Here is a 128,892-nt window from a genome sequence, read left to right as displayed (position 1 = left end):
CTAGATCACCATCCTCTTTTTTATTATTATTATTTTTTTTTTATTTCTGGAAGATATTAAATAATTTCAATATGATTATGAGAACTAGTTATTTTAGTATATTGCACCTCACACCTCATAACAAAAATCACCGTTTCTTCAATCTTTTTTTTTTAGACAATTTGGAATCTTTAGAATCAAATATTGAGTGATGACTAGGGTACTCGTGATAAAGAGTTAATATGGGCACACAAACTCAGCGTGTGTCCTTGGACTCACCCCATATAGATATTATTCGAATACTGTTCGTGAAACTAGAATTTCCGAACATGCGTTAGTGCTTGTAAATTTCAAGCCTGAGAATTACATCAAGTATGCATATAGCTACGTGATCACAAGTTTTCCCTCGAGCTGAAAGCATTTTTTTTTGTTTTTTTTTTTTAGACTTTTGGCTTGCCCTGAGCTGAACGTCATACTTTTTTCAATACTCATTGCTTACCATAATGAAGGTATGATATACGGTTTATTCCAAGACCGCGAATATTTAAAACAGAAATTCGATGATCATACAAATGGGAGTACTATTAGAGTTTTATAAACAAACTAAGCTATATCAAATTAATTATTCAAATCAGCTGCATTACAATCTCCTCTATGAACACTACTTGCAAACATTGTTAATAGTACCGGTAGTTAGAAATTGACAATGATCACAATACCTTCTTAACATACCCTGTCATCCAAATACGGAATTCGTTTGGCTGTAGATAATCAAGGGTTTGCAATCATCTTAAAATATCCAATTCTCTAATTTGATTGATTGATTGATTTATTTATAGAGGCTTTAAATAATTAGTTCATTCGCCTCTTTTGAAAGGATAATAACAAAATATAAGATTGATACAAAATGGTACATTAAATAAGCTTAAATAATTCTGTTACTCGCAAAAACTCTAACAAATTGTTCTCGATCTCCTCTTCGTTTCCCAGGATGTTACGCACTCCGACGGGCAGATTATTCGCTGTACGTTGAGACTCATAAACTGGACATTCCGCTAGTATATGTTCGATAGTTAGATAGGAACCGCAAGTTTCACATTCCGGTCGTTGGTTTGGTCCTGTATAATGACTGTGGGTTAGTCTCGTATGACCCACACGCATTCTTGAAAGTACACGCTGCTCATTTCTTTCGCCACGATCTTGCCATCTCGAAGTTGACCCTTTGATTTTCCTTAGAAATAAATTTCTCTCTTGGTTCCAAGATGATTCTCAGAAATGCTTCGCTACATTTTCTATCCATCGTTTTAAATCGTCCCCGGGGATATCTCTTCTCCAGAAATCATGTTCATGGCCAGTTCCAGCTAATTTGTCGGCTTCTTCATTACCCGTAATTCCACTATGTCCTGGGACCCAACAGAATGTTATTTTTGAAAGGTCTTTTGAGTCGAGTGCGATCACCCAAGGATGTGTCGATCTACCGGATTCCAATGCTTTCAGTGCGCTAGCCGAATCAGTAAATATGACAAATTCCTTTAAAGCATCATTCGGAATTGAATCCACAGCGATATACAAAGCGGCAACTTCAGCTGAGAATACAGAACAAAAGTTTTCAAGTTTGACAGATATTGCGTTACTGGTAGAATAAACTCCAGCGCCGACCCCATTCGTAGATTTCGATCCATCGGTGTAAATTTTCTCGTGGTCCTTATATTTGCGATTTACTAGTTCGTTGAAAATCATTTGAACTTTGTGCTGATTATCGCCAGCACGCACTTTTTCTTTCACACTCCAATCGATTTTAGGTGTGGGATGATTCCAACGTCGATGTCGTATGTTTGGTATCTCGGCAATATTCGGTAAGCTTGTTGTAAAGTGTTTCATAAGTATTTTGTTTGTGTATTCTTGTAGGTGTGCTTCATTACCACTTGTTTTCTCTAAAAATCCGATAGTACGATTGGTTAAAGTTATTGCTGCTTTCAGAACAAACGGTATGCATCCTGCTTCGATCATGCAAGAGTTGGTAGGGGAGCTTGGCATATGTCCTGATGCCTTCTTGACAATAGAATTGTAGGTAGGCGCAAGTGTAGAGATATGGAGGTCAAATCCACGACAAGTAATTTCGATACCATAAAAAAGCTTCGATGTTACTATGCTGTTTCCAACGCGAATTATTGTATGCCGGTTATTGTTTTTGTGCCTACTGCCTATTACTGACAACAGTCTTATTCGGCTTTGGCACTCTTCTTTTACGATTTCGAAATGCCTTTTAAAGCTTAGATTTCTGTCGAACGTCACACCTAGAATTTTAACAGCTCTTTTAAATGGTATTACATTTTGTTTTATCTTCACTGTACGGTTATGTGCTTTGTGATTTGAATTACAGCAATGAAAAATACAACTTTTATCGGCCGATATTACAAAACCAATCTCATCTGCCCATTTTGATACAGAGCGGATAGCGTTCTGAAGTTTGCTGCGAGTTCTGGCGTACGATTGACCAGCTGTGATAAGCAGTATATCGTCAGCGTAAGCAAAAGCGTACATATCCTTAGGTAATTTGTTGAAAATGTTATTCATAGCTATTAAGAACACGGTTACTGAAAGGACTGATCCTTGGGGAACTCCAGTCTCTTCGCAAAATGATTGCGAAAGTGAGTCGCCAATTGCCACTTGAAAGGTACGATTGAAAAGAAAATTTTCTATGAATACACATAAACGCCCATTTAGTCCCCATTGGCTTAGTTGCTTTAGAATAGCATCTCTCCAGACGCGGTTATATGCTTTAGACAGATCAAGAATGCCCATATCGATATGGTGACCCGATTCTCTCGCGTCATCTAAGACTTCCCCTAGACAGGCGAGATACGTTCCACATCCTCGGCCTTTCCGGAATGCAAACTGACGGTTGTCAAGCAAGTCGTTTTCTTCTAGTACGGTAGTTAATCTTCTATTGACCATACGCTCTGCTATTTTGCCGACGCAGCTGGTTAGACTAATAGGACGATACCCATCTACCCTCGCATGATCCTGACCATTCTTTGGAATGGGTATTACGGTGCTTTGGCGCCATTCGTTGGGGAAAGATCCAGTTATCCATATCTGGTTAATACAGTTCAAAAGCACTTTTTTCCCGGTGTATGGAAGTCGTTTAAGCATTGGATACCCGATAAGATCTGACCCTGTTGATTGTCCTTTGACGTGATCTAAGGCGTAGTAGAGCTCTTGAATATTGAATGGTTGATTGAAATCTACATCGGAGTTACTAGCGATTTGAAATGGGCTGATTTGGAATTCGATTTTCTTTTTAAGTTTTAAGAATTGTTCACTGTAGTTATCGATAGAAGACAGCGATTGGAAGTATTTCCCAAATTCGTTCGCAATAGTTGGAGCATCATCGGTCAGCTCATTATCGACTTGCAAGGTTATGCCTCGTGTACGTTTTTTCCCACTTAGACAGTTGACTCGTCGCCACAATTCAGAAATGGAGCTTTCTGGACTGATCCCGTCTAAAAATTCTTCCCAAGATTTTCGTTTGGATTCCTGCATTAATTTTCGGGCTGCAATTCTTGCGTTTTTGAAACGTTCAAGAAATTCCGTGCGTCTTGGATCATCTCTTGACGTTTTTTGTAATTTTCTCAGAGCTTTCCTACGAGTTTTGATGGCCTTTTCAACTTCTTTGTTCCACCAATGGACGGCTTTAGAGCCAGGTTTACTACTGGTTCGAGGAATGTTTGCTGTTGCCGCTTCCTGGATCCGTTTAGTGAACTCCATTATTGAGTAGTTTTGATCAGGATTTAGCAAATCCATAACGTCATACTCGAAATTCTCCCAGTCGGCTTCATTGTAAATCCATCTTTGACGTCGGCTGGTAGATGGGATTGATTCGTTGGTTCTGATTTCAATAGGATTGTGATCGCTGCCTAGAGAGTCCCGGCTAATTTCCCATCGAATGGTGTTCAGTATATCAAAAGAAGCAATAGAAACGTCGATGTGACTGGTTTGATTTCCTCGGTGAAAAGTGGATGTTCCATCATTCAGGATAACAGCATTATCTTCTTCGATGGTTCGAATTATCGAAATTCCCCTATTATCGTTTCTGGGGGATCCCCATTCCGAGTGGTGTGCATTTAAATCACCCAGTATAAGGTAGGGTTTGGTCAGCTGTGATAATAAGTGTCGGAACGTTTGTTCAAAATTAGTTTGATGAGTTGATGTGGGAATATAAACCGAAACAATTGTTATGTTTTTGGTGGCCAATTTAACAGCTGTGGCCAATAAAGTTGTGTCCAATATTAGTTCCGAATGGGGTACGTTTTTTAATACGGCGAGACTTGCATTCTGCCATCTATTCGATCCATGTTTCGTATACCAAACGTAACGTCCTCCGAGCCAGGAATTAAGATTTTCGTTGGGTCTTGTGTGTGTCTCCTGGAGTGCTAGTACCATTGGAGAATTTTGGTAGGTGAGAAGCGCGAGATCGTTGAGGTTATTTGCCAGTCCATTGATGTTCCACTGCAGGCACAATCGACGTTTAGGACTATGTTGGATGGAATCGTTCTGCGTTGGAATACCGTAGAGGAGGTTCGATGCTGAACTCGAGTTGATCTGTTGTTGATTGTCATCGATGAGCGAGTCTGAAAAATTGAGTGCACTGGTATGTTGTTCTGATAGATGTGAAAATATGCTACTTGCCTGTGAGATGGCAGGTTGCCCAATTCGGACAACCGCCAGAGGATCTTCAGGACTGCCTGGCACTTCCCTGGTCGGGGTCGGAATTGGGCTATGCTTAGATGTTTCCAGTAATCGGTTTTGGTTGGCTTTTTTGGAAGAAGTACCATCTACGGGTTGGGGTAAGACGTCCCGGATGGATTTTCTTTCCTTAAGCGCTTCCGATTGTAGTTGTTGAGGTTTTCTAGGTTTGTGCGAATTGTCGGATGTAGATGCGCAGACAGAAACGGGTTGACGGAATTTGTATTTACATTGCTCGTTGTTAGTGTTTGCGGTTTGGTGCGACATGAGGAATTCTAGAAGATGATTCAGTGTTTTCCGTATCAGAAGTGTACATTTCCGTTTGCTGGGGGACCGTCTCTCTGCTGTCTAGGTCTTGTTTAGCCATGTGTGAAGTCTTTTTCAGCGGGGGGCTGATCGATGTAGCTATACGCCTCTGTGAGATTCCTCTATTTCGTTTATACTCACTTCTTTGGTCAGCTTTATTAGGATTAACGGTGCGTGATCGACTCCTATATCTTTGTTCTTGATTGTCGTTTGATATCGTTTGTATTTTGTTGTTTCCGTAATGTTCGTTCAGATCTTGCCTTAGATTTTGGATTTCGTCAAGAAGTCTTTCAATCTGTGCAGATTGTTGCTTGCCTCGTGCAACTAAACTTGCGATAAGTTCATCTTTTCTGTTATTCTCCTTAATCAATTCGCCCAATTTGAACGAATCTAATCGGCTTTGAGCTGTAGCTTGAGCAAAACTGTTGAGTCCACTCTCGACTCGTTTTCGAGCTTCGGCGTATGTAATGTTGGAATCGATACGGATTTTAACTATGTTGGCTTCTTTTATGTATACTTCGCATTTTCTGTTTCCTGGCCTATGTTCACCTTTGCAGTTGCGACAGAACTGAGGGTTTTTACAACTGGTTGATTCGTTAGAGCTTTCGGTTTCATTCTGTTCCTCCATGGGGTGTTCTGTGGAACAGTTGTAGCAACGTTTCGGCCCTTTGCAGTGTTTTGAAGAATGACCATATTCGAAGCATCCGTAACAAAGCATTGGGTTGGGATAATACGTTCTGGTTGCTATACGTAGTAATCCTACTTTAACGTACTCGGGATATGTTGTCTGTTTAAAAGTGAGTATAAGTGTGGGAGTGTTTATCTTCAAACCATCTTGTACACGCTTGATTCTGCGAACTTCCGAAACTTGTTGGTTACTGAGCTGTTCCTGGATTTCATCTTCTTTCATTTCAACTAGGTCATATGATGAAATGACACATTTACATGAATTCAGTGTAGGGTGGTATTGGACAATAATTTTTGTTCCGTCAAGGAGAAGTTTAAGAGTTAACAGCTTGTCAACTTGATCTTGTTTTCTTGTCTTGATTATATATTTCGTCCCTTGAGCTTCACTGTGTGCCGATTCAACGTAACCTACTGCTTTCTCAACTGACTCCCCGATGATAAACGGGTTTTTAGGCAGAATGTGTCCGTCAACTCCAGTCATTTGAAGTATAATGAGGCGTCCAAATTCGTTGTTTTTGTCCATGAAGGATGGGAATCTACTACCTAAAGGTCCACGCGGGGGACCTCCGCTGGCCGAAGCCATCCTTGTTTAGTGTTTCAACACTAAAGAAGTGTGAAAGTTTTGCACGATTTAGCTATTAAAAATAAGCTAAGTAAAGTGGTAACAGTCACCTGTTACCTACCCCAGTAGTGCATTGATTGTGTGATAAGCGTTGTCAACAACAATCCAACTTTCAACTTGCATGCAAGTTTTTTGTCACTAGTTCAATTGAAGCAGCGAAACAATATGGCGTATTCCAGATGCTCTTTGGGTCACCTACTGCGAATTGGCCCCACCGATATTTCCCTTTGTGGTGGTCCTTTTTCGAAAACCCGGTGCTTATGCTGTTCTTGGCGCGTTCCGGAATCGAAATTTATCCAATACAATATTTAACCGAAACGAGATAAACTTGAATTTCCGAAAAGACGTAGGCTAATGTAGCTGTACAACAATGATAGATCTTATTGCACAGTGGGACTGAATTCTCTAATTTGGTCAGCCGCATAGCGATCCGTTCTCTTTTATTATATAATATTTATATGTTTTTTTTTCTCTAACCTTTCCAAATTCTCTGTCGTATTCATAAGTCCTTGCATATTAAACAAAATTCACTTTGTGTCGAATCTGCTTGTGATAATTAATGCTGTCATGTCATTGATAAAAACTCCATTAAAACTAGTATCTGAGAGATCTCATTGTGACCTGACGTATCTCTAAAAAGATCCATCTACTCACGGCCAATAATTCACTTTGGAATAAAAAGAGCATCTTCTAGCAAAAACCCGATTCTGCTTCATTTGATCTCATATAATTACACATCATATAAGAATTTTACGAGTTGACTTTTCTAAACAACTTCCCCACTTGTGCTTGAGAACCTTAATCAAAAATTAAATATAAATAAAATATCGTCTCATTCATGTTATCAAATATTCTAATAAACTAGTTGTAAATAATAATATCCTCAAATATCAGATTCAGAAAGTTTTTTTTTTGTTTTAGTGAATGCATCTAAATTCAAATGCAATTTTTTTCTTTTTTTTTTACAATTATTCATTATGTTATTAGAATCACTTTATATCGTTGGTTATTAGTAGTGTTATTATTATATTCAAAGACATTTTAGAAATAAGGTTTTGCAGAAGCCTCACCAAACCATTTTGTTTTTTTTTTATATCACTCTGATCACTCGGATCATCTTAGGACTAAAATTTGGATCATATAGCCTTTGAGTTATTCTTATACTTGAATGGTTTATCAATGGTTTTATTGTTTTTGTTTTTGTTTTTGTTTTTTTTTTTTTTTTTTTTAATTAATTAATCTTATCATAGCTACATAATAATAATAATAATTTCAAATATTTAGATATTTATTTTTAAACCTTTCAACATCTGCAATTTTCGCAGTATCAACCTCAATATAGTCTGTGTTCATACAAACACATAAACGGTGCTGTTAATGCCAAAACCTACAGCGCGATCCCACAGAAAAATCATTTCCGCTTTTTACATCACAATTAACGGATACGATAAAACCCTGTTGCACGCATTTGTAGTGATCATGCTGTGTGTGTGTGCAATAGAATACAGTCCACTTATTGTCTGTAAATAAATTCGTCTGGGATCTCCACGGTAATCCGGCAATTAATCCTAACAGGTTCCTAGAACCCATGTCAGCTATCAGCTGCATCTTAATCTCAACCCGGTGGGTCCGTGTTTTAATAAACACATTAAGCGGACTTTTAAAGCCCCGTGCCTGACTACGCAGCACATTCATCTCGACCAATTTGGCCCGTGTTTCTCTTGATAAACACATTTAGCGAACTTTTTTAAAGTTCCGTGCCTGACTACGCAGCACATTTATCCCGACCTATTTGGTCCGTGTTTCTCTTAATAAACACATTCAGCGAACTTAAAGTCCCGTGCCTGATAATACAGCACATTCAATCAACCTCCGAAGAGGTCCATGTTACATAACATTTACCAACACCTTTTAAGAATTCCGAAGCTATCCATAGCTCGCTATTTTCCAGTCACAAAGACCCGTGCAATGACAAGCACATCCAATTATTCTTAATAAATTCCTCGTTCATCAACTTTTTCCGATGCCTTTTGTATATCATATTATTATATAGGATTTTATATATTTTATACTATCTTCTCTTTGCATCATCAGGCCAATTTTTAATTCACCTTTATGGCAACATAAAACACTGATGGCATATCTGTTCTATTCATATGCCTATCTTAAGTTCCTCCTTAGTTATTTGACATTCAAGTCACAATAAAATATTGATTACGATTGATTGATATCAAACGAAATATTGATATCATACGAAACATTCATCTTGCTCGCAAAATACGCATATTAACTTAAGCTGTCCTAATAGATTTTATGTTAAAATGTTGTATGGTCGAAACAAACTTTGATAACAGATTCCGTCAACGAACTAAATCTGCATTTTCTTAAATGTACTTATGCTTACAATCTTCTCCGAAGATGTTATTGAACTTTATCAATCTTTTTTTTTTTTTTTTTTTAGTTAATTTTTAATTTCTTGAGGACCGCGAATAATTTCAAACGAAGAAACAATAAACTTCGGCATTCTTTATCCCGACATTCACCGTACCAAATTTCACGATTTTTTTCTTTTATTTGTATTTATAGTATCGTATTGAATTTTGTTAAATATATTTCATTATTCAATATACATATATTTAGTTTTTCCCGAGTTTAACACACTCGCAACTAGCGCACAACGAAGTGTCTCGTATCTCCAACACCATTATTTCATCATTGAATAGATTTTTGCTTTTCAAAATATTACTTCACTTCCGAAGTAATATTGAAGTAATTTATAGCAGTTCTTTAGTAAATGTTTGTCTACTTACTTTTTTTTTTATTTGCAATCAACAACCTTCCGTCCGATTACCCATTTCAAGGTTAGATCAAAAATCATTCCTCGTCGAGTTGAATCGCATCCAACGAAGATCCCAAATACCGTCCGATCAGTGTTGGCCGTACTGCTTTCTGTCTTCTGTTGGATCCCATCCTCGTCGCCAGTTTGTGGTACTTCGGAATTCCCACATCGAGAAATCTAAACTCTTTGTCAGTATCGATTTGTTGCAGAATCAGCTCAACCAGCTCTTCCGTTTCCGGTCGCGGTATGAACACAGGCGGTGCCATCTTCAGTGTGAGTTCACCAAAATCCCATTGCCCGATGACATACTGTATGGGCATACGGGCCATTCGACATTCACACAAATCAGCCAGTAGCGAAAGTTGCTCTTTGCTTAGTTCTAGCTTTTGATGCTTTTCTACATCTCCAGGACAGGCCAGTTTTAACACATGGGCTAAAATGTTAGTAATTGAAGTGGTGGGTTCGGGAATCTTCTCCTGCTCAAACCGAGAGCGCCACTGGTCCTGGACAGTGCGGACGCTATTTGGTGCCCATGTAGTTGAATTTAGAGCGTCCGAACTGAGCATTGCCTGAATTGAACGGCCCTTCAAATATTGCCTTAGCGCCCCAGTCCCAGATCGTGATAGGAACATGGTCACTTACTTATTCGGTATGTTAAATTCTATTCCTCAAACTGCAAATGAGAAAATTCGACTTATATACATAGCACTATTTGGAACCGCATCCAACGAAGATCCCAAATACCGTCCGATCAGTGTTGGCCGTACTGCTTTCTGTCTTCTGTTGGATCCCATCCTCGTCGCCAGTTTGTGGTACTTCGGAATTCCCAGAAATTAGTTGCACAGACCGTCTCACTATTTCACTTGATGGCCGTAGGATAAGACTTGTTGTTATTCCTCCTGTCATTCCATGCTCTCTAATTCGGCCATGGTAATCTATCACATCGATGTAGTGGAGCCCGGTATCACAGAAATTAACGGTTTTTTTTCCCGTCGTTAGCGGTTAACCCATTATAATCCTGTTTGAAAAAAGCCTCTACTAATTAGAAACAAAAACTGCCTAATTAACAATTCCACGGCTTTAGTAAACTTTGTATTTCGATCTAAATTTTTTCGAAGGATTTTGAATCTTTGAGGTTTATTTATCCCCTATGACCTTAATTTGCAAAACTCACAAAATCTCATTATTATTGTAATTCAAAAGATCCTCACTGTACCTCACAATAATGTATATACTTTCAAATGTTATCCATTAATTCAGTGGCCAGAGCCATTACTTCTTGCCCTTGCCACGACGTCCTCCACGCCGCCCCCGTTGCTTTCGCTTTCGCTCAGCCACCGAACGCCAAGCCCGTTGCAGAACTTTAGCTGCCCGATTCATCATGAACGCCCGAACCTGTTCCTGGTGGGCTCGGATTTCATCCAAGCGTCTCTCCTCGATGGCCTCAAAATATCTAAAATACGTGGCATTTTAAACCTTACCAGATAATATTTTTTCTTTTGAAAACAAATAGGTACATACCTCTTTTCTTGAGGATCGAAAACTGTCCTCTTCCATTCGTCCAGCTCCTCTTGTCTCGCTCTCAGCGTATCGGCCAGCGCATTCAGCTCATGCGTTCGCTCCCCGGCATCTTTGTCGTACTTGTTGAGCAGTAGCTTCAGCTGCTGCGTCAGTTTCGCCTTTTGCAGTCGGTTCTCTTTCTCCACTCGCAGATCTTCCGCCAACATCGCCTGGTACTCTTTAACCCGTCGATTCGTGTCCTCCTGAAGCGTTTCGTATCTTTGATCGCTTCGCTCGAAATAGCGGAACATCTTCCGGTCAGATTCCTCACTTCGAAATAATGGTTCTAAACTATAAATTTAAAAGAAAATATAATTTAGAAAATTGACTCACATATAAGCATTGATTTCCGCCTTGCTCTGCTCGTCGAGCTGTTTGATTTCGGTGTGAAATTTTTCGATGATGGCTTTCTTCTCTTCGACCTCCGCCTGGAAGGACGCTTGCTTGTCCCGAAGTATTTGTTCGATTTTGTCGATTTCCTTCATGTTTCGCTCGTTGGTTTGCCACATCCGATGAAGGATCTTCTCCTTCGCCAGATCCTTCTGGGCAGTCATTTTCATTTTAGTAATCGTGAACTTCCGAAATTCGCGGATGTTGGACAGAAACTTTCGGTAGATTCCGGGAAGCTTTCAAGAGAAAATTTCTGAACGAAAACTTTAAAAGAAATGAATTTTGTTTTCTACTCACGTTTTTAACTTGACTTACAATTGCTTTATGCAAATCTTTGTTAGACACCATTTCAACAACTTCAATCAGTTTATTGGAATGGTACTGAAAATCTGCAAGCTAAAAATCAAATAAAAGTAAGGATACCAAATTAAGGAAAAGTAATCAGTTTCCAACTAAAGTCAATTTAAAGGCTTAGAATTCAATTTTTAGTGTCAGAATCCAGAATTGGAAATTGAGAATCAAAATCAGATTCAGATTTCAGATTCAGAATTCAGATTCAGAATTCAGATTCAGAATTCAGATTCAGAATTCAGATTCAGAATTCAGATTCAGAATTCAGATTCAGAATTCAGATTCAGAATTCAGATTCAGAATTCAGTTTCAGAATTCAGATTCAGAATTCAGAATCAGAATTCATATTCAGAATTCAGATTCAGAATTCAGATTCAGAATTCAGATTCAGAATTCAGATTCAGAATTCAGATTCAGAATTCAGATTCAGAATTCAGATTCAGAATTCAGATTCAGAATTCAGATTCAGAATTCAGATTCAGAATTCAGATTCAGAATTCAGATTCAGAATTCAGATTCAGAATTCAGATTCAGAATTCAGTTTCAGAATTCAGATTCAGAATTCAGAATCAGAATTCATATTCAGAATTCAGATTCAGAATTCAGATTCAGAATTCTAATTCAGATTCAGAATTCAGATTCAGAATTCAGATTCAGAATTCAGATTCAGAATTCAGATTCAGAATTCAGATTCAGAATTCAGATTCAGAATTCAGATTCAGAATTCAGATTCAGAATTCAGATTCAGAATTCAGATTCAGAATTCAGAATCAGAATTCAGATTCAGAATTCAGATTCAGAATTCAGATTCAGAATTCAGATTCAGAATTCAGATTCAGAATTCAGATTCAGAATTCAGATTCAGAATTCAGATTCAGAATTCAGATTCAGAATTCAGATTCAGAATTCAGATTCAGAATTCAGATTCAGAATTCAGATTCAGAATTCAGATTCAGAATTCAGATTCAGAATTCAGATTCAGAATTCAGATTCAGAATTCAGATTCAGAATTCAGATTCAGAATTCAGATTCAGAATTCAGATTCAGAATTCAGATTCAGAATTCAGATTCAGAATTCAGATTCAGAATTCAGATTCAGAATTCTGATTCAGAATTCTGATTCAGAATTCAGTTTCAGAATTCAGATTCAGAATTCAGATTCAGAATTCAGATTCAGAATTCAGATTCAGAATTCAGATTCAGAATTCAGATTCAGAATTCAGATTCAGAATTCAGATTCAGAATTCAGATTCAGAATTTAGATTCAGAATTCAGATTTAGAATTCAAATTCACATTCAGAAACAGAATTTAGAATTCAAATTCAGAATTAATTAATTTTCATTTCATTCTTTTTTTTATCAAAGTCGATGATTTTTATATGCAGAATATCAGGAAGTTATTTTTTAGAAGGTTCGACTTACATTAGCAACTTCCGGAGCTGAGCTTGGGTCTTCCTTGGTCCGAATGTACTTGCAAAGCAGCTTCAATATATCCTGATCGCCGGCCCCGAAAAATTTATCCAACAGTGGCTGATCCCGGCAAATCACCGGCAGGCAGAACAAAACCTCCAGCATTTCGGACATCTCTTGTAGGATTAGCGTGACCCTGTTGATCTGAATGTTGAATTCTACCTTCTGCAGGCTTTCCGGATCGTAAGAATCGTGTTCCTCCTCGCCGTAAGCCATGATTTCCAGCTTAATCTTTTCGATCATATTCTTCACCGTTTCGACATCCTCGGGGGAGTCACCGGCAAAAATGTCCTCCGTTGTATCCACCATGCTGCTGATTGATGACTGAAATTAGAGCTGGCGATGGAAACTAAAAGAATCGTTGGATCAATAAAACTTCCGTTTTCCACCCACCAAGGGAACCGGCTCGAATCCGTAACCAGGTTCCTGTTAGGTCGGTCGTTCAGTTCTACTGTTGGTAACCACCATCAACAGATTCAGTCTAGTTTCAAACTTCCACAGTAAAGGTGTTTCCTTTCCGATTAAGAGCCGATTCGATTCAAGTGCATCAAAATGGGCAAGAAAAAGGGTGGCAATAAGAACAAGCTGGCCAAAATGTCCGAGGAAGAACGGGCCCGGTATCTGCAGCACCGGGCCGACATGGAGGAGGAAGCTCGGCGCCGGAAGCAGCAACTGATAGCGACTTTCATGAAGGTTTGTAATATTGGACAGTTTTTTTACTCACTTCCAAAAGCTTAGAAACAGGGCGAAACGATTCCTTTTAATTTAACCACATTAAAGTGGAATAGATCAAAAACGATGAATTGAAAGTCGGAGCTCGATACAATTTAAACTTTTTTAAATTATTAATTATTGTAGCACAGCATAGTATGGATTACACAAATCTTTAATTGGCTAACAAATACACAAAGTACAAACGATAATCTAAATCAACATGAGATGCCATAATGAGTTGTATTGTCAAATACAAACTTTCTTTTTTCTTATTTTTTAAATACAAATCAGCAGGGCCGGATTAAGCCATCGGGGGGCCCGGGGCAATTTTCCTCGGGGGGCCCTATGATTCATTTTTTTTCTCAAATGCTGTCCCAGAGAATACAAAATAGTTCAAACGTGTAAACGAACTGGAGATGGGTTCAGTATACTGTCTTCAAATAGCCATGTTGTCTGCAAGAAGATAGTTTCTGGTATCTTCAATTAAAAATTGTTAATTGATCATGTGCAAGCATTGCGGAAGAGTTTAGAAATTTCTCAAAAATGAAAGCTCTGATTTGAGCTGCAAAACGCAAAATTTAATTCTCATTTTCCAGAGGTGAACCAGCCTGTGGCTGAAAACCTCTTAAATAAAGACAAAAAAAATCTCATTTTTTTAATATCGTTATAACCAACCTAATTTTTTTTTGTTTCGATTATAGTCGTTTTAACATCTTTATGTCATTAGCGACTTATATCAACGATGAAGTTGGCTGAAAAGTCATTGAAAAACTTATCCGGTACAACTGTTATCGATGTTTACTCTTGGGCTCGAACTCACGGACATCTGCTCAGGAAGCAACTGACTTGCCAACTGAGCTATATCACAAGCCGAAAACCTAAATTATGTAATTCAGAAAAATGACTGGAAAGATATTTTAAATGATTTTCATTTCATCATTGATCGTCTGAATTGTGCTTCATCGAGAAAAGTTTACCTAATGTTAATTGGGGAGTATCATGAGTATTTGAATCGGAGAATACAAAATTCGAAAAAAATAAAAAAAATAATCAAATTCAAATTTTGTACAAATACATATTTAAAATTTAAGAATTCAAAACTAAAAACCATGTTATATTCAGAACCAGCATTCAGTGTCTAAAATCAAAATCATAATTTCAAATCAAATTTTGAGAAACAAACTTCATGAGATGTTCATGAATATGATTCTCATCAGATAATTTTTGTTTTCAAATTGTTATTCTAAATGTGACAAAAGTCTCATTCGATGCCCTCAAAGCCAAAGGGGTATAAGTGCAAAAATGATCGATTGATAAAAAATCAGAATAGAGATTAAAAGCACAGAATCAGTTATCATTGAAAAAAGTCAGATAAGGAATCCAAATTAGTTTAGTACCTTAAACAAAGATCTTGAGTTCTAAAAATTCAGAAAAACCATGAAACTGATTTTCAGTAACTGAAGAAACAAGACTTGAAAATTTCAATGAATTGAATCTGGAAAAGGTAGGATTTAAACATAGAAATATTCATGTGAAAAGAATCATTCAGTGATATTTGCAACTCAACTATGAGATCGTTTTTATGATAATTTGAGAATGATCATTTGGAAAATGATGTGCTGGATTCAGGATATTTACTTCAGTGGATGATAAAATCTTGGTTAAATCAATTGAGAATGTTTCAAGATGAATTTCAAGTCTAAGACAGAAATTGAGAAGGAAATTCAATAAAGAAACTCTATAATGTCAATTGGTCCAATTTAAGCAACTACATTTTTTTTTAATTTTATCTTAAGAATTGAGAGAGAAAAGAGTGAAGAATTTATTAACTAACGGAAATTTCAATAATAATAATAATTGAAAAGTGAAAAGTTATAATAATACCCGGTATTAACCCGGATACTACCGGGGTAAAATACTTAAAATGTTTTTCATAAAGCTTCTCGGTTCTCTCTTAACACTGTGAGCCAGTTTGGCGAAATTAGCTACTATTTTAGTGCAGTAACCATAACTTAGAAAGTTAATGAAATAATTAACATAATTATGGAGCTAGACGTTTGTATGTAATGAAAATGAGGAGATGTTTTTCTTTATTATGCCTGTTCTGTACAGAATATCCTAACTGACATGGACATGTTTCGATAAAAAAAAAGAAAATTGAGGTGTTTTTTCTTCGAATTCGGTAAACATTTTGTCCAGATTTTCGGTTGAAAATTTTGAAATTCATTACCAAGTTTTTCAAATTCTCAGCCCGCAAAATGCCGGATAATTTCTTCACTTCTTACTCTAGAGGGCCCCTTTAACTTATGTAAGAGAAAAACTATTTTAGATACAATTTCACAGGGGCCCCTTTAGTTGTTATATTTCAAGTTTTCATTCCGATTTTACAGTTTTGATTTCTTTTCATAGATTTAAATTAAAGTAGTGTGATTACAGTTATGTTAACACATTTTTTCCCTTGAGCCAGGGGGCCCGGGGCAATTGCCCCTATTGCCCCCCCTTTAATCCGGCCTTGCAAATCAGGTTTACAAAAAATCCATTATTCCTACGCGCTATTTTTGAATTATTACTCACTTCCCTTAGACACGATTGCCATAATGCTGGTAAAGGGTCAAAAATAAAACCTAAAAAAAATACTCACTTAGCTCATACAACATAATATACAGGCTAAAATTTTGGAATGATTCTCTAAAAATATGGAAATTTGTAACAATATTTCAGCCATCGTATATGACATACATACCTATGCATAGATTTTTATCTCATTCGAAAAATAAAGAGCAGTAGCTTATTTGTATGTTGTATGTATCTAATATAACGTATATGACTTAAACTTAACTTAAGGATAGGAGTCTGAAACTATATGTACATGAGTTTTTCTAAAATATTTCTGTAAAAATGATAAGGAGGTTCTTTTTTGCTGAAAAGTTAATACTATAGGAAGTACTAAACTAATCCTCATGAAAATTTAGTTAAGAAAATACGTACTTTTGTAGAAAAGTGGAGTGCTTATTATCCCCCGGGTGCTCTTTGTGCTTTTATCTCCCCTATTGAAAATCTTGTTTAAATTTTTAAATTTTTGAATTTTTATGACCTTGTATAGCAATAAAAAAAATTCATTTCGTCAATCGGCTTTATGCGCATTAGCCCGCTGTAAGCTTAGTATTGAAATTTTAAATTCTTAAATTTCTACACATCCCATAACTTTTTTTTTGTTGTTTTTGCTCCCAGAAATAGCAATAAAAATTTTGGAAGCGATTCATCCTGTCCTAAATTAACGCAACGAGTTTTTATTTTTTTATGGAAATTTGTATGGAAAAACAAAAATTTTCATTCAAAAATCGCCAGAGATGTACACAGCAAATAAAATTCGTGTAAATTTAGATCGAAAACGATGCACGAAAACGGAACATCGATTTTGATGTAAAATTCTATCACGGTGTATTTTTTTCGAGGATGTAATTTTTGAGGCGTGTAAATTTAGATCGAAATCAATGCACTAGATTGGATCACAAAAGCCGTCGTGTAAAAATACACAGGGATGTAAATTTTCAAATTTATTATCGTAAATATTGATATTTTTTTTACATATTAAGGGTTTTGCTTTTGTCTTTAATAAATACGCCGCATGTATCATTTTTAATTCACATTTATTTCCAAAACTGAACATAAAAAACACCATTCGGAAAGCGTCAGGCTGGAATTGTTGTTGCATCCGATGACTCCCAGCACTTGGATGTTTTTCGAATCAGCATGATCAGCATCCTCGAATGGTTCCGGAAATCATAATTTTTCGGTCAGCATCCTGCACACTTGAATTGTTCTGACAAAAGTTTCTCCGGATAATCACTGGCCGGATATCAGCCGCTGCGAAAAATCTGACCTTGCTGTAATGGAGAGAAAACTAATCAGTTTCAACCATATTCTTCATTTCACGTCTTATATACTTACTACTTTAAAGCCTCTTAAAGTGCTCCTGTAGCTACGCCTTTGAATGACTCGTTTCCGAATAATTTTCCGACTTGTTTACTTTGTGCCCGACGTGCAAACTAACTTGAAATATAAAAAGGCACAATTTAAATATTTGCATTCAATTTTAAATCAAACAGATATAATTTTACACTGTTTGTGATATAAATTTCATTGGCCGGTTGATTTTTGCATGATGCAGTGTAAAATTAAATCAAAACAGTTTATTTCTATTCAATTTTGGAAAATAGACTAATATTACATCGAAAGAAGTTTAAAATTACATCTTTTTGTAATTACACTCAAGAAAAAATAGATCACTCGTGTTTTAGATTCCGTGTACTTTTAGAAATTTTTTGCTGTGTACTGAAAGTTCCAAAAAAATATAACTTTGGATGAAAAATTGATGAAGGATGATTCTTGCAGTACATTCAGTACACGACATTCGATGTTATAAAAAAAATTTTGGGTTTCAAATTTCGTTTTTGACTGCTTATTTGAAAGCTGTGTAACCTTAGGTAGAGAATAAAAAAATTCAAAAAACTGCTTTGAATAGCCAGGGAATTTATTGATTAATTTAACCTTTGCAAAAACATTACATGAAATTATTGAAAGCTCTAGCAAGCAAAGGCTGCCATTTTTAAATACTTTTCAATTGATTCAGTTTTTTTTATTTCGAAATGGTTATAACTTTTTTCATGACATATTTGGCTGCTTGTCATGTTAGCAAAAAATGAAGCTTAAGAATATTCAAAAGCAAAAATCCAACCCCCTGGCAACTTGACAGTTTAGGCGAGTTTCGTGTGCCTGTTCAAAAATCTCAGATGTCACTGGAGTACCGCTTGTTTACATGCTTTTTGAGTCATGCATATGAAAAGGGCCCATCATGAAATGCGGTGCAAATCAGATTTTTGAAAACTTTCGAATAAATAAAATGTATCATATCAATATTCTCATTCAATTTTCTACAAATTTACTTTTTTTTTTAAGGAATTTTACAGCAAGCTGTCATTCTTCCCACGCCCGAAAAAAAAAATAACTTTTTGAATAGGAATACTCATTCCAAAAAAACGGGAACATTTTTGCTTTAATTCGATTCTTTTGTCCTTCTGAAATATTCATATGCATCGCATTTTATAAAAATCAATTGAAGATTTTTGCGGTAGTTTTGTACTTTACGTTTATTGTATACGATAGATCCCATTAAAAGGTACTTGTCCCAAATAAAAACAGCCGGATATAAGGTAATTATTTTGATCAGACCGGAAATTTTAAGCCCAATGAAGGACACACAAATCATCGTGTTATAAGTTTGCTTGCTTTGAACTTTTCCAACTAGTTTCCCTTTATATAAAACTTAGCTATACATTTTGAATTCGAAACATTTTTCCATTAATTGAATCAATCATATGAAATCATATTTCGTTATGGGTCCATCCGACATGTTTTTTTTTTCCTTGTTGGGTTCCTACCACTGCGACCAGATGTTAGATCTTTTGTGGTTTGTCCCCTGTTTAATGTGGCTAATCAAGATAGATCACTCTGATTGATTTCAACAGTGTCACTTTCTTGTTGTTTAGCATTTTCCCAATCTGGAAGAACTACACGAATGAAGTTGACAACCTTCTTGGAACTTATAGAATATATTTCGGAAGGATCCAATATACCTTTTCCGAGTAGTTCTGTTCTTTTTTATATAAGACAAGGGCAATCACACAGAAGATGCTCAGATGATTCCTTCTCAGCCCTGCAAAATCGGCATACGTCAGAATGACTCTTGCCTATTAGTTTTAAGTGATAAAGACATTCACAGTGTCCTGTTATTAGTCCTGTAAATGTTTTTAGGTCTTTTTTAGATAATGCTAGAATTTTTTTTGATTTGTAAACATTAGGAACAATCAAACGCTTTGATTGTCTTGCTCCTAAAATGTTCTTCCAGTTTGTTTCAACCATTCGTTTTTCAATATTTTTGAATTCCATTTTTAGAAAGCAGCGAGAGACGCCGCAGAAGGGTTCAGGACCTAAAAGCGGTGTTGAGGAGCCCTGTCTAGCTAGCATGTCAGCTTTTTCATTACCCTCAACTCCACAGTGTCCTGGTACCCAATATAAAGTAACTGAATTATTTTGAGCAAGTTTTTCAAGTGCCTCAATACATTCCCAAACTAATTTTGATGAACATTTCATTGACTTTAAAGATTTAAGTGCTGCTTGACTATCTGAAAAAATTACTATATTTGCATACCTGTAGTTTCTTTCCAAACATAGGTTTGAGCATATGAGAATGGCGAAAAGTTCGGCTTGAAACACTGTCACCCACTTTCCCATTGGTATAGAAATGTTTGCACCTGGACCTGTTATTCCTGCGCCAGCTGCATCATCCATTTTTGATCCATCAGTATAGAATAAAAGGGATCCAGCTCGCAATTCGGGACCACCTGAGTGCCATGTACTACGATTAGGTTCTAAAACCCTGAATGAATGATTGAAGATTGGTTTAACTAATGTCCAATCCTGATTACAGCAAATGATTGGATTTATTTTGTATTTGTCGAGAATTTTTGAGTGTCCTCTGTTGGCTCCCTCAATTAGTAGTTTGTTGTTTTCTAGCCTTAGAAATTGTTTTTTTGCTTCAAGTTGTACGCATTGATGAATAGGTAGGAGCCACAGCATCGCTTCCATGGATTTTGTTGGTGTACTACGCATAGCACCTGTTATGCATAAGAGTATAGTTCTGTGAAGTTTGTCAAAAAGTTTTTGTGTGGTCTTTTCTTCTGTTTTAGGCCACCACACCAGAGCTGCATAGGTAATTCTTGGTTTCACAATAGCCGAGTATATCCAATGTATCATCCTCGGTTTTAGTCCCCATTTTTTACCAAAAGTTTGTTTGCTGATCCACAAGGCCTTAGTAGCTTTTTCAATTGTATGTTTTATGTGAGCATTCCAATTAAGCTTTTTATCAAGCACAATACCTAAAAATTTAGTTTCTGAATGGAGATTTAAAGATTGTTCGTTCAGTTTTAAAGTCCCCAAATCTAGCTTGGTTTTCCTTGTAAAAGGAATGATTGTTGTTTTAGAAGGGTTAACTGTAAGTTCTTCTCGATCACACCATTTTGTTACGTATTGCAATGCTCCTTGCATTCTATTCATGCAGTTGTTGTATGCAGTGATTGAATTTTGCTGAGCATGAATTGATCAACCATCTCTCGCTCAACGCTTTACTCGGAAGCAAAGGTTGCTTTGAGGCAGCGAAAACGACAAAACCGATGATGCATACGCTCTCACATGGCCCGCCTTCAAGAAGCAATATACATTCGAGGCAGCGAATCCAAAAAACCAAACGAATGGCTCTCACTCATCTCCTGTTACATTCTTGAGGGAACCGAATTCAAAAGGCAGAGCAAACCCGAGTCTCCTCGTTTGTGCCTGGATCGAATACCAGAGGTTTTTCTGCTATTGCTATTATTGCACAGCAACCGCACGCAGGCAGCTAGTTTTTTCGTTTCTTTTCCTCCCCTCTTCCTGCTCCATACGTTGCGGGCCTATGCAATGCAATAAGTTCGGTTGTTGTCGTTGTTGCCTCAACCTTTGCGGCGAGGTTGAAGATGTTCTCCTCAACAACAGCTATCGGCTTGAGTCCATCAAATTCAATAACGTAAATGAGTATGTGTGCCTCGTCTTATTCATGCATCATGTAGCGACCGAACGTTGAGAGAGTTCGTTCTGAGCAGCGAACGGATAGTGTCTCTCGGAGCAGATCCTCCTCATGGGGGGAGGTTTGAATGAATGTATATGTATCGTCTCCTGTATTACTATACGAGGCCTCAAAGTGTGTATTTTGAATGCCTCTGATGAGAAAATGGTTGAGGATTTCAATCACTGGTTGTATGTGACTTGTTTTGCCCAATTCCCATTAGTGAACTATATGTACTCATTAACGAACTTGAAAGCTGCAAATGTGATCTATACGTACGTTATACGAGACTTAAGTCACATAAAGGGCACAAAAGTGCTCAATACGGGATTTGGTAAGTCACATAAAGGGCACAAAAGTGCTCAAACGGGATTTGATAAGTCACAAAAAGTGCATTGATGTGCTTTCAAAATCAAATCACCTCTTCGAGTTTTAGTTTCAGTTAGAACAACATCTAGGCGTGGTCTCGTGGTAGCGTGTTCGATTCTCACCACGAAGGTCGGGGTTCGATCCCCAAGCCGGACAAGTTTTTTTTCAATAAGTAATTTTGTACTTGAGTGACCATTCTGATGCGATATATGTAGGAAATGTAGAAAAGAAGCAATTGAGCAATTTGTCGAGTTTGAAATCCGGCGCGTGGCATCATGGCGGCACCGGTACAGAACACAGTAAATAATCAAGAGAAGGTGATATGAACCGAAGCCAACGGTTCAGTTGAGATTTAGAGAGATTTTTTTGCTCATTTTGCGATTTTTCGGAAGCTGAATTAAGAGGCCGCTGGAAGCTGAATAGAAGATCATTAAGACTTGTTTTGGAACTTGAAAGTATCAATAAGAACTTAAATTTTGGGCTGCATAGAACGTACTTCATATCAATAATGGAGCTGAGTAAGCGTGTTTGTACCTGTTTTATGGGACTTTTGGTAGCTTGGGTAGTCAACCCCTTTTTGAATCAAAACCGGGAAGATCCCATCTTTCCCAGGAGATTTGTATGGTTCTAGTGTAGAAATGGCCCATTCGAGGCGCCCTTTAGTAATTATTTTGCCTATTGTTGATATTTGGCTGTCTACGGTTCCTTCCGACTCGAATTCGTTTACTGCCGGTTCAGGACCATTTGGCCCTGATACAGCAGATTCTATCGATTGAGGAAAGTGAGTTTGCATTAAAACTTTCAGAGTTTCTTCTACGGATTTGGTATAAGTGCTGTCAGCAAGTTTAATAGTACCCAAACCATTACAGTGATCTTTAGAAAGAACTTTTTGTAGCCTGGCTACTTCGCAAGTATTCTCGATATTTTCACAAGTGTACTTCCAGTGTGTGCGTTTAGATTTACGAATTTCCTTGTTATAATCAGTTAATGCTTTTCTGTAAATATCCCACTGAGACGTTATTTTTGCTTTGTTAAAAAGTTTTCTTGCTTTTTTCCTCAATTTTTCTAATTCTCTATTCCACCAGGGAACATCCCTGTGCGTGTTGCGTTGTCTAACTGGGCAACTTGCTTCAAAGGTTTCTGAGATTCTACTTGACAACAGTTGTGCTGCCGCTTCCAATTCGTGACAAGTTTTAATTTCGCTTGGAGCTTGAGGTTCTCCTTGTCAAGGATGGAAAAATTCATTCACCAGCATGAACGCTAATGATTCTCAATCTCCGCTCCGTTTACGATGGTAGCATCAGCGATGCGAGCGTGAACAGACGATCGCCGATTGGTCGGATTGGCAATCCGAATGAATGAACTTTGAATACGTTTTAATGAACGAAACGAAGCCCGAAACATTCGCCGCGTCCAATTGGATCGTTTTTTATTTTCACCACGACGTTCGTTGGATGAATTGATTCACAAGTGAATGTCGAAACACAATCGCCAAACGATTGTAAGATTGCATTCGCGAATGTTTCCGTTACCGGTAAAGGATTGCGCCATCAGGTGCTTGTTTTTCGGCTAATTTTGTGCGTGTTTTAGCCCCCGCGCTCGCTGATGGTTTGTTTTCTCATGATGTTATTTTAATTTATGTTCGAATGAAAACAGTCAGCATATAGTTAGAAAAAAATGGACTTTTGCACTTTGCTTAAATAACTAAATGGACAAAGAGGAGGTTTGTAAATGCCCACTCTTGCTCATGAAGCGAAGGGATTTAGTCTTTGTCTACTGGGACACTTTTTGTAACCAATATTGCCAAATAATAAATAAAATATGTTGAGATCGCAAAGCTATTTAACAGTTTGATTAGTTCAAACATGCTGAATAGGAAAAAGGACAATGCTTTATTCCTAAATTAAGCTCAGAAAATGTTGCGAAATTTCAAAGTTCGTAATGAAGTTGTACTTATCCCATAGTTTCATAAATGTTATTGCATACTCGGAAACAGATTCTTCAATCTAAATTTAAATTTTTTAACAATTTAATAATTCTAAATTCTTAATTCTAAATTCTTTATTCTAAATAATAAATTCTATATTCTAAATATAAATGAAATATAAATTCTTAATTCTAAATTCTAAAGTCTAAATTCGAAATTCGAAATTCGACATTCTAAATTCTAAATTTTAAATTCTAAATTCTAAATTCTAAATTCTAAATTCTAAATTCTAAATTCTAAATTCTAAATTCTGAATTCTAAATTCTAAATTCTAAATTCTAAATTCTAAATTCTAAATTCTAAATTCTAAATTCTAAATTCTAAATTCTAAATTCTAAATTCTAAATTCTGAATTCTAAATCCTTATTCCTAAATTCTAAATTCTTAATTCTAAATTCACGATTCCAAATCCTTGATTTCAAATGCTCAATTCTAAGTTCTTGATTCTAAATTTTAAATTCTCAATTCAAAATTTTAGATTCTGAATTCCAAAATCTAAATTCTAAATTCTCAACACAAAATTCCAAATATTTAGCACTACATTCTCAAGACTATATTCTTAATTTTTAAATTTGAATTGTGAATCCGAAATTGTAGTTTTTGAATTCTAAATAGTTTATTCTACATTGTAATTCAAAATTTCTTATCATAATTATTTTTCAATTCTTAATTTTTTATGTTAACATTAAATTTGAAAATTAATTACTTCAAAATTTAAAATATTTCAATTTAAAAATTTCAATTTGTCTCAGTAAATAATTCATTTCTTAATTCTTAATTAAAATTCTAAAATCTTAATTCTTAATTCTAAATACAGAAAGAATTTAGAATTGAGAGCTTCGAAGTAAAGATCTATAGGGATGGAATAAGAAAATAGAATAAAGAGTTTTTAGTTATAGATTTTGAATTAAGAATAAGGATTTAAGATTTAAACTTTTCAAAATCAGATTTAAGCATAAAGAATTCAGAAATAAAAATTTATAATTATTTATTTAAATGAAGGTTTGAAAATTTAGAATAATGAGTTTAAAATTAAAAACATAGAAAAAGAGTAAGGAATTTAGGATTAATAGAATTCAGAAATAAGAATTTAGAATTAAAAACATAGAATAAAAGTGAAGAATTTAAATTAAAAAGAATTTAGAAATAAGAATTTAGAGTTTAGAATTAAGAACATAGAATAAGTGTTGAGAATTAAGAATTTGAAATTACGAATTAAGGATTTGAAATTAAAAATTCGCAATTTCATATTTAGAATTCAGAATTTAGAGTAAAGAATTAAGAATTAGGAATTATGAATTTAGAATTTTAAATTTAGAATTAAGAATTGATAATTTAGACTAAAAATTTAGTATCTGATTTAGAATTTCGAATTTAGAATTAAGAATTTAGAATTAAGAATTTGAAATTTAGAACTTATTATTCAGAATATAGAATTTAGAATTTAGAATTAAGAATTAAGAATGTAGAATTTAGAATTTAAGAGATTAGAATTAAGAATTTAGAATTTCGCATTTCGAATTAAGATTAAGAATTAAAAATTAAGAATTTAGAATTTAGAATTTAGAATTAAGAATTTAGAATTAAGAATTTAGAATTTCGAATTAAGAATTAAGAACTTAGAATTAAGAATTTAGAATTTAGAATTTAGAATGTAGAATTTAGAATTTAGAATTTAGAATATAGAATTCAGATTTTAGATTTTAGAATGTAGAATTAAGAATTTAGAATTTAGAATAAAGAATTTAGAATTTCGAATTTCGAATTTAGAATTAAGATTAAGAATTAAGAATTAAGAATTGAGAATGTAGAATTTAGAATCTCGAATTAAGAATTCAGAATTTCGAATTTCGAACTTCGAATTTAGAATTAAGAATATAGAATTTTGAATTAAGAATTTAGAATAATGAATTAAGAATTTAGAATTAAGAATTAAGAATTTAGAATTTAGAATTTAGAATTTAGAATTTAGAATTTAGAATTAAGAATTTAGAATTTAGAATTTAGAATTTAGAATTTAGAATTTAGAATTAGGAATTAAGAATTTAGAATTTAGAATTTAGAATTTAGATTTTAGAATTTAGAACCTAGAACTTAGAACTTAGAACTTAGAATATAGAATTTAGAATTAGGAGTTGAGAATTTGAAAGTTAGAATTTAGAATTAGAATTTGAATTTAGAATTTGAAAGTAAGATTAAGAATTAAGAAGTATTAATCTAGATATTGGAATTAAGAATTTAGAATCAAGGAATCAAGAATTGAGGAGTTAGAATTTAGAATATAGAATTTATAATTTAAAACTTTGAGTTTAGAATTTAAAAATACGAATATAGAATTTAGAATTAGGAATTCAGAATTCAGAATTAAGAATTGAGAATATAGAATTTAGAATAAAGAATTTATATTTAAAAACCTAGAATTAAAAATTAAGAATTGAGAACTAAGAAGTAAGAATTCAGAAGTCATGAATTAAAATTTCGAATTGAGGTTTAGAAATTTGAATTTAGATTTCAACAAAAATATTGTTCTAGTGGACAAAGACCAAACCTCCACGCTTCGAGAAAAAGAGTGGAAATTAAACCCTTTCATTTGTCCGGTTTTTTATCCACGCAATGCGCAAAAGTTCACTTTTTTACCAACTACATAAATGCTGAATGTTCATATTCGAATATAAATTGAAATAACATCATGAGAAAACAAACCATCAGCGAGCGCGGGGGCTAAAACATGCACAAAATAAGCCGAAAAACAAGCACCTGATGGCGCAATCCTTTACCGGTTACGGAAACATTCGCGAATGCAATCTTAAATACAATCGTTTGGCGAATGTGTTTCGACATTCACTTGCGAATCAATTCATCCAACGAACGTCGTGGTGAAAATAAAAAACGATCCAATTGAACGCGGCGAATGTTTCGGGCTTCGTTTCGTTCACCCAAACCCCCATTCAAAGTTCATGCATTCGGGATTGCAATCGTTAGTGTTCATTCTGGTGTGTGAACTTTTTCCTTTCCCGATTGCTTCGATTGGCAGTTAGAACTGAATGAGTTCACCACGGATTGCAGATTGAATGTACTTCGATCCGATTTTTTCCATGCCTGCTCCTTGTAGTAAGTTTGATAGGTACAAGTCCCATTTTGTTTTACGTGGATCTCTGTACTGTTCCAATTGGTTTTTTTGAGCATTCAATTCAAAAAGAATATGATTGTGATCAGAAAGTGATATTTCTTTAGATACAGTCCAGTATTGAATATTCTCTGACAATGAAGGACTGCATAAGGTCAGATCAAGAACTTCTTCTCTTACAGCGTTTCTAAAAGTGGGCGCAGAACCTTTATTACATAATTGTATATTATTAATTGTTATAAACTCAAGGAGCCGTTCTCCCCGTTCATTGATATCAGAACTATTCCATACTGTATGATGAGCATTTGCATCACATCCTATTAAAAACGATTTATTGTGTAAATTATTGTGCCACCAGGGATTCTACTATTACAGGAGGTGCATCATCGACATCGCCCGGAAAGTAAGCAGAGGCCACTACTATTCCGGTTTTCCCCTTAGGTGTTGGCGTCTCTAGAAGGATGGCCACGATGTCTCGTTTGACAAATTCTGTGATGGGAAAAAAATTAAGATTTTTGTTCACTAGAACAGCCGCTCTAGGATTGTTCTCTTGTGAATCATATAACAACTTACCATTGCTTGTTGTGATTCCTAATATTTTGTTATTGTGCGCCCAAGGTTCTTGTATAAGTGCAACATCAGATTTATTTTTGGAAAAAGTTTTGCAAAGCACCGAACTAGCTGCTTTTGCGTGGTGAATATTAGCTTGAATAAACTTAATCATCTTTAGAACAATTGATTACAGCTTCCAAAGGATTATCAGGCGTTTCCTTTCGCCCTGAAGAATTGGTCCAGGCTTGTGGACCGTTTGTAGGCTGGACCATTGTCGCAGCATGTGTAATTATATTTCTGTATTCGACTTTTGTAGCTTGAAATATGTTTGAGTCGTTGTTTGTGCTTCTTGGTGCAGGATAGTTGTTTTGATATTGCCCAGCTGAGTTTGAATTCATCCTTAAGTTTGTACGGTAGTTGGTGTATTCAGAAGCTTGTTGCTCATATGGATTATTATTCATCGATGCTGTATAGACGTCAGCAGATTCCGGTATGTTCTGGTTTATATTTCTATCAGAACGGTATTGTCGCTGATAATTTCTGCGATAGTTTGTGCCGCGGTTGTTGCTTTGCCATTTCCGATTATCTCTTTTTCGAATAAAAGCTGTTCCGTATTTGAAATCCAGCTGAAAGTTGCTTTGTCTTAAAGCATGTATAGATTGACCATCTACAACAAAGACCATTTCCTTGTGTATCTGATTGATCGTATACGTGTCAAGAATTCGCCATGCGCTAACGTTTAGCCCTGAATTCTGACTATCAATGTAATCTAGAATTTCTTCGATACTATCTTGCGCGCTCCCTCTGAAAAATCCAATTAATACCTCTGATCGAGGGATTCTTTCTTCATCGACAACTTCAAGTTCGATTCCTACGTCATCGCTAACCGTTGAAATGGTTTCTGAAAGCCAATTGGCTGTGGATTGGTTTTTACAGGTGATAATTAGATAACCCGGTTTAATGGAACAGTTCTCAAATTTAGGTTTAATCTCTTTATTTTTTTGTTGCTTAACAAGTGATAGGATTCTAGACTGTGTATGAAATAACTGTTCAGCGGTAAGTATGGCATCAGGATAGTTAGTCGGGAGTATTCCCACCTTAACACGACTAACAACGTCTTTAAAGGTGCTTCTAGGGTTGCTTTCCTGTATTTCTCCTTGATTAGGGTCAAATCTTAATTGTTCCATGCGAAAATTGAGCGATTTGCTCTGAATAGTATTTTGTTGAGCACTGCGATCAGTTTCACAAAATCTTTTTGGTTGTGGGTTTCCTCCACTACTAGAACAGCTTTGATCAACATTACGATTTCGTTTATTGATGTCGGATTGAGGAGTGTTGATCGATGTCAAAGAGTTAGATTGCACAATTTGGCGCGCCATTTCCTTGCTGTGCCCTTCTGCAATTAACTTTTTCAGGCGTTTTTTGCCTGCACCGCTTAGATAAATCCATTGGCTGGGCCCTTCTTGAGTCCCTGGCTGCTGAACATCAACTGCATTAATTTTCATTGGAGTGTTGAGGATTGTAATGTTTGCTGGATCATTAGTGTTGATATTTCCCTCATCATTTGAATAACATGGCAGCGGGCTATTCAAGATTGAAGAGGAACACGATAGAATATCCTCTGCTGATAGAGATTCCAACATATCGGCATCCTCGACCGATTGTTTACCCGTGTCAGCATTATTTCGTTGATTATTTACTTTAGAATCTTCTGGATTCATGCCTGTTGGTTCGTTAGAAGAGTGATAAGATTACCATTAATTTGGCAAATTAAATGAACGTTTGATCCGATGATAATCATTATCAATAGAGAAAAAAAAATCGATTGATAGTAGAAGATAATCTTAAACAAATGAGAAGAGACTTACTGGTAGTATTTTGTTCTGGGTTCGTTCCGGTTTGTCCGAACTTTTCGTTTATGATGAGCTATTGTAGTGAAAACGGCTCAATTATCGATTTCCCGATCAGCTGATACGCTTGGTGGACGTGAGCACTAGCTATTTCGTGATATATACACTCTTGTTATTAGTTCAATTCGTTCCTTCGTGTCCGAATTGCCACAAATTGCTGATATGTTGTTCTTTTGGCGCACTAACACTGGCTATTCCTCTGGAGATTTGAACTGAGAAACAATGTAGATTATTATGAGATTGCTTAATTGAATGTATCGGTTGGTTGTAGATTTTTATTAGCCATCTTATGGCTCTTTTGATGTGATAGAACTCAAACTTGATAGAAAACATGAGAAAAAAAAATAAATTAATTGATACATGAATAGCATGCATCAAACTGAATCACTACACATATGCTACAAAGTGAACTTACTGATAGAGTCTGTTATTGGTTCGTTCCTGTCTGTCCGAACTTTTTATTACGATGAAATTCTCCGGCAAAATGTTACGAGGGATCAATTCACCGATCAGCTGTTAATAGCCTTGGTGGACGTGAGCACCAACGATGTTGTGATGTTTTCACTATTTTGTTTTGTTCGATTCGTTCCTCCGAACCGATCAGACTTTATTGCCACAGAATTCTCACAATTCAGTTATTCTTCAGGGCGCTGACACTAGCTATTCCACTGACGATCGTAGGACTGAAAATATTAATTTTTATGAGATTATGAATCTATGAGATATGAACACCAGCAAAAATGTCTAAATTATAAATATCTTGAAACAACAAGTTGTGCAGTTGCTGTTTCTCTTTCTATACGACAATAAAATTTAAAGAGAGACAGAAGCAAAATTATGGTAAACTATGATGTGACAGATCAATTGATCGTTTTTATCGTTTACATCCACGGTGTGAAGTATGACAGCTACCATGGCACATGAGCCATGGGTGAATGAAAGGGCTATAAAGCGAATAGGTTCACTACAAAGGACAAATATGGCCTTTGTTCTTCCGACATGTTAAGCAGATGGATTTTCGATTTGACAGAACCAGAGAACCAGAAAAAACTGGCACGTACACGCGATTTGTATGGAAAACGTCAAGTTGCCAGGGGGTTGCAAAAATCAAAGACCAACTTCGTTTCAAGCTTATTTGAATTTTCTGGATGAATTAATGTGCAAAAATTTCTTCTTCCCTACAAATTCCCATACAAAATTGAGAAGCTTGGCGCTAACGCAGGAATCATCCAAATCAACTCAAATTTTACACTGATGCTTGGTGACTCAAAGACATCGAGAAAACATATTGGTGCAAAAAGTCATTTTTTTCAGCGGTCTAATGCGTATATTACCTAATATGCGCATTTAGGAACACGTCCCCTTAAATCAAATTTGAAATTCTACAAATTTCAAAGTTCAAGTTGCACTCAAATCCTTTTTCCGCATTTATCGGAACACATTCTGATCAATCTTCTAAAACATTCAATTTTTTTCAAGCATACATATGTAGATCTACAGTAGTTTTTCGATTTTATCATTATTCGATTTTATTAATACTCGCCAAATTCACGCTCGATTTTATCACGGTTATTGTTTCGATTTTATCACCTTTTTTTAGAAATCATTCAAGAATCATTTTCAGGACCTTATTTTTTTTCAAAAGCGTAGAGTGTTTTTGTTCATGATATTTTTTATGGTTTATTTTATGGTATGTAAGTATTGAATAATATAAACTTTTTTGGTTATGCGAATCATATAAAGATGTGGGTGAATTTAAGCGTTTTTGAAAAAATGCATCTCCGATTTCGTCGTTAAATTTGTTCATTTGAAAGTGTGGCGTGCGCAATCCTGAAAGGACCACCTTTAGTATTGTCTGAATGGATAATTCTGGAAGATCTAAATGAAATTCCGCTAGCTTTGCCTTAAAATGTGTAAAAAGGACTGAGATTTCTGTTTTTCTACATATTAAAAAACAAAGAATTATCTTTCCATAAAACAATTCTAGAAACACACTTTAAAGTCTAAGCTTAGCAAATTTCAAAATACTTTCAAACAGGTAAACTTTTTAGTTAATCAAAAGTGTGAAGATTAAAATATTGAAATAAGAAATTTGCAGAAATTTCTTTTTATTCATTTTTCTTTGAACTCTTTTTCAAAATCTACATAACATATAACGGCTGTTAAATTTCCATAAAAGCTTAATAATCCGAGATATTAATCAAACAGTAGCGCTACAAAGTGCTCCATACAAGAGTTTAGAGAATTTGGGAAGCTTTTAGGAACAGGCATATAATTAAAAGGGAATTAGCTCTTAATGTTATTTTTCAATAATTATTGGGCAAAATTTTGTCATGAAAATGTACTTGCAAGACACGCCGACAGAAATACATTCGATTTTTTTGCAAAAATTTTCGAAACATGTGCAAACAGCTCTCACATAAAAGCAGACATTCCAGAAGTGCATTTTTCATAAATGAAATACCACTCTTAAATAAATCTATAAAAAATCTAAATCATTTTAAATCTTCTTCCAGTACAAGAAAACAACTCAAACACTCCATTGATTCCAGAAAAAACCATCAAATTTGTAACTTTGGTTAACAAAAAACAGGATAAAATTCCAGTTTTTTCAACCAGGTTTTTTCCTTGTTAGAATGCTTTCCAAAACAGAACTTTCATAAATTTAGCTTACAAATATCTTCAACAATTTTTTTGAATGAATGTTTTTCTGAAAAAATCAAGCCGTAGTAAAATGAGTTTTAAATTCTTCGAAAATTTACACCCTTTTGTTTACCTTTTTTCCTAACTACAAAACGTCAAACATTTACCTGGCATCGCGGATTCTGTTTATTAGATGTAGACTATCAAATTAATACTTTACAATTTTACATCTTTTTATTTCAAGAAAAAATCTTAAAATTGCGTAAGAGAAGAATATTTTGAACTGAAATCGGTCCTTTGTATTTAGTAATCTTGATAATTACATTTAATGATCAAAATTTATTGATACAAAACGTTTTACAAATATTTAAGCATTCCAAATAAAAAAACATTCAAATAGGTATCTTTCTCAATCAGAGAAAACCAACTCTAAACATCTTCAGTTGAATTATAAAAACATTAGCTTCAAATGTCAATTTTCTCAATCGAAAGTGCAAAAGCAGTTTGCACCAACCATAGCGCTTCAAATTGCATTTCAAAATTCGATTATCCAAACTGACGAGAAAATCACACCGTTTTTTCCTTGCAGAACAAACTCAAGCGGGAGGACGCCTTCATGCGTTTGAACCTGGCGAAAATCAACCAGGAGTGGCGCAGCATCCTGCGCAACATCAAGTGCAAGGAGCTGAAGCACGAAATCGAACAGGTGGAGAAGATCTGCACCGAATGCATCGACAACAAGAATGGGATTATTCGACGGCTGTTGTGCGATCTAGACGAGTCGGAGGAGATATATGCGACTATGTTGCACGCGCACATGGAAAAGATCGAAAAGATCATGAACATCCACGGCGATCGGTTGCAGTTCTTGAATAAGCTGTACGAAATCGAGAAAAAGGAGATTATTAGGAATTATGATCAGGAGATCGCTAACTATAAGGGCAAAAAGTTTGGGCTGCAGAAGGAGTTGGAGTGCGTATTTTATGGGCTGGCTGAGCGATCGAAGATTGATCGGGATCGGGCCGAGGAGGAGCACATGTTGAAGAAGGATGAGCTGAAAAATTCGGTAATTTGATTTTTTTGGTTCAAAAGTCTTTGCTTTTATTTGCTGGTTGAGTGCAGGCCGGTGAAAGAACAAGAGACATTGCTTATGCAAGTGCAAAGTGGATAAATATTGTTTTGAAGTCTAAAACAAGATGGTTTCGTTCTCCCAGTCATCGCAGTTGGCCTGGCCGCGATCGGCCAGGCAGGTGACGAATTTCAGCGAAACCTCACATTTTTCTTTCAGTTTGTTGTCTAAACCGATCATGTTGAAGCATTCCTGTATCGAGTCCGTGTAGAATTCGCGTAGGTCTGTACTTCGAAGGTCTTTGGTAACGACTTGAAGAACTTTCTGTTTTTCGGGGACCCCGTCGTTGTTAGTCATTTTCATTTCTTGGAAGAAGCACTGCATCAGGCAGGCTCGATCCCGCTGCGTTTCTGCATCTGTAGCATTGTTGGAGCTATTACTGTTGGTGTTGCTGCTGGTGTTATTCATGAAGTTGTTTCGCTCTTGGTTATATCGGACGTTTTGTTGATAGTTGTAACCACCATATCCGTACTGAGGGACGTCATTGTAATATTGTCTCTTGTATCGTGAGGGTTGCCCATAAGGGTCGCCGTTGCCGTATCCTCCTCTTCGCCGCATGCCGTAGTCGTAATCATTCCTTCCTCGATAATCTGGATAGTCTCGACCACGCGTTCGATCACGATCCCGTGTCCTATCAGTGCGCCTTCGATCGTCTCTTCTACCATCTGACCGTCCTCTGTTCTGGCCCTGACCTCCATTCGAGGTCATATTCTTTAGTGTGAAGACACCACCTTTACCATTGGCCCCTCCCTTTTTATCGTCTTCATCGTCGTAGGAAGAATCGTAGTCCTCGTACTCATCACTGCTCCTGTTTTTCGATTCCGTTGCTATCCGTTTCATGCAAAGCTTGATAACTCTGCGCACTTCTTCACTGCTGGGACCGTCCTCGGTGCGGCATTTCAATCCAAGGGCGCCCTCCAAAAGGAACAACAGTATTACCAGGACCAGTAAACACACAACTGGACGATCCAAAACCATGGTCGCCATTTTCCGCCCGAACGGACGGGCATCTCCTTATGGGGGAACTTTTAATTGGAGAGTCTACTATCGCGGGATCTATTAAAACAACTTGATTCCCAGTTCACTGTTCGTGCTTTTATAGCCCAGTTGACAATGTGCAATGATGCTGACGACCTGACGAAGCTGGACAGAGTTTGACAGTAATTGGAGTAATCCGTTCGAATGAAGGCTGTTGATGTCGAGTTTTCAATCAAAATCTTTTACTGAACAAGGTTACACCAGAGCTGTGAAAATTATATTAAATTTTCAGAAAACGCTTGTTGATTTGAACTAAATTTTTTACTTTCATAGGAAAAGAGATGCCATTTTAGTTTTTAATATCTATCTCTTCCACTGATCTCAACAAATCAAACCCCTGTAGATGATACTGAAGCTAGAAATGATTACCAAAGAGCGCGAAAAACATATGGAAAAGCTGTGGAAAGAATTCCAACGGGTTCTTAGTGCCTATCTACGCAACACCGAAGAGTATCGCAACGAGTATAGCAAACTGCGGGATCAGGATTCGAACGATACGCGCCAGATACAGAACCACTATGTCGAAGTGGCTCGGCTGGGCGAGCTGATCTCGAACCTTCGGCAAAAGTTGGTCACCATTAGGGAAGAACACGATTTCAACGTAAAGCAGTTGCAAAAATCTAAAATGGAACTGCAGGAGCGTATTCGCAACATCAAGCAAGAGATGGAGATCGGCCTGAAGATGGACGAGGAAAAGCTGAAGCAGCTGGCCGTTTGCAGTAACGGAGCGTTGAAGTATCTGCAGAATCTGTTGAAGCGCGGCAATGCTATTTTGCAGATTGCTACGTTTTGCAAGAAATTCGAAACAGAAAATGAGAGTCTGTTGCCATTTGTGCACAGTGCAGTTAAGCGGCAAATGTTCGAGGTCGACGAAGATGAGCTCAAAGAACCGACTACGGAGATTGAAGCTTTCAAGAAGGATACGTTTGGAATAGCTAAGAAGTTTGAAAACTTTTGGATGCGTTTCAATAAGGCTAGAATCGACTGTGCGTGTTTGCAGGAGGAGAAAAAACAACTACTTGAGGACAACGAACGATTGAAAACACAGTTGAAGGAGTATTTGATAACGGTGAACATGAACAATGGTGGATCTTTGGAATCGAACGAGACTCTACTGACAAAAAGACCTAGTTCTATGAAGGTGGAAAAGGTAGTTCGCATAAATCTCAAGCAAGCTGTCATGTACAATCGGAATGGTGATCGTCGTCCGGTAACCTGCATCGAGGGAAACTTGAGCAACGCCATACGCAATGAGAGATTGTTGGAGTTTAGAAGCAGACCATCGGAACTGTATTCGTTGATTCAACAGTCTTAGTGACTTCTCAATTTTCATACAAGCGCAAAAATCAAATAGTGTTACTCGAATTTATTGCAAATGTCATCGACACGGTTTGAGTTAGTGTGGGCACCCAATAAAATACTGCTTATTCTTACGGCTAAAATATATACGAATAAAAATGGCCAAACGATAAATTACTACAACGGAAAGAAAATCCTTAACAAAAATAAATTGTTGTATTTTATTTTTTTTCAACGAGGAGCGGGTACAATCACTGGTCGATCGGAAGCCACGAACGATTGCGTTCGTCGTATCATGAAGTCCGGGGCCTTTCGATATGTTGGTGCCATTGCCTAAAATAACGGAACAATTGAAAAAAATTAAACATCACTGATATTTCCAAACCATACCTGTAACTTGGCCTCAACTATGCCTTTGTTATCCTCGGACAGTTGAATTTTCTGTCGGGCTTGCTTCAATTCCCGATCCAAACGCTTCCGCTCGTCTTCCAGCTGACGCAGTTTTTGTTCCGCCTCCTTCAGCCTTTTGTCATTGTCCTGCTGTCGGTGTTCGAATTCGATGCGTTTCTGTCGCTCTTGCTCGAGCAAAGTCTTCTGTTCCGATTGCAGCTGTTCCAGCTCCTCTCGTTTTTCCCACTCTTCAGCCAAAACTCGAGCTTGCAGTGCACGAACAATTTCTTCATCACGTTTCGCCTGTATCTCATCCTCCAACATCTTTTCCAAGCTCATTTTGACGTCTTCCAGCTCGGCAACTCGGCGTGAATCTTCCCTGGCTACGGCTTCGAACTGTCTTGCTTGCGATTCAGCAGCCAGTCGAGCTAGCTTCTCTTGCTCCAGCTGCACGTTTGTCTCTTCCAACCGCTTCAAATGGTTGTTTCTTATCTGCTCTTCTTCTTGACGTTTCCGGAGCTCCAACTCACGGTGCTGTTTCCTTCTGTTTACTGTATCTCTTTGGAAGCCTTCTCTACCAGTGGAATAAGTGATCGCAAGCTGAAGTGCCGATATCCATTGAAGTCTCGTTTTGTGATCCTGCGCCCCTAATTCGTACGTTCGATCGCCCGAAACAAGTGTAAACTTTTGAATTCGTTCCGTCTTCCCCGATGACGACATACTTGGTTTCACCATGAATTTCGAATCCAAACAGATCGCTCCGCAAGTATCTTTATCTGTGTGATGTTTATAGTAACTAAGCTCGCAAGGCTGCAGTACGAAGAAGTACTCTCGAAACGTTGGCAACACGTAACCTCTCCGAAACAGATACCCCTTTTTGATCACATCCATGATCAACGTCTGGTAGATATCTCCGATTGCTTCGCAGATCGACGCCACATAATCGTTCACTTTGTCGTAGTCCTTGAACCGTAAAATATCCAAAAACTCTCCGAAAAACAATCCATTATCGGACTTCTTCAAATAATCGTACTTTTCCTCATTGTTGTAATCCAACCCGAGTGAGTTCAGCAACTGCTTCACAACGATCAACGCCTCCGATGGATGAATTTTGACGGAAAACTGGTTTTCATCTACGTCATCACGGTACAGGTCTGCCATCAAACAGAAAATCCGGAACAGCTGATACACCGTTTCCTCCGTGAAGTAGGTGTCGCTACTAATCTGGTAATCCTTGTGACATACGAACCAACAGACCTAAAATAAATAGTTGTTTTTTTAAATAGTAAAATCAAAACATATTAAAAATTCTTACCTCATCGATTTTGCTTTCGTAGTTGCGCATCAGTGAGAGTGGAAGTTCGTTGGAAAGAGGAGAGAATACTTCCTGGCCCAGGTAGTACAGAAAGTGATCGAAGTTGATTGTCGGTGTGGAGCGGTAGTGATCTAGACCCCGTTCAACGCCGTACAAATCGAGCAAGGTTGCGATGTTCGCCGTGAGAACCTGGTTTTGTTTGGGTTAAGAATAAAAAAAAAAAATTCGTAAGTTTAATTCAGTAAGTTATTCAGAATATTTTTAATAGCAGCAAAATCGTGTGAAATGCACTCTTACTTTTAAAACTTGGGTATGATCTACCTACAGTCCTGACCCGGTTGACGATATTGTATTGATCGCCCAAAGGCAACCGAATATACAGAGCGAACTTGACGACCTCCCTGGAAGCTGCAAGGTAGAAGGTCTGCAGAGAAGCACTTGACTGGAATTCAGATGTAAGTAGAACAAAGGGCAGACTCAGAAGCTCTTGAAGACGCCGGATTCTGATCGTCTACAATAAAGATCTTTTATTCCGGCCCATGCGTCGGACAACCGGCACTGAAACCATAAGTTAGTGAAATAGCCTAGAATACATACCTACGAAGATGATTATTCTACAAGAAACTGCTGCCTTAAATTAGGGTGCAAAGTTTCCTGTGGCTAGGCAAAGAGGAATGCCCAAGGAAACAAAATCCGCGTAATGACAAACTTCCTAATATCGTTAGAGAATAGGCGGAGGAGACTGTGATCAAAGCACCACATAATGATTATACGGCAGTGAAATGTGGAAACGTCAGTAGAATCCTGAGGACTTGATCCGGTAAGATCTTTCTCGAATTGAAGTTGGCAGACCTTGCTTGAATTGCATGGTTCTGGCATAATACACAATTAAAGAACAATTTTTAACATATGTTCTCAATTTATGCTATAGCATAAATTAATGCATAAATTATGCTATAGTTATGTTAAAAAAATTGTATTGGGTTCACCTCCCTCCTCCTATGTACCTACTCACTGAAAGGAGGATGGTGTGTCAGATAATCATAAAATCATACCAAAATGGTTTTCCATGTTAAGTTTTGTCCATTTCTCGGATTTTGTAAAAAAAAGTTAAATGTCAGCTTTCCTCGTCCCTTCCTTTATTTCCAATTCTATTATCCCACTGCAAGAAAGGAATTGTTTGACATAAAAAAATTCTCTTATTAAAATACCATCCCATGCCAAATTTGGTTTTATTTGCGATGTAAATTCTTGAGTTATGCATAAACTTGAAAGGAACTACCAACCCCCTTCCATTCGCCCCTTTGAATGGAGGAGTGAGAAATATAAAAGTATTTTTTGTACTCAACAAATGTTGGATACCAAATTTAATTTCATTTGCTCTATACATTCTCGAGTTATGCAAAAAAAAATGTATGGTAGCCCCCTTCCCCCTTTATATCTTTCCGCTGAAAAAATGGTGGAGCTTTTATTTATAATAGAAACATTTCTCGTATCCAAATACCCTAACATGCCAAATGTGGTTCAAATTTGCTTGATCAGATCTTCAGTTATACTGAAAATTGTAAGGGAAATCTCTTCTCCCCCTTTTCATCCACCTTTTTGAAGGATTGAGGAATACAAAATATTCAAAGAAGCATTTCTCGTACCCAAATATCGTTCCATGCAAAATTTGGTTCCATTTTCTGTTGTAGTTCTTAAGTTATGCAATAAAAATTGTATGGAACTTCCCTCCCTCTTTCCTTTCTCCCCGCTGGAAGAAGGAAGGGGTCTCAAACAATCATTAGAACATATCACGTTCCCAAATATCCGCCCACGCCAAATTTGATTCCATTTGCTTGATTAGTATTTGAGTTATGTAAAAATTAAAAAGAGGGCCCCTCCCCCCTTTATATCTTCCTACTGTAAAGAGGGAGGGGTTTAAAATAATCATAGAAATATTTTTCGTATCCAAATACCTTCCCATGCCAGATTTGGTTCCAATATCTTGAATAGTTTTCGAGTTATATGAAAAATTGTAAGGTAGCCCCCTCCCCCCTTTCTATCACCACACTGAGAGGAAAGAGGGGTACCTAATATTCATTGAAATATTCTCCGTTCCCAAATACCACCCCATGCCAAATTTGATACCATTTGCTTGATTGGTTCTCGAGTTATGCAAAAAAATGTCTTTTGTTTGGGAGGCCCCTCCCCCCTTCCTGTTAGGGAGGGGGTCCCAAACCATAATAGGAACTTTCCCTGGCCTCCAATACCCCCATCTGCCAAGTTTCACGTAAATCGGTTCAGTAGTTTCTGAGTCTATAGGGAATAGACAGAAAGAAAGACAGACAGAAATTCATTTATATATATATAAAGCTTGGTTTTTTTGACCTAAAAACTTCAAATCAAGATTTCTCGAAAATTCGACTAGGGATTTTTTTAAAAATTTGCCCAGAGGTGTAGAATTACCTAAGAAATCGAGCCCTATACTTGGTTTTGATGGTCACTTTTTTTATAATAACGGTCCAGGGGGGCACCGTGACAAAGTTATGGTCCTCGAGTCATCAAGAGAAGAAGTCAAACTTTGAATCGCTGGAGAATACACTTCATACGAAGATTTTTCTACCCAGGTGAACAAAATTGTTTTTGATCTAGAGGAAGGCCTCATGCCAATTTTGAGCTGAATTGATCGATCAAGTTCTTATGGGAAATTGTCTGGATTTTTTCTACAAATTTCATTGAAATGACACAAAAAAAGTTTCGCTTAGCTCAAACTTCCAAGATATTAAATCAGAAACATACCCCTTTTAAGACCAAACTAATGAACAACTAATAAAAAACAAGCCAACTAAACTTTCGGCCGATAGAAAACGGGTAATATGTGTATGGGGTCTAACAGTAACCACAATGCGACTCACGATCGGATCCGCAGCATCCGTTCATGGTACATGGAGGATTCCTTCACGAAAGGAGCGATTGCAGGCCGCTTTGTAAGAAGCTTTGTGAGGATAGCCCTTGGCAAGACTATGGAACGAGGCAAGAAGACATATTTCAGTAAGCCCTAGGTGGTCAACAACAATCCTCGGGGTGCCGTTTACAGGTCTATTATCACTAAATCCAGGGTTAAATCAGACAAATCTGCGGTAACTGAAGACAGCAAAAAACGTGCCCTTCGGAACTATAACAAGCACAAGTCGCTCTACGCTCAGAACGAATACCCCAAACTGAACTCTGCATATACAAAAACCAGCCAGCGACCGGAGTTATTTTTATCGTTTACAATGGAACTTCAAGACCAGTTCGAAAAAATGTTGTATGCGGAAAGAAACAGGGCTTCCGTTCCACATGTTCCTGAACACAACAGTTAGTTTCGACCCCGAAATTTGTGAGCTCCATGCCGAGAAACTCTCAACAGGGGTCATTTCTCCAGAGCAAGGCTGTTCGGAATATCTTACTTTTAGGTTAATCTTTGAATGGTTTCCTAAGCGTTTTATACCCGTTTTGCTGACTCCCATCAAACTTATTTTTCAATCATCGCTGGACAGTGCGATCTTTCCCTTACTATGGAAGGAAGCTCATATGTTTCCTGTCCACGAAAAAGGTGACAAGAGAGATGTTAGCTACAACCGTGGGATATCAGCCCTATGCACGATATCCAAACTCTTTGGACTGGTCATGGATTCTATTTTCTCGTTTTACAAGCTTCACATTTCCAACGACTAGCATGGATTCATGCCTGAGCTTCACACCTTTCGTGCAAGACTGCTTTGTCAGCAACAATATTGTTTATTGTTAATATATCAACGGATCACGTATTGATCCTAAGACTTAAAAGTAACATTCATATGAAATAAACAAAACAGTATATACTACAGACTACACAGTTCTTAACATCACTAGAATTCTTCTTTCGAACATATTCCTAGAGGTATCAAAATCGAAGAGTTCTGAAAAACGGTTGAATGTCCTTGTAATACTTATCAGGGCAACTAGCTCCATAGTTGTTCTGGCGAAGAGGATGTGAAGCTGAAGGTTCCGATCTCTTAGTCCTGGACGTCGAACGCACAAATTGATAGTTTCCAGCAGCATGGGGCAGTCTATATTCGAGGTCAGAAGATCGAAGACTAATAGTGCTTGAATGGTAGCTCTCCGAGCTTGGAGCGTGTCCAAGGATATGAGGTAGCAACGATTCTCGTTTCGAGGGAGGCGGAACGGATCTTGCCAATTCAAGTGTCTCAAAGCGTAACGTATAAAGCGTCTTTGGATGGCCTCCACTCGATCAGCACCAATCTGATAACCCACTCCAATGCACTGATAATGACTCCATACAGCAGATGTATACTCCAAAGTTGAGCGGACAAGGCTACAATAGAGACTTTTCGGGCAGTAAATTTCTTTGAAGTCTTTAGTCACGCGAAAGATAAATCCCAAACTCCTCGATGCTTTGTCGACTACATTTAGTTAGTGTGCCGACTTAAAGTCCAACTGTTGGTCAAGAATTACACTCAAATCATTTACGCGCTTTGCTCGAGCAATTATCCGGTTTCCAAGAAAGCCGTTTACGGGAAAAGGTGATGGCCGAGCATCTTTTGCGGTTTAATGGCAGGCAGTTGTCGTCGCACCATTTGACAAAATTGTCAAACTGTCGCTGTAAAAGTACAGTATCTCCAGAACATTTTATAGTGTAAAAAGCTTCAGATCATCTGCATAGGCAAGTTTTGGACCGTCAAGTAGTTAAAGCACGTCATCGAAGTAAATCAGGAACACTACTGGGCCTAAAGGGCTGCCTTGAGGCACGCCTGATGTGCCAGAGAATTGTTTGGAACATGAGTTACCTGATCTTACAGAAAATTTACGTCCAATGAGGTAACTGCGAAACCAATCTAATAAGGATCCGCAAATTCCTAGCCTCTCCATCTTCGCAATAGCTGTTTCGTGGTTCACCTTGTCGAAGGCAGCCGTCAGATCGGTGTAAATTGCATCGACTCGAAAACCGGCAGCAAAGCTGTTTTGCACAAATGTCAATAAGTTTGTAGTCGTAGAGCGCTTAGGCATAAATCCATGTTGATCATTACAAATATATTGCTTGCAAAACGAGAAAATTTGGTCAAAGATAACAAGTTCGAACAATTTAGCAACTGCACACCAAGCCGATATTCCTCTGTAGTTATTAATATCCCTTCTTTCGTCTTTTTTGTAGACCGGGAACATAAAAGCATCAAAGCAAGTAGCTGGTATGAAATCGGGGCCCAGGGAAACAGATTTTTTCAGTTTAACAGTTGCCTTCAGAATAGTTTCTTCATCAAACAAAAGAGATGTTGTTTAAAAGGGTATTCAGAGATGGAACGTTTCTAGTTGCACTATAGTTATTTGTTCAGAGGATACAGATCAGGAAGTAAAGACACTAGGAAACTTTTTAGCAAAAAGATGGCATATATCGTGGTCCGACGAGGCCGTCTCGCCATCCAGAAACAAGTTCGTTGGTAATCCAGACTTTTTCCGCTGGTTTTTGACGTTTTTCCAAAAAGACTTAGGGTTTTGTTTAAAATTCCGTAGCAATCGAGATAAGTAATTCTAGTAGCAGCGTCACGCTGGCTTTTTAAAACGCTGAATTCAGCTTACAAAATTCATCCCTTGAAGAGGGTGATTTTAGCCAGTTGTAGTTTCGAAGGGCTTTGCGCTTCATAGTTATCATACGTTTCAAATCTTTGGTGATCCAAGGCGCTCGAGCATTTTCGACAGCAAGACATTTCGGCACATGTAGATCTATAATGTGATTGATGATGTGTGTAATTCTTTCTGCTGCAGCGTTGGGATCGGATCGATCAAGCTCAGCTTCCCAATCAACTAAGTCTAGCTCGTGAGAAATAGCCTGGAAATTAGAGTTTTTTAAATCATGGAAGAAAGACGTCGGTTTCTCTGAGCGGAGAATATGTAGGGTCAGGATACAGAAAGCCTCTCTGCGATGGACACCACTTTATACCCGGAAGATTAAAATCACCAATGATTAAGAGGTCGTCTTCAGGGCAAGTTAAAGACCCAAAATGACGCCATTTATACTGATCTCTCGGATGCTTAGGTTTCTGTGGATCCGTACGGGATTGGTTCCAGAGGTATAAACCGGAACGAAGGTTATCTGTTCGAACTGGTGAATCCTTTTCCAGGCAATTACCGCCACCCCTCAGGAGTGCCCCAAGGAAGCCATTTAGGACCGATAATTTTCGTAATCTACTTCAATGACACGCTCTCGCTTCTCGACGGCACAAAACTCGCATATGCTGATGACCTGAAACTTTTTCACGCCATAAACAACCAGGATGACATCGACTTTTTACAGCAGCAATTCTCCGCATTTGCTCACTGATGCAACATGAACTGACTGCCGTTGAACCGCATTAAATGCTCGATTATATCATTTTCGGGAAAGCGACACACTCTTTATGCGGAGTACATCCTTGGAGACGAAACCATCATCCGGGTAGACCACATTAACGATCTAGGAGTTATCCTTGATCATCGGCTGGAGTTCAAAACTCACACAAACTATGTTGTCGACAAAGCTTCTAGAAACCTTGGATTTCTGTTTGGCATGACCAAAGACTTCGAATACGTGTACTGCCTTTAAAGTCTATATTGCTGCAAAGTTTGTTCCATTCTCGAGTACGCATCAGCTGTTATGTGCCCTTTCTATCGGAACGGAGCTAAAGGAATCGTGGCTATCCAGCGGCGCTTCTTGCGTTATATCATACGTCACTTGAATTGGCATGACCCGTTTCGTTTGCCAAACTATGTAAATCGCTGCCGCCTCATAGACTTGGATAGGCTTCAAATTCGTAAAAACGCTACTCGAGGACTAAGAAACCAGCATTTGCAACTCTACGTTCCCATTCGCCTGAACAACTATGAGGTCAAGAGCGCTTTTGTCGGAATCTTAAAAAATTTCAATCATTATTCTGAGCATTTCGACTTCAACTGGAATGGATTTCAATTTCAATAAGTTATTTATGATTAAGCTATCATTAGGATCAACATGTGGTGCGTTGATTTTTTATACAAATAAGGAATTGACAAATGACAAATCGAAAGTGAGCTATTCCTACAGGAAAAGGTATCTAGCTGAAATTAGTATTATACAATCGTGACCTTAGATGACCGGAACAGGCCTTCAACAGCGTCAGTTGGACATCTATTGACTCGTTGCTCATTGAGAGAGGAGGGGGGGCTACCTCTGTACCTTGAACCTGTAGCGGAAGTTTTTCAAGTGGCAATACTGAATTCGGTTCTGGAAAATATAACCAATGATAACAAACAAACCTATACCGAGGATAAAACTGGTGGGGATCGCAGAAAACATTGTCCTGATAAGGTGTAAACTTTTTCGCAGTTGTTTTGTACGAAAGGGTTATTTCACAATCGGGGAAAACCATAAAATCATACAAGTGCGGTTGAGATGATCAATCTCAGCCTTCTGAACGACTTGAATAAAAAGTAAGTAAATTTTGCTGCTATTTCATAACGACTTCACGTAGTTGATTGACCAATTTCGTACCAACGATTGCACTCAAAGATCCCAGTGAATGTAGGATTGAGCAAAGATCTTAGATAGTCCAGTAGCCGGTAGCAACTAATCTTCATATCACTCACCTTCAATTTCGATTTGCCAACGAAGCCGGTGTCATCTTGCTGCAGGGCGCTGAACGCGTGCCAAATACTGTTGGTCACATTCTTCAACAACGCTGCCATTATTCTTCTTCTCCGTCGACTGATGGCCTTATGCCTTCGAATGATCGCAGAAAGGTGATTGTTCTCGGCAACAACCTTCTGGGGTGCTCAGATCAACCCGGACAACTCTGACAAACTGATGAACGACAACACGTGTGAATTAACCACAGCACAGCACAGCACACAGACGTCCAATTTGCCAGGCAGCCACCTCGTCTCGAGAATGGGTCGTCGCGCATTCAATTTCTCACGCGCGCGTTTTTTTTTTTAATTCTTCTGTCAGCTACCGCGCTTTTTTGTTCTGCTTAATTGTTATCACTTTTATTACGTTGCTGTCGTTTGCACTTGCATGGTTTATCACAGTTTAGAGGAATTGAAGTTTGCCGGTTCGTCGTATTGGGGCTCCATTTGGTACTTGATTAATTGCTCACATCACACTGCTGAATGGGTACAAGGTTTAGTTAGCTAGAACATATTTAGCATCAAAAACTATAAGTTCAAGACGATGGATACTGTTATGATAATGCTAGGAAAGAAACGCATAATTTTCAAAAATTCATTGAAAATTTTCCATTCGTGAACGGCGGATTAGATAGCAAACGTGTTGGTCGCCCTATTTTGCGAGAATATTCTCCGATCCGTATAATAAAAGCATTTTTTTACGGATAGGACATACTTCATTTTCACACAGCTTTATATTTGATAAGGGACCTCGTCCAATGTGCGAAACTTGTAATTTACCTTTGAATGTAAATCATATTTTAGAAGATTGTACTAAATATTCCGTTCTAAGAAGCCAATTAAAAATTAATTGTAACATATTAAAAGACAACAGTGAGATCCCTTTGAAAAATCTTTTTCAATTCTTACGAGAAATAGGATTATATTCAAAAATCTAGTTATAAAAAATTATTCAAATATGTATTGTAATTATTATTATAATTTTTTTTTTTGAGAGAATAGAATAGATAATTAGATTGTAAATTAGGAAAATATTGTAAAATAGGTTTTGCTTTTGTCTGGTGCTGATAGCCAATTTTGTGCTTAGTACCTATTCAAATAAATAAATAAAAAAAAAAAAAAAAAAAGCATTTTGAACACAATATCTAGAAGCACAACTCCCGCACTTCCAAATATGGAAAGTGGTTCCGCTCGCTGCTCTGCGGGTTGATTGAATTGCGTTCGAATTTATTATTAATTTTAATCTCGGTATAAATGGCATATTTTAAATTTCTCTGCTCGCGTTTGATTTGAATTTATTTAATATGAAAACCGATATCTTTTCGAAACCGTCAATAGAATTCAAGAATATGGATTTGGTGCCGTTGATTCTGTTAATCAAAATCATTTGTTTGCTAATCTCTTTTTAAAAAACATGTGCAAGGTGATCGATGCAAACTTTAATCGAGAACGTATCAATGAACCCCGTGTTCCAAATAAGCAATCGTGCTTTTTTATGTGTATTTTGAAATTTGAATACCAGAAAAAAAATCAAAATTATTCTTCTGATCGATGATTCATTTCAATTGATGTAGTCAATGCAATGGCTTAGTTTCTTGACACTATTCGCAATGCCAATGCTCAAGTAAAAATATAAAGAACGTGACATAACACCATTTCCCCATCGTAATAAAATTAGTTGAGCAGCGATGAGTCAAGATTCTCTAGAGGAATTCAAACTTGAATGTGATATCAGTGCATCATCACAACTGTCTGTTTGTTTATTTTCCAGTTATTTATCAGAATTCAATTGTCAGAAAAAAAAACCTAGCGGCAACAAAAATGAAACTTTAAACCGTTCCGACTCCAGTCAATACAAATTTTTAAAAATGGTTTCAAATAAATTGTTGGAGCATTTAAACCCACCATCAAAACGAATAAATGAAAACAAAAGAGATTAACTTGATCGATGTTCCAATTATAATAAGTATGTAGTATGTTTTACTGGGAGCATCCGTGAATACTGAATGTGAAAAAAATCAAAATCAAATAAAGAAATGTTGAAATCATGTTAGTGAAACGAGCAATCGAGTGAACTCCTTAACTGAAATGGGATAAAAGATTTCCTATGAAATCGATAGGATAACGTAGGGTAAGTTGGTACATAATGAGCACCCGGGGCGAAATTTCATTCCCCACGATAGTAGATACCCACATATTTATATTCTAAAATATATATTCTATAGTTACTTCAGTATCAATTTTTCAGTAGAACAGTTATCTCCTTCTCAAATACACGGAAATGTAGTTTTAAAAAAGAATTCTCAGACGATAATTGAAAATTTTCGTGGAGTAAACGATAAGCTTTTTATCTTTAAATCATATTAGACTATGCGCCCACTTTTTGTATATATTGTTCCTTAAATATCATATTCTTTAAGGTAAAGTATTTTGCCACAATTAATGTAAAAATCCATTTTTACTCTAATTTAATGATAAGTGCTCTAGACGGGGTAAATCGGACACTATCGGCCAGATAATCTAACTTCAAGTTTATCTCGATGAGATTGTCATGTTGTTTTATTTATCTTGTCGATGCTCGTTCTCAGTTACGGTGCCAACATTGGCACGGAATTTCCTGCAATGTTTCCACTATGAATTTAGGTAAAGGATCTTTCCAGATATGCGAACACGTCAGAAGTAGGCTCTGCTGTCCAAACCAGAAAAGCTACTTAGGGACTAAGGGCCCTATTACTTAAGACCAAGCCCACCAATGGTTGCTAAACCTCGAATCGAGTACATACAGCAACATATCTATCAACCCAACATCGCACCAACAGTCGCTAACTTGATTCGAGAAATAGCATTCGAGCAGTAGGTTGTTACAGGATGCGTTTATGTAGCAACCCGGTAGCAACGCAGCCAGTCGTCGCCTTCAGAAAATAAACAAACACAAATACCAACCTGGATGGCAACAATGGGTGCGAAAATCAGTAAATAGTTAAAAACGCAACCAATCAAACCATCTAAAATACCGACCGAAATAGCAACGCCCGGTGGGCTTGGTCTAAGGCGAGTCATTTTACTCGAGTGAGCCATTTTGGTATTACAGTAATCGAGTTGAATCGAACTTGAGTCGAGTAGCTCGACTGAGTCGACTGCGAAAAATTTCAACATGATAGCCACCATTCCAGCACTTAAATTAATTCGATCAGTTTCACTCGACTACCGTAATACGAAATACGACATTTCGCTCGACTCGATAGTGTCGAGTTACTCGACTCGTTTTATGTAATGTGGCCCATAATATATCGTTGGATAACCTGCCGCTATTATGCCTACCCCTTTTCTGATACAGTAAGAGATAAAAGTTAGTAACCAAGAAAAATTTCGACCATCATTTTGCTCAGGTACCTTAAAGAAATGGATGTTTAATGAAATAAATTTTACTGACTGATATTTATTTATTTCACCAAACATCGTAGGCTACATATATGTATATTCTTAAAACTAGTAGTACAATCTTAATATTACTTTAAATACTACAATATTAGGTTCTTAAGTGCCTGTCGCCGTAAAAAGCACTTTTTAGCTGCTGTTTAGACATAGTAAAATCTATGTTCTGGTAGTTTTTATTATAATTCTGCATAAGACAATTGATTGGACTATTTTTACCATAATCAGTTCGAGCAGAGGTTAAAATAAACAGATTTCTGGTTCTCAACTGGCGACTCGGACAATAAAAGTTTAACTGATTTAGTAGATAAGTAGATTGAACACGCTGATTAATTATGTCGTTTACAAAGGAGATTGCAGCAAATTCTCTTCTAACACTTAATGGTTCAATATTTATTAGTAAACAGCGTGATTCGTAGCTTGGTAATTGGCTCTGAGACCATCCTAGATTTCGTAAAGCAAATAGAACAAATTGTTTCTGAATGGATTCTAGACGGTTTTTATGAGAAATTTGAACCACACAACGCTGCAGTATTCAAGTATGGATCGGACATAAGCTGTGTACAATGTTTTTAATGTATATGGGTCTTGAAAATTATAACTAAAACGTTTTATAAAGCCAAGCATACTATTTGATTTTTTAATTTCTGAGTTATAGTGATCTACAAAAGTAAGTTTTGAGTCCAATATAATACCTAGATCTCTTATCTTATTGATTCTCTCCACAGGCTCATTTCCTAATGTGACAATTTCATATGACGGATATTTTTTCCTTGTAAATACAATATGTGAACATTTTTTCACGTTTAGCTCAAGAAGACTTTTACTGCACCATTTGTAAAAAATATTTATTTCATTTTGAAACACCCTGAAATCTTCTTCGTTGTTGACTATCATATAAAGCTTCATATCGTCTGCGTATATAAGCACGTTTAGCTGGTTCAGTAAATAAGTAATGTCATTGACGTATAAGATAAATAATAAGGGACCGAGATGGGAGCCTTGAGGCACACCAGATGTAACGGAGATGCTTTTCGAAAGTGAACCATTGAATCTAACAATTTGTGTACGGTTTGTCAAATACGACTCAATCCATTTCAGCAGTTGTGTACTGAATCCGTTTTTATGTAGTTTAAAAATTAACAAAGGGATGTCGATTCTATCAAAAGCTTTACTGAAGTCCGTGTATAGAGCCTGAACGGAATTTCCTTGATCCATAGAGTGGATATTATAAGAAACGAATTCAAGTAAATTAGTCGCTGTAGATCGTCCTTTAACAAATCCATGTTGCTTTTCAGTTATGAGTGTTTTTATTTGATTATATATTTTTTGATTTACTATTGCTTCAAAAAGTTTCGGTATGCACGATAAGATTGCTATACCCCGGTAATTTTTAATGTCAGACTTTTTCCCCGACTTGAAAATAGGTACAAGAAAAGATTCTTTCCATACTTGAGGAAAAACACCGGATTTCAACGATGAGTTGAACAATAGAAACAAGGGCATACTTAGTTCATTTACAAGATTTTTTAAAAGTAATGGAGGAATTCCATCAGGCCCGGGTCCTTTGGAGCTATCCAGGGAGCAAATTGATTTGTGTATTTCCTCAAGGGTGATTGAATCTACCACAGTCAATGATGCTGAGTCGGAAAAATAATCGAAAAACGCAGTGTCGCGATCGGCTTCCGAAAAACTGGTGTAAACGCTTTGGAAGAAATTTGCAAACAAATTACATATTTCATGGGAATTATTACCGTTAGCGCTGTCCAAGTGCATACGAGATGGAAAATTATTACTTTTCATTTTGGAACTTACATACTTGAAGAAGCTTCTTGGGTTAGATTTAATGTTTTCCTCTGTTTTCCTATTATATTCTTCGAAGGAGGTATTAATGCATATGGCTAGTTGGTTGCATGCTTCTTGATATTCTAAACTATTAGCTAGCGATGGTGTCTTCTTCCAGTTTTTATGCGCTTTCTGCTTTTTATTTCTAAGATGCTTTAGCTCTTTTGAAAACCATGGCGGATTTCTGTTATTATTCGTTCGTCGCTTTATTTTTATTGGGACATATTTACTCAAGATATTACCAAGAATGTTATAAAAAATAGCTACCTGATTGACAATTTGGTTTTCGTGACAATTGGTTTCGCTTTGAAATGATGATTGCCAATTAACTGATTGTAATTTAGTTTTAATCATTGTGTAATTTGCATGGAAAAAGTCAAGGGTCTCCTCATATTCGTATTCTGGTATTCCTTTGTTGTCAGAACATATAATTGAAAATTCGATAGCTGTATGAAATGTCTCATTTTTCCAAATTGGATTAGTAGCTTCCAAAATACAAAAGTCATCAGTCAAGTTTGAAAACAGTAAATCGAGATAGCGATTGCAGGCATTTTTCACATGATTTATTTGATTAAGACATAAGGTAGCAAGATTGTCAAAAAGGAATTGTAATGTTTCATTATCTCCAAAAATCGGTAAAAGGATTGCTTCATTATCTTCATCGGGTAAAAATTGTAGATTCGATTGATTAAAATCGCCATACAGGTGAATTTTGAATTCGGGTTGGAAGCTTTTGAATAGTTCTGTTATGCTCAGTAGAAACTTTTGGAAATAATCTTTACTGGCATATTCTGGAGGAAAGTAGATCGACCCAAAAATATGAGTTTCCTTGAAGATTTGAGCTTTTGCCCACACCTGCTCAAATTCTTTGTGCTTAGTTATTTCAATGAGCTCAGAATCGAAAGCAGAGCTTATTGCTACTACAACGCCTCCGCCTGATTTCTTGTCGGACAAATTGAAATTTCGGTCATCTCTGTAGACATTGTAACGCGATCCAAAAATTTCCTCGCTTTTTATACTATCATCCCAGTTTGTTTCGGTTCCTAAAATGATAGTATAATTACTTGCTACTAAATTTTTATGAATTGTGTTTAGTTTAGATGCGCTTCGCATTCTGTTAAAGTTTTGGCAATATGCCACAATTTCTTTATTATTGATAACTGGGTGATCGCACGAACGAATGGTAACATGATCCGCTTGGTTTATAAATACAGAGGAATCGTGTTACTGTTCTGGTATGTTGATGAGTTCGGAAGGTGTGGAGAGACCGGGGGTGGCGCAGGAATATTTGAAGGCCTTTTTCGATGCCTTAGCACATTTGGTGAAGCAGAACTAGGACCGGGGTTCAATGTTTCTCCCCGTTGGAAGTTGATGAAGGTCGGGATCTTCGCTTTCGGAGTTGATTTTCTATTAAAAGCGACTTTTGCGGCAGCCAGTAGCTCTTTGTCAGTAGTGGCTCTTGCTTTTGATGAATTTTTTACGGGGGATTGTTTTCGTGACTGCTTCTGTTGTTTTCTTGATAGGAACATTTCTTTTTGTCTTTGTTGATGCTGCTGTTTTTTATGCTGTTTTCGCCTGGCTTTTTCCGAGGCCTTGACTTGAGCCGCACGCTTCCGTTTCCTCTCGTCGTATTCTTCCCAGTACTGTTGAGGTTTCCAAAGCATTTTGTTTCCGATTCGTCTCCAGCCGCTAGACGAAGTAGATGGATTTACCCTTGACGACGAAACAATTTCCTCGGCTAAAGTTGGTCCTGAGTCGTGTTGATGATCGGCCGGTTTGGCTTTCACAGCGTCGTGAATGGACCGTAATTCATCAATAAGGTCCTCGTTTACACCAGGATTCCTCACTGTAGCTCTTAACGCGTTCAGTTCCACCGCGATTGACTGGAGCGTAGGAGTGAGCTCCTGTTCAAAATTTATATAGCAGCTACGGTGTTGTTCCCCGATTTCCAGTCTTAGACTATCAAGATCCGCTTGAATGTCTATTGGTGATTGACTGGCTGCTAATATTGTTGATACTGCCTGGCTGAAGTCAGCTTTCAACGAACGACTATCCTCGTTGCAGGACTGGACAATTTCATTTATTGTCGCCGTGTTGGACAGTTCCAGTTTTTTAAGCGATGACAGCTCTTTTTTCAGACCGTTTATTTGATTTGAGAGCGTATCTATACCCTCAATCAAGGTCTCCAGGCATGAAAATTTCACTAATTGTGAACTAATTCTCTCCTGGGAGCTGTTTTGGAGTTTAAGTTGCTCCATTATTTCATTCTGTCGAGACATTAATCTCGACAGATCTATTATTTGAGTCCCTTAAGACTACCATGAAGTATTTCTTTTTTTTGAAAAAAAAAATTAACAAATCTGTTAGACCAATTTTAATTTTCATCATCAGAATTTGATGGATCAAAAGTAAATAATCGAATAAGGAAAAAGAGATAAGTTCATCAAAATTCAAAAGTTACAGATTCCTACATAATGTTTGCAAACTTTCAGATGCTGAAAGATAATTTCTAACTTTAAACATGAGTTGAAACTTGGTTAAGATTTTTTTTTCGTTAATCAATAATCATTAATAAAGGCCCTAGTGGCCGCTCCTATTAATTTTTTACATTTTCTTTGGGGAAAAGTGGAATATTATAAAACATTAACTTTCCAGCTCAACGATGTTCCAAATGTATTGTTCGACCATTCTATAAAACGACCTGCAATTTGTCGTGAAAAAATTGTCTTTTTCACGTGATAACTCCGCCTAATATGGTATAGAAGCCGAGAAAATTGCTCATTTTGTACGAGAGTAAATACTGCATAATATCCTTTAACCTCTAAAAATACCTACAGATCGTCGAATTTCAACTCCATTGAGCATTTTAAGAGGTAGGTTATGAATTTTCCAAAAAACTAAAATTTTCAGGAACAATGTAGAACTGGAAAACAGCAGTTAAGTAAGATTGTCCGCGAAAACAAATTTATTCAACGGTTGACCACCACTTCTGGATCCGTTAGAGCTAGTTCACTAATGCTGGGAAAAAGTGGTAGAAATTTTGTCACTTTTAGCACATTTTGAAAAATTTTCCATGCAAAAACATTTTCAAGATCTGTGGCCTTCAAGTTTTTCTACAACACGTGTTGTAGTTTCGCAGGTTGTACTCCATTTACCCGAAAACCATTGCCCGGAATGAAAAATCCCCAGAAATTCAATCGCCAGAAAGAACCATTCCCCAGAACTTTTTTCCCCAGACGAACCATTCCCCTGAAAAATTTTCGCCAGAATGTACTATTTCCCAGAAATTTTTTCACCAAAATGAACCATTTTCCAGAAATTTTTTCGCCAGAAGAACCATTTCCCAGAAAATTGGAAACATTTATCCTTATTAGAAATTATTTAAAAAAAAAGGAATTGTTACAAAAAAATGGGGTTTCATAACTTTATTCAATTGCGGCAAAGCCGCAACCAATGAGAATGAAGGGGCTGAGGCGGCACAAAGCCGCCGAAGCTCCCAAATCCGAGGTGGCCGCCAACCCGCCGTCGGAAGCGGCGACCCCATTACATTAGTCTAGGTCTGCCGGAGCTTCCTAGGTCTGCGTGAAAGCTAGGGCTGATCCCGTAGCCCCGTCCGCCACGCGACAGCGTGAAGGACAAAACGTCTTCCAAATTAGAACACGCAGCGTGAGGAGTCGGATACCAAAACGGTTTTCAAAGGACCATGGTTGGCATTGAATTAATTCAAGTACCCAAACCACAAAACATAATATCGGTTCTTAAATAATTTTAGTTGGAAACTTTCAAACAATTGGTTTCATTTGAAAAATCATTTTGAAAATTTAATTGGAATCATATGAAATTTACAAGAATTCATTAGATTTAACAGCACAAAAATAAAAACAAAATGATACAAGAGGAAATAATCTGGGATTTGTGTCATTCTGGGAAATGTTCTATTCTGGGAAAAAAAATTCTGGGAAATGTTCCATTCTGGGAAAAAAATTCTGGTAAATGGTGCATTCTGGAGAATTTTTTTCTGGCAAATGGTTCATTCTGAGGTTTGATTTCGTGTATTTGTCATTCTGGGGAAAAGTCATTCTGGGCAATCGTTTTCGGTTAAATGGCATACAATCGGTTTCGCATGCTGTGATGCAAAAATAGCAATATTTCTACCACATACGGCTGAAATAGAAACAGTGCTGTAAAAAAATACAACGCCCAAAGATCTTGAAAACATTTGGCATGGTAGAATTGTCAAAAATTTCTACTACTTTTTCCCAAAATGTGAAAATTTCTACCACTTTTTCCAAACACCAGTGAACTTGCTCTTAGCTAGTACTGAGATGCTCCCTGCAGCGACTGGCAGAAGGACAAACGTCATCCGCAATCCCTGGCTCCGCCACTACCTGCCATCTTGACAGCGCCAGTGCCTGGAAAACTTCGCCAGAGTATCCGGAACGTATCTGCTTTCCAGAGTTATCAGTTCAGGTATTGTCCGGATCAGAAGCTTCAGTCGCCTTCCAAATCCACTTCCGAATCTGCAGGGGCCGGAAAAAGAGAGAGACTTGTGGTTTTATACAACATTATTGTTTGACGTGTTGAGCAATAATGATGAAATTACACTCATACGATCGTGGCCTCCTTATTATTATCATATACCTATGCTTACTAGATTTCTACAAAAGATATGATGACTGGCATCTTACAAATGCTCAAACCATCAACCCACATAAAGAGCCCTATGTACCTATACCATGACCGAGACTCGATTTGATGGTCGTTGCCATAGAAGACTTGAACGCTATCCTCTTCGACATGGGCGACGACTGTTATTTGGAGGCATGTGTTGCGAACACCCAGAAAATCTTTTTTTTTAATGTTTCTAGACATAACACCAGATGGCGACGTTTAAGGGTACATCCATATATTACGTAACGCTCTTAGGGAGAGGAGGGAGTAAGCTTGATCCTTACGAGTAGTGGCTTAGAAAGGCGAGGGGAGGTATTCTCAGCGAAACGTAATAATATTTTTGTTCCATTAAAAAATCATTCTACAACTATTTTTAAGTGATTTCATCACAATTTCACACAAATCACATACGCAGGGCTGGTAGCGAGTCACTTTTTAGTGACTTGGTCACTTTTTTTGGGTCAGTCACTAAAAAGTCACTTTTTTCATCATTTGGTCACTAAAGCCACTATTTTCCGAAAAATGGTCACTTTTATCACCAAAAGTTACTTTTTTCACCGAAAATAAACCAATGAAAGAGTAATTTGAATTGCGCGTGTTAATATTTACATGAGGCGAAAATACGTAGTAACGGTAAATTACTTGATCAGTCAGTCAAAAATTTATTTCGCCTCCGGCGGAATTTCGACATGAATTACCCTTGGCTTGAGACATTTCGAACTACGACATTATTTGACGTTCATGCATTGAAACTAACTTTGATTGTATGTATGTATGTATGTAGATAATCCACCATGGGTGCACGGATTCACCGCAGTTTCGCCAACGCATGCGCTAAATTGCATCCTTTAGATTAATATTTCGGCGAATCTGTACTGCAAATTACCGCATACCCGACACCATGGCTTCGTATGAACTGTTGTGGCGTGAATGTTTAACGTGTATGTGATAGTTTTATATGAGTGAATGAGTCAATCAACTACACAGCCGTTTTAAAATTCATCACATTTAACATGCAATGAATCTTCGACAGGTATTCCGCATACGTGTAGATACCTGCCCAGCTGGCACCTGATTGGTCATTCTATTATTTATATATCAAATAAATCATTTAAAATGGAAATATAGCAAATCAATCTTACCATACAACACCATAATCAAAATCTTACCATTCCATTGAACCCAAATCTTACCTTAAGTTGAATGCTCAATACCGTTTAACGACCTTTTTCCAGTTTCTAAAAAATACTTACAAAGAATTAACATAGATAAAAAAATAAGATATAAAAAATGATCAATCATGCTCGCGAGATAAAATGGATTAAATATTGCTCGAAATGCTAAATCAAAACAGAAAAAAAGACAGTATAATAAGTATGAAATTCTTAAAATTCCAAAAAAGTATCAACATTCATTGATTCCTAAGACGCAATACGCAAATCTATTTTTTGAACGTATATTAGTTACTCCATTAATATTTGGGAGGCTTGAATCAATTTAGTCTAGGGAAATACAAAAACATAAGAGCAAAACATTCCATCTTCAAAATGTAACTATGTTGGTGAAAAAACAAATAAATGATTGATATTCCTACCGCTCCTCATGCCAAACGAACAACCAGCAGTCGGCATTCGCTTACCAATTATGCTCACATTGTACGGTAATCTAGAGACTAGTCAATTAATGCCTAGAATTTTCCACATAGCAAGTTGCTTCAACAAAAATCACGAATCCCATTACTTCTGCCGAGCATCTCAATGAAACCTAATCGATAATGACATTGTAGCATAATTGAACACCGCTACTGCTCGGGAAAGTCGGCCCAATCTCTCTTCCTCGCCACCCACTTTGAGAACATCAAAATCTCCAAAAGGTTAGGAATCAGACCCTCCGCCCCCGTTCCCATGGCAACGCATGTTTACTGTCAGTGAATCACTGCGTGGTAGAGCTAAAGCTAAAATAAGTCTGATCAAAGAATACAAGAGCGAAAGAGAAAAGAGAGAAATAATTCAAATAATTAGAACGTCCTCACTGCTTGCTTTGTTTTTGACTATCATTTTCAGCAACGCGTCCGAACTTGATTGTGCATGTCCCGTCGTCAGATCCTATGTTCTCAGCATTTTCAAACCACCAATTGATTTCCAAAATTTTATTGAAGTCCCATCAAACTACATCTTCCTTGATCTCTTCGTTCACTTTCCTAGTAACCACATTTCATAACACCGTAGCGCGAGAATTTGTTGGAAAAAAAATATTCCACGGATCTCCGAAAGGAGAAAAAAACGACCCCCACATATGTAGCATTAGAACAATCATTATTTGGCCATAAAACGAAGTATCAGAACTCTAATATTCATAAGAGTTAGCTTCAAATAATTCACTGAATATTCCTTCTTTTTTAACATCTACTAAACAACACTTTAGATTCTTTAATTTTTGTTTCACTTAACGCAATTTTCTATGCTACATAAGCTGTAACCACCGACACACCGGAGAGACAAACAAGCAAACTGTGCATTGAAACTAACTTTGATTGTAGATTTTTATTTTCAGTTCAATCAACCTTTTGTATTGGAACTCAAAACTTGATATACAAAAACCCTATCTCGTCTTTAGAATGGTTTTTTTTACATTTTAAATCGTGATTAAATATTTTTTGTTCAAATTAAAAAATAACAGCGGAATATCTCACTCAACTTCCAGTTGAAAATGAGGAAAAGAATTTTTTACCTAAATTTGAATTTCGACCCCCCCCCCCCCCCCCCCCCCCTGTACTTCAAAGTAATTTTTTTAGTTCTACATAGTCACTATTTGGTCACTTTTTTCGGTCCTCAAAGTCACTATTTGGTCACTTTTTTTTTCAAATTTTGGTCACTAAAGTCATACGGGGGAAGGGTGTAAAAACTGTACTTTTCCCGTTACGTAATTTATGGATGCCGCCCTATTCATTTTTAAGTCATTTGGTATTAAAATTAAAATTTTAACTTCCCGATTTCCTTTGATCCTCCTTATGTGTTTTTAGGGTAAAAAATCGAAATTTTAAAACAAACTAAATATGGTTCGTTTTCAAAATTCGAAAATGAAATTGTTCCCATGCATTAATTGCCACCCTAATGCTTAAGTTTGCACTTTGACAGACCGCTCATCATTAACCTTACCAGTGTAGACAACAGAATTTTCAGTCAAAACCGCCCAAACTATTGTAACAGCGGATATTTCAAAGAAAAAAGTGTGTTCGAAACTTGTACAGAAAGGCTGTAGCAGAGAACTGAAAAAACTGACTGGAATTTGATTAGGATTACACTAGTATGTCCATTACAAAGTTTAAAACAAGACAAAAAATGCCAATTCGACATTAATTGTGCTGTGAACTAAGTAGTGTATCAACCTGTTATATCATTAGTTTTGCTTTAAAAAAAAAAAGCTAAGATCACTTAGTTCGGTCAGTGCAACAGCGTTTCACCTCAAGGTGTCATGTTCGCTATATAGTTGACATTTCCGTTTATAACTAGCTAGTAAGGTACTCACTAGGTACCGTTTTCTGCACTGATAAATTTCCATAAGTGCGCCCAATGTCGCGTGTGATTGTCGTCGTAGTCGTCGTGACAGAACAATATCTGTCCATTTCGATTGAATGGGAAGCCCTTCTTCCAAGAATAAAACATATCATCAGCCTGTTCATCAACCAAGCCGCAAATACACTATAGAGGAGAGGGAGCCGGTACACATGTTTACTTAAAAAAACGACAAAACTTCCGACTGGTGCGGTGGACAGCTTCTCCCTCAGATTGAACCAGCATCACAATCGAGCGGGAGTAATAAATCCAAACGCCACCATTAGCCGAACTTGCATATATGGTCATAAGCTCATATTTTCTTCATCCGTCAACTGGCGGCAGCAAACAGGGCCTGACGATCTTGTCCGATGATGTCCGTTATGATCTTATAGCTCGGCTCGTTTGGAAGCGAGCCGGCGACCATGGCGCCATCCTGAACGTGGTTAAAAGTATGAAAATTACTGTACTGTACTCTCAACAGTAGGGCTCGTGCATACTTATTATTTCTTGACTCTCAGTTTGACGGAGACGAAGATGACTACACCAGAAAATACAAGACAAAATTTTGATTTTTGTTTAATTTTCCAAATTTTTAAGATTTCAAAATATGGGAAGATTTGTTCCAACAATCACTTCAAAATATAATGTGCAAACATTAAGGCACACACTGTAAAATACGGTGGACCCAGAAAAAAAACTACAATCAACCAGCTGAATAAGATTCTACTACGACGACGAGCGACGACGGTCAAGGCCGTTGCTCAAGTTCTCGGCGTTCGAGATCGTTTCCTCTTTAGGGCATCCAACTCTTTCGGGTATTCCGTTCCCGAGGAGATTTCCACAGCTCAATTCGCGCGGCACAAGAACCCACGACGACAATAGTCATGATATCCAATTCGTTCCTCTACATGGCACATCGGTTTTGTAGTTGAATTTATGAGTCACGATGACGGACGACCGATGGATGATCAGGCTGGCTGGTGATTCCAATAGTTTAGTAGCGGGTGTTATCACGCGCGTTATCCTATTTGATTGATTTGATTTATCCTTGTTTTAGTTTACGATTGAAGCTCGTAAAAAACCAATCGGTCAAGAATTGTCGTTTTACGAAAAATATAACTCCTAGTTTGAAGCTGGAATGGAGTTATTCTTTCTTTCCTTAAGAAAAACCCGTAAGATCTGTCAAAAGGTGGGTGAAATTTTAGCTGCATCCTACTTGGACTTGGACTTAGACTAATGTAAAACCATCACCCAAATTCGGCATCGCTTCCACCGCCTATTGGATTCTCGCTTGACGAAAAGGCTTATGTCCTTGGATGTCACCTGGACGTTGTTCACCGCAAACTAAATTCGACGATAACATAAAGAAACAATTGTGTTGCTTGAAATTAGTCATATTATACACTGATTTCGTATCGACGCCCTCCCGTTCATAGTGTAAGGATAGTGTGATGCAAAGAATTATCAGATTAAAAATTGGAGGTGTTCCAAATTTGAAAAAAAACACTTAATAATTTTTCGAGTTGTGATTTCTGGGACAACCTTTTTTCGGTAGAGAAATTCACGATTGGAATTTTTGATTTTCTGTCAGTGTCTCGAGCAAAACCAAGCAGTCTTAAAGCCAGCCCTACAGCAGGGTTGCAAGCTCATTATTTTGAAAGGTTTTCAGCTTTCAGTACAACGAACAATCACTCAACCCTCTAGAACCCAATTTTTTTGCTGAAAAATTAACAGAAGCTTAATAGTTTTATGATTACAAACAACTTTTGTTCTTCGAAAAACTTTATAGATGAGGAAGATTTTTTAACAGTTTTTTTTCAAAAATTGTATAATCACAGAGGCTTAGGAACTTGACTTTCAGTACTACTTCGGATCTAGTTTCCAAACTTCGAGCAATTTTTTACTAAATTTTGAAACATATTAACTCTGACTGATAGGTATATTTTTATAAGTTTTTCGTTAAAATTGTTCCACCAATAACTAAGTTATTTCATTTTGTATGAAAAGTGAATATTGTACATTTTTTTCGAAATCATCTCTCCTCCAACCTAAAGTAGTATTTTTTTTCTAAACAAATCAAACCAGAACAGTGAATTACTGTAAAACATTTTTTAGATCGAAAAACACATTGATCAAAGATTTATAAGGATACCAAATGCCGACTTTAGTGGACCGCGTCTAAAGCGTGATTGGGCACTAGAGGGTTAAAGTTAATATCAAAACTTGTTTTTGTTTCTGCCGGCAAAAAAATTAAGTAACTGTTATATTCGACTTCGGTTCAAATAATGAAACCACGTGTGTACAAATAAAATAAAGACGTATTTATTCTTACTGAAGGCTAACTTACAAGTCAAAATTTCATTAGTTTCCCCTAGCAACTCAAAGTCTAGGCTAACTAGATATGATTCGCTGCCTCGGTACCAGTTACCAAAAAACTTCTAACAAAACCTCAAACATATCAATTATTTTTAGCAAGAATATGGTATTATATACGTCAATTCTTTTGATACAAATACTGTATAATCATAGTCCTTTTTTGTATCCACTGCCGTAATCTGGCAATCTGACGTGTGCGCCAGCGAGTAAAATTTTCAGTACGGAACTTTTTGCAAAAACGTGTTTTTATTGACATTCTTTGGCATTCTTTGGAGAGTCAGGAATTTTGTACCGCGTCATGTTCTTATGAAATTTTACTTTGCATTCATTCATTCTCAGTTTAACTATCTTATAGCAGTGTGGGGGAGGGCATCTTTTTCCCTTCTTGCCCGGTTGCAGACGTTACAGAATCGTTGTATGAAAACTATCTTCAAACTACCTTTCCTCTATCCAACTTCATTACTTTATTCAAGTACATCTCATAATGTTTTGCCATTATCTAAACTGTGCAGCTTGCAAACATTAATGTACGTGTTCGATAATTTAAACTCCACAGATAATAACCGTAATTTATTGTTTAGCTCAGGTACTCGCTCTCGAATTACTCGTCAGTCAAATCATTTGCTTCAAAGTCGCTGTTCAACATCTTTCGGTCAACGCAGAATCTCCTACATTGGACCATTATCTTACAACAGTCTTCCAGAAGCCTTTAAAAGCACTAACAACCGTAGCTCTTTCAAAACTCAACTCATTCGTCACCTCAAAGGATTACTCTAGTCAATAACCAAATCACCTTGCCAGTTTTTTTTGCGTATTAGTCAATAATTTTAATCTGTTAATTTTAATTTAGTAGTAGAACATTTTTTTTAAATTTTTCTTTTGTAAAGTATTAGTTTTATAGATTCTTGTTTAATTTTTGTTGTTTTTGTTGAATAAAATGGATCTCTTAAAAGGAAATCATTTTCCACTGAGATCAAGTCTAAATTTAGTTTATCGTATCGTACCCTTTCCCCGCATAATGTAAATATTTTTTTAAGTTCTCAGCATGAGTAAATTTTGCTCGCGTTAAGTTGTTGTTGATAATTGTTTTTTGCTGTCAGGCATGCTAAGAACAGAAAGCGTCCATTACCAGGGGGCTCAAACGAGCCTCTTGGTATGGGGGAGTGTGGTGGGCCGCTTTACAAATTATTGAGCCTCCGAGCAAATTTCAATAATCAAATCTGTACACTATCAGTGTAAACGATGACAAAACATGGCAAAATACATGATTTGTGAAAAAGGTTTATTGACGGAAGTTATGTTACCAACGTCATTTTGTTGTGGAAACAGCTATTATTTTTCATTATTTCAAAGACCAAATGACGTACATCCATCGTAGCATGCGAAAAACCATTTCCAGATATTTCCTTTCACTATCAGTAAAATATTCGAGGCACGTGGATGGTAAGCTGTATCCGAACCAAAAAAAAAAAATGAGTTTATAGCTGAGTACGGTAACATGAGCGAGAGGGAGCCTGAGGATAATCCGGTAATAGAACAGGTGCCTGGACAAACGAAGTGTGAAACGAAGCATTTGGAATCTGTGGCAAACAGGAAACGGAAGCATAATGTGATCCTGACAACATGTAAATGAGAATTCAATTGCTCGAATCACATTTCCACAGTGAGGAGAACTAAAATAAATGTAGAGTATTGGAACCTTTCCCTGGATAAGAAGAGGGTCATCATAATCCAGCACAGCCTTCGCCAGGACGTTAAATGCCGACGGGTCGAGCCTGATATTTCCGGTTCAGGATTCAAAAAAGCATTTTCATATGCAATCTAACTATTCTAACAATCTAACAGATGAAAGCAAAGCCAAGTATGTTCAAGGTTTTCTTGAACAAGCAGGGCTATTAATGGAGTAGCAAGAAAGTTTTTCTAAAACTTTATGAATTTCAAGTTGTTAGTTCTTAAAGACTATATTTTTTTACATTTTCATTTACAGTCATTGAAAAATAACCGGTACAATTGCGATCGATGTTTACTCTTGGGCTCGAACTCACGAACATCGGCTCAGGAAGAACTGACTTGCCAACTGAGCTATATCACAAGTCCAAGGAAAATTGTGGCAAAAATTTTCAACTAGAGCTGGCTAATGTAGAAATTCATTCGACATGCAAATGGTTTTGAAAGGCTGCTTTGTACTGAATTTTTAACTAATCACTTTTTTCTCCCACGGTAGATTTTTTTGGCCCTAATCTTTTTTCTTGTCTCATCAAGATCTTTCTAACATTTTCGCCCAGTCTCATTTGATAGAAATTACTTGAAAATTTTTCGTGTTGAATCATATTTCATATTGATTTTGCAGTTGAGCTCCTAATTCACAAATTGAAGGGGTCAAAGAGCAAAAAAAATCATCTTTTCATGTTTGAATTTGCTTGTGTTCAAAGTTGTATAACAATTAAGGTATAGGGAATTGTTAATGTTTAGCCGTTTGGGTTGCATTTACATAAATTTTGTGAAAATTTTTAACATTGAAGTCTTTCTGATTTTGTATTGGAGCCATCCGTTATGAAAGCCGAAGGTGTTGTTAAGTAAAACCATTCATTTCGTAATGATTACACATGCTGGTGTTCAAAATTTGATGGAAACCAAATGCAAATTATTTAGAGTTTTATCGAAATTTATATGGAACCTTCCGGTGTAGAGGTAGGGGTCATCAGATAAAATAAATCCGTTTCTTATGTCAAAACTTGTTCGTGTTGAAAATATAATAACAACCACTTAAAAGTTATTCGTTTTGTTTTCGTATGCATGTTAACGTTGTATGGGACTTCCATATCCCAACGTTATATCGTTTTTTTTACTAATTTTGTAAGGGAGTCTCTCCTTTAAAAAGCAGAGGGGTCATAATGAATGAACTTATTGTCACAAATTATGAAAACCACTTGAAAATTGTTCGAGTTATGTTAAATCTTATGTTGAACTTATATGAAAGCCCCATTTTCTGAAGTAGGAAGGTCTTCAAACAAACTGTCCTCGGTCCATAAAACTCCGGTACCAAAATTCACGTCATTCTGACTACCCGTTGGTGCCACAAAGGAAACGCCTTCATTTTTGTATATAAGATCATAAAACTAGCTGTCTAAGATTTGAAGCCTATGATCTATTGCACAGATCATACCGATAAAGTTCACAGTACCACGTACCACCGTTATTAAATTCCGGACGACTAAGCAGAGTCATCTGCACCAAAACAAGCCGCCAATCAATGGGGCGCTCATCCTTCGATCAGACGCCTCTGCTCGCTGAAGACCGATCGACCGAACAAGAAGGGGTCAATTGCTTCCTCCTGGTGCCTGATGTCTGGCGCCGACTCCATGTGCCATGAACGGTTGTTGTCCCGGTCGCTTCCCCTCCCCCTTCTTCATTTTTTAGTGAAACTTCAACCGCACGTAAGTTGCTGATTTCTGCAAAGAATTTCAAGGATCCGTCTGGTTCCGAGCCAGTGGATGGCGGTCTGCAAGAGGTTATAGCACGCATGATTACAATGAAGCGATGACGATAAGTGCGACGAGTTTGCGTGATTTTTCGTTTGTTTGTTTTTTGTTTTTGCAACAGTTGCGTGAATCGATTCATTGACCCCCTCTCTTGGGAGCCATTTTTTGTGAGGGTAGCTCAATGCATGAGCATTTTGTAGTTGTTTATTTCAAGATGTTGAGGCCAAAAATAAACAAAGATAAAAACGGTATTAAACGAGATTAAGAAACGAATTGAGACCTCAGCATAAAAGCTCACACATGTTTAATGTATTTTTTTTTTTTCAATTTAGCTGTGAGAGATGAACTTTTCTATGCGATATTTTTGTTTTAATTTAAAAACTTACAGGATTGCAAAAATCATCAAAAAAATAGGACAATCAATTCAGATTTTTTTTTTCAATTATTTCTTTGAAAGCCAACGCTTTAAAGGTCAATCAAATTTCATTCACTACTTTTACCAACCGCGATCGTTTTGATCGCACCAGTCTTATAGAAAAAGCTGATCATTTCGTAGGACGTGGGTGTTAGCAGTCCCCGGCACCGGGTTACCTTTTATGGGCGGGGCCGAGAAAAAGTGGTTCGCTAATTATCTTCTAAGCTGGTTTAGCGCAAAATAAAAACCGGAGTGAATACCATATTATAAAATTATTTTTTATTCACCCTGGTGATTGAATGATACTTAGGCATTTGTCAGCACGATCGCCGCACATCTAGTGGGTAATTTATTATTCAAAATTGATGGTTTGATGACATTTTCTAGCTTTCAACAGGAATGGTCAGGTCAAGACGTGGAAATTGTAGCTTTAACTGATTTAATACTAAATGAAATAAATAAATCGTTATGTGCCTCTTTTTGTTTGAAAAACTAAGCTTAAAAATAGTCTTTTCAATAGCTTATAGTTAAAATTTCAAAGCACAGTTACTTAGTTTTGATTGTGAATAATCCCATTAAAAATGCATTGTCATTCTAGTCGGCTTATTTTTGTGTTAATTGGCTTGGAGCTATTTCTTCCAGCTTAATTTGCGCGCCCGATTTCAATTCCATCGGTTAAGCTCAAGTTCCTCTATTGATGCGTCGTCGTCGGCATTGCTTTATTTAAGTGCCGCTAGCTAAGATGGGGTAGTAAAATGGGACTCCCACGCACGGGGGGAGCGCAGAACTTTTGATATCCACAATAATGGTATGATATTTTCTTGAGCGACGGCGCCAGTCTTCATCGTGCTCACGTGTTCTCGCGTTTTCGATTCCGGTTTTGCCAAAACTGGCTGATGAGTTATGGAAATTGCGTTCAATCATCGATATCATCCACAAATAACGGGGGTCATAAGTCGAAAATTTTAGCTTCCGCTATCCTAAAAGCTGCAATTACAGAGCATATTTTCAAGTCTTAGTAGTTTCAAAAAGATTTAGATAAGACTGTGAAAGCTTGAATAGTTGCAACCTCCTTATAGAATTCAAATCAGGTTGACTTTTTTTGTTTCGTTTATACTCAAAGACTTTATTATAAAATAATTATGAAACCGAAATAAAGAAAATTTCTGGGGAAGGAGTAGAACGAAACCGTAATACACCTGGAAGTTCATTTAGAAATGGGACAGTTAAAGGGTGTCCACGATGAAATTGCCACAATATGAAATTGCTCTTACTTTTAAACCGTTGGGTAGAACTTAATGAAAATGTGGTTGGATTCAGCTCATAGTGCATTGTTTACATCCTGCAAGGTTTAAATTCCAGTGATCAAAACTCGCGGAATAAAACATTGCGCATTCATCACAAGACCAAGGATCTTTCGCATCGTTCCATCACTAAAACGTTGGGAATCCCGAATTCCACGGTGTCGCGAGTGATTAAGCGCTTCGAGGAACGATTGACCAACGATTGGAAGCCCAGAATTAAAGGAAAAAGTATTCCGTACAACACCATAAACCACAACCGCGTAGTTGGGGCCTTCAACCGAAACCCGAACGCCTCCTTTCGGAATGTGGCTAAGAAGCTGCGCCTTAGCCGAAGTTTTGTCCAGAAGGTCAAAACTAAGGCTGGGCTTCAAACTTATTCCGTCTCACGACATAACTTGACGAACATAATTCCTAGAATTCACTCGGTCCATGGCAACCGTTCTCCAATTTCTCAAGCACCCCACGTTCGTCAGTTCACGTTCCACTTGGTTTAACCACCTCGCTCGTTGCGCCCCCGCTCGTCTTGTTCCTACCGGATTCGTAGCGAACACCTGCTGCAGGACAGTCGTCCGGCATTCTCGCAACATGTCCCACCCCGTGTATCCGGCTAGTCTTCACCATCTTCTGGATACTGGGTTCGCCGTAGAGTCGCGCGAGCTTTTGGTTCATCCTTCGCCTCCACACTCCGTTCTCCTGTACGCCGCCAAAGATAGTTCTTAACACTCGTCGCTCGAATACTCCGAATGTACGCAGGTCCTCCTCGAGCAATATCCATGTCTCGTGCTCGTAGAGAACAACCGGTCTAATGAGCGTCATATACAGGTTACACTTCGTGCGAGGGCTAAGTCTTCTCGACCGCAGTTGCTTGTGATACAAAATGCCCCTAATCAAGACGAGATGTAGAACAAGTCCGCCAAAACCTGTGCCAGGAAGTTGTACTCAACAAGCTATCGAAAGTTAAATGCTACATCATGGACGACGAAACATATGTGAAGGCCGACTTCAAACAGATCCCCGGCAACCTGTTTTTCACGGCCAAGAATTAGTTCAGCGTTCCGGAACTTGTCCAAACTCAGAAGATGTCCAAATTTGCGAATAAATTCCTGGTTTGGCAAGCCATCTGCAAGTGCGGGAAGCGGAGTGCACCTTTCGTGACCAAGGACAACAGAAAATGGTTGAATTTTTGTTCTAAGTGTCATGTCAGTGTGGTCAGTGGTAATACTTCGTCTAATATGAAGTTCAGGTCCAGGCACTCTATTTCTTAAATTTCCGCTACTTTTTTGCCAACACTTCTTATTTAACAGAAAGTGGGACAATTTGGTCAATTCTGCTATTTCGAATTCAACAAGACTTAATAATTCTTGTTCCACTAAAACACGTTTTTACTGGAATGTTTTTAGCTGGAAAAATCTGACAGAAGATTGTAAAATTATCATAAGATCTATCAAAATAAAACCGTGAGTTGCAAAGTTTTCAAAAAAGACTACCCTTTTAGACTTTTGAAAACATCGAAAACCAAAGTTTTCGTCTCGAAAATTTTGCATTCTTTCCGCAGAAGCAGGTTCTTGATTTGTATGTCCGATCACTACACGGATAAAAAACTCTCCAGGTTGTTATCAAAATGGTTGGCTCTTCCATTTCACAGATTTTTGTTTGAACCCATAATATTGCTTGAGCAACATCGATAACTACGAACAAACTAGCATTTATGTAAAGTTTATTTAGCTGAAGAGGATTTCTCAACCGCTTATCGCTAAAATAAGTCAACAGCTAGTAGATTTGGCTACTTCCCCAAGCAACCAAAAGTCGCATTTTTACTTAACTCCGAACTCCGAAGTTCACATTTGGCTGAAAAAATGTATTACGGGAACTTCAGGTGACTCTTGTTGCGTAAAAGTTACTCAGGAACTTCCATCGCCCTTTGAAAGGTTAAACTATCGATAACGGAACTTCTAAGCGCTTTTAATGGAACTTACTTCCAAGAAGGTCGATAACGTTCGCGTTACATTCCAAAACGCACCATTAAGATACTTGAAGGTGTTTGAAAGAACCTATATGGGAAATCTAAGCGACATGTCAAAAATGTTTTTCAAGAAGGTCGATAACGTTCGCGTAACATTCAAAAGCGCACCATTAAGATACTTGAAGGTGTTTTAAAGAACCTATATGGGAATTCTAAGCGACATGTCAAAAATGTTTTTCAAGAAGGTCGATAACGTTCGCGTAACATTCTAAAGCGCACCATTAAGATACTTGAAGGTGTTTTAAAGAACCTATATGGAAATTCTAAGCGACATGTCAAAACTTTCTGCACGCTGGGCCACGTTCAACCATTAATGTTTGAAAAATAACCATAATGGCAGTTTTGTGGATCAAGTCATTTTATGAGTTTTCAGTGAAAACTCATAAAATGAGATTTCATAGAGAACTAGGATAATGGTTATTTTTCAAGCATGGTCGAAAAAATAAAAATGGGTCGAAATTAATAGGAAATATTTGCTTTTTAAATATGAATCGTCTCAAATTTCATTCAATTATGCTTCTAATAAATTCAGACACCAGCAAGTACCTATAAAACCGGATAATATAGGGAAAAAGTCTTAAAGAAATCAATCCATGATACAATGCACAGATTTTTTATTTTAAAACATTCATGTTTTAAGTTGCTTTCCCCGGTATCTGCACTGTTGATGTTAGTGAAAGAGCTGGTGGAAGATAGTCTAACCAGTCGAGGAAATGACTGCGTCGATTATCCTCATGTCGGCCTCTGATACCACAGTTGCGGATGGTACGCTGCTGCTTTTCCCGTAATGTTTCTACAGCACGCTTTCCTATCTGCTGTTATTTTAGTGCTGGTATTCTTTCCTCGGACATTCGGAACTGACACAAACCTCTTGATGCAACAAATGTAGGAAGTTCCGGATCATCCTGCAAGTTATTATTTTCATGGTTATTAGTTTCGGATGCACTAGACTGAGATTTCCAATAATGGTTCGTACTTACCCAAAGAAATTTAGGATTCCGTTGAGTCAGCCGATGAATTTCTGTCTGCAGCGGAACTGCTGCTGCTCTTGATCTCAAACAACCACTCTTTTCTGAAAATGGAATTGAAATTCAATTCTATTAATTGAATATACTGGTATTATCAACCGAATACTTACAATTTGTATTTTCAAGTAATCCAGGGCAGTTTTATTTAACTTACTAGCGAGTCCAACGCGGAACTAAAAACAAAACAATCACTTCAACGATTGCAAACATGGCGACTGTTTTTTCAGTCATTTTTCTGTTGAATTTCAACCATTTTCATCCTTTTCTTCATGAACTCGGAAAATGGTTAAAATTAAAGAATTCATAACGGTTGAAAAACAACAATTTTAGGAGTTCTACTTAAAATACCATAAAATGTATGAAAAACAATCATTTATGGTTAAAAAAATATGAGCGTGTGTCAATTTCTTGTCATGGTATTTGTTTTGTTTATATCTGTACTGATATTTACAAATGGAATTCAAGATTTTTTTCGAATTTTTCTTATGAATGTTAAATAAGATATTCGAATAAATATTAGATGATGCGAATTTTTGTTATGATTCATATTGTGTACTGAAAGTCCTTTGAACGAAATAAGGTACCTTCTATTGACCAACCCACTCAATCATCTCAAATGACATTAAGTTTAAATACTAATCATTACAGTGGCAATTAGCTATTGCTGGATTGGTCGAGAGGCTGGTGAGTTTCATTACAACCTAGAGAGCAGCGGTTCAATTCTCTAGGCGTGCAAGCAGCTTTTGTAATCAAAACAATATAATTAAAATCAATGAGATAGACCATGATAGACCGGCAACCTAGCAATCTGACATGTGGTTGTCAGAGCAATCTGTCAATTGGTTTTTTTTTTCGGCGCGTAGAAGTTTCTTGACATTCTCTTAGAAGCTGAATAGCGTTCTTTACAGCCCCCTAAACGAACTTGAAAGTAGCTTTAAGAACTTAAATTTTGGGCTGATTAGCATTCTCTTCAGACACAAACGAGAGCTGATTAAGCTTCTATGGAACCTTTTCAAGGGAATTCTGGTTGCTTGGGTCAACTGTCTAAAATCAAATTAGTTAAGACGATGGCCAGGTATTTTGTCCACTGATGAGGAGCGAATGCCAGAGTAGCTCGAAACGTCTGGACAACTGGTAAATTTTGGTTTTTTGATATTCAAACTCGCCGAAAAACGTCGATAAAATCCAAGAGCTATGTGAAATACTGTTCTGTATTACGAAACAGATCAATAATAGCATTGAAGGGATTGTTACGATGTGTAGTGCTGTTCTGTGTGACGTAACAGATGAATAATAACCTTTATGAAGTTGTTACGATATGTAATGCTGCGCTCTGTAACGTTACCAACATCACTGAGCTTTGTTGTTACTATTAGAAATGCTGTTTTGTGTTAGGTAACAGAGCAGTTATATCCTTTATGGGGTTGTTACGATGTGTAATGCTATGCTGTGTAACGTAACATACAGATAAAAGCCTTTATGGGACAGGGCTTTGTTGTTACGATGAATAACGCTGTGCTGAGTGACACAACAGACAAATAGAAGCCTTTGTGGGACTGAGCTTTATTGTTACGATGTGTAATGCACTGTTTTGTAACAAAACAGAAAAATAATACCTTTTGTGGGGCTGAGCTTTACCATTACGATGTCTAACGCTGTTCTGTGTAAAGTAACAGACAAATTGGGCTATTGCACAGCTGAGCTTTATTGTCACGATGTGTACTGCTGTGTCGTGTAACAATACAGACAAATAATAGCCTTTGTGGGGCTAAGACAAATAGCTTGTATGGGACTGAGCTTTGTGGTAACGATGTGTAATGCTAGGCTTCGTATATGTGTAGAATGACCTATCGTGGCTAAAGAACGAATAAAAACAATCTAGGCTCTAGAGCTTTGTTGTCACGTTGTGTAATGCTTTGTGTAATTAGGTGCCGGCTTCATAGGTATCCACAAACGTTCATCAAATTGGTCAGAGATTCGATCAGTTATGGTTGTTTGACCTGCAATTACAGCACAATTTACATAACTTGATGGTTAACCAATAGATTACATACCATAACAGCAAAGCTCAGCCCTAAAAGGCTTTTACTTGTTTGGTAATCAAATGTCCACATAAGCTTTTTTTCTTCAAAAAGATACCCAGTGCATCATAGGTTATTGAACCCTGTGTCGTGATTTTACGAATCTCAATTCAGAGATTCACTTGAACACGTCTGTCGCTCGCAAGAATAGATCAATGACTGACTTTGTTTTGTTTGTTTGTCAAGTGCTGCCAAAATAGCAAATGTTCTCATAGAAATTTATTTTATTTTATTCTTCTACAGTGTTGCCGAATACAACTATTATTTTATTTTACTCCTAATTAAATTTGATTTATTTTCTGTATATTCTCATCTCATCCCTACATTCCTTCTCACCTCTATTCTTAATTAAAACTTTTCACGCATCAACATTTGTTTTTTTTTCTTTAGTGCAAAATTTAATTTACCAAATATCCTCAATTTTTATTCCATATTCCACATCTTTATTCTCCATCCTACAAATCCTACAAAAGCCTTCCCAATTTGTGCTTTCTCTGTCGCTCTGCTTTTATTTACCAGAGCCGGAACAATCCGCGAAAGAAAAGAAAAACATTCTTAGCAACAGCTTTCTCAAACTGTGCTTTCCTTGTTACTCTGTCTCTATTAACAAGAGCCGGAATAATTCGATAGTAATCTAAGAAACAGCCTGCCCAACCAGAAGGCTTGATCAAAACAAACAATTAGCATCAGCAGCTTTAAATATCTGCGCTTTCAACGTCAATTCCGTCTTATTTCCACCGGAAGGCCAAATCAAAACAATCAGCAGCAGCAGCCTTAAATATCTGTGCTTCTAACGGCAATTCCGTCTTATTTCCACCGGAAGGCCAAATCAAAACAATCAGCAGCAGCAGCCTTAAATATCTGCGCTTTTCAGGGGCAATTCCGTCTTATTTCCACCGGAAGGCCAAATCAAAACAATCAGCAGCAGCAGCCTTAAATATCTGCGCTTTTCGGGGCAATTCCGTCTTATTTCCACCGGAAGGCCAAATCAAAACAATCAGCAGCAGCAGCCTTAAATATCTGTGCTTTTCAGGGGCAATTCCGTCTTATTTCCACCGGAAGGCCAAATCAAAACAATCAACAGCAGCAGCCTTAAATATCTGCGCTTTTCAGGAGCAATTCCGTCTTATTTCCACCGGAAGGCCAAATCAAAACAATCAGCAGGAGCAGCCTTAAATATCTGCGCTTTTTAGGGGCAATTCCGTCTCATTTCCACCGGAAGGCCAAATCAAAACAATCAGCAGCAGCAGCCTTAAATATCTGCGCTTTTCAGGGGCAATTCCGTCTTATTTCCACCGGAAGGCCAAATCAAAACAATCAGCAGCAGCAGCCTTAAATATCTGCGCTATTTGTGCTTATTCTACCAACCACGCCATTGTCGTGATTTTACGAATCTCAATTCAGAGATTCACTTGAACACGTCTGTCGCTCGCAAGAATAGATCAATGACTGACTTTGTTTTGTTTGTTTGTCAAGTGCTGCCAAAATAGCAAATGTTCTCATAGAAATTTATTTTATTTTATTCTTCTACAGTGTTGCCGAATACAACTATTATTTTATTTTACTCCTAATTAAATTTGATTTATTTTCTGTATATTCTCATCTCATCCCTACACCCTGCACGCTCCTAATTCAAACTCATAATTGAGTTATTTTGGTTTAAAACAGCACTTCAGTGGCAGCCCTCAATTTTTGAGTTCACAGTTCGAACTCCATTTTGAAGCATCGCAAGGAGGAACTCAACTTTAAGTTTATAGGATCGAACTATGTTTTGAATTTCGGTCAAACATTATAATGAGTACCAAAAAAGTAAAGTGTATAAGTTTCTTTGAAATTTGAATACTTATGAAACGGCTCCCTCGAATCTGCTCCAATCCTTCCCGCAAACAATGTGTTTGATCTCCGGCTCTATATAGTCATATCATAAATAACATATTTACAACCGGTGGTGACCTATCAGGGAATGGCCCCGTCCAATTACCAGTGACTCTGACTCCAGCCGCCGTATAGGTAGTATGTTGTTGGTTCTAAATCAAGTGAGCGCGATAAAAAAATCGTCATGAAATTGAATATCCCACTCAGTACAGGCGACAAGCAGAACAGTACAAGCTATCACGTTCAACCTACAAAAAAAAGCATCCACTAAATAGTCTCTCCTCCAAAGCGAAACAGTGATAAATTAGCGCTCCATGTTGGGTCTCACATTTCTCAACGGGGCCATATGTATAAACGCGGAATGCCGGCTGGATTTGTGTGGTGCCCCCTCGACAGATGGATGGATGTTTGTATGACTTGTTACACGCAGCGCAGGTCATTTTTGCTCGGAAAGCACGCAAACTTCTGACAACAACATGTCAACCCCTGCGCAATATTTTCAATTCTCTTTCTACCACTGACTGGGCGCAGATTTCCACTCAGTCACCCTGTTCTAGCTGCATCTAAAATCAGGGGAAGGAAGAAAAAAAAATTTCATGATTGCGGAATTCCATCTATCGCCACTTGATTTATTGGGTACACATTCGTTGAAGTCAAACACTTAAACGGATGCCTATTCACCTATAATATGACAGATTTTACAGTTAATTATTGATTCTACAATACCAACCGCAATAGTAATATTATTTTTAATACTCCTTTAATGTTCAAAATTCTATCGACAGGCATTTAGGGGTGATAAGGGCATAATAGCCACCTCAAGAAGGACGCTAATTTAACCATAGAAAATATATATGATATGTGAGATACTTCGTTGTTTCGTGTTCATACACTGAAAAAAGCCAATTTTTTTCAATTTTTTTTTTGCCAAAAGCTGAAAATCTGTTACTGTAGGGGCATAATGAGAAGCCCCACTGGGCAGTAGAAGCACCATTAATCGGGGCACGATGAGCATTTTCTGCCGTAGAATTTAGCAGAGAATTCAACTCGATGATGTCAATTGAATTATAGAGCTACAGCTTGACTTGTTTCATCTGACGATTTGGCCTATTGGGTAAAGTGTCGGAGAGGTAATCAGAAGACTTTTCGAGCTCGATTCCTGGTCGAGGTGATTTTTTTTTCATTTACTTTTCATGATCGAGGGCAATTTGGTTTTTGTGACATTTGGCACTGCACTGGATTGGCGTGCAAAACAAAGGTCGCAATAAATGCTTCTACGAGTGTTGTTTAATTTATTAAAACAAAAACTGTTTGTGAGAGTGGTTTAAGCATCATATTGTTACAAACTTCTTTAATTTTTTGCAAGGTAAGTTCAATAGCATATGTGACTGTACTGATATTTAGTTTCACTATTTGTCCAAACAGTGGCCGCCAATAAAACAACACGGAAAAAAGGTAAAATCTACCAAGATAAAAGTAAAGTTTACCTGAACTGAGCAGAATAAAAAGGTACAATTCACCGAGAAAAAAGGTACTTTCTATCTTTTCAAGATAAAACTTACCTTGTAGCGAGGTGTTATTAACCTGGATTCGGCCGAATAGGCCGAATATGGAATACTTAATTTCCATATATTATACACTAACAGACTTTTCAACTGATGTTGGATAATTTCTAAAATATTCAAAAGTAATGATGAAAAACCTACAAAATCATCAAAAGATCTCAAAAATCATTAAAAGATCTTAGGTGTATCCGTGTATATTTCACTGTAGGTAGCTTTATAGTTTTGTTCATATATCCAGGCTTGTCCATAAAACCAATAAAGAATTCGATAAAAGTCATATCTGACCGGGATGGCCAGATATAATTTGAATTTTTACGGAGTATACCCGGGTTTATTCAGATTATTTGCTAAATCAAATAAATACTCAAGTTTCTCTTTGAAAATTTTTAGATTTTGCGTTAAAAAGGGTTTGTCAAATTTAAACATCAATTTTTTTAACCCTTAGAGATACGATTTTAACACTGCTGCTGTGATTTGATGAAAATATTAAATTTTTAGTAATTTTCTTTCTTTTTCCTCTTTTATGTTTGAGAATAATGCCTAGCTAGATTCTATTGAGTATTTTTTTTTTTATAAATTTAACAAAAAATCGTCCAGGCCCGGCCGTGTGGATTCGTTTGGTATAAAATATAGTATTTTTAAAGATCATCGTTTTTTTGCCAACTATTTTGAAGACATCTAGCTAAAATTCGACATTCATCTGATTCAATATACAATAAGCAATTTCAAACAGCTTGGCACCTGTTTTTATATGTTTTGTCCCAGATTTCACTGCAATCTCTTTGGTGATAAACGTCCTAGAAGCGACAATTCATTTGATGTCCTTTTAACTATTGGTAATATTTTGAAAATCAAAGAGACCTTTACTTAAAAAAGATCTGATATCAACCAGATGTTGAAAATAATTGATTAAAAACATTAGGAGTACTACGATGGAAGAAATAGAAGAAAAATGAAATTGTCGCTTTTTAATTTCTATTAAAAATTCAACGAAATATTCGTTTGGCCGAATAGTTGAAAAGGTCAATAGTTATTCGGTATTCGACCGTTCGCCGAATACCCCTGTTCGGTACATCTCTAATCTTAAATGATTTTTTTTTTTTGTATTTTTTTATAATTTGGTGATAAGCCACAATAGAACCATTTAATTCAGCGAATGAGAAACCTGTATTTTAATAGATTTTATTTTTGACAATTTACCAGCATTATGGTATTCGTGTCTAAGAGAAACCTGTCGAATGTACCTTTTTGAGCAATGAATTCCGATAAGGTAAAATTTACCTCTTCACTAGGTGAATGAAAAAAGGTAAAATTCACCTTTTTGCTAGGTGATTGAAAAAAGGTAAAATTTACCGAGAAAAATGAATATTCTTCAGCCTTACTTTAGGAGAAATTTTAAAAGTGCGACGTTTACGCAATTTTGCACTACATATTTGTTCTTAATTTTACCAACGGCAATGTTCCTAATTTTGCTTATGGCGAAATGTTCAGCTTGACAAATCTTCTGCTATAAATCGGAAATTCCAACCGAAACATGCTATATTCCACGTGAAAGAGTAAGATTCATTATGATTTTGATCGTAATGAGAAAATCTCAGCTATATCAATTTAGTTTTTATTTGTGTAAACTGTTGGAAACCCCCTTTTCGAGGCGCAATCATAAAGAGAAAGAAACTAAAATGGCACAAACTTCAATGGATGTCAAGCAAGAGCTTACGAGGGAATTTGCCATTCCCTTCGAGTGGTTTGTCTCCGCTGACAGGCGGCGCGATAAGATAAGTGAAAAACATTTCAATAATTGGTCGTTGAGGAATTGGACCGGTCAAACAATTCTCCGACTGACGTCGTTGTCGAGATTGTTTATTTTCGTCTGCAACTTCTGTACTTCCGGTTAAGAACTTCCAGCCGTCCGTCTCGCTCTGTTGTCGAGACAGGTTCTTAATCCTTGCAAGGGTACGGACATAGCTGCAAATTCCTTCCAATTAGCTTCAATAACAATCCAAACGGCAACTACACCAGAGAAGGAATTAAGCGAGCAAAAAAAACACACTAGTTAGTCAACTTTTTCACCATTTAGAACCACTTATTTGCTTCTAATTAGCTACCAAATAAGTTCACGCGCCGCTATTAAGCGCCATTAGAACGTCATCACTCAAATGTGTGATCAGGTTCATAGGTATCGGAGCAATCTTGGGTCGGCCTCTGTGCGTAAGATTGTTCGCGCTACGCTAAACGCCTCTAATAAAAACGCATAAGGAAAGACCCTTAGGTATCACCATATGGCCTGGCTTCGACCAGACCGAACTGAATGCCATGAGAAAATTTTTAAACTGCAGATTTTGAAACTCATGTCATTCGTTTACGAGACCAAAACGAGTAAATATATTCACTGGGATGTGTTCCTTGGGTTGTTAACTATTGGTTCTGGTTGATAAGTTTTACAGATATTGTTTAAAGTTGAAAATATTAGTACATTAAACTCAAGTGTCTCGGAAAACTGCTTATGGCGTTCAGTTCGATCTGGTCGAATCCCGACCATATAACATCACCTAATGAACTGCGTTTATTCATACATATTATTAACACTTGTTGCGTTGTTGTTTTTGTTTCTTTTAAAAGGCGCCTAGAACCGTTCTAATCCAACACCTTCCACGCACTGTTGCGGTTTAACATTTGAGAACCTAGGTCACTACACGCACTAATCAGTCCTCGTATCATAAACATAGTTCCCATCCCAGCTGAACACTCTAAGCAAAGGAGGTCCTCCAGTGAACAATGAACCGATGAGTAAGTACACAGACGATAACGCACCACTTAAGCCCAATACCTGGCTAAGTAAACGCAGTAAAGCTCTTCATCAGAATTGCCGTTCTGATACCGACTTCCAAACGCATGCGCACGCGATCAAAGCTAGAAAGATACTAAACGCTCCAAAAACAAAGTCTTACGTCCGGCGTAAAATGCTGGACGACGTCTCGGTTGGCCTGAGTCATACGCGTCGCGTCGAGTTGCTCCCCAGTTTTGTTGAGTTGAGTAGTAAACGGATCGACGGCGACGACTGTTGGGATGATGATGATTGCTTTATTGGAAATCGTGCCGTAGCACCCCCAATAAAAGCCTCTTAGCTCTGATAGTTAGAAGCATAGGAAAAACAACGAATTCTAGGGCTATCTTAGGTTGATTAACGAGAGACCCGTATAACATTAGGTACGGGTATCTCGATGAAAGCTTCTCTTATCGCGGTAGGGTTAATTCGTTTCGGGCGCCTATGATTGCCGGGTTAGGGGTCCAATTATGCAAAAATAGGAAGAAATTTCCTAAATTCACTCACTACTACTTAAATAAGCTGTTGATGAGAGGTGCAAAAGCGGATATTCAGCTTGACGATGTATATCGAGCTTTACCTTACTTAAACAATTTTAATTTGCCCAAACAGCAGGCGTAACTCAAAGGCCTATATCGATAATGTACGGCCTTTGATTACTAATAAACAGTCGAATTTAGAATCTTAAACATGCAACATCCCAACGGCGTTCATAGATTTTTTTACGCATACAAATGCACGTGCACGTTCTTGCAAAGGGGCTGGAGACAATTTAGATCATGCGCGGATAGGATGATCCCGCCGTCGGAAAGTATTTGCAACAATATGCGGAGTATGCGTTAGAAAACCTTCCGAAATGATAAGAATAGAAGGTTTGAAGGATTATCGTGGACCGTAACTAGCGTAAACATAAATTCCCGTCAGAGCTTGATGAACATTATTCTCCAAACAAGTCGGTCCACGGCAGCCGTTCTCAAAATTCTCGGGCATCCAACATTCGCAAGGTCACGCTCCACTTGGTCTCGTTCCTACCGGATTGGCAGCGAACGCCTGTTTTGCAGGACGGTCATCCGGAAATCTCGCGACATGTCCTTCCCAGCGTATCCGTCCAAGTGTACGCAGGTCCTTCTCGCGCAATATCCACGTCTCTTGCCCGTAGATGACAACCGGTCTAATGAGGGTTATATACGCGGGTTCGCGGTACATCTCCTCCACCGCCTCAGATGATCGTCAATGTCATCGGCACAGCAGATAAGTTGACTGGACCTGATGAAAATTGTACCTCGTATTTCGTCTAGCGCTTGTCGAATAACAGCTTCTAGCGCCACGTTGAATATCATGCAGGATAGACTATCGCCTTATCGAAGCCCCCTGCGTGATTCGAATGAACTCGACAATTCACCCGAAATCTGGACACAGCATTGCCTTCCATCCATCGTCGTCTTGATCAGTCTGGTCAGCTTCCCGGAAAAGCCATTTTCGTCCATGCTCTCCAAAGCTCGTCACGGTCGACCATGTCGTATGCGGCTTTGAAGTCCATGAATAGATGGTACGTAGGGACTTGGTGTTCACGGCATTTTTGGAGGATTTGTCGTAATGTGAAGATCTGGTCCGTCGCAGACCTCCATGAAGCCGGCCTGATGACTTCTCACGAAGATTTTTGCTTGTGGCACTAGGCGACGGAGTAGGATTCGGGATGGCACTTTGTAGGTTGCATTTAGGAGAGTGATCGTTCGATAGTTCTCACAGTCCAATTTGTCGCCCTTCTTCTAGATGGGGCATATTACCCCCTACTTCCACTCCTCCGGTAGCTGTTCTGTGTCCCAGATCCGGACAATCAAACCGTTAAGAGGATCGGCCTACTTCGTCCCATTTTGATCCTTCCCAGCCGACTTGTTGCTATTTATTCAGCTGGTGAATGGCTTCCTTTACTTCACTCATGGAGTGGCTCCACTTCTTTGTTGGCTACGCCGGCGATGTATCTTTCCCCACCTTCTTGATCTTCTGCATGTGCACCGTTCAGGTGTTCATCGAAGTGCTGCTTCCACCATTTGATCATCTCACGATTGTCCGTCAGGATGCCTCCGGTTTCTTCCTTTGACCGATTCGTAAAAAGAAAATCTCCCTTATAGAGCTATAGTGTGGATCATATTAACTGATGAGTTGGCATCGTGGTATGATACCGGACTACGAACTCGGAGGACTGGAGTTCAAATCTCGGCGTTGAATTTTTTTTTCGTTTATTGTGCTTTTTGTTTGAAAATCGAATCGTTGGAATCTTGTTGTAGATATATCGCCTCCACTTTTGTGACTATATGCTATTTTGATAAGTTTAATACAATCTTTTTATCTGGTATATTTGTTTGAATAATTATGTTGTTCCTGCGTTATACCTTCATAAACCTACGGTACGGGATTCAAATGAACTTGACAATTCACCCTAAATTCGAATATGGCCCTGCGTTTCACCCATCGAAGCCTGGATAAGTCTGCGGTTTTGCAGTCGATGATGGACACTTGGTGCTCAAGGCATTTTTGGAAGATTTGCCATAGTCACGTAGTGTAAAAATCTGGTCCGTCGAAACGTATAAATTCCATCGAATAAGTGGTAACATGGACAGCGGTTAGTTCAAGCTTAGCTGCAAACTAGGTCAAAGATTGATCCCAACCAACAGGTCGTCGTAGGTTTGTGGGAATTCATAGATCAACGTTGTTTTCTCCTGTAGCTGTTACGCTCCACTAGGGTCGTCGATAGAGGAGTTTATCACCATGTTAGAGTGGAACGCTGTAGTAACAGAGGAAGACTTGGACAAACGCTTGAGCAGTATTGGTAGATTTTGGAGAGGATACAGTAGCAGGGTGACATTGAAGCTTTAAGCGACCAGGCCTCGTTTATTGGCAATACTAGAAATTGGGGCATACTCAAACAAAGCGTCGTGTTTGTCCTTATTTTTATCTGTTACCAAACAGAGCCACATCACATTCTTGAAAACAACGAGAAGCGAATTCTTAAACAAATTTCAAGGTTACACATTTTGTTTAATTATGCTTTGGTCACAGTTGTTATCACTACTCACCGCAATTCAAGAATAATGCGATGTAAAACCATATGTACAGTCCCCCCCACAATCATTAGTCACTTAACGTATCATTTCACCACAAAATGTTCGTTCATTCGGGTGTTAGTGGACCAAACATAAAGATTTGCATGAATTTCAGTCATTAAATATTCCCTCTTTGATTTCAAACATGATTTTGTTTCCAATTATGTTGAAAAATAAAATAATTTAAAGAAACAATCAACGTTTTTCAAAACCACAATTATGGGTCAAAATTGAAGCTTGTAACAATTATTAGTCATACTGCCCACAATTATTAGTCACATAGAAGTCCATGGCAACACCCGAATATCAACATGAAAATCAACAAGTATCTGGCAAACATTCAGGGGCATTCTTCGCTAGTATACGTTCAAGGGGCAATTGGGTTGAGCTAGCAACCAAGAAATGTTTTGTTTTGCTTGCGAAAAAGTGACCCATGATTGTGTGGAACTTGGTGGATTCTGTAACAATTATGGGTCACTTTTATTTTGGTAAATATTATTGAATTTTCGCATTTCATTCGTTCAGTTTTATTTGGAAAATTTAAACTCTTCTTTTGTGCTTATATGGGACCAATACATTCGGTTGGAATCTTTGAAATACCCGAATTAGGGGCTTAACGGTTTAAGATGTCAACCTTATAACATTGGAATTTTATGCGATAGTTCAACAGCTTATAGTTCACCTTTGATAAAAAGTACTAAAACAGCAATTTTACTGTTATCAAACGCACAAATAATATTTTTAATGTATTTTGATGATATTGTCGATTAACTAAAAATAATAAAATGATATAATTTCTTTTGGTTTAGTAGATATCAGCAGTTCTGATGATCGGTGACTAATAATTGTGTGTGACCCATGATTGTGGGGGGACTGTAATTATTACCAACTCTTACGACCCTTTAGATTCTCTCCCTTTCCATTTAACCTTGTACAATAACCCTTGAGCTGATTTTATGGACTGAAGTCCTAGAAATTATTATGTAGAATTTTTAATTTTTTGTGAGGACCTATTTTTTCTTAATTTTTTATCTGATAATATTTCTTAGAATTCTCGTTCATTGTATTGCACATCCAGTTCAAATCGAATCAATGACTCAACCATTTTGTGTAAATTTCACATTATTCATATTGAAAACCTCAAGAAATTCGATCATCCCAACACAAATTTCACTCAACCCGCCACTACAAACCGATCCGAACGGTCGATGGTTCTTGGACGTGGTGATTCATCAGCCAGTTTATGCGTCATTCGCTTGGGCGAAGCGCCGACGCGATTCCTCCAAAGTCGGTTCGCCGCTCGGTTGCATGGTGTTGTTTCTGTCCATAATTTTCCGAGTTTCAACTTTATAATAAAACACACTAGCGGCGCGCGGGCACGAGCCTCGCGTGTTTATCGTTTGGAGAGCAAGTTTGTCCGTTCATATACCCAATCCAGAACCAACCTGACTTGGGTTCGTTCGGAGCAAACCTGTCGGAAGACAAATGTGGCGATTGTCGTCCGTCGTCAATAAAAGGTGGCGCAGAATAAGTAGAGCTGAGTTGTTGTTTTTTTTTTTTTTTCAACTCTCCCTCTACGCGTTGTACCTATATTCTAAGCGGTTTTTCCTTTTCTGTGATAAGTAAAGCAATTCGAATAACGAGTCAAACCAAAAGAACCGACCTGGGTAAAGCATTCAACCAAATTGGACAAATTGAGCGACAGGTTCTTTTATGTCTGACTGACTGAGAACAGAAGCTCGGCGTTTCGCTCCTTTGGAGTAAAGGATATCTTTTTTTTCTCTTCTTTTTGTCATTCATATCTAAAAGCTGTGCTAGGAGTATGACATGATGGGTAATTATGCAAATGTAACACCGAGATTGATCTGAGTGTTCAAAATTACAAAGGTATAAAACGAATCGATTACTTCCCCGAATCAACCTTCAAATTTTGTTCAAACTGTTTTTCCTGAATGGTATTCAAAAATTACCAACAAGTGCTAGAACTGAACTGTTGATATTAATGAGAGTTACTTTAGTTACCGAAATTTGCTTATGACACCCATCAACGGCCGCATCTTAGTCTCACAAGGCAAAAAAAAGCTTTTCCGTAAAAATCCAAGAAACCTCTGTACGGCACAATGTGTCTAGGAGTTCTTACGTAACAAATTGGTTCGATGCGGAATCAAATATTTTACTCACAGCTCAGTTGATTGGAAAGCACGTGAACTATCAATGTGACATAACCATATGAAAACTTGCGTATAGCTCATAATATTATTCGAGTTCGTTTGGGTCAAAGTTACTCAATTTTACTTACTTACTTATCTGCTAACGACCCAGAGCCAGTACAGTTACTAAATGCCAGTCAAGATTCTTGGCAACATTTCTGAGGCTAGGCGTCGCAGTTACAAACTTTTGTTAGGGCTGCCTTTGGATGTTAATCTGTATCCAAGTCAAGGGCCTTTCTGCAGATATTATTCACTTACATCTCTTTGCACCGTATGTAAATTTCATCCTCATTTTGCTCACGAATCTCGCTTTCTATTACATTTTGGAAAATCCGTCGATGTAGTCCCACGTTTGAGATCCAATGGCAAGGTTACCAAGCACGGATGATCTTCCACAGACGAATACCTCCAGTTTATACTTCCTTACTACTCATATGTGCACCAATTACAGCACGGATTTGTCGAAGATTATGATTTGCTTTCATAGAGACATCTGACCGTATGATTTTTCAGAGAACTGCAAACGTAAATAGGTCTTTCTGATCCGGGTTCCGACGTCCTTCTTGTTACCATCATCTGTGTTAGGGCGTGAAACACCCTACAAACAATACCGCTGGGCTCACTGCTGACAGCCTCTCTGTCAGCCGATCGACGCGCCAACCAGCGGGTAGATTACAACAACAACAACCAATCACTTAATGTTTTGTATTGTAAACGTTTAGTCGCGACGTATTTTATCTCGTAAATAAATCGTCTTTTTAATATGTAGTGTTTAGTAACTACGTGTTATTTATTCTTTGTATCCGTGCTACCCCAGTTTACAACAGTGGCGACGAGTCGGTCGTTTAATTTTCGCGAAATCCACCGAATTATCGCAAAATTAATTCCCCCACGCGGAAACGACAACGGTGTGAAATGGATTCGGAAGAACATAATCGTACTTCGGATATAGCCGCTGGATCAAATGGGACCATCAACGGGCTCCCCAGTGGACAGCAGTTCCTCCCAGCTGGCATGGCAAACTTTGTTCGCCCCACACAGTTCGGTCAGCAGCCACCGATGGGACTTTCTCAACAGTTCCCCGGGCAGCAGCAGCAACAGTCGTATCAATCATCACACCACCTCTCATCATCCGACGCACTCCTTTCCCAGCTCCTCCAACAGCAGCAAGCATTTGCGCCACAAATGCTCAATCAGCAGCAGGAGTTTATGCGACAGCAGCAGGAGATGTTCCTCCGTACGATGTCATCGTTGAGCGTGCAGGTACCATCTAACCCTGAAGTGATTTTAGACTCACTTTCGCATCACATCAAGGAGTTCCGGTACGATCCGGAAAACAACATAACGTTTGCGGCTTGCTACGCGCGATACAAGGACCTGTTCGAGCAAGACGCTTCCCGGCTCGACAGCGATGCAAAAGTCCGTTTGCTCCTCCGGAAGATGGGTTCCGCCGAACATGAACGGTATGTTAATTTCATCCTTCCGAAACTACCGAAAGAGTACCAATTTGACGAAACTGTTCGGAAATTGGGTATCCTGTTTGGTGCTGCTGAATCGCTCATCAGCAAGCGGTATCGTTGCCTGCAGACAACGAAAAAGTCCACCGAAGATTACGTTTCGTTTTCATGCCGTGTAAACAAGAACGCGGTCGATTTTGAGCTGAGTAAATTGACGGAGGAGCAGTTCTAATGTTTATTATTTGTTTGCGGCATGAAAGCGGAGTGTGATGCAGAGGTGCGTACTAGACTGTTGGCAAAAATCGAGGACCGGAACGACGTGACCCTGGAGCAGCTTTCTGAAGACTGCCAACGGCTGATGTGTCTGAAGAGAGACACTGCTATGATCGAGGGAACATCCGGGCCACCAGCAGTGTAGTTCGTGGAGCGGAATTATAATCGGAAACAAATTTCCAAAAGTTCTCCGAAAAAAGTGAATTCCTTCAAAAACATTCCCCCAACCCCTTGTTGGAAGTGCGGCGCAATGCACTACACTCGTGAGTGCCCGTACAAGAACCACAAGTGTAGTGATTGTGGCAACAACGGACACCGTGAAGGTTATTGTTTATCCGAAAACAAAAGTGCAAAGCCCTATCACAAGAAACAAAATAAAACTTTTCGGGCAAACACAGTGAAAGTGCATGAAGTGCAACAAAAAGGAAAATTTGTTCGAGCTCATCTTAACGGTGCTGAAGTGCAACTGCAGTTGGACACGGATCCAGTGTGGTATCGAAGGGTGTGTGGGAGAAAATCGGGAAGCCTTCCACCACCCCCGCACTAGGAAATGCATCTACGGCTTCTGGTGCCCCCCTCGAACTCCTTTTCAAGTTCCAGTGTGACGTCAACGTCAATGGCCAGCAGCGCCGTGGGACATTTCACGTGGTCGACAAATCGTTCAACGTGTTCGGAATCGATTTGCTTGACGCTTTTGGGCTCTGGTCGGTGCCGATTTCTTCTTTTTGCAACCAGAGTGCCAAACCATCCACATCGTCGGAGTCATTTGAGGCAGCACCACGTTTCAAAAATTCAGCCTCCAGCACTTCACCACAGCACAATCGCACAGCAAGGCTGAACCATTTCGAGACATTCGAGAGGGGAGAAGTTCAGTTCCAATAATCTCCAAATATTTCACCGATGTCCTGTCTCTCTCTCAACGTCTCCTTCTCCATCATCATCAAGCTCTGCTGATCCAGTAGAGGCCAACGAACAGCTGTGCAGGTGCCTCGTCGTTCTTCGCGGACCAGAAGACCGCCGATTCGGTTCAACCCGCACCGGCTGTATTAAGGGAGGAGATGTTAGGGCGTGAAACACCCTACAAACAATACCGCTGGGCTCACTGCTGACAGCCTCTCTGTCAGCCGATCGACGCGCCAACCAGCGGGTAGATTACAACAACAACAACCAATCACTTAATGTTTTGTATTGTAAACGTTTAGTCGCGACGTATTTTATCTCGTAAATAAATCGTCCTTTTAATATGTAGTGTTTAGTAACTACGTGTTATTTATTCTTTGTATCCGTGCTACCCCAGTTTACAACAATCTGCATCATCAAGATATCAATATACTGGACCTATTCCTCTTTTTCTGTTGAAGGAGTAGCAATCCATGATATCCTTTCAACAATTCTAGTTTTTTCATATCAACAGTGCTTAGTAACGAACTTTGATTATAATGAAAAACATATCACTTAGTACCAGAACTCCGCTTAATAAAGCCGTACTTTTATATTAGTCTGAAAGCCTTTTGGATTCTAGTTGTTCCTGTCCCTGTCCCAATTCTGCTATCTCAACATTTTCAAACTACTGCCTTCACTAAGACACCTAAAAGACTAAGAGACCTGCTGCCTTGGAGCTTTCGATAAAATCGACGAGGTTGCTCTGCATATCGTTTAGCTGAACTTTTGTCGAAGGAGTTTACGGCTAATCTCAACTCGGTCTACAATCGATCGATCCAGTCAAGATCTCATCCATTAAGATCAGAAAAAAGTAGTGGCGATAAAATACATCTTTCTCTTACTCCAGCACTCATGCACTGGGATTTATTTATTGTCAATGAAGTTGAAATCCGAAGTTTTCGCGCTGGTGATTGGCAACCTTGCCAAACAGCGACGATGAACAATTCTTCAAACACCTCGGCGATTGGCAACCCGTTCCTTTGTTTGGTTCCGACACTCGGAAGATGTTTGACAGATGTTTGGTCAAGATGGAATGTCGTCAGTGATGTCGCCGTCGCTGATGTTGACGAAAACTCCGGTTTGGGGATCCAGCGACAATAATTGGACTAGATATCACCGCGCAGCCTTGTACAGGAATGCCTTGTATTGTGCCAAGGTGAAATTGACTAGTTGTTCTTGAACTCCTCCTCGTATAAGTTCGACCTTGATGTTTTCATGGTTCAGACGGTTGAACGCTTTTTTCAAAATCAACAGAAAGGAGTCCCGTTATTCATTGGTTTGGTTCCAGTATTATTCGTAGCGTTATCTCAACAGTTCTATCCTTTCCACAAACCGAAGTGCTCTTTAACAGGTTATGGATTAGCACTAGTGGAAATGGAGAGAAATGGAAACACGAGTAGTGAGAGATCAACGAATCAAAGAAGGTCAACAAGTCTCGACGCAGAGAAAGAGGAGTTAGAAACCGGGGCCATCGTTGGACTGGGGCCATTGGGAAGATCTTCGAGTCGAGAAGCAGTTTGGGAAGTTTGACTTTGGGGCCAAATCGAGTATCTCCGAATCAGGATCAATGTAAGGTCGTGGGACTCCGGAAGATCATTGAACCAGAAAGTCACGAGGAGGTTATCGGATCGGAACTATTGTGAGATTAACGGGCCGGAGCAATTGAAAGATCTTGGAGGAAATTAAAAGGAAGGTCGTTGGACCAGAGCTTCTGAATGTTTGCCAGAGAAAGGTCGTGGAGCCGGAATCATGGAAGGTTGACGGCCTAGAAACACTGGAAAGTCGTCGGATTAGAGCAATTCAGAGGTCATCGGGACGGAACAACAAGAAGGTCAACAGGGGCCTGTTGGAAGGTCTGCGAGCTAGGAATTCACATTAAAAGTCAACCAAAACCAGGAAAAAATAGAGGGTCTTGGAACCAGGAATCCTCTGGAAGGTCGTCAGATAGGATCCGTTTTCAGGGTCTTCGAGCCAGGAAACCATTTGGACGGTCGTAGAGTCGAGAAACCATTTTACGTCGACCTGGAAACCCAATGGCCGAAGGTCGATGAACCAGGAAGCCACGAGAAGATCGTTTGACCGAAGCACGGGTGATCATCGGACTGGAGCCATGGAAAGTTGACGACCCATTAGAGAGTCGTCGTATCAGAGCCATTGGAAGATTGTCCACTTAATTGGGAGGTCAACGGACTGGGATCATTTGGTATATCATCGTCGAGCTAGGAAATCGTATGGAAAGTCATGCAAGCCAAGAACCACTGTAAGGTCGTTGGACCAGGAATCTTCGGGAAAGTCGCCACATTGGGAAACCAGTTAGAGGTTGCGGTACCGGAGCCTTTGAAAGAAAGACGGAGCAACTACATCAACCGGTGCTATTGTTGTTCTGGTTGAGGTCGTTGAGTTCGAGCGGCCTTGGCTTAGAGATTAGAGCATAAGTCTGCTAAGCGAGAGATTATGAGATCGAATCTCGGTCATGGCATACATAGTACTTCTCCTGGAGGTCATGCTTGGCATCGCTCCTCAGATTAGCCCGTTCAGAGTAAGAGCGTGTATTTTTTTCGCTGTGCTCTTCCCAAACGGAGAATCTTTAAAAAATGCTCAGTTACCTCCAGAGCGACCAAGCGTCTACCTGGGCAAGAGAAGCAAGCAAACTGATGAAGTGCGTTCTCAGTGCAGATAAATTCGGTCGCACTCGGGCGAAAGAGAAGCTTTACAGAAAACTCGGTTTGTCTTCATCGGTTGCGTCTGGATCGATGTTTCGAAGTGCGTCAGAATTTACAATGCAGAACATAAATCTAACGGAACTAAATTAATAACGCCAAAGGTAGTTAAGGGGGGGGGGGGGGGGGGGTAGGGTCTAACGGGTAAAAAAAAACACCATTTTCACGATTTTTTTCTAGAGCTACCGTTCAAACAAATGTATTCAATTTTTTTGCATTATACAAAGCATTGTTAAAAGAACATTTAGTAATTTTTTCGTAAAAAAATATTGAAAAATGAGCCGGTGACGGAGCACTTTCGAGGATGCCTTTTAGAAAACAGGATTTGCGGTGGACACTGTATCTCAGCATAGAATCATCTGAAATCAAAAAATCCGAGCAAAATATTTTTAATAGATGTTTTTCTGGACCCCAACGTTTTTATTCAACTTAAAAAAAATTTTATGAAATTTTTGTGGCTGTTTGAAGTAAAAACTACGATTTTTCACGAAAAAATCCGCCATTTTTCACCTGTAAAATCTCCCCAAAGTAAAAAAACAAAAAAAGAAAAACGTTGGGGTCTGGTATTTTATACGTAGAAAGTATGTTCCAAATTTGAAAAGAATCGGATAAGTAGTTTTCAAATGACGATGTCCACGGACTTTAAAAATGTGCTTTCGAGAAAAACGCGTTTGAAGTTCTGCTCTTGCTTTCTTGCAGTATAAGATAGGAGGAGATAAAGGCCTATAATTTCTACAGTTTTGCTTCAATTAATTTGAAAATTTGACACAACATTCTTGAAATGTTTTACAATAAGAAAATAAAAAAATAAAAAAATCGATTTTTTGAAAGTGTTAGACCCTACCCCCCCCCCCCACCCCCCCCCCCCCCTTAAGATAGAATAATGGTGACTTCGAAAACATTGCTCTGTATAATATAGCGCATATTTTGATATGAAAAATAAAGTTGAGAGGTCCACCAATAGCGTGATATAAATCATAACTTTCTTGTTAAGCATTTTAGAGCCTAAGTTTTTTCTACAAAGTTATTTATCTCAATGAAATACACAACTTTGTTTAACATGTCAAAGTTCTACAATCTTTACCCAAGGATATACGGTTAAATTAAAAAAAAAAAAATACTTAGAAATGCTTTACAAAAAGTTATTGTTATTATCGCGCTATTTTTGAATCTCTCGACTTTGAATTTTAAATCAAAATATGCGAATTAACAACTTTGCCCGAAACACCTATCTGGTCATTCCTGAGCAAGTTCCTCTAGGTTGATGTTCTGCACCAGGACCAATGATTAGCTACGAAAGCTTTCTTCGGTCGAAAAATATCAAAAGCGTAGCGGTAAAGGAAGATAAATCCTATATTTTACGATTTGTGAAAGTTTTGCAGTTTTATTACTAAAATTTGTCCCAGATCCCTGCATAATTTTCACGGTTTGTATAATAGACAAAGATTTTTGGATAATTTTAGTAAATGTTACTTTGCGAATTGCTGCTTTTGTAAATTAATGCTACCCACGTACGATATTTAAAATACTTAAACCTAAGGATACAGCAATTTGCGGATGCCCGGATATTGTGAAAAAACTACTTGGATTTTGCCCAGTTTTATCCACATTATTTGGAAAATGAAACAAGAAAATCGAATTCAGTTTAAAATTGTTTGTTGAAAATTTGATTTGTGAAAGTTTGTTTCATAAAAAATCAAACCAAAACTTTCCTTCGTATGCTTTAAACATAAATTTAACACTGCTGATGTGTTGCGACAAAAAAATGTAAGTCGTTTTTCTTCACTAGATAAATGTCTGGAATTTCCTCAGATTTGGACGGATATTGCTCGGTTTTTGGAATGGAAAATTTCAGAATATTTACCCGGTTTTCCCCATGTTTTTTAAATAACTTGCCAGGAAGTGCCCTACCCGGCTACCTACAAAAAAAGTTCATACATAAACCTACATTGGACCTCTTCGACTGATGCTCTGTTCCGCTCTGCATAACGGATTTTCTGAAGAAAACATTCCTGCATTGAAATCTTTCTGGCTTGATACACTGAGCTACTCAGCAGCGCCGCTAGAGCACAACTTTCTAGCCAGCTCCTTCTCTTTTCTTTAGAGCGAGCGACGTCCACCCGACCGTCAGAGCAACCGCAATCGGGCGCACTCGGCAAAAAGATTTGTGAACGTTGATCGGCTGAGCAGTGCACTCGGAAACCGAAATGATAAAAGTGTAATTTCGTTCTCTGCTCTGTTCTGTTTGCGAGGTGTTGGACAAGCATGCTGGAGGTTGTAGCTTTTGAAGCATTTGCTAGCTGCCACTTCTAGAAGTTTGTAGGCTTGAGTATATGGATATGGCTGGATCTTTCAAGGGAACATAACGTTGCACCACTGATCATAGTTGCACTTAGGATCACTTGTGTGAACTAACGCAACGAGAGCTTGCACTTAGGATCTACCATATGTGTGTACATATTAAATGCTCAACCTGGCACCGAAATAACGCCGGGTAATGCTACGAAAGATCTAACAATTGGTCACAGTGGTCTCTCCCCAACAGAAAAAAAAACCGTCAAGCTGCAGACATTTGAAGGTAGTTTGATCGGAACCATTGGATTATCGTCGAATCGGAGACATGAAAGGTCGGCCATTGAGAAATCGTCGAGCAAAAGCCATTGGAAGACCGTCAAACCAAAAGACTAAAGGTCGCACCGAAGCCGTCAAAGGTATTGGAACTGAAGCTGTTGAAAAGTTTTCAGACCAGAACTATTGGAAGGAGCTATTGGGAGGTCATCGAACCGAAACCACATGGAAGGTCGTTGAGTTAAGAGATTGTATGAAAAACTAACGCAAGCTAGGAATCAAGGGATGTCATCGGACCAGCAATCAAGGTCTTCAATACCAATGAAATATTATCGAGCCAAAGCCAGTGAAAGGTCATTGAAGCGGAACCAGAAAAAGTCTTCGAGCTGAAGCCACTTGAAAGTCGTTCAACCTTAGCCATGGAAGGTTAGGACCATTGTAGGTCGACGGCTCGGATCAACTGGGATCGGAGCTATTAGAAGGTCGCCAAGCTGGATTTATGGAAAATCGTCGGACCGCTGTCATTAAAAGATCTTCGGAGGTCTCCAGACCAAGCGCCACTAAAAGGTCGTTGAGCCATGAACTAGATGAAAGGTCGTCGATCCACAGTAAGAGCAACGAGCCGCAGTAACGGTTTCGATAAAATAAAAAGGTTTACGCCGAGCTATCCAAAGGATCTTCCTTGACAATCTTCTGAAACTAAGGAGAAATAAAGTGTCGTACCTATCATCCACATCCATGACGTTTCGGTACATTTCAGATCACAAAGTTCACACCGGGGCTTATTCTTGATAGAGTATTTCGTCAGATTGATTTTATTTTTACTGAAATTACAATGAAATCGAACCACTACTACCGGTTAAGTTGTTTGACTTTGGGTTTCTATTGTTTTGCATAGTTTGCTCGTATGGTTTGGTTTACCTTCATATTATTAGTATGTTGATCCAGCTCAATCGAAATATTTTATTTATTTTTGTATACTATCAGTTGGTTACAATTTTAAGATATTTTTGATAATGCCGGGTCCATTCATTTTTACCGGATAGAAGCCCAGGAGTTCTCTACCATATGATGTGATGATTTGATCATTGCCAATGTTTTTTTTTTTACAATCTTAATGAAACTGATAGCTGATGGCGACATGTAATAGACTTTTTCAAAGTTTTTTATCCGTATCAGTTTCAAAATTTTGACCATTTCTGAGGATTAGGTAAAATTTGGTATGATTTTGGCACGCTTCAAAGCGCTCAAATTGCGAACTAATTACAAATTCTACATGATTTTCGGTTAAATTCGATTTGATTTATTTTTGAAGGTGTAGATTTCTTTCAATATCTGGATGTCACACATACATTGCACTTCGAATTGTAACATGGAATGTTGTGCTTGTTGTATTAATATCAATAAGTGAGCATAATCGTTCGTAGATGGTTCACAGAGGAATAGCTTTTATTTTTTAGGCTGCTCTGCTGAATTAGAACATCGAGGAGATGTGATTGTAGCCCGGTTTAGAGCGATTCGCGTCGAGTTCTTGTCCCACAATCGGGTGTGGTATACATATGCGAAATAATTTATTCGTTATGCAAAGCAAATGTTTTTCATAAATATATACCTAATAGGATATAGTTTTCTCTTGATGATAGAAATAAATATAACAACCTAAAGACGGCATTTGTACATGATAACAACAAATCCTTTACGTTTAACTTAACTGTACAATCACATCGTTTACACAAAATGGACACAGTCGGTTTTCTTAACGGTACATGTATAGATTGCTGAACCAGGTTTACAGAGAAATCTGGAAAAAATAATGTAAGAATTTTTTTTCTACAAGAAATAAATTCAATATGACTTATAAAATTAAGCCTGATAAACTTAAAATTCCACAACAACAAAAAATAAAAGATGATTGCCAATTATTATATTGTAAGAAAAATTAAATTACGAATTATATTTAAAGAAAAAAAAAAGAAAACTTTATCAATTCAAACCACATTCAAATGAAAATCCAGCTTTACTGTAGGCGATTCGATATCAAAACGTTTCTCGGCCTAAACCGTTGAAAAAGCTTGATCAACCATAAATCATATCCACTCAAACATAAACATTTCATTAACACAGTTCAGCGCCTATTCAGTCTAAAACTTTACATGTGAAGCCTTAATCTCTTGATATCATGAACCGTGTAAGCAACCCTAGACTGTTCCTAATGTTATAAAAGATCACAATCGAGCGCAGTCAAATGAAAGTAAAGGGCTACTGCTTTCTGAGCAGCAACCGAACCAATTTTGAACAAGGCTGCCGAGAGCCTTCTGAGCCCGTGCTTGAAGGGTCTACCATCGCCATCCGATTGGCCAATTTGTTGGACCAATCGATCATCGACCTTTGGCACGCTTGTTGTACAAGTACAAAACCACGATATTCTAATTAGTCGAACAGACTTGCTACTGCACCTTTGGCTGCTATCAATAATAATATCTTCACACGTGATAGACTTGATTGTAGTTTTTGTTCTAAGAGTGGTGTTAGTAGTAATAGCGACAGTGGAACAAGTGGATTGGTTATTACAATTGCTAGAATATTTTGCGCTGCCACAGTCGATACCGACTCCCATGCGGTTGATACTAGCGATATCTTTAGACACGGTTAATAGAGTAATACAAATTTGAACGCTATTCATATGACAGAGAAGATTAATCCGGAGCCGGAAACGGTTCCGCAGTGCTATTATGGCTGATACGGGCTTACCTTGGGCGAAATGTTATATCCACAACAGCCGTCTTTGGGTTGGTAATGTTCCTTCCATCAGCGGACCATTCGTTGATGACTGCGGATGGTTGAGAGCGTTGAACCGCCGTGAATTGTTCTGGGTGTGTGGGAGGATAGAATGCAACTCTACCCGGTTCAACGCCGAGAGCTGCTGATCGCTCCAACCTGCCGCGAATTCCGGGGGCAACAATTGTCACCTGCCACCGGATGCGTGGGGGTTGTTGGAGTGTTTCTGGCCACCATTGACAGTTGTTGCGGCAGCACTTGTTGATTCAGCTCCCTTGCCTTCGCCTCCTCCGCGACCGTGATGATGATTATGGTGGTGATGGTGTCGATGATTCTGGTAATTCCTTCGATGACGATGACCACCACCACTGCCCCGAGGATGACTCGGTTGTATAGAGGTATCCGCAGTGCTGTTATCGTTTTGAGTGATTGCTCCAGGAGTAGTAACATTTCCGTTTTGAGGTTTCAAAGATCGATTTTTATTAGCTCCACCAGCTCCTGAATGGCGCGAATTCTGACCACGATCATGGCTGGTGGAGTTTGCTACCGGCGTTGCTTTCTGCGTCGTGCTCACATTTGTTGAACTCTCGCTAGGTTCTTGATTGGAACCATTAGATGTTTTCGAAGCCTGCTTAAAAAAATTATCAGTTATAAAATAAACCCAAGATCAATCTTAACTCAACTCACCTCCCCATTGCCACCTTCAGTTTCGATGGAAATTACATTAACCTCCTCGGCATCTAAATCGATAATACCCCCACGGCTCTTCTGGTGCATATACAGCCGGTTCATTTGCACTTGCAATGCTTTCAGCTCATCGGTCAGCTGGAATCGGGGCGCATTGGCTAGCTCGCTTGGCGGCCGACACTTACTCAACGGTTCAACCTGAACCTCGATCGATTCCCTACAAACGGGACACTGAGCCTGGTACGGTTTGGCTTCCTTCTGCTTCCAGACCGGCATCTTGGCCAGCTCCTCGTCGTAGTTGCGCTTCGAAGCCTTCAAATGGCACGCCAAACAGTGACTGTGCAAATAGTGGTAGCAGACGGTTTTGGTAAACTCGTCCCCTTCCTGAAATCCGTACAGGCAAATTACGCACTGACCGGTCGGTAGGTTGCTTTCGGTCAGATGCTCCCGAATGATGTCAATCAAATCGAACACCACAGGTTGACCGAGAGATTCGTCCAGCTTCTGGCGAACGGCAGCTTCGATCGTATTGATGCAGTGATCGTCCAGCCCGCGAGGATTCTTCAGTTTGATGATCGGTTTCACGTCCGGATAGCCGTTGACCGGTTGAACTTGTAGTGTAATGCAAACGTACTGGCTATCGACCTCCTCGCCGACCGTCGGAAACACCGTGGTTTCGATCAAACTTGGAATGCCACTGGAAATAAGATATGGATTTCATTAGGTTAGTCGTTTTTGGAGTGAACTGATAAAGTTTTCACTGAAACGCCCTTTTGATAGTACATATTATAAAACGAGCTCTTTTAAGCTTACTTAGACCAAAGAATGTAACACACGCTAGTTCGTGCCGATAATGCATTCGTGCATTCAAGCTGAAAGGACGACTATCAGCTTTTCTGTGTTTTTGTATGCGTATTTTAATATTTGCGTCATAACCCTTTGACTTCGAAGTTGAATATGCTACCACGTTTCTTAAACATGGTATTGGAGATCGTAAAATTTTTGAGCACTGAACAGATTCAGTTCTGAAATGCCTTTTTCCGGTATGGTTACATAAAAGAGTCTTCAGCATCATAACGTTGACCTGCATGTCCCAGATTACCATTTGAATCATCGTTCGTTCATTATCACCACTTTTTGGTTTTATCTTTACTTCTAAAGTCTGAAGCAGTGTTACCACATTCAAATCTGTGCCGCTCATCGAAAAAATCTTTTTCATCTGTACCGAAAACTCAAAAATCTGTACCAAAATCTGTACCAAAGAAAAAAAAGTTCTGCATTAAATATGTTGATATGTGAAGATTTTGTTTCCTTATTTTTAATCTTTGAAAAAATAATTACTTTATATCACTAAGTACAGTTTTTTAGTTAAACACTTTTTGTGAAACTCATTTAATCATTTTTATTTTCTCTCTTGAAAAAACTGACATTAAAAAATATTTTTCATAACAAAAGCTTTCTAATGTTCATGATGTTTATATGTACATAGTTTTATTAAAACGATTTAAGAGCGTCATATTTAATACGAGATTTTTCGACCCGACATTCGATTTAATACTAATCTTAAATAACTTTTCGTAACTCAGACGATTACGAACTTTGGTTTTATTGGCATTTACTTACGAGAAAATGCGCTCAACCACTGCTGACGAGTTGGGATTATAATCAGATATTTAATTATTTGTAGCAAATTTGGAAATCTTATTGTTCCATCGTGTACTTCCCAGTAAGAAACTTCTATCGTCAGAATAATAATGGCTAACTTTTGACTTATTTTCTATAAAGTATTCAATAAACTGGATGAAAGTCAAAAAATTCAAAAATCTGTACAAATCTGTACCAAATTTTGAAAATCTGTTATCTGTACGTACAGATTCTGTACCAAAAATGAGCTCAAAAATCTGTACCTGTCTAGATAAATCTGTACATGTGGCAACCATGGTCTGAAGGGCATTGCTCGTCCATTAGGCTTGAATACAATCTTCAGCTTCCTCCGGTGTTTTGCCAAGCCAACATCTCGAAGTGTCGATCTTGAAAATCGGAGGACCAGATCTTCGCGTGCATTTGACCTCTCTTGATGGAAAATAACCTTTTTTGCAGTTGACTATTTCTTTATCGACTACCTTGGTAGCGAGCTTGAATAAGAATGGAGATTTTTGTTGGCATTCGCCGATCAAAGCAACACACGCAGTGCAACGCTAAGAGTTTTTAATGTATATAAACAAGCGGGTTACGCAAAATAAAGTCATTCCAGTTTTAACCACAGAACGTGTTGGTTGTTTTGTCTCTCCTTTCCATTCCGAAAGTGCTCCCTGTCTAACAGGTTATGGGCCCAGCACTAGTGGAAAGGAGGAGAGTGGAATCGGTAGTGGTATCCAGCCAGGAGGAAGCCAATGGGAGGACGAGCCAGCGCCGGGAATCCAAAGGAACGTCGTCGAGCCAGAACCGTGTGAGGTTGTCGGACCAGGAGCCTGGTAGGTCGTCGGACCGGGAAGCCAGCTGGAGTTCGGCAAGCCAGGAGACACGGGAGGGAGGTCGTCGGACAGGTGCTTTGGAAGGTCGTTGGTCCGGATCCATTGAGAGAGGACCGGAATCACTGGTGGTTCGTCGTGCCGGAAGCCATGGGAGGTTGGCGGACAGGAACCGTGGAAGGTCGTGAAGTTGGAGGCCAGGAGGTGGTCGTCGGACCAGAAACCTCTGGTGGACTCACGAACCGGGAACTACGGAAGGTCGTCAAGCCGGTGCCATGGAAGGGTGTCGGACCGGGAAGCCAGGAGGTCGTTGGGCTGGTGCCACTGGGAGGCGTTAGGCCTCAGGAGGAGGGTCGAAGCGTAGAGCGACGCGGCTCGAAACTTGAAAGGGCGTCGATCCACGAGGAACGCCATCGAAACTCAAGAAGGGCGTCGGGTAGGACAGAGGTTGTCGTCGAGCGAGCCGGATGATGGTCGTCGAGCGAAACCGGAAGAGGGTCATCATAGTCAAGGCGACGATTATGGTTCGGTGCGATGCAAAGACATGAAAAGCGTGTGTTGAGGAGGAGTGTTGGCATTCGCCGATCAAAGCAACACACGCAGTGCAACGCTAAGAGTTTTTCGTGTATATAAACAAGCGGGTTACGCAAAATAAAGTCATTCCAGTTTTAACCACAGAACGTGTTGGTTGTTTTGTCTCTCCTTTCCATTCCGAAAGTGCTCCCTGTCTAACAATTTTAAGCGATCGTTTACTGAGGAAAACTTCGTTACTAAGGAGGCGATTGATCTAGGCGAAGTCTCAGCATACTGCGCTAACATGATTCCAACTGAAAAGAGCACTAAACGTGTACAGTACGAGAAATGCTGCAACTTCATAAGCTGAGTGATAAGCCACGTGTTAATAAGAGATAAATGCCGAAAAGATTCTTTGAAGAAGCTTTTCTTTCATCATTTCTAATAACATGGGCATATATGATGTAACAGACGAAGAAGAATATCTCATAGTTCATATATATTTACTTATATAAATTAAACTTGAATATTCAACAAGTTTTGTGCTGAAAGTTATGTTAATTCTGTTACAATTATTTAGTTGAACTTCAACTTCAAGGTACATACTCAAAAAATAATGCACTATGAAATGCAGTTGCAATAGTGCGATCGATTTTTATCTTTCAACTAGCAGACAACAGAGCAAGAAAAAAAAACCGAAAACAAAAAGGACCTGCCCCATTCATCAGGGAGGATGTAAAATTTATGCAACCCTGCGTGTCTGCGTAGATGATTCTTAAATCTCTCACCTGTCGTTCCGGTGGATGGTGACGTCCTCCATCAGGATGGCCTCCAGTGATTCCACCTCATCGATTAACCTGTTAAATAAGAATATTAGTAACTTTAATGAAATCGCCTCTATGGGCTGAGCTCCACCCGGGTGCAAAATTGTGATAAAAATTCGCTCCTTTCGGAAGGTTTTCCTGCAGGCGATACTCACGCATCCATTTTCCTTTTTTGCAGATTCTCGGTTGGTGAACGACAAAACACTCTTGATTATTCAAAAACAATTTAAAACGCCAATTAAGAGGATTTTCACAAATCGGAAAACTTTTCACACACCACGACGAGCGCACGACGATTTAGAAAGGGGAAAAATCAATTTTCCGCGTCCCTATACAACCTGCACCTGATGTGATGTTGTCTACCTCGATTGGCCCTCTCTTGTTCACTGACTGGATGTGAGTGGTATGAGCTGCACTTTCCTGTCACACGAATCCCGGGGATCAACGGAAGGCACAAGCGCGGCCGTCGTATAGAAAAACAGTAGAAACGAACGAAAACAACCAACATAAAACAGTCCCCTTCCGCGTTAACACCCGCGCAGACCGCACAAAGCAGCATAAAAGTGACAGCATCGGCACCGATTGACAGCATAACTGTCATTCGGCGACAGCACGGACGGTAAAATGCGCACGCGTTTTACCGAATCTACTGAACCAGTAGCGGATGCCGAAAATGGGAGTTATTGAAGAAAATTGAAAAACACGGCTATTAATAGAAAAACTGAAAAAATTCTTAAGAATTTGTTTTTGTTTGTTATATCAGGGTAACATTTAGATAATCTGATGATATATTTACCTAAGTACATATATTGTATCACAACAATAATTTTATTTATTGTGCTTCAGTTTGAATACCAAAAACAAAAAAGTCTATTCTCCATATTGATGAGGTCCGTTTGTTAAGTCTAATTTGTTTCTTGTAGAGATTAATTTGAAACAAGAAGTTTTGTTCCCAGATCAAAAATTAATTCAATGAGGTTTAAAATTCTAAACTTCTCGAATCAACAGACTATCACTTTACTGGACATTTCGAATCATCAAATTGAAAATATTATTCGATGAAATCTTCGCTTCCCTATAGAACTTAAATATCTTATATTAAAGTATTACTTAAATATAAGATATTTAAGTTCTGTTTCAAATCCTTTTCGAATCCTTTAAGTGAGATAGTAAGTTCTGTTGATAATTTTGTGCTATCTAAACCTATTTCATATTTGCAAAATTTTATGTTTTTGGAACTGTCTTAATTTTTATTTCTGATTACGGATATCGAGTAGGTATTCTATGAATTTCTGATTCTGAAAAAATAAGATTTTTTTGGCCATACATTGTAATTCGGGCTTAAAATTAAAAATTATGATAACACAGTTAATTTGTATTTAGAAGCCTGATTTCTATCCTGATAGAAAATCAACTTCTTTACACTGGCCCTTATTCTGCGCCTCGCGTGACGTGACGATTGTTGAGTCACCCAAGTCACTCTATTCCAGCAGTCGGTTTAGGTGAGGAACGTCACTTCGGATGAACTTTGTGAGTTCTTACCCTATTCTCGTAGTCACCGTGGGTGAGAATCGTCGCATTCGGGTGACGATTTTAGGTGACAATTGTCGGTACCTTTTCAGGTGGCGACTAGATAGAAACTCAATGAAAAATTTATGAAACAGGGAATAATTTGGCTCTAAATGTTCAACAACATTAAAGTATGACCATTTTTAAAACAATTTTCACGAAAAAATCTAGAATCGCTGAACTAATTCGGCAATGTGTGAGAATTGTCGGTACCTTTTCAGGTAGTGACGAAATAGAATTTGAATGGAAAATCAATGCAAAACAGCATATTTTGATTTTAAGTATTTACTTACACTAAAATATGATAATTTAAAAAAATGAGATTAACTTACTTATGTACATTTATTTTAAATATCTGCTTTTTTGCTCAATGAAAAAAATTCTTAGAAACATTTGATTGATATGAAATCATATAAGTTTTACATTAGATATTGGGTAAACACATTGTTCTCATTTGAAAAGTACATTTTTATTTATTCAAAGAAAAGTTGTTCTCCAAAGAATGTTTGTTGTAGTACTGGCATGCAATCCTTTATGCGCCATTCGATATCGATTAAATTTGTCCACTTTTGTGCATGAAGGAGTAAAGGTGCAGCAGTGCATTCAGTCGTTTAACCACTGCCGTACAACAGTTTAACAGCATCTCCCTTCCCCCGGTTCCATGAGAGTACTTAGCCAATTCGAATTTGTTTTAGTTCTCCAGAATATCGAAATATAATTCCTATTAGATTCGTCACTTTGCAGTTTGTGGATACATAGGTGATTTTATTTGTTAAATAACTAAAATGTTAAATAACTAAAATGAATAGTAAGGCTGCAAATTTAAAAGAAAATCGGATTAACATCGAGTGCTTACTATAAACATATTTAGCTTTCTACCTGTTGCTGTTCTAGGGAACCTGTTTCCGGAATGCGGACCTAATTCTGTACGAATTAATTAAAACCGGCAGTTTGATGGGACACACTGGGACATCCTGGTTCCATATGAGCATGAATCGAATAAGGCTTGCACCGACCCACCGACAGCTCTGAACGACGATGACCAGTCCGAAAAGATCCTCGCAAAGCGGCTGATCCCTTTTTGCATGCCCGACCGAAATTTTTCAGCTTCACTTTGGCCCTACAATTGGTAAAATACAATTGATTACATAATCGTTTAATGTAATTTAGGGTAAAAACTTGTTGTTGATGCGAATAATAGCACTTTTTCTTGGATCGCAAAAACTTTTTTGGCGAAATTCAAGGCCTTCCAACGAATTTCACGTAAACAACATTTTCAGCAGCTTGTAGCACAAAACGAAAACCACTTTACTTACCTGATAACACTTTGAAATTTGGCCTTGTATCCGCTTCTTTTTGTAACGATTGGTTCGGGCGACATATTCGGATCTTCGATGTTCACATTCGATGGTTCCTCCTTCAACTCGGTGCAGGTTCCGGACTCATCCTTGGATAATGAAGTATCCACTTGGACCACACCATTAGGCCCTGTTCTTTGTCAAGCAGCTTGCCATTGCCGTACAATTCGATTGTGGTCTTTTAAAACCCGGAATTCCAACTCGTTTGTTTAGTATCCCTATACTTACCCAATTGTACATAAATAATTATAAGCGTGAATCATCTCGAGAGAGAACTCGAACGAGAACGAAAAGAATAAAACGATCATTGAAGATCAGTCTAAGTCTAGCCATCAGTCAAGGTGGAGGCACACGAACTTAAACTATTTTCTTATTCATTTTCGGAAACCCCTTATTTAACCCCTATATTTAAAGTATTATTACCAGTCCAGATTCATAGTTTTTTAAAAGTAATTAAAGTGCGTATTCAAAAGTGGCGACGAGGAAAACGGGAGCTCAAACAAAATCTGTTGGATTTAAAGAGTGAGCAAGCGTAAGTAAGACGGTGTACTTGAAAACCTGAAAAGAAAAGATAATATAAAGGTTAGAGTTGCTGTTGAAGCGTAAAACTGCGCATAAAGAATATTGGTTTTGGAAAAAGACACATATAATTTAGCCAATTTTGTGTTGAAATTGATGTCAAATCAATAAAAGCGGCTTGGATTTTACACCGCATGGTTTCTTTGTGCTAATTTCTTTTGTATCTTTTCTTCCACAGTTCTTATTTTCTTCTTTGCTCCGAGCTACCAGTTTCTCGGCACCACTGGAATCGAATCGGTTTAAGTTTAATCTCCATCTCATAAAACGCTTACGTTTGAAAAGTGAGAGTCACCCGCAGGAGAGAAATTGGTGAGTGTTCTCATCCTCATCACCGAGCAATAAAAAAAGCTCCGAGAAAATAACCGGTGAGAGAGCACGAAAACTGACAGCCGGTGTTGGTGAGAAGTGAACCAGAAAATCATTTCTGATTGACTGCGGTGAGAAGCGGTTCGGTGGAAAGTACACTTGTGCAGATTCGGTACGATTGTGGATTGCGACAATTAAGACGATAATTGGTTTGCTTGATGACAAGTACTGGTGTGGTACAGTTTTATTTTGCATCGGAGGATTGCTGTTTGTTGCTGCTGTGCATTTAGTTGTGGATGAAGTGGTCCGGTACGGACTGTTGTTGAATTGCGGTGCTCCGAATTTGGTTGTTGCTGGAAAGGTCTGGGACAGACTGCTGCTGCTGTTTGCTGTTGTTGTTGCCTGCTGTTGTTGCTACTATCGGTTCACGTTGCTGCTGTTGTGGTCTGGTACGGGCTGCAGGGCAGGAGACAGGTTTGTGCTGAAAAAGAAAAAAAACCGTGAGTACTTATCTTGAATTGATTGCATTGTATACTGACTATTTTAGAAAACCTTACTCGGTATATTTGATGATGGCTGGAATCATTGGTTCAATTGACCACTACAGGGTTGGCAGACCGTTTGCCAATTATGTAGAGCGATTCGAAATACTTTGCCAATTGAATCTTGTTAAGCCAGAAGTTAAAAAGTCGTGGTTTATCTCGTTGAGCGGGGACGATGTGTTCGACGAGATAAAGCTACTTTTCCCTAAAAAAGACGTGAATGATTTGACGTACGACGAAATAATTAAAAAACTAAAATCGCGTTTTGACAAATCTGAGCCGGCGTTAATGAATCGTTACAGATTCAGCAAACGGGACCAAGGTCACACGGAATCTGCTGAGAACTTTATTCTAGCGATTAAAATGCTTGCTGAAAATTGTAACTTTCGCGAATTCAAGGATGAGGCTATTCGCGATCGGTTAATTTTTGGTTTGCGGGATAAAGAGCTTCAGCATAAGTTGTTGATGGAAGATGATGTGACCTTAGAGGCTGCGGAAAAGATGGTAGTTAGCAACGAGTTAGCCGTAGAAAGGGCCAAGGTGATTGGGGAAAGTTCAGGAGGCAATGTATTTTCGATAAAGCAACGTTTGGGAAGAAAGGATGAGCGTTATCCATACCGTAGAGATGTTGCGGGGAGATATCGGTCAGGTTCTAGAAGCAGAAGTCGGGATCGGGGAGATAATTACCGCTTTGTTCCGGGTAGTCGACCTCGAGAAGATAGTAAGGATAGATATGGTTATAATTCGAGACGTGATAAGAGCGAATGGAATGGGCACAACAATGCGATTTGTAACAATTGCAGGGAAAGGGGACATATACGAAAAAACTGTCCTTTACTTAATAATGGAGCTAGATACAACACTAAAGCAGTCAAATTTGTGGAGCAGGAGGTTCAGCAACAATCTGTTGTTCCATTTGACAAATTCAATAGACTGAATTTGCATGCATCAAGTGACGATTCAGACATCAATTGCATGAAAATTGAAAGCAATTTTAATGAACCATGCATGATACAAGTTTCGATTGAGGGCAAAAATCTATCAATGGAAGTTGACACAGGATCGGCAGCTTCGGTCATAAGCTTTCCTTTGTATAGAAGGTTTTTTAATAATTCCACAATTAACCATTGCTCAAAGAAACTGGTTGTCGTAAATGGGGCAAAGTTGACTATTTTTGGACAGATTTGGGTAGAAGTTCAAATTAACAACATCAAAGCAAAACTTAATTTGATCATTTTACAAAGTGATGTTGATTTCACACCGTTGTTTGGCAGAGACTGGATTGATTACTTTTTTCCAAATTGGAAATCCAGTTTTGTAGGATCAGCATGCATCAATAATTTAAACTCTGAAGATCAACACAATGCAACAGTATGTATGTTAAAACAACAATTTTTAAAAGTATTTACAGAAGATTTTTCTACACCGATTGTAGGACACGAAGCAGATTTAACTTTCAAATCATATCAACCAATATTTCGTCGTGCATACGAAGTTCCTTACAAAATTAGAGATAAATTTAATTCACATTTGGATATGTTGGAAGAGCAAGGGGTGATTACTCCCGTAGGCGCCAGCGAGTGGGCGTCACCAGTGATTGCGGTTATAAAAAAAGATGGTAACATAAGAATGGTAATTGACTGCAAAGTTTCTTTGAATAAAATTTTAATTCCAAACACTTATCCTCTTCCATTGGCGCAGGATATCTTTGCGTCCTTGGCTGGTTGTCAAGTTTTTTGCTGTTTGGACTTAGCTGGTGCTTACACTCAGCTGCAATTATCAAAACGTTCAAGGAAATACGTAGTCATAAACACACTTAAAGGTTTATATACTTACAATCGACTTCCACAGGGAGCTTCTTCTTCTGCCTCTTTATTCCAATGTTGTATGGACCAAATTCTTAAGGGATTAAATAATGTTTGTTGTTATTTAGACGACTTGCTGATAGCAGGAAAAAACTTTCAAGATTGTAAAGACAAATTGATTCAAGTCCTTGGACGACTTGACAATGCTAATATTCGTGTTAATTTTAAGAAATGTAAATTTTTCGTTAAATCTTTACAATACCTTGGACATTTAGTTACCGATAAAGGTTTATTACCTTCTCCTGAAAAACTATCGACAATATCAGAAGCTAAAGTTCCTGAAAACACTACAGAGTTAAAAGCATACCTTGGACTTATAAATTACTACAATAAATTCATACCTCACATGTCTGCTAATTTAAAATATTTGTACGAACTACTCAGAAAAGATGTAAGTTTCAAATGGACTCAACAATGTGAAAATGCCTTTCAAGATAGCAAGAAAAGTTTATTAAATGCTAAGTTGTTGACTTTCTACGATCCTAGTAAACCACTTGTCGTGGTAACTGATGCTTCGTGCTACGGCTTGGGGGGAGTTTTGGCACAGATAGAAGATGGTCTGGAAAAGCCAATATGTTTCACGTCATTCTCTCTCAACTCTGCACAAAAGAAGTATCCAATACTGCACCTAGAAGCTTTGGCTCTGGTGTGCACTATTAAAAAAATTTCACAAATTTCTTTTTGGACAACCTTTTAAGGTATTCACTGACCATAAGCCCCTTTTGGGAATATTTGGAAAAGAGGGTAGAAATGCAATATATGTTACAAGACTCCAAAGATATATCATGGAGCTCTCAATTTATAATTTTGAGATTGAATATCGACCTGCTTCGAAATTGGCAAACGCGGATTTTTGTAGCCGATTTCCATTGCAACAATCAGTCCCCAGGAGCCTTGACGGAGAAAATGTCAATAGCATAAATTTTTCGACAGAATTTCCTTTAGATTTCGCTTTGGTTTCAAAAGAAACAAAAAATGATAAGTTTATGTTGGAAATTTTTAAATATATTGTAGAAGGTTGGCCAAGAAATGTGAACAACAAATTTAAAGATTATTATTCTCAAAAGGAGAAATTACAAATAGTTGACGAAGTGTTACTGTTGGATGAGAGAGTAGTAATTCCCTCACTGTTGAGGCCAAAAGTTCTGCATATGCTGCACAGGAACCACGGAGGCATGATAAAAATGAAACAACTGGCTAGGCGGACAGTTTATTGGCCAGGGATAAATCCAGATATTGAGGATTTCGTTAAAAGTTGTAATATTTGCACTAGGATGGAAAATGTTAAAAACCCAAAAGAAAAATCATCATGGATTCCCACTGTACGTCCTTTCAGTAGGATACATGCGGATTTTTTCCATTATAATGGCAATGTATTCTTACTGATAATAGACAGTCATACGAAATGGCTTGAGGTAGAGCATATGCGTTATGGGACTACTGCCAAAACTGTCATAAAAAAATTTATAACCATGTTTGCTCGTTTTGGACTTCCGGATGTGGTGGTTACTGATGGTGGTCCTCCTTTCAATTCCTATGAATTTTCGGATTTTCTTAAAAGGCAAGGAATTCATGTATTAAAAAGCCCGCCATATCATCCTAGTAGCAATGGTCAAGCTGAACGTCTAGTCAGAGTAGTGAAGGATGTTTTAAAGAAATTTCTGCTTGATGATGAAACAAAATCTTTGGACATTGACGATAGATTGAGTTTGTTCCTAATTAACTATAGGAATACTTGCAACGGAACAGAAGCAAATTTTCCATCTGAGCGAGTATTTTCGTATAGACCTAAAATGCTGATGGATTTAATTAATCCAACAAAAACATATAAGCAACATTTAGAAAAATCTTTTGTTGAACAAAAGGTTTTAAATAATGAAAAAGTCATCCCTCCAGACCAATTTGACAACTTGAGGCAAGGGGATAAGCTGTATTACAAGAACAATCATCTACATGATGTGCCTAGATGGTTGGACGCAATTTTCATCAAGAAACTAACAAGGAATATTTTCCAGATTGCGTTGGGGAGGCACGTAACTACAGCACACAGGCATCAGCTGAAAATGGCCTACAAACCGAGGAGAATGAGTCGGCTGTTTCTACCAAGTTCTGACAATCAGAATGACAACAAAAAGCGAAGGCGAGATTCTTGCGACGAGGAACCAGCATTCCGAGGCTTTCCGGATGGACGATTTGTGCATGATGCGGGGGCCCCGACCACAGATCGACGGTTTGTTCACGAAAGGAGCCCGATCGTGACGAGGTCCAGGAAAACAAGACTCATTGATTAAACCTGCAATCGAAAAGTTGTACTCGAAAGTATTTCGAGTGTTCGAAACTATATTCAAATATTCAGCATGTTATGCTTTCAAGTTTTGTATTATCATGATTAAAATTCCTGTAAGAATTTTCTAAAAAAGGGAGAACTTTAGTATCCCTATACTTACCCAATTGTACATAAATAATTATAAGCGTGAATCATCTCGAGAGAGAACTCGAACGAGAACGAAAAGAATAAAACGATCATTGAAGATCAGTCTAAGTCTAGCCATCAGTCAAGGTGGAGGCACACGAACTTAAACTATTTTCTTATTCATTTTCGGAAACCCCTTATTTAACCCCTATATTTAAAGTATTATTACCAGTCCAGATTCATAGTTTTTTAAAAGTAATTAAAGTGCGTATTCAAAAGTTTGTTTGAAAACTGATTCAAAAAATCCGAAGCGCGACCAAACTCAAAACAAAACAGAACAAGTTTGGCCATTTTGACAGATGTGTTCATTCGGCCACTCACCTAGAATGAACCTCTGTCACTTTACATGGATCGACTCCGGGAATAAGGTGACAAATCTCACGGTGACTCCGAGGTGAGGTGACAATCATCACGTCACGCGCGGCGCAGAATAAGGGCCACTGTCTCCCCATTAAAAATTCTACTAAATAGGTAATGTCATGTATACTAATCCTAAATTAGAGCTTTTGAATCGATATTTTTAAAATATCGATTCCTAATAGAATCTGGAATTCGAGTTTCAACGGGTCTGACTGTAAATTCTGAATTTAACTTTTGATATGTGAATCTCCGAATCTTAAAATTGAATTCCAATGACTCACTACTGCGAATTTATGAACCCGCATAGCTAAGAACCATACTGTGAATCTTGCGAACCATTTGGTTCTGATTACATTAATAGTTTCGATTGCTTTTGGGTCATTGCTAATGTGCCTTTGCTAGAAACCAATTAAAAACCATTGTTAAAAGATACGTATAATCTTCCAAGAAATTAATTGATTAATTTGGCAACGCACCGATAAGATACAAAATTATTCATGAAAGATTCAGTTGATATTCATAAAAAATAATGGAATATTTTAGCAACGCTCCTCACATTTTTTCTGCTGTCAGCATCACCCGCGTGGCAAAAATTGTGAATGAAAAATTATCTCCCGGAAAATTGTTACCATTTTGGTCAGGTTCTGATGAATCTAGATTCATCATGGGTGCGGGCGGTAGGCAACAGAAACGGTTCCGGTGGTACGACGGTGAGTACACTGACTTATTTATTGTGGTAATAAGATTTGTTTTTTAAAGTAAAATGTTTAATTCCAGGCGCAGGCAATCGAGTGTCTCCACAAAAAACCGACGGCTAAGAACCATCATTCTTTGGTTCCGGAGCTGAAGTGCTGAAGCTGGAAGCCAAGGAAGGTTCAGCAGTGCTGCGGCAACACGAAAAAGGATGGATCGGAACTGCCATCGCAGTTGGTACCGAAGTGCTGCAGGATTGGGAACATCCGGAAGGTGTATCCGCAGATTGCGGAAGGTTAGTATTTTAATGATGAATCATGTAATAAAAATCGTGAAAAATTAAATAAATAAGTAAATCAAATTTCTTTTTATATTTTTTTCCGGAAAATTCATTGAAATTTAAAAAAATGTATAAAACCCCGCATAAATCAGTATTATATAGTGACTATTCCCATTATCTTCTTCCCAAGACAACAAAAAGATTACTTATATAGTTTTGGATTATTAAAGTAAGATAAGGCTTATCATTTTTTCATGACATGGAATCGTTTGGACGCACTTTACGATACATCGAACGGGTCGTTAAGTAGAGTTACCATTCAATTTTTTTGCTTTTTTCTACTCAATATTCAACGAGTTGATCATACGTGTTATCGTTGTCTTATGATCCGCTCATAAAAAGATGACGTTACAACTTATCGTCCACCAACAATGAAAAGATTCAACCCCATGGTGAGGTTTTATACATTTTTTTAAATTTCAATGAATTTTCCGGAAAAAAATATAAAAAGAAATTTGATTTACTTATTTATTTAATTTTTCACGATTTTTATTACATGATTCATCATTAAAATACTAACCTTCCGCAATCTGCGGATACACCTTCCGGATGTTCCCAATCCTGCAGCACTTCGGTACCAACTGCGATGGCAGTTCCGATCCATCCTTTTTCGTGTTGCCGCAGCACTGCTGAACCTTCCTTGGCTTCCAGCTTCAGCACTTCAGCTCCGGAACCAAAGAATGATGGTTCTTAGCCGTCGGTTTTTTGTGGAGACACTCGATTGCCTGCGCCTGGAATTAAACATTTTACTTTAAAAAACAAATCTTATTACCACAATAAATAAGTCAGTGTACTCACCGTCGTACCACCGGAACCGTTTCTGTTGCCTACCGCCCGCACCCATGATGAATCTAGATTCATCAGAACCTGACCAAAATGGTAACAATTTTCCGGGAGATAATTTTTCATTCACAATTTTTGCCACGCGGGTGATGCTGACAGCAGAAAAAATGTGAGGAGCGTTGCTAAAATATTCCATTATTTTTTATGAATATCAACTGAATCTTTCATGAATAATTTTGTATCTTATCGGTGCGTTGCCAAATTAATCAATTAATTTCTTGGAAGATTATACGTATCTTTTAACAATGGTTTTTAATTGGTTTCTAGCAAAGGCACATTAGCAATGACCCAAAAGCAATCGAAACTATTAATGTAATCAGAACCAAATGGTTCGCAAGATTCACAGTATGGTTCTTAGCTATGCGGGACCTCACCATGGGGTTGAATCTTTTCATTGTTGGTGGACGATAAGTTGTAACGTCATCTTTTTATGAGCGGATCATAAGACAACGATAACACGTATGATCAACTCGTTGAATATTGAGTAGAAAAAAGCAAAAAAATTGAATGGTAACTCTACTTAACGACCCGTTCGATGTATCGTAAAGTGCGTCCAAACGATTCCATGTCATGAAAAAATGATAAGCCTTATCTTACTTTAATAATCCAAAACTATATAAGTAATCTTTTTGTTGTCTTGGGAAGAAGATAATGGGAATAGTCACTATATAATACTGATTTATGCGGGAACTTACTTATCGGATTTTTGGTTGTTGTTATGTGGTGGAATAAGCCGAAAAAAATATACACCAAATGAAAATGGATTTCTCAGCCTAACAAACAGAGTTTGTCTGATGATACAAAACTACTTTAGGGAATATTTGATGTATGTGCTACGGTTTTACCACAAGGATTAAATTTGAATTTATTGAATACCCTGTAAAACTGTTGAATTACGACGGAGTTTTGTTAACGTATTTAAAGAACATGCTTCTCAACCATGATTACGATTTGGGGTTAATTCAGTCCGCTGATATTTCCTAAGGAAGTCATCTTGGCCCACGTGTGCTTATTGCAACGAAGCGTACCACGTGTTTGAAGAAAAAAAAGATGTCTTCACATGCGACCAAATCAACCTTATCGTTTTTAGAGGAAAAATATAAATAGTAAGCGAATAATTTGGAATTAGCAAATCAACTAGACAAGTGATTAATTTCCCACACTCGTATTCTTTAAGTTTACTAATATACCACCCCCAAGATCGACGCTTTGAATTCATTTGCTTAAGTTCTTAAAAAATAACAACAAACTTTTCAAGAATCTAGCTCACCCAGTCACAGTCAAGATAGGTACGTATTCATATACGTCTTGATACAGCGTTTAACATGATTATAAAATAGCAGTAAGAAAAAATCTTAAATAGGTATTCACCTATTCTGAATACAAATTTTAAACAGCAGGTCGCCGAATTAAAAAAAGAGAAAAAGATTCTATCCTCAAGATTCAAGAAGTACAACTGTTAGGGACATCCATTTCCTTTTAGTTTTTAACCAGCGTTTACGAATCCCATACAACTAGGGGAAACCAACAATAGACGCCCGCAAGCAAAGCACAAACACAACAAAGATAGGTTAAGCTTTTTTTCAAAGATTATTTGACTAACTCCGTTTGCGAGTTGTTGTTTTGTTCAGAATTCTACTAGTCCAAAACGAATGATGTTAACAGGATGATGGTGTTCCAAAAATCACACATATTTTCCATAGAATACAACGCAATACTTTTCTCTACTTAATCTGAATTACTCGAATGCATCTTTAAAACACAAATTGAGAAAAAAAATCCTACTACATCGGAGAAAGGGATCGCAAAGGGTGGTTTGTTTTTGTGATAAGAGATTGGCAAAACGGATTCATAAAGAAAAATATTCTTGATAGTTTTTTTTTTCAAACAGGTTGTTTCACGTTTATTTTGTTTTTTTTTTGTTTTGTAAGATTTCACTTAAGAAAAAACCACACTACGCTCACTCTACTAATAACTTCTTGTTCTAAGTAAACTCTAGAGATTGCCCCGCGTAAGTTGCAAGGAACCCATCTATCGGGACAACCCAGTATTTACGTTCATTTTCCTTCATTTGTAGTGTTTGCTATATAGCTGTGAGTTTACACCTATGTCTTACTTTTTTGCGTTTTCTGCTTCGCCTAAGAGATAACTTTTTTTAATGATTTTTTTTCTTCATGCCATACTTATTTTAATTAACTTAAAATCAGGTATGATTTTTACGGTTTTTTTTTCGAGGTTTTTAAAATTTTCTTGCATTAATATTACATGGCCTTCCTTAAACAATAAAGGGGGATGCTTTTGTTGGTGTGTTTTGGATGAATGTGATTTTTTTTACGTCTCGTACAAAGAAAACGTGTCGGGATTGGATACACCTATTACTTGTTTTTCTTTGCTGGTTTTATCAAGAGTTCAGAATTTTACGTTTTTAATTTTATTGTTTTGCTCAAGTCGGATGAAAAAAGAAACAGTCTAAAAGGTAATTTTTACAGTTTTGTATCAACAACAGTTGCTAGTTTCGCTATCTCTCTCGCGTCTTCGTGTAATCCCTGCGCGGTCGTCATACATTTGTTAGTCTGGCGAATCGGAGAGGGAGATTGATTCCGTCCGTCGGATATCTCCGCTGCGAGAGCGGGATGGGTTTCTTCTTGAACGAAGATCTAAAGCCCGTGTCCACACAAGCTACTCGCGTGCTTGGATCCGGCGGTGGCTGCGCGACTGTGGCCAAGTGATAACGGGGTTCCGCGCAAAAGTGCGGACGCGATATCTCCTATGTATCTACGAGTCGTTAATCTTTTCCATCCGAGCTGATCAATTTTCTGGGCGTCACAACTGGTTCCTGTTTTTTAGGTCCGAGGTCCTACTCTATCGAGAGAGACAGAGAGAATCGCGTCCCGGAAACTCGGCAAGCCGAACAACCGGAAACCCCGAAAACACATGTACTGTGTATTGCGTGCCATAGCTGTTGTTTGGTTTTTTAGTTGTTACTGATTTTGAGAAGTAAGGCCCCGAACATTTTTACAATAAATTAAAAATAATCTTTTTGTGTGTAGTTTTCTTGCAATTATTACATTAGCTTAGGTAATAGGGAAACGGATTTTTGGGAAAAGGATAGTTTGTTGATGATGGTGGGTGGTGGGAAGAGACAGGTAGATGAGATGTGCGACCCAGGGATGTGGGGATCGAGCATTTACTCGCTCTCCTCGCCGGACTCATCATCATCATCTTCCGAATCCTTCTTCTTGCCCTTCTTGCCGGCGGGCTTCTTGGCACCCTTCTTCTTCTTGTCTCCTCCCTTGCTGCCTCCGTTTCGCTCGAACTCTTGGACGGCTTTGTTGTACTCATCCTTCATTTTGGCGGCTTTGTTCTCCCATTCCTAGTTTTTATGACAAGAAAAAAAAACGAAAAGCAAATGTTAGTCAATCATTTTTTTAGTTTGATGAAAGATGAGCATTTTGTCATTTTATGGAAAAGCAAAGCTTTGAAAAAAAAAAGATACTTACGGTCTTGTCCTTCATCCCCCTCCATAGTTCACCACCCTTCTTGGCGATTTCGGTGACCTTGATTCCGGGGTTTTCCTTCTTGATCTGTTCGCGGGCAGAGTTCAGCCACAGCATGTAGGCGGACAGAGGACGCTTCGGCTTCTCAGACATGGTTACTGATTTACGGTTTTGTTTAACGGTAGGTTAAAAAGAGATCTGTAATAAAATGAGAAAAAAAAACAAAAATAAGGTAAGGGTAAGCATGTAACGTTTAATTTAAAAAAAGCACATGAAAGCGACCGTTAAAATGTAATCTGAATATGTCCTCAAACAAGAAGAGACGCCCAACGAACATAAAAGAACAACAAACAAATAACGGAACCTACACAGAAAAGTCAGTTGAAAGCGAACGAATCAAAACCCCAAAAAATCAATAAACGTACATTTGGCCTGAAGCAAAATGGTGGCTGCTACCAGAAAGCTACCAACAGAGAAAAAACGGAGGGAAAAACAGATAACCGGAATCGGCGCTAATTTTCCACACCGATGCAACACCCCCCTACCCTGGCCTAGTAGCAAGCTTCTGAATATTTGTAGCACAAGAGACAAGGGGTGAGTTGTTGATGCTTGAACAAACTTTTCCCGTTGGTCGATTTCAAACTTTCAACGAGTTCGACGCAACAACACCTCGGCGCTCAAAATAACGACCGAAAGCAGAGGGTTGAAAATCGTTATCGAAAATGACGATGATGATGACGACGACGACGACGTGAGCATATTCAGGCTGCGGGACGCCGCCGCGCTCTCATCTTCGACATACATACTTGAGTTTCCGAGAGCTTGATGTTTGCTTGCTTGCTTGCGTTGTGCAGCTTTGTAACGGCCACGTCGCAGTAGGCAGGCGTACATGCGAGCTTTAGTTCCCCGTTTCCAGCAGTAACCAACAACACACCAAAAACGAACGAAGGCACTTTGAGCTTTTTTATAGTCAACGACGGGAGTTGTTCTTTGTTCTGTTCTCACCACAACAGGTCAAAATGGCGCTGGGCTATAGCAGCATGTTCTTCGAAAGACAACAACGCCAAGCGTTTTTGGAGGAGAAAGAAGCAAACGCTTAGGAAGTTTAATTTGTGAAGGCGTGAAAATATACGAAGACTTTTGCTGGAAATTCTTTAATTTTGTAGAAGTATTTTATTTAAGCATAATGATTTTCAAGATTTATTGAAATACACTATATTCGAATTTGGTTTATAGCTTTACATAAATTTGAAAAACATATTTTTGTAACCAAAGTAAATCTTTTGAAATTTTTCATCTAGCAACTTAAATAAGTAATTGAAATGCAAAATAGGAAGGCGATATCTGTGATTAACGGTTTTATTTAATTCTGAATTTATCGGCTCGAAACTCACATGTTCAGTGATAAGACCTGTTCTAAGTTTGTTTACAATTGCCAAAAGTGTGTTGTTTCGTTTAAAAAAGTTGTGTTTATTGACCGGCGACACAAGTACAGATGTTTGCGGAAATGCACCGCAATTCTTGGAGGCCCACCGAGAAAACACACTCACACAACCAACCTCATGGAGGCCAACGGACGGATGTGTGTTCCGTAGCCGGCCGGTTCGAGATTCCGATTGGCGCGGCCTATCGTTCGTTGGTGGTATTTGAGAAGACCCCACGTGTTCCACCTACAACAACAACGGACAATAATGACAGTTGGCTGGCACACGGTTCTGAAATTCCGTTTCAATCGGACTATTTTATAAATCTTCGATCAAGTTCAATAAAAAAAATTAATTCTTAGGTAAAAATTCGTAAGAAACTATGAAGTCTAAAATTACCGTTAAAACGAAGTCGTACATCATTCTTTTCTAATTTTTAATTTAATTGGTTCTTGCGACTCCAATATCATTAATATCAGCCAGCCCAACTTTTGTCATAAAATAAGCCATCTAGCCGTTTCTACACGGTCTGGGGTTCCGCTTTTACTATTCCAAATCAATGCTAGAAATACCAAACAACGGCCTAATTTGTGGAAAAATAGGTGCACTTTCCCAAGCCAAAATATCAAAACTCACGCTAGAAAATGACAAATATCTTTTACAAAACGCGTACTTCGAAATCTTCTAACAAAGCATCCCAATTCCCAAATTCGGGGTATCCAAACGTCGTTATCTTCCACCGATGGAAAGAAGCAACGCGACGCGCATCAACCGAAAAACAACTTCGTCTATCTTCCATTCGTCGTCGTTTCCTTTCCACGCACTCGGTCAACCTCAGCATGGGCAGACGACGGAAATCTTTTCGACTCGCCCGCAGCAGGAGCAATTTCATCATACAAATTTGCTCCTCCGAACAGCGAACTTCTCTCATACAAATTGACTGAGCTTGTGCCGTTGAAGGTTGATTGGAAGAGTTTGCTCGTTTTGGTACAATATCACCCAGCCAGTCACCACTCACTCGAGCGCGCTCATTTCTACCGCGACCGTTTCATACAAAATGGACGACGGTGCGTTTTTTGTATGGAGCGAGACACAGCACACGACGTGTGCGTCATAAAGCGGACCGTTTTATGCGCTTTTCCCTTTCGGTAGATGATATGGATATCATAAAACGGTCATTGGCCAGCAAATCGTATAGGAACCCACCAAAAGCGACGCTAATCAAATGTTAACGGTAGAATTATAAGGCTAGGGAAATAATCACGGTAGGGAAAACTGTTCAACCAACTCTTGGTTCTCTATCCAAGAAAGCCACGCCACTTGGAATATCGATTTTGCACTCAAAATTTTCCCGCTTTTTCCTGGGAAAGCGTTGATAAGAGGGCGTCTTCCGCTAGAATAACAAGTTCTTCGATTTTATCGAATTTTTCAGAAAAAGTAGCGCAGCATTCTTCCAATAGTTTACCAACTATCACAAATCGTACACACTATTGCTGATAAGCAACAGTGGAAACCCACAAAAAAAAGTACCGGCAATAAAAACGTAAACACTACTAACACACCCAGGACAAAATCTAGCTAAGTGCCAGACTTTAGACAGAAAAATATGTATAAAAACACAAAAACGCACCTTTTCTCAAAACTGCTGAAATATCACTAACACCAATTTAGCCGAGGGACTTGTAATTTTTTCTTCGATTTTTCACTTGAAGCCCGAAGGAGAGCAACTACCAAAATACAACCGTTTGGATCGAGGAATCGGACTACGACTGAATCGATACGAGCCAACCAAACGAGCTCTGGTCTTGGACGACCGATGGATAGGTAGAATTGACGCCGTTTCTTTCATTCTACTACCTTCGGCACCAACACTGGCATCATGAGCCATGTGCCATTGAATGAACACCTCGTGTATGGATACGGGCCGGTTGGTAGTGTTGAATGAACTTTCGGGCCGTTTCCAAACCGTCTGAAGGCGTCGGTAGCCATTTGAGCGGTTTCGAGCCCCTGTAAATCGAATTTGTTCCAACGTTTCTGGGGCGGGAAAATCAATGTCTCAAAGTGAAAATTTTCAATCAAAATTCAATTCCCCAACTAAATTATGCCTTCCATTCAATTTGTCTCATTGTTAGAAGTCTCCCAGAATAAATTTCAACGCACAATACCGTCTACATCAAGCACAATCGCCATGTTCCGGTTAGCGGATAAAAACATCATTATTACTGGAAGTACTTGAAAAAGCACTTAAATACCCCCTAATTAAGAATATTAGCAACTATTTTCATCCCAATAACATCTAAAAAGACCCCAAACAAATCAAGAAATATCCAAATTTTCAGAAAAATCAATCATCTCATAGACGCCAGAGCCGCCATAGAGCAGAAATTCATAACCGCCACGCTTTCTCCCATCATCCAGCCAGGGTCGGGTCGTTCGATCCCATTCATGCAGGGAAGCAGCTCTCATGTTGTTCAGCAGAGTGGAGGCAATTCAAAAAATCGCTACGCCAAACGAACGTTCCAGACACCGCCCAACGAATTTGGTTGGCCGTTCGTTCAAGTGCTGCTTGCTTGGATTGGGAATTTTTGCCTCCGTTCGAGAAGCTCTGGTTGGTCGTTCGTCGGTCGATTCGATAGCTTGGCTCTTTGGTTGGTTTGGTCTACGTGATATCGGGCGGTTGAAATGTACCGAACGCGAGAGACTCTAGTGTATACGGGAGGCGACGATTCATCGCTTCGATTTGGTTAGCGTGAATGGATTGGATTCATTCAATTGAAGGAAAAGTCATGAATGGAAGAAAGCTCATAATGAAATGAATACACATGTTGACGAGCTTATTTAAAAGGACTGTTACTGACGCCAGTTAACATGACTTTTACAGATTTAAATTTCGCAGACATTACTCTAGCATAAAAACCAAAATGAAAATGTTGAGCGTCGCGACATAACTTCTTCTTTGAAAAACGAATGCTGGTAAACGACCACCGATCGACACGTGGCGTTCAACGTGTTCGAAAAAACACGCATGCTACGAACATCCATTTAAAATCCATTTGTACACAATACTGTGCAGTTTTTTTTTAATTTTTAATGCAGAATGTTAAATTTACTTGTAATCTATCCAATAACTGTAAAAGAGATATGATTCCGACAATAGCGGCTGTCTACAGCAACTTTTTGTAATTTTCTATGTTAAACTACGATCTCAAGTCAAGTTCATGGGCTTGTGATATAGCTCAGTTGGCAAGTCAGTTGCTTTCTGAGCCGATGTCCGTGAGTTCGAGCCCAAGAGTAAACATCGATCACAGTTGTACCGGATAAGTTTTTCAATAACTTGTCCGCCCCAACTACATCGTTGATATAAGTCGCGAATGACATAAAGATGTTAAAACGACTATAATCGAAACAAAAAAAAAAAAAAAAAAAAAAGTCAAGTTCATATGCATCTTTTTCAATTGCAAATTTCTCGTTAACTAGTTGGCTTACATTATTATGAATTTTTCAGTGATCAAAACATAAATTGAATTTACATCTTATAAAGAAATCGATTCGACTGAAACAATGTGGATGATAAATAACGTTAGATTATTGACCAACATCTTTTAGGATAGATTCCAATGTTTACATTGAAAGAGTGTGGATGCTCGTTTTTTCAATTTGGATTTTTGGCTATTTTAAACTGTTGTATTGTCATTATTATTAAGAAGAACTGTGATAATTTTAGCGATAAATTCACAAGTATACCTTCTGTGATAAATAAGTGACCGTACTAAGATGAGTGGCGAGGATGCTGCTCCAGATGGAGCAGCATCAGTACTTAACCTCAATCAACCGACACTAAATCCAGGACAAGAAAGGATGGAAGAAGACATGGAAACAACTAGCAGAGGAAAGGATCACGTCGACGCAGCAAGTAGAAAAACATTTAAAAACTACAATTACCAAAATGGGGATTGCCGTCCGTATCGCGTAATAGTAGAGAACACAGATGTAGAAAAACGAAAAGTTGTTAACAGGTTACAAATAGGAATAATGCTACACCAAAATGGTTTTGACAAATGTATCGATGATATCAGGAAGACAGCTAGAAACAAAGTAACAGTGTACGTAGGGAATATTAAAGATGCCAATAGATTGGCAAATTGCCAGAATCTAAATCTACAGGGATTCAAATCTTATGTTCCAAAACAATTCGTCACGGTGACAGGAGTTATTTCTGGTATACCACTTGAAATGAAAGACGAAGAAGTAAAACACTTTATCAAGGCCAAAGCAGAAATAGATTCCGTTTTTCGTATGCATCGCTATAAAGACAAGAAAAAGGAACCCACGTATAAAATGGGTGTAGTTTTCCGTACTAATACTTTGCCAAATAACATCAGTATATATTCTGTGATACACAAAGTCCAACCGTACATTAGAAAACCGATAATCTGTTTTAAATGTCTTCGTTATAACCACTTGTCCAAAAATTGTAAAGCGTTGATTGAAAAATGTATGTCATGTGCTGTAGAACACTCGACAGAAAATTCTTGTAACGTTTTAAAATGTTTGTACTGTCCAAATTCTAATCATAAGACGACTGATAGAGTGTGTCCTAGATGGAAGAAAGAAAACGACTTACAGGCAATAATGGCCAAGAAATGCATGACTTACCAGGAGGCAAGGCAGTACTACGAGGTTCCAACTGAAAATATGTTTGACGTTTTGAGGACTACAGAAGATTTTCCAACAATTGCAGAATCATACTCCAGAGTTGCAGCTAGCGGGCGTAGTTTTCCACAACAACTCCAACCAAAGCGAAGTGAGTGGAGTTCAAACGACAAGAGAAATAGATCTAAAAAAGAAAATAAAGAACCAAACAAACTTAATGTAGAAACAGATAGTGTACCAGGAGTGGCTAGTATTTTGGGATTAAATCAAAACGAATTCGCCAAAAAACGTAAAATGGAAGAAGAAAAAGAGGAAACAAGAGGCATAGGGATGTTCAATAAGTATAAAACAGGAGAGCTAGAGAGGTTTAAAAATGAAATTGAGGAAACAATTAAAAAACAATCACAAGAAGAACTGAAACAAATAATTTCAACAATTAGCATGAAATTAGAAACTATTATGAAACCACATGGCACAAAAGGAGGAGAAATATCAGCTTGCATCTTGGGTGAATTAAATAAAATGCTAGGATCTGCAGGAGACAAATAATGTTCACCGGCGATTTCAAGGTGTTACAGGCAAATATTCAAAGTTTATTTCGAAACAAAAACGAACTAACACACGAACTGTATACCCAAAACTATGATGCAGCATTGCTTTCGGAAATCTGGGTCAAACCAGAACAGATTTCTACTTTACGATGGAATATTCAAGGCTATCATCGACATCTGGCACCCCGTGCTGACGGGTATGGAGGAGTAGCAATATTCTTGAAGGAGGAATTTAAATTTGACAACATTCAATTACAAACAACAGACGATTTTGAAACGCTGGGAATATTCATACCTAAATTAGATCTGGCTCTAGTAGTCGTCTATGTGAACCCAAGAATATCAAACGATAATTTAGAAACCGCCATAACAACACTCTTTAACGAAACAGCTAGATTCGGTAAAGTAGTAGTAGGAGGTGACTTTAACAGTCATAATGTAATATGGGGATGCCAAGAATCAAACGGTAAAGGAACAATTGTACATGATGCCATAATAGGAGCTAATTTATTATTATTGAACACCGGAGCTGTAACTTACATTCCTCCAGTTTCCAATCAAAGATCTAGTGCTATAGATCTAACGTTGTGTTCCCTAAATTTATTTAATGTGGTTCAATGGAAAGTTGTTGATAAAAATTTCGGAGGAAGTGGACACTTATTTATTGAGATCTGTCTGGATTTAAGGATAAACCGTAAACAAAAATACTACTACGATAAACAAAAAATATCGGAGGAAATGGCACAGGTTGAGCACTGGGAATTCGAAGACTTGAAAGATCTGTCTAAACTTTCCCAGAATATAACTAAAAAACACAAAAAAATAAGCAAACATACACCAAAATATTACTGGAGCTCGGAGTTGTCACAGCTCTATGAACAAAAACAAAACGCACTACGTAGTTACAATCAATGCTGTAGTAGTGAAAACCTAGTTTTTTGGAAAAGATCTTCTGCTATTTTTTTGAAATCCAAACTTGAACACATTAAAAACAAAATGATAGAACTCTCCAGCTCCATTGATCCTAGAAATTCACATGAAAATTGGAAACTCGTTAGACGATTAAAATTCCTCCCTGTTACCAACCCTAAAAACAATCCTATAAACACCTGCAAGGATATGGCTTCACAGTTTCTCACCAGCAACTTTGGCCCATCAAATTACAGAGAACCTCTCCCACCAGCAAACAATACAAGAACATCCATATTAACCTATCGACATTGGAAAAACTTCATAAGAAACAAATCCCCAACATCATCACCAGGTACAGACTATATAAACTATAATGCATTAAAAAATTTAGATCTACATTCAGTTACAAAAATAATAGAATTGTTAAACGGAATGTGGCAAAAAGCAACTCTAGACGATCACCTAAAGGAAATAAAAATTATCCCTATATTGAAGCCCAACAAACCACCAAACGAAATAAGTTCCAGCCGACCTATAGCGCTTTTACCAACCGTTGTAAAAATATTAAATGCAGCAGTATTAGTAGACACCCAACAAACGTGTGAAAAGAACAATGTCATCCCAGATTTATCTTTTGGTTTTCGCAAAGGTATGTCTACTGAACATTGTATTACATATGCAACAAACCTAATCAAAGCAGCACGAAGAGCCAACTATACCACAATTGGTGTCTTCTTTGATTTTTCAAATGCTTTTAACACAGTCGACATTGATAAATTATACAGTATCATGATACAAAATGGTTTCAACGAAGATACATGTACATGGATCTACAACTTTTTAAACAACCGGAAAACCCTCATTCACACCGATCAAGGAATTATCAGCCAAACTATTTGTACTGGAGTACCACAGGGCGATGTATTGTCACCTGTTTTATTCAATATTTACACAGCTTCTTTGCATAATACAAACCTTGACCCAGATATAACAACTTTACAGTTTGCAGATGATTTTTTAAAAATTGTCAAAGCAAAATCTTTAGAAAAAGCCATTAAAAAGATGCAATCAGAAATAAACCGATTTATGACAAAAGCTACGGAGTTAGGATTACGTCTTAATAGCTCAAAAACAAAGGCAATGCTATTTAAAGAAAGTGATAAACAACTCCACTTAAGAATGGGAGGAGAAATCCTAGAAACTGTGAGGAGCTACAAATATTTAGGTATAACACTTGATCAGGCACTCAGATACGGTATACATGTTAAAACGCTTAAACAAAATGTGTTGGACAGACAAAACATGCTAAAAATAATCAGTGGTATAAGATATGGTGGCACACCAAGAGTGATGATGCTGTACCATAAAGCTTTGTACGGGAATTATCTGAACTACGGCGCAGTAATCTACGGAGGAACAGCTAAGAAATATTGTGACATGTTAGAAGTAACGAATAGACAATGTCTGAGAATTGCTACAGGATGTACTAAAACTACACCAATTAACACACTAGCAGCAATAGCTGGAGAAGAACCGCTGACATTCAAACGCACCTATTTAGCAAAAAAACGTATTGCATTGCATATCCATCGTAACGATCTAATTGCACAACAACTACACTCTTTAGATTTGGACAACGTTCAAAGTGAAGTAAAGTACACTTTTCTAGAAAGAATCTACATTAAAAACGTACAAGAATTTCAAACGATATACACAGAAACAAAACCAGAAATAGAAATAAGAGTCGAGATAGAAGATCAAATGATAGGCTCAACAATGAAAAAGAATGAAACATCTCCAATCGTTATGAAAAAACTGGCCCTAGAAATGATAAATAACCATTATAGTCACCGTGACCAATGGTACACTGATGCTTCTAAAAGTACGAACAAATGTGGCATTGGAATTTATGACGCTTCTTCCGATACAAAGATAAGCATTTCCTTAGTAAATAATGTTAACATTGCAACTGCAGAACTTTTAGCTATAAGAGTAGCTTTAGAACAAATACACAACGAAGAAAGAACTGGAGTTGTAATTTTCACCGATTCCCAGTCGGCCTGTAAAATTTTAAAAAGGGACATAACAAACAAAAAATTTGATCAAGTCACGCACGACATATGCTCACTAGCTACAACAAAAAATGTAAAAATACAATGGATACCATCACATGTCGGAATAGAGGGAAATGAACATGCAGACGTTCTAGCGAAACAAGGATTAGACGGACCAATATTACTCGAGAACAAACTGAGACTCGATGATGCATACATGAGATACAAATCAGAATCACTCGAATCCACGAATTTATGGTACAGGAACATGGTGCACAATGAAAGTAAAGGAATCAAATTTTATGAACTACAATCAAATTTCTCTACCAAACCCTGGTATTGGGATATCGAACTAAGCAACATTCAAATTCGCACTTTGAATCGCTTACTAAGTGGCCATGACTATTCACCCTATTATTTAGGAGTGATGAAAATTCGAGACACAAAATTGTGCGAACTATGCAACACGAATTTTACCACCGAGCATGCACTCCTCAAATGCATTCAGTTCAATCATATAAGGAATCACTATGATTGGGATCGATATTCCAATCTGATCGAAATTATTCAAAATTTTGAAGTAACAAGACTAAAGGAAATCCTCAGTTTCCTAGAGAAAGCTCGCATGAAAATTTAAAAAACAGAAAGTATGATCGAAAATTATGAAAAAAAGGAGCATCCCTACGAAAAAACGAAAATCAACATATAAACAAGTAGTGGTGATATAGAGTATAAAACTCTCTGCCAGTCAAACAGATCCATACATACATACATACATACATCTTTTAGGATATGGTCCAATATAACATGAATCAACTTCAAATCAATCTAAAGTACGACACATTTCGAACAATTTTGAAGGGATCATCGTTAAAATTGGTATACCAACTTGTGTTGACATTAATAAATAATTTAATATCCAGTTCGGTTATGAGACTATGTCCTATTAACCTAGTGAAATGAACCCGACACAAAAAAATGTAAAAGATGTAAGCGTCAGATAACACCACGTCCACCGAGATTGTAGAGATTCGTCGCGAGTAAATGTAGTTTTCTTATATGCAGCCATGAAGTTTCAAGTTGAAACTTTGCTGAACTTTCAACACACTACAACCAGAGGGCCACCCATGGTAACCCGCGTAACGCGTATAGTTGGTCAGCAGCAGCGTTTGAGGGACTTCCTTCTTCAGGATATTTGACAAAGATATAAGACAATCCGCGATGCCTGGTAAATATTCGACATTTTGTTGTTAAGAGAAAATTTTCCAAAAGCTTCCTAACTAATCTAAACTCTTCTATGGAGGACATGGTGTCGCTAGTGTTTGCTTAATCACTCCCATACGGTATGATATTTAAGTTATCTTGCTCAGTTCCAATAAATATTTAATAATCAGTTCGGAGTACAAAACAAATCAATAAAATCCGTGAATTGCATGGGTTGGAAAAGTTAGAAAATAATTTGATTACCAGTTTCATTGAAATAAATAAAAATAATATTGATATTTACATTCTGTTCCTATTTCTATACAAGAAAAAAGTCGTCAAATAAACTATGAAAAAACCTGTTAAGTTAAAATGTTACCGAGCTCAAGCTTAACTGATTTTCAAAATTTTGTAATTTGACAAAAAAAATGATCTAAATTTTCTCTTCTTTGAGAATTTTGTGAGAAATGTACAAACTGTAATCGGATATCCGGAGAATCATGGAATCGTAAATATACATCGTGAAAAAGATTATGCTTCCGTTTTATGTACTAAGTCTGAATCCCTCGAAACGTTTAATCTTGTTCTGCGGTGGTCAATGGGAGTAATTCTGCGACTCGAGTGACGTGAGTCACGAAATTTCACTACTTCGTCCTGCTTCCAGAAAATGCTTCAGAAAAGAAATTTGTGTATCGATGAGCTCTGAAGTCAAATAACATCTCATCCGAACAAAAATTTCGAGGCAAGAAAGGCTATTTCAGTCAGCAAAACGATAGGAAATTCCGTAAGTCACGTCACTCGAGTCGCAGAATAAGCCCCATGTCACGGGGCAGAACGAGAAGCAAATTTCCAAACTCACATTTTAGTACCACACTGACGTTTTGGTACCAAAATGCCATTGAAATCGAATGGGAACCGACGTTTTGGTTCCGTTTGTTTGTGATTAGACAGTTGCTTCAATCCTTTGCAAAATATCGAGATAAATTCTAGCGTAACATTTAAAAAGGGCGAAACTAGCAGTTAGCTCGAAACGAGAAAAACGCGTTTGAAAATTCGGAACATCTATTCAAATCCTATTTATAAAATCGACCACTTTTTGTTCAACAAAATCAAAAAATGTGCATTATATTCACTTATTGTTCGATGGTTATCAAGAACTTTAACTTTTTTCTCGTAATTTCAGAGATTTTCGAGTTTCGCCCTATTATTGTTTTCGATTTCAGTTACGCCTGCAAGTTTCGCCCAATTGATCGGCCGTTTTTGTTTTGGTTTTGAAGTTACGCCCATTCATCCTACACGCAAAAACTAATTAGGCCGTTTTGTCACACACGGTCAACTCAGTTACGCCTTTTGGCTCTACACGAATAGAAAAATTCACTCCATTTTGAATAGGTGTAACTTCACATTCCAACGAAAATGCATCAACAGGAAGTTTCGCCCAATTGAATTTTATCAATTTTTTGAAAGTTTTAAATAATTTTAAGATGAAACCGCGTTTGATAGGTAAAGTGCAACCGCGTGCATCCGGAATGACCGTTAATTCGATTTGTTTACATTCGGCAGTTTCGCCCTTTTGAAATGTTACGCTAGAATTAAAAAAGGAAACAGCAACCAATTTTCGTTGAACATGAGCCGAGATTCATTTAACATGAATGAAAAAAAGCTCGTAATTTAGTTCATTTTAAGTCTTCTGTTCATTGATGAATTGATGTTCAACGCACTTTTTTTAGATCTTCATTTGCAAATTTGGAATGAACAACACCACCGATGCTTGGTGGTGGCGTGGATCAATAATCTTATGAGAAAAATTAAATGAATGGAAAATGTTGAACTCATCAACTGAAACCGTTTGAGAAACAATCATCAGGAAAAATAGACAAAATATGGTAACTGTACAAATATTTTTTATAGGAAATAGTTGTGCTCAGCCTTACATAGACTCCAATAAGCATACCGATTTTTATTTGACGAATTTGACGATTTAGCTATGACGAAGAATAGACAATCATGAAATTTCACATAAAATTGACAGCAATAACAAGGCAGGCAATAACTGTTCTATCATAAATTAGAGTTAACTACGAAACACTTCTTACAAAAGAAGTCGGTTAACACAAAAGTAACTGTTGCCATTTGCTACGCTGGACAAAATGATTGCGCAGTTGTCAACACTCGGAAATTAGAAAATCAAACATTTTTCAACGGAAAGCTCCTATAGGATTGGAGGCACGTCGCCATGCTTTATTTCTCCAATATGACACGGAATGTAAACAACAAGACCGTTCGGTTCTTACGTTTCACGATTTTCAAATTCTTACGACAAGAACAGAACAACATAAAATTATGAATGTAGTGGTGCTGTTTTCTATTATAAATCATTTACATTAATTGCATTTAGCTGGCTTATTCAAAAAGTAAACAAAAATTAAAGAAAACTAGCTTGAATAAAAAAATTAAAAAACTATTCAATAAAAGTTGTTTAGCCCCTTTATTTAGCCTTTTCTAATACATTTACTATCATAAACAAAATGGAAACAAACTGAAAAACAAAATAGAAAAATCAAATTTCAATTTAAAAAATCCTGTTACAGATTTTTTTTATATTGTCATTATTATAAAGGCGGGTAAATATTTACAAGCTGTTAGGAAATTCACGTAACTTTGGCCAAGGTGTTGGCATGAACATCTTCCCACCTTTTTTCATTCATGAAAATCCGCGCTACGATTGAATGCTTTATCAGTTCTTCCCCGTCATCAGCGTTCGGTCAAAAATTAGGCACACAACCTAACAACCGCGAACAAGATATGGTATGCGTGGAAGAAGGCAACTCAAAAGCAAACCGAGCAAGTTCGTTTGGCTGTGTGCGAGCCACGGCTCTCCTACTCTGAAATGAATGAATATCCGTCGTCGGCAACGAACTGGCCTTCTCGGATTCGACTAGAGGAAGATGGATCCCTCCAATATGAAACTTTTTCAGCAAAAGGTGAAATTTTTGGCGCGAAATCACATTAAATCGGAAAATTTCCTCCGGAGACCCCGGAACAATGGTACCAAACGACAGGGGTCGAAAAGTTAGGACGATCGTGGAACACGGATTTGGGATTAGCGCCGTTTGGTTGAAGAAATTTATTTTTCAAAATTTGCCCCTTGATATTTGTTCTACGGCCAGTACTGAGGTGGTAGCCATTTGTATGAAGCTTGAGCCATTTTGATTTTGAATGATTTTTTTTCTTAGACCGAAAATAGCAAATCCCCCCGGAAGCGATTGCAACTGGTGGGGAAAGACCACAAAAGTGGCCCTGGCCACGGTTCCGGATAAGCCCCGGGTCAAAATCCGGAGAAAAATGCAATTTTCTGACGTGACCTGTGCTCGAACAAATTACTATGGCCGCCATAGAACAAATTTGTTCGGAAAGCCACGCCAGCCAGTCGTTCGGAAAATGACGATTTCGACCGGATAATGGGGCCTAATTTTTGCGGAAATCGCGGAAAAAACTCTTTGAACCCTGGTCCCAGGTGCCCTAGAAGACGAAAATCTACTTACCGGAGCAAGTTCTCGGAGAATTTCACCGTTAAAGTAGCACTAATTTATGATCACTTTTTTCCTATAGGAAATTCGAACCGAACACTTCACTGGCCACTGAACGAACAGATCTACCTAGGGACTTTTGACTGGCTGGCTATATGGCACTTGGCTGGCAGGCAGAGCTTAGCTGAGCGAGCGAGCGCCAGGCCTTTGCATTGCATGAGCACAGAAGAAGAGCGCGTTTGTGTATCGGTGTTCGGATTCGGCAAACGACGACCAAAATGCACGCACACCAACAACGCCCTTGCGGAAGGAGTTTACCCGCACACAAATGGGCGAGCGTTCATCGCTCTTGGATGTGTCAATGTGTGAGTGTGATGAATGCGTTCATGTGCGGTGTCGAATTCTTTGCAGTCATTCCAAAGAGGATGAACTGTTCCGATTGGGCAGAGCTTTTTTCGTCATGAACTACCGTAGAAGGGTTGATTTGTGAGTAATAAAATCCTTATTTCATTAGAAATTAAATCTAAAAAATAAAATGCTGATTTTAAGCATGGGAAGGTTTACTACGGATGACTATGAATTAGGCAATGACCGTTTAGAAGTTGAATATTTCAGGATAAAGTATTCCAAAAGCAGAACGCCGAGAAGCGCTTAAATTTTCAAATCTTTAATAGCAATATCGCATTGTCCAAATGCATATCAAACTGAAATCTGAATCTTCAAACATAAATTTGAATTTGGAACCTGAATCTCAAATCTAACACTGATATCGAAATCTGTATCTGAAATCTGAATCAGGAACCTGAAATTTAGATCTGATTCTAAAATCAGAATCTTATATTTGAAATCGGAATCTGTAATCTAAAAATAAAATTTGGAATCTTGCTTCTGAAATCTAAGATTTCAAATCTCGATCTGAATCTGAAATCTGAAACTGAAATCTGAATCTGAAATCTCAGTCTAATATCTGAATTTGAAATCGGAATACATGCAATTGAAATTTCAACTCTGAAATCTGAATCTTAAATCGGAATCTAGAATATAAATCTGAATCGAATAACTGAAACTCGAAAATTTAAATATGAATAAAAATTTTAAATATAAATTTGAAATCTGAATCTGAAATCTAAATTGATTCTGAATCTTAATTCTGATTCTTTAATTTTTATGTGATACGAATACTGTATCCTAAATTTTTAATCAGAAATCTCAATCCGCAGCCTTGATCTGAGTTTGAAATCTTAATAATCGTAAATTTATACCGGAATTTGAATTTTAAATCTGTATCTCTAAACTCATGTTTAAAAGTTAAACCCGAAGTTTGAAGAGTTAAGAATATGAAATATGAATCGTATATTTTAAACCTTAATGCTTAGTCTAAATCTTAATTTTAAATTCGGTTCTGTAAACTTTCTGAAAAACTATTTTGACCTAAATATAGGACCTTAATTTTGATTTTGTTTATGTTACTCTCAAATTTGAAATAAGAATCATTAAGCTGAAAACCTTTTTACCTAATATCGGAATGTTTTGTTTGTCCTGAAAATATTGAACTAAAATATCAGAATTCGTATAGAAAATTTGAAACATTTTCTGTTGTTTTGAAACAATTTTGTATGAGCAAAATTTGATAAATTCTTCTAAATCATACATCGAATATCAAACTACACAGGGAGAGATTTGGCGCTTTTTTCTTTTGGCTCCAGGTAAACAGTCTTTCTTCCTTTCATACAAACCTTCTGCATACGTCGGCTCTGATGCGCTTTGGTTCGGAGGGAAACGCTTTTTTTTCGGTAGCTTGCTGGCTTGTCCCTTTAAATGTGCGCTTGGCTGGCATTCGAAGAAGGACCGCTTCATGCCGTTCGGTTTGACTAAAGCGCATAGCCAGCACACAAAAAAGGACGCATCGATCCTATATTACGCATGATTCTCTCTACTTATATGGGTCGATCCCGGATCATATTAGAGAAAGTACAGTACCAGGGCTTAGGTAGGTACCTTCCGTACCTTCTTACTTGTTTGTCAAAGGGGGAATATGCAGATGCTTCGTCATTTTCTGGCTTACAGCAGCTGAACAGTTCATGCATTTTTGTAATGGATTTGAAATATTTTTCTATGGGAAAAGTGAAGCTCGAATATCGGCTGAGAAAGTTTAAAAAAATTCGATTACGTTGTAGATTTATTTTTATAATTATCTCATTTTGACTAATTTACATATTAACTAACTCTAAAAATTCTTTTTCAAATTAGGTAGTTAAATTTAATCGATTTGGTATTCAGATTCAGACAAAGGAGAGAATTGCGATTTGAGCGAGCACGAAGTTGTTATTCAACATGAGATTAAACTTCCAGGTTCAGAATAAT

General features: G+C 38.0%; 7 protein-coding genes across 16 annotated transcripts; 1 reads left to right on the top strand and 6 right to left on the bottom strand.

Moving 5' to 3' along the window:
- Positions 1-7,649: 7,649 nt before the first annotated feature.
- LOC129747541 (MTRF1L release factor glutamine methyltransferase-like) lies at positions 7,650-10,111 on the bottom strand. The gene is made up of 2 exons (XM_055741815.1): positions 9,927-10,111; positions 7,650-9,855 (listed from the first exon to the last, which is right to left on the bottom strand). Exon 2 carries the CDS (start codon positions 9,812-9,814, stop codon positions 9,218-9,220), a length of 597 nt encoding a protein of 198 aa, XP_055597790.1. The 5' UTR covers positions 9,815-9,855; positions 9,927-10,111; the 3' UTR covers positions 7,650-9,217.
- A 185-nt stretch (positions 10,112-10,296) lies between these two features.
- Positions 10,297-13,464, bottom strand: LOC129745254 (dynein regulatory complex protein 9-like). The gene is made up of 5 exons (XM_055738208.1): positions 12,906-13,464; positions 11,430-11,528; positions 11,076-11,368; positions 10,704-11,012; positions 10,297-10,635 (listed from the first exon to the last, which is right to left on the bottom strand). The coding sequence occupies exons 1-5, from the start codon at positions 13,260-13,262 to the stop codon at positions 10,455-10,457; spliced, it is 1,239 nt and encodes a 412-aa protein (XP_055594183.1). The 5' UTR covers positions 13,263-13,464; the 3' UTR covers positions 10,297-10,454.
- On the top strand, positions 13,346-35,515 carry LOC129745253 (dynein regulatory complex subunit 2). The gene is made up of 3 exons (XM_055738206.1): positions 13,346-13,646; positions 32,505-32,981; positions 34,426-35,515. The coding sequence occupies exons 1-3, from the start codon at positions 13,506-13,508 to the stop codon at positions 35,395-35,397; spliced, it is 1,590 nt and encodes a 529-aa protein (XP_055594181.1). The 5' UTR covers positions 13,346-13,505; the 3' UTR covers positions 35,398-35,515.
- On the bottom strand, positions 32,992-34,099 carry LOC129745255 (general odorant-binding protein 71). The gene has a single exon (XM_055738209.1). It carries the CDS (start codon positions 34,029-34,031, stop codon positions 33,102-33,104), a length of 930 nt encoding a protein of 309 aa, XP_055594184.1. The 5' UTR covers positions 34,032-34,099; the 3' UTR covers positions 32,992-33,101.
- Positions 35,434-77,354, bottom strand: LOC129745251 (switch-associated protein 70-like). 7 transcript variants are annotated; one of them, XM_055738199.1, is made up of 5 exons: positions 77,233-77,354; positions 44,710-45,227; positions 37,087-37,275; positions 35,772-37,028; positions 35,434-35,714 (listed from the first exon to the last, which is right to left on the bottom strand). In XM_055738199.1, the coding sequence occupies exons 2-5, from the start codon at positions 44,806-44,808 to the stop codon at positions 35,613-35,615; spliced, it is 1,647 nt and encodes a 548-aa protein (XP_055594174.1). In that variant the 5' UTR covers positions 44,809-45,227; positions 77,233-77,354; the 3' UTR covers positions 35,434-35,612. The 7 variants fall into 7 exon arrangements, with proteins under 7 accessions (XP_055594174.1, XP_055594175.1, XP_055594177.1 ...); XM_055738200.1 differs by having other exon boundaries at positions 77,217-77,316; XM_055738202.1 differs by having other exon boundaries at positions 44,710-45,252; positions 77,233-77,300.
- Positions 77,355-91,285: 13,931 nt separating this feature from the next.
- Positions 91,286-98,299, bottom strand: LOC129746888 (E3 ubiquitin-protein ligase RNF25). 2 transcript variants are annotated; one of them, XM_055740814.1, is made up of 4 exons: positions 97,932-98,299; positions 97,741-97,809; positions 93,969-94,665; positions 91,286-93,912 (listed from the first exon to the last, which is right to left on the bottom strand). In XM_055740814.1, exons 1-4 carry the CDS (start codon positions 97,937-97,939, stop codon positions 93,469-93,471), a joined length of 1,218 nt encoding a protein of 405 aa, XP_055596789.1. In that variant the 5' UTR covers positions 97,940-98,299; the 3' UTR covers positions 91,286-93,468. The 2 variants fall into 2 exon arrangements, with proteins under 2 accessions (XP_055596789.1, XP_055596790.1); XM_055740815.1 differs by having other exon boundaries at positions 91,286-93,909; positions 97,932-98,293.
- Positions 98,300-110,917: 12,618 nt separating this feature from the next.
- On the bottom strand, positions 110,918-126,701 carry LOC129745937 (mobility group protein 1A-like). 3 transcript variants are annotated; one of them, XM_055739336.1, is made up of 3 exons: positions 126,544-126,701; positions 112,205-112,399; positions 110,918-112,077 (listed from the first exon to the last, which is right to left on the bottom strand). In XM_055739336.1, exons 2-3 carry the CDS (start codon positions 112,352-112,354, stop codon positions 111,892-111,894), a joined length of 336 nt encoding a protein of 111 aa, XP_055595311.1. In that variant the 5' UTR covers positions 112,355-112,399; positions 126,544-126,701; the 3' UTR covers positions 110,918-111,891. The 3 variants fall into 3 exon arrangements, with proteins under 3 accessions (XP_055595311.1, XP_055595312.1, XP_055595310.1); XM_055739337.1 differs by lacking the exon at positions 126,544-126,701 and adding an exon at positions 118,282-118,438; XM_055739335.1 differs by lacking the exon at positions 126,544-126,701 and adding an exon at positions 115,256-115,409.
- Positions 126,702-128,892: the final 2,191 nt, after the last annotated feature.

The sequence above is a fragment of the Uranotaenia lowii genome, chromosome 2, assembly GCF_029784155.1.
Source record: "Uranotaenia lowii strain MFRU-FL chromosome 2, ASM2978415v1, whole genome shotgun sequence".
Classification (NCBI taxonomy): domain Eukaryota; kingdom Metazoa; phylum Arthropoda; class Insecta; order Diptera; family Culicidae; genus Uranotaenia; species Uranotaenia lowii.
Note: the sequence above shows the minus strand (reverse complement) of the source record. Positions and strands in the feature narration are given on the sequence as shown.

Excerpts from the sequence above, each read along its gene's own strand:
- LOC129747541 (XM_055741815.1), bottom strand. The coding sequence starts at position 9,814 with ATGTTCCTATCACGATCTGGGACTGGGGCGCTAAGGCAATATTTGAAG.
- LOC129745254 (XM_055738208.1), bottom strand. The coding sequence starts at position 13,262 with ATGGTGGATACAACGGAGGACATTTTTGCCGGTGACTCCCCCGAGGAT. Across the intron at positions 11,013-11,075 it reads GCGGAAATCAATGCTTATAT|TGAGGAATCTGACCGGAAGA; the intron begins GTGAGTCAATTT and ends ATTATTTCGAAG. Across the intron at positions 10,636-10,703 it reads TTCGATCCTCAAGAAAAGAG|ATATTTTGAGGCCATCGAGG; the intron begins GTATGTACCTAT and ends CACGTATTTTAG.
- LOC129745253 (XM_055738206.1), top strand. The coding sequence starts at position 13,506 with ATGGGCAAGAAAAAGGGTGGCAATAAGAACAAGCTGGCCAAAATGTCC. Across the intron at positions 13,647-32,504 it reads TGATAGCGACTTTCATGAAG|AACAAACTCAAGCGGGAGGA; the intron begins GTTTGTAATATT and ends TTTTCCTTGCAG. Across the intron at positions 32,982-34,425 it reads AGGATGAGCTGAAAAATTCG|ATGATACTGAAGCTAGAAAT; the intron begins GTAATTTGATTT and ends AAACCCCTGTAG.
- LOC129745255 (XM_055738209.1), bottom strand. The coding sequence starts at position 34,031 with ATGGCGACCATGGTTTTGGATCGTCCAGTTGTGTGTTTACTGGTCCTG.
- LOC129745251 (XM_055738199.1), bottom strand. The coding sequence starts at position 44,808 with ATGGCAGCGTTGTTGAAGAATGTGACCAACAGTATTTGGCACGCGTTC. Across the intron at positions 37,029-37,086 it reads ACGAAAGCAAAATCGATGAG|GTCTGTTGGTTCGTATGTCA; the intron begins GTAAGAATTTTT and ends TATTTATTTTAG. Across the intron at positions 35,715-35,771 it reads TAGTTGAGGCCAAGTTACAG|GCAATGGCACCAACATATCG; the intron begins GTATGGTTTGGA and ends CCGTTATTTTAG.
- LOC129746888 (XM_055740814.1), bottom strand. Across the intron at positions 94,666-97,740 it reads ACCATCCACCGGAACGACAG|TGGCATTCCAAGTTTGATCG; the intron begins GTGAGAGATTTA and ends TCTTATTTCCAG. Across the intron at positions 93,913-93,968 it reads CTGAAGGTGGCAATGGGGAG|CAGGCTTCGAAAACATCTAA; the intron begins GTGAGTTGAGTT and ends AATTTTTTTAAG.
- LOC129745937 (XM_055739336.1), bottom strand. The coding sequence starts at position 112,354 with ATGTCTGAGAAGCCGAAGCGTCCTCTGTCCGCCTACATGCTGTGGCTG. Across the intron at positions 112,078-112,204 it reads GGGGGATGAAGGACAAGACC|GAATGGGAGAACAAAGCCGC; the intron begins GTAAGTATCTTT and ends CATAAAAACTAG.